Raw genomic sequence first — 126,415 nt, forward strand, 5'->3', positions numbered from 1 at the left:
ATGAGTATGAACAGATTTTTTTTTTTTTTTTTTGCGGTACGCGGGCCTCTCACTGCTGTGCCCTCTCCCGTTGCGGAGTACAGGCTCGGGATGCGCAGGCTCAGCGGCCATGGCTCACGGGCCTAGCCGCTCCGCGGCATGTGGGATCCTCCCGGACCGGGGCACGAACCCGTGTCCCCTACATCGGCAGGCGGGCTCTCAACCACTGCGCCACCAGGGAAGCCCAGTATGAACACATTTATCCTACCTAAAACCTCAAGCGGCTCCCCAGGGCCTCAGAGTCAAGTCCAGACTCCTCAGCGCAGCCCATGTGCCCTGCGCGCTCAGCCCTTGCCCCCCTCACCAGCATCCCGGTGCTCAGTGCCCAGTGGGCATGTGCCACACTCTCCTCTTCCTCCAGGGCGGTGAGCAGGCTGTTTGCCTACAACACTCTCTCCCAGTGGCCTTTCTCATTTCTATTCATTCTTTAGTTTAAGCTTCATTTCCTCTGGGAAATCTTCCTGAGTTGGGTCAGATGCCTTCCCCTGTGGCCCTGTCCTCTCCTTCTTCTCATCCTGGCACCTAGAACACACTGTAACTGCCTGGCTGCCCACCCCTTGCTTGCTCGTAACTCTCTGGGGCTGGGCAAGCAAGAGAGGGGTGAATATTCACCCTGGCACCTTTCCTGAAATACATAAGGTGGTCAATTATTTGAAGTATGTTACTCTTACTTGAAAATATTTGCATTTCAAAATGCCCACCCTTTTCTTTGCATCTCAAAATCCACTCAGCCTTCAATGCCCTATCCCAAATAAAAGAGTAACTTTGGAATATTGTCTAGCCAGTGAATATAGTATTTTTTAATCTAAATGTAAAAGGGGGGGCTCATATGATAATACTATTACAAGATAAATTAGTGTTAATACTTCTATGGCGGGGCTTCGCTGGTGGCGCAGTGGTTAAGAATCCGCCTGCCAATGCAGGGGACACGGGTTCGAGCCCTGGTCTGGGAAGATCCCACATGCCGTGGAGCAGCTAAGCCCATGTGCCACAACTACTGAGCCTGTGCTCTAGGGCCCACAAGCCACAACTACTGAAGCCCGCTCACCTAGAGCCCGTGCTCCGCAACAAGAAAAGCCACCGCAATGAGAAGCCCACGCACAGCAATGAAGAGTAGCCCCCACTCACCGCAACTTGAGAAAGCCCACACACAGTAACAAAGACCCAACGCAGCCAAAAATAATAACAATAATAATACTTCTATGGCATATTCATAGAAATATCTCAATCTATTCTTATAATACTCCTATGCATTGGACTCATATTTTACAGGATGTGTTAGTTATAACTCTAGAATTGCAAGTGGCAAAACCCATCCTGAGTTAGTTTAAGTAAAAAAAAAAAAAAAAATTGGAGAGTTTGCTATACCCATGCAGGAGTGGAACCCAAGGCTTATAGTCAGAGGTTGCAAAGGAATTAGACTTAGAAACTGCAAAACCTTTAGAAACCCAAGGTTACTGGGGTCTTGTTTCTGCTTCTTTCCACACATACAACCCATTCTTCTCTCTCTTCATAATGGCTCTTTCTGATACCCAGTCCATTGGCCAAAGATGGCTGCCCATGGTCCAAGGTCAACAGTCATAGGCCCAGCTACATAGGGAGGCTGAGAGGCTGCCCCTTGGATCCAGGCACTGGTCCTCCCGGGAGAGGGTCTGATGGCCCAGCTGAGTCGGGGAGGGGGGAGTGTGGACCACAATGACTGGGAGGGGTGGGAATCACACCACACAGAGGCCCATTCTTCCAACCCTGTGGCAGTGAGGAGAGGGGCTAGGAGGAGAGGAAAATTCCCACAGAAAGGGGTCCCCTACGAAGAGGTTAAGGGACTTGTCTGAGAGCAAATGAGGCCCAGACGGAGCCAAGATGAGAGAACAGGTGTCAGACACTGGCTTTGCCTAAAGGTCTACAATCATGTTTTAAAATCAAGAATCAGAAATATAGGCAGAATTATGACATATGGACCAAGATATGCATTCTCCAGTGCACGTGTGACACTAAATGTACGTACTAAACACCCATTTACAGAAATGGCCTGTCAGCAGCATGGCAGGAGGGACATTCAAAGCTCTATGGAAACCTTTTGCCAGAGCTTAAAATTAAATGAAAAACCTTATGTTAACTCCCAAACAAGAGGCTTCCCTGGTGGCGCAGTGGTTAAGAATCCACCTGCCGGGGCTTCCCTGGTGGTGCAGTGGTTGAGAGTCTGCCTGCCAATGCAGGGGACATGGGTTCGAGCCCTGGTCTGGGAAGATCCCGCATGCCGCGGAGTGGCTAGCCCCGTGAGCCACAATTACTGAGCCTGCGCGTCTGGAGCCTGTGCTCCGCAACGGGAGAGGCCGCGATAATGAGAGGCCCGCGCACCGCGATGAGGAGTGGCCCCCACTTGCCGCAACTAGAGAAAGCCCTCGCACAGAAACGAAGACCCAACACAGCCATAAATAAATAAATAAAATTAAAAAAAAAAAAAAAGAAAATGATGCTTTGGGCAATGCTAAAAAAAAAAAAAAAAAAAAAAAAAGAATCCACCTGCCAATGCAGGGGACACGGGTTCTAACCCTGGTCCGGGAAGATCCCACATGCCGCAGAGCAACTAAGCCCATGCACCACAACTACTGAGCCTGCGCTCTAGAGCCCATAAGCCGCAACTACTGAGCCCACGTGCCACAACTACTGAAGCCCGTGCACATAGAGCCCGTGCTCCACAACAAGAAAAGCCACCGCAATGAGAAGCCCTCGCACCGCAACAAAGAGTAGCCCCGGCTCACCGCAACTAGAGAAAGCCCCCACACATCAACGAAGACCCAACACAGCCAAAAATAAATAATAAAATAAATAAATTTTTTAAAAAACCCAAAGAGAATTCAAAACCAATTAAGTTTATAAAACAATCATGTTTAAAACTCAACAGTAATTTCAAAAACACATTTAGTTAATTCATTTAACTTCAATAGAAGTGGTTTTAATATTGATCCTGTTGGCTTTAAATTTGCTTTTAAGAATTCTGTAGACACTTAGAGGCAAAAGAGATTAAGCAAGTAGAGGTGGGAACCTGCCCTGAATTTCCTCTTAGCTGTGCGCCTTGCACCCATCCACCTGGGAGTCCCCACTGTCCCTCTATGAAACCCTGGCTTTCTTCTGAGCAAGGGAGCAGCCCTGTTTGAAAAATCTGTGGTCTAGCCCAGATGGAAGAATGAGGCCCAGAGCAGTGGTTGTCAAACTTGAATATAGAAAAACACCTGGGGAGCTTTTCAGAAATACAGATTCTCAGACTCCACTCCCAGAGACCAGATCCAAGGAGTCTGCAATCCTCCCAGGTAGCCCAGACAGTTCCGACTGGGGGGCTGCTCCAACCCACTTCGGCAGGAGCCGTCATTCCTAGGCCACTAGCTGCAGAGCCAGAACTGAGACCCAGGTTTCCTGATGTCCAGTTCAATGCTTTTCCCACCATACTCCGCCGACTCTCCAACTCTTCAATTGTTAAAATACAAACTTCACTATTTTAAAAAAGACCAGAATCAGACAACAATGAATGGATAAACAAAATGTGGTATACACATACAGTGGAATATTATTGAGCCTTAAAAAGGAAGGAAATTTTGACACACACTACAACAGGGATGAACCTTGAGGACACTATGCTAAGTGAACTAAGCCAGTCACAAAAGGACATTTACTGTATGATTCCACTTATATGAGGAACTTAGAGCAGTCAAAATCACAGAGTTAGAATGTAAATGGTAACTTTCAGGGGCTTTGGGAGAGAGGAATGGGAGTCACAGTTTTAGCTGGAGAAGATGAAAAAGTTCTGGAGATGGATGCTGATGATGGTTGCACAACAATTGTGAATGTGCTTACTGCCACAGAACTGTACACTTAAAAATGGTCAAGAGAGTAAAATTTTATGTTATGTATATTTTACCACAATTAAAAAAAAGGAATCAAAATTTTCTCTGTCCTCCAGCAGATTTCATTTACCATTTTGTGGATGGGAAGACACATGTACAAATCAGCTGGCTTCTGGATGGGGGTTCTGGACGTTAAGGTCACCCAACTGCTTTAATTGTGTGCCTTCAGCCACCCCCAGAATGGTCCTCTCTCACAGTCACTCCCAAGATGCTGCCTTTTCATGTTTCTGTGAAGTTCTGCATCAGCACCTGCTCATGCCTCAGCCTAACTAACACCTGCTGAGGGGGTGACAGAGGCCCTCGGGTCATGGAGGCTCGCCCCAGAGGAAACGAGGGAGGGAAAAGTGGACGCTGGAAAGTAACTCTGGAAACGGTGACAGTGGTCCTGAGCGCACATGAAGTGAAGGCCAGGGAAGGCATTAAGATGGGAAATTCAAATGTGGTCTTTTGCAAGAACCGCTGTAGCATCGCAGCTTCGTAGGAATATGGATGAAGGTCGTGAAGCACAGGGTAGAGATCACTGGAAAATAGGCTTCCTGCCGCCTGGGCAGACTTTCGGACCTTCCTCTTGTGATGCTCAGCCTAACCTTGCGCAAAACCCTCTCCCAACAAGGTGTGCAGATTGAGTTGACCACTGAAAGCCTGCATCCACTTATGCCCAGAGACTAGCCCTTCACTGGAACTTCAGCCTAAGCTGAACAACCAATTGCAGAGAAGTTATAGGAAAGGGCAAAGCTGAAAATCCATGAGTCGTACGTAAGTCCTTGGCGACAGCTGGGAACCCAAATTCCATTCTTAGTGGAGAAAAGGGGCCTGAATTGCCTTGAGCAAGAAGGGAGAGCAAGGAAGGAGGGGAAAAAGAAACAGGGGAGAGGTCAGGACTGACACTGGGGTGAGTTTTCTCTCCCTGCCCTGAGTTCACATGATGGTCGTAAGTTCACGGTGTCAGGCAATTTCCCAAACATTTGGGGAAGTTACTCATGAAGAAGAAGCCACCTCCAGACAGCTCATTGGGAAATGTGGACAGTCAGTGCCTGGGTGGTTCTCACACTAATCTGAGATTTATTAAGGCTTGGAAAGCAAGCAGCAGAGAGAGTTTTTACAATGAGAGTCATCGGCAGGCATTTCGATAGAGAAGAAAGTTTCTCTTTAGTCTGAAGGAAGTGGCAGGCCCCCGGGGGACTAGGAAGGCGGGAGCGGGGGCTCCTTTTGTGAGTGGAATGGGAGAATCATTCTCTTCTGAGTCCCCTCCCTTGCAGGGTGCAAGATTTTCAATTGCATTTGGGAGGAATTGGACTCAATGATCTAAAAGAGCTAACTTTTCCCCCCAAATATTGTGTGATGTGGCATCAGCACCTCAGCCAGATTCTGATGCTGCTCGGGGGGAAGTTAAACGGGGGATTTCACTTTATAACACTGACTTTTTCTTCCCAAGTTATACGGAAATTAAGTTGTTTTAAATCTACAAAGGTAGGGCTTCCCTGGTGGCACAGTGGTTAAGAATCCACCTGCCAATGCAGGGGACATGGGTTCAAGCCCTGGTCCGGGAAGATCCCACATGCCGTGGAACAGCTAAGCCCATGCGCCACAACTACTGAGCCTGTGCTCTAGGGCCCACAAGCCACAACTACTGAAGTCCGCTCACCTAGAGCCTGTGCTCCGCAACAAGAGAAGCCACCACAATGAGAAGCCTGTGCACCGCAAGAAGAGTAGCCACCCACTCGCTGCAACTAGAGAAAAGCCCGTGCGCACCAACGAAGACCCAGCAGAGCCAAAAATTAATTAATTAATTTAAATAAATAAATAATTAATTTTTAAAAATTAAAAAAATAAATCTACAAAGGTAGTGAAAGAAACCCTACTGGAAATCTTTTGTAAATCTAAATATGTTTCTGAAAGGTGATTAAACACTTCTGAAATATTTTGCACGTTGCTCTGAATTTTGATTCGTCTCCTTTTGCCGCTGCAACATTCAGGATATTGTAAATGTTGTAGTTTGATCATCTGTCACTACCTATCTTGATTTCCCAGAATGTTACATCAACCAGATTGGTGTCCCTTAGTCAATGATCCAATAAGTCTATAGCTTCCTTGGGACTTTACAGTATATCAATACTTTACCAAATTTTTCTGTTACCAAAAAAAAAAACCTAAAAAATAAAGATTTCCAAACACACTGGAACACCTTCCGGCCCTAGATCACAGCTCAGGCTGAAGTTCCAATAATGGGCTAGTCTCTGAGCATAAGTGGATGCTGGTTTCAGCGGTCAACTCAATCCACACACCTCATTGGGAGAGGGTTTGGTGCAAGGCCAGGCTGAGCATCATGAGAGGAAGGTCTGAAAGTCTGCCCAGGTGGCCGCAGCAAGCCCTGAGGAGGGATGCAGTTAACGAATTCCACAAGGACCCAGAGCATAGAGAGGCCTGGAATGTGGAGGGACAGCGCCATGGAGGGGGCCCCCTTCCAGCTAGCTCTTGCGGGGAGGTAGAGGTCTGGATACTCAGAGTCAGGCAGGAAAAACCTTTCCTACAGAGGTATGAGGATAGAGGTACATGTGGGGACAGAAAAGGGACTGATGTGGCAGGGTTTCTGGAAAGGTTAGATCCTGGAAACGTTTCAGAAGAAATTAAGAATTAAAGGTTTGTAAACACTTATAAGAGAACAGTAATTGTTAGGAATCACTAAGCATGGATTCACTAAGAACTAGTCATTTCCTGTTTCTTATAAGATTACTAGACTGGTAAACTAGAGGGTGTTGTCAAAGGGATTCTTGCCATTGGCTGGAAGTTTCTATGGTCCTGTGCAGGAAAGGAACAGAAGGCCCTGAGTTCTAATGTGTATCTCATTTCAGCAGGCGCCTGACATAGTTGGGCTCAATGAGATGCTAGTCAAGAGCGTGGTTTGTATGAGAAAACATTCATTCCCAAAGGCAGCTGGTGATGGATTGATGGTCGGATGGAGGACAGACTGTGGTGCTGACAGGGGCTCCATGTTTGGCCCTTTTTTCCATCTCCATCAATGTTTGCCAACAGCATAAGGAAACATACAGGCTGCATCTATCAGAATTTCAGATAATATAATACCGGAAGGGGAAAATAAATGTTGATATATCAGAAAAAGGTCTTTGGGGACTGGAATGATGTCAAAAACAAGCAGCAGAAATACAATAGATATTAAGGGTAAAATGCTGCCTCCATCGTCAAAAAATCAACTTCTTAAGAAGCAGATGGAGAAATATGTCTCAGCAACAGTTGATGCAAGAAGAGACATAGGGCTTTTGGTTCACCGCTAGTGACCTAACAGTGCAACGCACTTGGAAGAAAAGACTGTATTTAAGAAGCATCTAGTCTCTATGTATTCTCTGATTCAACAAATCCTTATTTAGCCCCCCAATATGTGTCACTACTGGGATGGGCAGTGAACACAGGAGGACGAGACCAGTGGAGTCCCTTCCCTCATGCAGGCTGTAGTTTACTAGGGGAAAGAAGTAAACACACACACACACACACACACACACACACAAAATCGCTGAAACTTGTGATAGGGGCCTAGCAGCACACAAATGAAGGTCAGAAAGAATGTGGTGAAGGATGCGCTTACTTCTCCTGGGTGGTCAGGGCAGGCCTCTCTGGGGAAGTAGCATTGAGGCCGAGGCCATATGAAGGGGAAGAGGAGACAGGGAGATGGAACATTCCAGTCAGGACAGGGAGTGCACTGGCCCTGACCACGGAAGGAGCTTGGTGTGTTCCCAGAATTGAAAGACCAGTGAGCCTTGTCCATATTCATGGCCACCAAGATCCATTCTCACTTTCCTCCATGGTGATACATGCTGACACACTGTATCATGTTTCCCAGCCTCCTTCGCAGTTGAGTATGGCCACGGGACCGAGTTCTCACCAGTGAGATGCTAACAAGTGGTCTGTGTCGGGAGCTGGGCCCTTAAGAGGTGGACACACCCCCTCCTCACTCTCTGTTCTTTCTTCCTCCTGGTTGCATCTTGGACTTGGTAGCCACCTAGCTTGGACCAGAACACCCCATGGAACAGCGGAGCCCCAGCTCAAGGGGCCTGGGTCCCTGAATGACTGCAGAGAGCAGGGCCACTTGCTAACCTGCATCAATCACCTCAGGCAGGTACTTGAGAGAGAAAAAACATTCTATATTCTTTAAGCCACTGAACTAGTGTTGTATCTCTCACCTAACCTGACTATTACAGAAACAAAGGAGATACTAGCTCCACCAACCAGTGCACATTTAGGACATTGTGTTTAGTTCAAAGGGTCACCTATTCTTTTTTTTTTTTTTAAGAGACACTGACCATTTGAAGCATGCCCAGGGGAAGGTAAGGACAATGACATTTAGGAATCCAAAAACCAAGTCAATGAAAATCTGTTAAGGACACCACAGTTGTTAAGTCTGGAAAAGAGATTTCTCAGGGGTGGCATGACAGCTGTCTTCAAACATTGAGAAAGAGGAATGAAGCTGAATTGGAGTAGCTCCTATAGGAGCGATGGGTGGTTGGGATTTACCACGAGGCAAATTCTGATTCAACACAGGGGAGAAGTTTCTAATGATTAGGAATGATTTGAAAAAGGCCAGATTGTTTTCAGGATCAGAGGCTTCTCCCCGCCACTGTGTCCAAGCAGAGACTGGCTGCCCACTTGTGAGGAGACAGTTACAGGGGTGATCTTGGTATCATTGCAGAGATTCTAGTGAATTCTAGGATTTTAGGTAGAAGAGGTGGTAGATAATGCAAGCTGAAGCCAGGTCATAATGGGAATTGAATGTCGGTTTGGACTGAATCCTGGAAGCAAAGGGAATCTCAAAGGTTTCTGAGCAGAGTAGAAACAGGTTTCTGAGCGGATTAGCAACATGATAAAAGCAAGGAACATGGCTTTGGCCAACACAGGAGGAAGAAATCCTGATTTTCAAAGCCCTTATTGGTCATTTGATGCATGCACTCCCTGAACCAGTAGCCATTTAAGGAAAGCCAAGAGTAAAGAATACAGATTTTCATTGCTTTATTCTTGAGATAATCCAAAAAATATTTGAGGACTAGCATTTTTTTTTAAACTTATCTTCTGAGATGAATGATCCATTTAGTCCAAGGAACTCAAACTACACCCTTGTCTCACTCAGGCTTGTCTCATATCTGAACTGCTCTGTCAGGGGCAAGACCATCAAACCTCCTCTCTCAGATAAGGAGAAGGGCTCACAAAGAGGGCCAGTGAGTTGTTCAAGGTCACGGTGAGTCACGTGCACAGTGGCAGGCCAGGCTCCTTGACTGAGGTCTCCCACGCTGCCCCGAGCCCACGCTAAGGGTGCCCTCAACTAGGAATGTCTCCCACATACAGGAAAAACCAACAGTCTTTCCAGAGTTGGAAATTACCCGAGACATTTCAAGTTCAACCAATTTCATTTTGCAGGTGAGGAAACTGAGGTTTAGTGAGGTCACCTGGGCAAAGGCATAGCTATGACTTGAACCCAGTTCCCGGGATCACCTGTACTACATTTTACCATCCTGCCTACCGGTAAGTTGCCCAGGAACACCCCACACACAATTACCTGGAATCAACTGGGTCATCACCATTAGCTCCACTGTCTGGAAATATAAAGGCTCATATTGGCTTTGGCCACCAAAGAGAGGAAACATTCTGCAATGCTTGAAAACTCACAGCTGAGGGGGTGCTGGGGAGCACTGTTTGAGCCTTGTACTACAAAGTCAAAAGGGAAAACATGTGTTTCACATTTGTCTTGGGATGGGAAAGAAAAACTTTTCCTTTCACTTAATCTCCATTTAAACAAACAGAGAGACTGCCCTTTTTGTAAACTCACCCAACGTCAAAGATCGTTCACTAGCCTGGCATCGGTTTACTAAGCCACTACAGAGCCACTTTCCCCACGTAATCCCCTCAATTAGAAGGCACTTCAGCTTGAAGAGGGTCAGGTAAAATAATACACATTTCCTCTGATGAACTGAACAGAGTCAGCTGAGGGAGTCAGGTTTCCAAATCTGTAACCTCTGGTTTCAGCCAGAGACCCGAGGCAATCCGGCTTTAGTCATGACTCAGGATTTGGGGAGTGAAAGCAAGCGCAGTCAAGTGATGTAAGAAAATTCCCCCCATTCCCCCATCCCCCTGGCATCCTGCTCCCCGGGGAATTCACTCTGAGTGCCTTGCGGGGAGGAGTTGCCAGGTCACTGGGTGCTGAGCTGCCTGCTCTCGCATCCCCATTGCAGTGGCCTGGTCTGCAATTGACAAAGGAAGTACTCAATTACAATTACTTTCCTGTTGGCCTGCGAGCTCAGATAATTGCTTTGCAATGTGTGTGTGTGAGAACCTCATAAAGTAAACCAAGAAACAGAAGGGCCAGGTCTGGCCTAAAGGGAAGTGTCAAGCAGTGGCGGGGCGGGGGGGGGGGCAGGTGATGCAAGCTTGCCTTTGAAGTCATTTTGTTTGTGAGAAGTCTGCTGTGCTCTCTCTTAAGGAAACTCCACTGGAATGAGCTTTCTGTGCATGTGGGGTTTAGGGCTATTGTTTTTGGCTCTGAGGTTCACCTCAAGCCCGGCTAGGACATGTATAAATCCCATAACAACAGTCTGACATGAAATTGCTCACCCTCTCATTGCATCAGGGGACTTTTACTCAGGCGGATTTTTGAATGCCTCATTGTTTAACAGGACAGGAAGTTTACTCTTGATGCAAATGAGGAATCTTTCTGGTTTTTTCTCCATAGCTCCTTGGAAGATTTTCACAGAGGCCTGCCTTGTCATCCCTAGTCTAGCTCCTTCCATGCGAGCAGCTGCACCCAAGTTGCTTCTCAGAGTAGGGTTTTCTTAGGACAAGAGTCTTAGGCTTTTCCCTGGAAGTGACTGGGTGAAGGGCTAAGGGCCACCCAGGGACAGGGAAGGGTTGGATCTTCTGAAAGGGGTTGGATTTTTCTCTTTTCAGTTTCGTTTGTTTGTTTCTTATACACACAGAGAGGGAAGCCCCATCACCAAACCTTATCATGCTTTTTCTCTTAAGTGACCAGCTCACATTGGGAACATGGGGCTGGGACTCTGGCATCAAAAAGAAGATGCCTGGGCTTCCCTGCTGGCGCAGTGGTTGAGAGTCCACCTGCCGGTGCAGGGGACATGGGTTCGTGCCCCGGTCCGGGAAGATCCCACATGCCGCAGAGCGGCTGGGCCCGTGAGGCATGGCCGCTGAGCCTGCACGTCCGGAGCCTGTGCTCCACAACGGGAGAGGCCACAACAGTGAGAGGCCCATGTACCGCAAAAAAAAAAAAAAAAAAGCCTCATTGAGAACTATGATCTACCCTCCACTGGAGCAAATCCCTGAGAAAGATAGAAACTTCTAGAGAAAGGCTTTCGGGGTCCCCCATTTCATGACATAATCTGTAGGCAAACTCTTGAAAAGGCATAAGAAGAACGCTCTCAACCTTTTGCTGATGTCCCCAGCCAAGAGACTGGCCAAGAGAGGCCCTCAAAGAAAGGGTTCACAGATAACTACTTTTAGTCAAAGGAAACCAGATCAAGATGATGACGGGGTAAATGACAGGGACGCCGACCCAAAGCCCTAGTTTATTTGGTTCTGTATCTCCAGAATCTTTTTTTCCTAAACATCCAAAAAGGAAACAGTAATGGGAGGGAGGGAAGGAGGGAGGGAGGGAGGGAGGAAGGAAGGAAGGGAGGGAGAAAAAGGAAAAAGTCAAGCACTGTGCATAAGCCCTAGAGATTAGCCTAAGGTTACAATACCATTGCAGTTGTCTTCTGCACACGGCTGAATCAACATGTCCCCAAGAGTCATAATGATACCTGACAACATATATGCTAGATTTTGTTTAAAATTACAGTGTTGACCAGGATTTTTACATGTGTGTGTCTCTATATATGTACCTCTGTGTGTGTGTGTGTGTTTTCATTGTACCAAGTCAAGTGCAATTAAGCAAGGAGCAACCTCACTGCTGGCCAAGTTCTGTCCCATGCCTGCTTTACATTGGCATCACTTGCAGATCTTTAGCCACAACACACATGTGCCTAAATGTCTCCCCACAGAGATCCTGATTTAATCAGGTGGGGCTGGGATCTGGGGGCAGATTTCTTTTAAGCTCCCCAGGTCATTATAATGTGCTTCCAGGGTCACCATCCACTGACCTAGGCCAGCCCCCACGCAGCCTCCCTGCACTGGCCCACAGTCAGCCACACTCCTTGCACAACTTCCCTCTTACTCAGGCACTGGCACTTCTCTCTGTGGTCCTTACTCTGGCTTTACCACAAGCTTCCGCATCTGGAATCTGGCACCCCCTGTGACCATCATGATGGCAAAAAAAGTTCTCCCCAAAATGCCCTCGAGCATAATTTAACATCCTAAATTACTCCTTCACACTCAGTAAAAATGACTGTGTTTGTAGCACATCTGGTCATTCTTACATGATGAGGTGGGAAACACCAAGCTGTGTTCAGTGGCACTTGACTGCCTGGCTGCACCCTTCCTTGGCTAGTCTGCATCCCAGCTCCCTCAGGAGCCAGTGCAAAGCCATCCTGTGCAAGGCACATATAACCACCTGTAGTGAACCGCCCAGGACCTGGCACAGAGCCTACAGAGGCTCAGCAAACTTCTGATGAAACTGAGACTATCAAAGTCTGCAAATTCTGGGTGCTTCCCCAACCTAATTTGGGCCTGAAAATTCAGATGACTGGATTACGAAAAAGAGGTCCTGGTAATTACAAAGCCCCCACTCTGAGAACACCATGAATGACGGAACTAGCCAAGGAAATGCAGCAGCGATCAGCAGATAGGCATATATTTTACTATCCCTCCCCTCCCCCTTCCAAGCTCTGCCCAGGAAAGGAACAGCCTCTTATGTCTTCACAAGGCCTTCCTCCCCATGAGTGTGTCTGTTTATCTCCAAATCTCTCTCTTCGTAAGGATGTCGTGTCAGTCACTGGATTTCGGGCCCACCCTACTCCAATACATCCTCATCTTGACTTGATTACATCTGTAAAGACACTATTTCCAAACAAGGTCACATTCACAGGTGCCAGGGGTTAGGACTTTAACATATCTTTGGGGGGAGGGGAGACACACTCCTACAACATCCAGTGTGCTGGTCTCTGACCAGGCTACACCTAGAATTTGGGGTCCAGCTCATGAGCCATATTTCAAGATGTCCCCTGAAAAAATTGCTCATATCTGTGTGATATGTGTATTGGTTACGGGAACTACATTCAGCTTAGATCCAGGAGGCATTAAGAGAAGTATATATTCAGAAAACCATAATTTGAAAAGATACATGCACCCCAATGTTCATTGCAGCATTATTTACAATAGCCAGGACACGGAAGACACCCAAACAGAGGAATGTGTTTCCATCAACAGAGGAATGGATAAAGAAGATGTGGTACATATATACACAATGGAATATTACTCAGCCATAAAAAAGAATGATATAATGCCTTTTGCAGCAACATGGATGGACCTAGAGATTGTCATACTGAGCGAAGTAAGACAGAGAAAGACAAATATCATATGATATCGCTTGTATGTGGAATTTTAAAACAGGGTACAAGTGAACTTAACTACAAAACAGATATAGAGTTACAGATGTAGAAAACAAACTTATGGTTACCAGGGGGTAAGGGGGGGCGGATAAATTGGAAGATTGGCATTGACATATACACAGTACTATATATAAAATAAGTAACTGATAAGAACCTGCAGTATAGCACATGGAACTCTACTCAATACTCTCTAATGGCCTATATGGGGAAAGAATCTAAAAAAGAGTGGATATATGCATATGTATAACTGATTCACCTTGCTGTACACCTGAAACTAACACAACATTGTAAATCAACTCTACCCCAATTTAAAAAAAAAGTGTATATTTGCCTTCAAAGGGAAGCACTTTTTAAGTTTTTTGATGTGGACCATTTTTAAAGTCTTTATTGAATTTGTTACAATATTGCTTCTGTTTTATCTTTTTTGGCCTCAAGGCATGTGGGATCTTAGCTCCCCAACCAGGGATCGAACCGCACCCCCTGCACTGAAATGCAAAGTCTTAACCACTGGACCACCAGGGAAGTCCCAAAGGGAAGCACATTTTGGCTCAATATAATTTGACTCAAAGATCCAAATGATCTTTGGACGAAGGGAATCTACCAAGGGCTGTCTACCTGCAGCAGCAACGAGTTACCTCATTCTTCACGCATCTGATAAATACATACCAAGGCCAAGTATGTGCCAGGCAGCAGGCACCTGGCCAGACGATGGAGCAGTGACAGGCTCCAGAGAGAGATACAGGCCTTGCCCTCAAGAGGCTTCCCATCTAGTGGCCCAGGAAGGGTGCAGGCAGGCTGGGTGGGCACACGCTTAGGATGTTATGGAGAAGGTTCTCTGTGGAGAGGGTGTGGACCACTGTGTCTCCTCAGAGCCAAGGCACTCTAGTCTTTATGATTCCCAAGAGGCTAAATGTAGAGGAAATTGGAGGTGTGGGGCGGGAGCGTGAGGGTGGAATGATTGAAGAAAAAAATTTTTAAGGGTTTAAATGAACACAGAGGGGCTTTCCCAGCGGGACACACGCAGAGACGCAAGCTCCCTCACACCATCACACGCTCTATGCAGAAGGAGACTTTTATCTCACAAGCCTGAGGCTCCGCTCTCCCGCTTCCCATCTCAGCCTGACCCCACCCACCCTAAGGAGCAGACACTCATAGGCCAGACCCACCGGGGCTGCTCGGCTGGAGCCACCTCAGTGGGGAAACCGAATCCCTCTCCCCAATCTCAGCGGACAAAGCAGCCCGGGCCCTAGGTGCTTCCCCTCCTGCCGGGACACCCAGCCAGGGAAAGCAAAGCGAGCAGCTCTAAATCAAGTGTTTTTAGCAGAACCAGGCCCCGGGGGTGGAAGGGAGAGGCCGGCGCTCTCAGCGGCTGCTCCTCCTTAACGAGCCTAAACAAGCTGGGCCCGCAGAGTCCACAGGCGGCCAAGGTAAACCTTCGTCTGTGATGCCCAGGGCGGACAAGTCCAGCCCTCCAGGAAGAGAAACCCCAGCTTTCCTTGCTGCCCTTTTACCACTTGAGAAGATAAATACATTTAAAAAAAGATCTGTCCTCGGTGCTGGGAAACTCCTGGTACTCAACACCAAAGAGGTCTCGCAAAACAAAAAAATCATCTGGTCGCCATCACATCGTTCCCGCCCCCACCTCCATCCTGGCCCAGCTTTCTGACGCATGCGTACACGTCCTCACGTGTGTGCGCAGACGCACTCAGGAGCACACATCCTCATACGTGTATGCGTTCACTGTTTCACCCTTCCACACACATCCCCACACATATCTTCACACATACACACACATGCCCTCGCACGTTTGTGCACACATCCACCCTCACACGAGGACACGCATGTGCACCCTCGTATAGAAACGCGTGCAGGCACATCTTCACACAAGGCACACATCCTCACACATGCACGCAATATATTTTCACACATGCATGCATCCACAAACATCCTCTGTGCACACACATGAACAAACACAGACCCTCAATCCTCACGCATGTATGCCCACTTGTATGTGCATGCACACCCTCACACATAAGTGCACCTTCACACACAAACACACATGTGGGTACACATTTTCAAACTGCAACATGTCCTCACATGCAGCACACAAAGGTTCACACGCATATGCGCATCCCTGGACACAAACACACATGCATCCTTACATAAACACATGCCCTCACACGTGGCGGCACACTCACCCTCACACTCACACACCCCTTTTTTTGCTGCTGCTTCCCTGCGAGTTGACTCTCCTCCTCGACTTGCTTACTGGGCCAGGTTTTGCTTTGAAGCTCATGGCCTGGGACCCAGTTGGTAGACAGACGGCTGGTAGCAAAGGCCCAGGGCCTGGGCCATGCACAGACCATGAAGACATTTGTCTGTCATGGAAAGAGCTAGGGCTTTGGAGTTGGGCCAGTAAGGTCCTCTCAGTAGCTGAGTGACCTTGGGCAAGTTACACAGCCTCTCTGAGTCTTAGCTTCTCATCCAGAAAAGGGGGCTAATATCACCTACTTCGTGGGGTTGGGTGAAGAGGCCATGCGGAGTACGTGTTCAGGAGAGACCTCATTCCATTTGCCTGACCTGAGTCACCAGAACTCCCCAGGCTACCATTTCCCAGGCCTCAGATACATGAAGGATGGGACCAATGAAATCGTAGTACTAAAAGCGGTTCATGTTGTTGCTGGTAAAAGGGGCATTTTATGAGGTAGCTGGCTGTCCCGGCCCTCCCTTTGTGAAGTCTGCCCAGCTGGAGAAAAGCAGAGGAAAGAGAAGCTGCAGAAAAGGAGATCCAAAGGATCAGAACCTGAAAACTCCATGGCTGCTGCCTGAAACATCTGGAAATACGCTAACGGGCATGAGGCGCAGAGCAGGGCGCCAAGCCATGTCTTGGCACGCGTGCTGAGAGCCGCCCAGGGAGCCGCAGCAGACACTGCGGGACTTCTCCTCTGAGTTACTGCAGCTTCTTTCTGAAGCCGGCCTGGTGTGGTGGCTGAAACACGGAAACATGGCCTGAATTCTCTTCCCACCAACCACCACCACCACCTGGCCGTGGTTTCTTACTGTCTAAGGTGAGCAGTTCAGTGACAATGACCAAGCCCATATTTCTAGGGAAAAATTATAATATTGTGGGTGTCAGGCACCATGCTGAGTTCTACATACACATCATCTCAATCCTTAAGGTGGCTCTGGAGGTGGCTATTAGCATGCCCATTTTACAGACAGGACAACTGCTCAGAGAGGGTCACAGCCTTGCCTAAGATTACAGAGCTGGCAAGGGGACAGGGTGAGGATTTGAATCCAGAAACATCTGTCACCTAAGCCCTGTGCTCTCCTGCCAAAGAGGAACAAGTGTCCATCTAGCCGGCTCTCCCCCGCCCTTGGGAGCCAGAACCCCCTGGAACTGAACTGCCGGAAATGGATGACCTCAGCCAGCCTCCTCGTTTCACAGACGACGGGGAAAGTGAAAAAGGCCAGGGACTGGCTCAAGGTCTCGTCCTGTGTCGCATCCTCCTTCCGGGACTTCACTCTCCCAGGCAGCCCCCGGACGGAGCTGGAGAAAAACTTTCAGAGACTTCCCTGGGGAAGACAGCTGGAAGGCAGGGCCAGCCAGGGTTGTAATAATGCGGTGATGAGGTGGTGACGATATGCCTGTGTTTCCCCCTTTTGAGAAATGCTCTGGCGTCAGATAAGTCCTGGGGGGAGGTAAGAGGAATTTGGCAGGGATCTGGTTATAAGCCATCTGGAGGCCGACGTGAGTACCAGAAAAGCCTCTGCCCAGTCACTGTGGGCTCATCCGTGAGTGCACGCACAGCCCTCCGCTCCCCGGAGGCTCCGTCGGGACAGGCGGAAGTCAGAGAGAGATGGCTCTACCCACAATCCCACGGCGGGGCAGGAACATTCCCCCCACCTGTCTTGCAGCCTTTGTCCTGGAGGACCGAGCAAGGACCCATTAGACACTTGCCTGGTGGCCTGGAATAATGTCTCACGTCATTGCCTCAAAAGGCGGACGGACGTCCTAGCACAAGTCATCACTGTTAAGCAATTCCTCTGTGCTGGGACTGTGCTCAGCATCTTACCCACATTCTTGCTTCATCCTCACGACCGCGCTGTGGAGTTGGAACAAATACTGCTCCCGTTTCCACTCCAGGACACTGAGACCCGGAGAGGTTTGATAAGGTTCCAAAGGTGATAAGGATGGAGCCAGAACTCAAATCCAGGTAGCAGAGGTCCCCGCCCAGGCTCCCATCCACGGCACCGAGCTGCACCTGTCACCACCTCCTGGCACCTCGAGGGACACCTGAGCATCACTCAAGCAGAAACCACCTAAATCTCGGCCATCGCCCGTCCCCCCCCGCCCCACTTTCCCCTCTGAATTGGGGGCCTCGTCAGAGGCAGACCCCAGGAGATTTCACCCGTCCCCTCGTGTTGGCCTTGCTCACCCACGGATGAGTCAGCTGGAATTTTTGGACATCCCGGGCTCACAGCCGTGGTACCAGGAGCAGTCAGGAGGCAGGAATGCGCGGAATGCGGCTCCTTGGGCTCCGGCCTGTCCCCACCCTGCCCCGCCCCCACCCCCCAGGCTGAATCCACAGAGAGGCTTGGAAGGTGAATGACAAAGTGTTTGTCGAGGCTTTGGGACGACAGGTGCACGCGAAGATGAGGACAAAAACCGATTCTTTTCGCGGGGCTGCCGCCACAGTTTCGCGCCCCTCCCACGCAGTCCGCGTTCCAACCCGGATGCTCAGCGCCCCGGGCTCCGGCGAAGGGCAAGAACACTGATTAGGAAGCGAAAAGTAAAAAATGTCCCGGGTTCTCAAGAAGACGGAATGTTCAACCTCTTTGCCCAACTCTGACTCGGCTCTGCAACTCCGCCACCCTGAAACACGACTTGGATTTTGTCGCTTACCTGCTCACATGCCTTTATGCAGGCGAAACGGGCTTTCCAGCACCTTCTCTGCGCGGGGCTCTGTCGGGCACTGCGTCTAGATGGTGGATAAGGCAGCAACAGACTTTCCTTCTCTAGCTTTCCTTCTAGAGGAGAGTTCGGATAATAAACGAGTGAGCGTGTAATTACAGAATGGGATCAGGTGAGGAAGGAAGCAAACCAGGTGCAGGATGGAAATGGGCGGGGGTTACTTTAAAATGAAATCCAACCCTCAGAGCTGCATGCTGCTTAAATTTGTCACCTGCCTCTGAGGCCTTAGCTCCTGTCAGCCACCCAGAGCCCTTCTCGCCCTCCTGCCACTTTGCCCAGTGGATACCGGGCACTGGTATCCTCTCTCTGCCTGGCTGGTGAGCCCTTCAGAGGCAGGAAGCATGGTTATCTCACACACCAGAGACTCCTGGGGATCCCCTCTAACACACGTGCCCTGGAACCTTTGATTTTGATGCCAGGCACTGGGGAGACACACAAAAAATACTTCTTTAGGGAATGAGCATCCCCAGACTCCAGCTGACTGTGGAAGGTCAGGAGGACCAGGGGCTCTGAGCAAAGAAACCATATTTAGGAAACGCTCCATGCCGGGAGCCAACCTGGAACCTCGTTGGACTCAGAAAGTCCACATCACACACACGCCGGTTAGGAAAGAGGAAGGGTTGAGGGTAAAAACTGTTTGATCAGCCTCTCATCCGGAAGTTTGGGCCCACAGATGCTGCCTTGATTACCTATCGAAATGAACAAATGCCAGAAGTCACCCAAGGCCTTGCTGACGCAGGGCACTGGAGAGAGAGAAACCGCTCGGCTGATTATCTTGGCTTTATCCGCCACATCTGTTTTAGCTCAGCCTCTCTGCTTCTCATCTTTAAAGAGATGGCTGCAAAGTTAGAGACTCTCAGAGTTGGAAAGGGCCTGAAAGACCTCACATCTCACCTCCTTATTTTGAAGATAAGAGCCGTGTCACTTGAGAGACTGTGACTCACGCATGGCCACTCGTCTTGGAGGTGGGGCGGGCAGCTGGGACCATAGTTCTCACCTCCCAGGCAAGAGCTTTTCCCAGTCCTCCAAGCTGCCTCTCGCATCCCGCCAAGTCATTCCCACGCTTGCCTCAGTTAGGCCTCATTAGTAAGAGAAGCTGGCCATGGCCCTTTCTCATTCCCCTCCCACCTCCTGCCGAAAAAGGAAGGAGATTCCCTTCCACAACTGAGCAAGGATAGTTTTGCTTGTCATCTGATGCCCGGGACTACCCATGCCAGGCTCCCCTCCAGGGGTGCAGCTCCCTGCCCTCACATGGTATCATGGTATCATAAAAGAATTCACCCTCCCGCCAACCTTGAGAACAAGAGGCCATTTCTCAGCTGGGAATCAATCCATCTTGAGGGCCAAGGCATCAGAGGGACTCCGCTCGGCCCTTACCAGCCACGTGCTCCTTGGCTGAGGCCTCCCCTTGGATGGCAGGTGCTCCCCAAAGCATCCCAACCCCATTTCCTGAGTCCTCTATCCGGCCAGTCACCTCCACCCAAGCCTAGTCCAGTCCTTTTTTTTTTCTTTTGGCCGTGCCGTGTGGCTTGTAGTATCTTAGTTCTCCGACCAGGGGTCGAACCTGGGCCGTCGGCAGTGAAAGCGCAGAGTCCTAACCACTGGACCGGCAGGGAATTCCCCTTTCTTTTTAACAGATGTAGAAATCCAGGCTCAGAGAGGTTAAGTTACCTGCCCATGGTCACCCAGCTACTGAGGGGCAGAGTCAGAATTTGAACTCAAGTCTGACTCCAAAGGCCATCTCTTTCCACAACGCCTCTCCGTGGGCCCCAAAGGAGCTGGAGGCATCTCAAGACACCATTGCACTTGTGCTCAGAAATAGTCCCCACTTGTCTGCCTGAGTGCCTGGAATCCCCCCATTGGAGTCATTTCCTGGTGACCCCAACCGTTCTAACAGGAAAAGCCAGAGATGTGCAGGAAGAGGGTATACAAAGGTTTGACCATGGCAGGACCAACCTGAGGCCCAGGGGCGAGGGCTTGGGAGGGCTGGGGGTTGACAGGAGGAAAGGGAAATGGCCCGGGAGAGAAAGGGCTGAGTAGTGGGGCCCAGAAGCTAGCAGGACAGGGCATGAGGGCAGCACCAGCGGGGATAGGGGAACCTCCCTCCAAACTCCACAGAGCCAGCTCCAGGGCACGGACTGGTTCTGGGGTGGAAGGGCCCAGCGTGACTGGGAGGCATTAGTCAGCAGTGGAGGTTTATGAAAGGAGGGATTGTCCAGAGTCTCCTTACTCACCAGGCCAGTTGGGTTGTCCCCAGAGACTGGGAGCAGGGCCGGTATCAGAAGGGGACCGGGAACTCTGAGCTGCTCACTGCCCAGGTTGAATGGCCCTGGGCGTCGGGGGCCTGCCTGGCCTCACAGCCTGTGAGTCACAGCCGCTGGCTGGCAGGCTGAGTGTCTTCATTGTCCTCTTAGCTGTGGGACAGTGGGGCCAGAGCCCTGGCAGGAGGCCCGACGCCCTCCTCTTAGGATAGAGGACACCCAGGGCTGATTCACGGGGCTCCTGTGCCATGTTACCAGCCTGCTGCCCCATCCGAGGCCCCAGCAGCCAACTACCATTCCTTCGTAGGTCATTCACACGGTCATTCTTTCTGTTGCTGTCTTGGGTCAATCTTTATTTTTTCCAATTGCAAAAGTAATCTATTGAATATTATTCAGCCTTAAAAAGGAATAAAATTCTGACCGAGGCTACAACATGGGTGAACCTTGAGGGCACTATGCTGAGTGAATAAGCCAGCCACGAAAGGACAAATCCTGTATGAGTCCACTTATGTGAGGTTCCCAGATAGTCAAAATCATCAGGACAGAAAGTAGAGTAGAGAGGTTGCCAGGGGCTCGGGGAGGAGATGCGGGGAGTTTGTACTTAAAGGTGAAGAGTTTAAGTTAGGGGAGGTGGAAACTGTTCTGGAGAGGGATGGTGGTGATGGTTGCAAAACAATACAGATGTACTAATACTGCTGAACTGTACTCTTTTTTTTTTTTTTTTTTTTTGTGGTATGTGGGCCTCTCACTGTTGTGGCCTCTCCCGTTGCGGAGCACAGGCTCCGGACGCACAGGCCCAGCGGCCATGGCTCACGGGCACAGCCACTCCGCGGCATGTGGGATCTTCCCAGACCGGGGCACGAACCCCTTTCCCCTGCATTGGCAGGCAGACTCTCAACCACTGCGCCACCAGGGAAGCCCCTGAACTGTACTCTTAAAAATGATTAAAACAGGGACTTCCCTGGAGGTCCAGTGGTTAAGATTCCGTGCTTCCACGGCAGGGGGCACAGGTTCGATCTCTGGTCAGAGAACTAAGATCCCGCATGCCGTACAGCATGGCAAAAAAAAAAATTAAAGCAGTAAAGTTTATATTTTGTATATTTTATCACAAAAACCAAAAAAAAAAAATCTGTTATTCGAACAATACATAAAAGTAAAAGGTATTGGTAAATGTCCTCACCCCACTCTCTGGAATATTTCAAACCTACTTATGTTCCTGTACAATCATGATGTATGTGTGTGTAACAAAAGTCAGCTTGTGATGGCAAGGGAACACAGTCCCTGGGTGCCAGCCACGCTCCTGGTCTCTCTCTCTCTTTGAAGGACATGCGCATCTCACTCACTAACCCCAGGTGCCAGCTCAGGGCCAGGAGGCAAGGTCATGGCAAAGGTCATGGCATTGACAATCACGACCACCCAGAGAGAGCTTAGCCACGTCCAGCGTGGTGCTTAAGCCCTAACACGCATGAGCTCACTTCATCCTTCCACCAGTGTGGTGAGGCGGGGGATAGTTCATGCGTACCTCCAAGCCCATTTCATAAGGGAAGACTCAGAGGCTTTAAGAGTTGAGGGACACGCCCAGATCACATCGCTAGAAGGAGGCAGAGCGGGAGGTACTTCCCCGTTGAACCGTTAGATTGTACTGCAGACAGTTTATAGGATACTTGCTCACTTCCTAGTAATCCCTTAATTTCTGGCTTCCCAGGGGGAGGGCTCCTGTGGTCTCATTGACTGTTTGGTCCTCCGCAAGCCCTGGAACACAGTAAGTGTCCAACAAATATTTGCAGAGAGAATAGTTCTCATTCATGTCTCTGATTGTCTCCCACACCCTTGTGAGGTAGCAAATTAGGAAATATGATTGCTGCCGGTGTTAGTCATCTGGCCAGTGGGCGAGATGGTCACATGGCCGGGCTGGGCCACTGAGGTAGAGCCCCTGGGCTTCTGGCTCCCTTCCCAGGCCTTTCCAGTTTTGTTGTTGAGACCTGGGCCCCTGCTGCTACAGAACAAAGATATTAATTGGGAGCAAGACTCCTTTGAGTCGTTACCAGCAGTAATAGTAATAGTAATTGCAGTCATACTCATTGTAATCTTTAACTCATGTAGCCCATATCGATAGCACCAATGAGGCACTAATATTATCTCAGTGCTACAATTAGGCCTAGAGAGGTTGAGCAACTGCCTCAACATCACACAGCTCAGAAGCGGCAGAACTGGGATTCAGACTCCGTCTGGCTCCGGAGCCCATGTGCCACACACTACTAACATCTGAGGACCGATGAGCGTCCTCAGTTGGACCCACGGCACAGCCAGGCTGAGCTTTGGTGAGAGATGGGGCTGAATTCCACCTTCATTCACTCTGTCAATGAGTCTTTGCCGAGCCACACCCGTGGGCTCGTCTGAATGTCTGTCCCGAGGACCTGACCCAAATAGGACGGAGGACCTCCCCACCCTAGCAGAGCCTATGGCCTGGTGGGAGAAGTCAATGTCCTTATTACACAGTTAATTGTCTCATTAGAGCAAAGATGAGTACCACCGAAAGGGTATGGGCACTGCCAGCCTCTCACAGGCACAGGCCAGGGCCAGGGCCTGGGAAAGGCTGCCCCGTGGGGCTGACATCTCTGCTGAAATTGGAAGGGTGGGTCAGGATCAGGTGAGTGGAGTGGGAGAGCTTTGCAAGCAAAGAGCACAGCCTGGGCAGCGGCTTGGCTCTGACTAGGACGGAAACCAGTGTGGCTGGAGCTGGTGAAGGGGAAGGAAAGGGATGGGGGGATGGGGGTTACAGGGGCCCATGCCTGAGTCCTCCCATAGCAAAGAGGGCCCCTGTAATCGGCTCACTTTCTCTATTATCCTTAGAGAGAAGTGGGAAAGGGAACGTGAAAAATTCCCTTTCCTCCCCACCTGGCGGGTCTGGATGGGTCCTCCCGTATGCATTTACTCCATTACCCGGGGCTTCGTACAGCTGTTTGCACTGGACATCATGCTCACTGTGCTATTTGACCCTCGTGACCACCTGGAGGGAGGAAAGGCGAGCAGGTGTCAGGCACCCCCCGCACAGCAGAGGAAATCAAGGCAGGAAGAGGGGCTGCGTCTCCGGGACACGATCTGAGGTCCAGGCCTTTCTTTTTTGGTGGCCTTTTCTCCTCTATAAGATACACTTAATAGCACCGGAGTCCCTGGGTTGCAGGGAGGGCAGAGTTAGGTGACAGAATCTGGGTAAAGAGCTGAGCAGGTAAAGGCTCAAGGTCAGTGTTCTGGAAGTGGTGGCGGCCGTCATCACCATCATCAGTGCTCTTCTTCCTGAGCACCTGCTCTGCTGTGTGCCGGGCACCGAGCCAGGTGCGGGGGAGCGGGGAGGTATGTGTCCCCTGCGCCTAAGGACAGTAACGCCTAATGGGGAGACAGCTAACTAGCGGCCTGGGGAAGCCAGTGGAGTGCTAGATGGGCTCTGGGTGGGCGTGGCAGGGGAAGCCCAAAGGAGATGGATTCTGAGCTGTACTTGGACCAAAACTTGGACCTCGGGAAGGGAGAGCAGGTGCGGACTGTGGGGACACCTCAGACGGTTAGTGGTAGGTGTCCTCGGGGCTGGAGCCGACGGAGCTGAGGCTGGCAAGTTAGTGAGGGTCACACCAGAAGGGACAGTGAGCGGGTGTGCACGGGGGATCAGGTCTAAGGACCACTGCCTGGGTGATCACGGTCAACACAGCCATGACAGACACAAGTTGCGTCGTTCAGTGAAGTGGTCAACCAAGTGGAGCAGATGTTTCTGACAACAGCATTTGTTTGGAATTCTTTTCTAATTATCCATGTAAATTATGCATAATGTAGAAAAGAGGGGACGCAAACACACACAACGGGGGGACGGCGGCAGGGGGGAATGTCCAAATCGTTTGCAGCTCACCACTCCAGATAGCCCTGGTTAGCCCATCAGGGTACCTCCTTCCAGCCTCTGCTTATTCCTCAAAGAGGCCGATGCCAACTGATGTGAGGGTGAAGCACAGGGAGGTTACGGGGCCTGGGGACAGACGTTTCTTAAAGTTGTTTAAGAAAGAAAAGATTTGGGACTTCCCTGGTGGTCCAGTGGCTTTGGGGAGAAGGTGAGATTCAGACTTGCCCTTCAAGGAGAGGCAGGGTCTGGAAAGACCAGAGGAATTCCAGGCAAGGGGACAGCACTGCTAAGGCACAGGTCTGGGGAGATGGATAAAGAACGTGACTGGGGAGATGGATAAAGAACGTGACTGGCACCTTCTCTCGTGCCAGCCTCTATTCTCATGCATATCACGCGTTACCTCATTTGATCTTCCCAACACCCTGTGGGATGGAGACAAGAGAAGCCTCATTTTAGGGTGAGCAAGTGGAGGCACCCACACTCTGGCCGAAATGTGGCCGTGCTCCTGACCCAGGGTTGGCTTGGTCTCAAGCCCAGGGAGCCACAAAGGACTGTGGGAGGGGGGACCGGTCTGTCCTCGTGGGGAAGGGGGAGGAGTGTTAGCAGCCAGGGCAGCCGAGGCCAGTGAAGGAAGGGGAGCGATGGGACTTGGGTCTGTCCGGTCCCATGCTGCGGAGGCTTTATCGGGGCGCTGCAGGTCTTGACAATCACCACTGCCCATCTGAAGCCCGGCTTCCTGGAGCTGGGCCTGCCATCCTGGAAGAGATAAGGCAGCCCTGGTCATGTGGCTCTAACCATCGGTGGCCAAGCAGAAGCTGCTGCAGAGCTGATGGCCGGCTCGAAGGGAAGCCCCTCCAGCATCTTCTGACCACCTCCCCAGGGACCCTCCAGACAGGGCATATCCGGATGAGGAAAACTGCTGTAAGAAGGATACTTAAAACCTCTCCTATGTGTACTTTTGGTTCACAAAGCACTTCTACTGCCATTCTCAGCATGAAACAGAAAGGTGGGGCCTGGGAGGCCACCTGGGGTCCAGGCCTCAGGCCACCTCTGTTGGCTCTGCGACCCTGCCAGGGGACATCACCTCTCTGAGCCTCAGCTTCCTCATCTGTCCAGTGAAATCAGCAACACCATTTCTCCTTTTCGTGGCTCGTGGCTCCGTGTCCGGCCAGCCTGTTGCCAACCCCCTCCTGGCCCTGCTCCCTGCTCTGCAGCCTCCCCTCCCTGCTCGCTCGAGGGCACCACCTTTGCACTGCACCAGACGCTGGGCCTTTGCCAGGCAGGGAGTTGAGTCAGACCTCAGTCCACCAACATGCTGCTGGAGTGGATGGGCCCGTGCAGCCGGGGACTCTTGTCCCAACTCCCCTCCCGGCTGGGGCTGGGTGAGAAAGAGGGGAGGGAAGAAAGAGGGGAGAAAGAGGGGAGGGGAGCCCCCAAGGGAAGGCTCCAATTTTGCCAGCGAAGGCTTTTGTGCTCTGAAATGCCAGGCCAGGGCAGTCAGCTCTGCCAACGAGGAGACTGGCCTCCAACAATAATGTTTTTCCCTGGGTTTCCAGAAGGCATCAGCTGCTTTCTAATTCAAACCATCAGGAGGAGGTTAACATGTGCTGAGTCTCAAAACGCCTGAGAAAGAAGACGGCTCCCTGCTCCCCGTGCCAGACAAGAGCGGCCTGGATGGGGCGGGGCTCAGGCAAGGGGCCCCTGGACGGGAGGCTGTGAGCGCTTCCCTGGGCTCCCTTGCGTCCAGCCCAGGTCCTCAGCTGGCACCTCCCCGGGGCGCACTTGCCGCTGGTCACTCCACCCACATCCACTGGGGCCCACCGTGCGCCAGAAACTGCCAGGCTTTGGAGTGATCACTGTAGCTGTTACTGTAGTTCACACTGATCAAGCACGTGTTGTATGCCAGCACTTATGCCAAGTGCTTTCCACTCATGATCTCTAGGCCACCTACTATTATTCCATTCCACAGATGAAAAGGATGAGGCTCAGCCAGGTGAAGTCCCCCAGCAGAAGTGAAGAGCTGGGCTTCCAGCCCTGGACCTGCCTCCAGGGCTCCCCTGCCAGGCCTTGTTGCCCAGCACATAAAAGATCTGTAAGACTCACCACTTCACAACTACTAGGTTGGCTAGAATTAAAAAGTCAGATAATAACAAGTGACAGCCAAGATGTGGCGAAATCTATCATCATACTCTGCTGGTGGGAATGGAAAATGGTGCAGCCACTTTGGAAAACAGTCCGGCGGTTCCTCAAACAATTCAACATAGAGCTACCATAGGACCCAGCAATGCCACTCCTGGGTATCTACCCAAGAGAAATAAAAACATATGTCCACACAAAGACATGTATAGGAACATTCATAGCAGCATTATTCATAACAGCCAAAATGTAGAAACAATCCCAAGGGATAAGTACAATGTGTTCCGTCCATACAGTGGAGTATTATTCAACCATACAAAGGAATGAAGTACTGATACATGTTACAACATGGATGAACCTTGAAAACATTATGCTGAGTGAAAGAATCTAGTCACAAAAGTCCACATATTGTATGATTGCATTCATATGAAATATTTAGAATAGGGAAATCCACAGAGATAGAAGGGAGGTTAGTGTTTGCTCAGGGTTGGGGGTGGGGATGAGGGGGAACATGGGGGGTGGATGATAATAGCCAAAAGTAACAGGCTTTCTTTTTGAGGTGATTAGAATGTTCTAAAACAGACTATCGTGATGACTGCCCATTGTCTGTGAATACACTAAAAACCGTTTAAATGGGTGAATTGTATGGTGTGTGAATTTGATCTCAGTAAAGCTGTTTAAGAAAGAAAAGATTTGAGACTTCCCTGGTGGTCCAGTGGCTAAGACTTCACACTCCCAATGCAGGGGGCCCAGGTTCAATCCCTGGTCAGGGAACTAGATCCCGCATGCATGCCACAAATAAGAGTTGGCATGTTGCAACTAAGAAACCCGCATGCTGCAACTAAGAAGCCCACATGCCACAACTAAGAGTCCACATGTCGCAACTAAGAAGCCTGCATGCTGCAACTAAGGAGCCCGCATGCCACAACTAAGAAGCCCACATGCTGCAACAAAGATCCCACGTGCCGCAACTGAGACCCAGTATAGCCAAAAATAAATAAATAATAAATAAATAAATAAATTTTTTTAAAAAGAAAAAAGAAAGAAAGAAAAGATTTAAGGTGCAGCCTTTAAGGTGCTCACAAGTAAGGGAGGGCAGAGAAGCCAAAAATTCCATTCATGACACCAGAAATCACAGGCCAGTGTGAGGATGAGCATGAGTCCTAGTGTGAAAGTAACAAGTTTTCCACCTAAGGCCATGTAGTTATAGTGCTATGGGAAGAGAGGAGGACCATCTCTCAGCCCAGGGAGCTGGGGCGAAGGGGGAGGCAATCCAGGGAGGCTTCCTGGAGTAGGTGACACTGGCTGTGTCTTAAAGAAAGAGTTGGGCAACAAAGTGAGGAGTGGAAAAAGATGTCACAGGTGGAGGAGGCAGAAGCATACCCAGAAAATGTCCTGAGGGTGGCAGTGGGGGAGAGGCTGAGAGAGGATTCCTGCCTGGCATAGTGGGAAAGGGAGGGGACTCCCATCTGCCCCTGCTCACTGTGTTCCTGCAAGCAAGCCCCTGCCCCTCTCTGAGCCTGGATTCCAACAAAAACCCGCCCATCTCTGAAGTTGTGAGTCTCTGAGCCAGAGACTGAAGAGGGCAAACTGATGACAGATAGAGAGGCAGAAGGAGATGGGGTGGTTGGGTGTCAGGGCCTGGAAACAGAGGGCCCGGGACCCCGCAGGCACGCTTCCCAGCCTGATGGGTGGCTGCCCATGGGCCACATCCCCCCACCCCCGCCCCAACCTCCCCAGGAAACACGGGGGCCTGAGGAGAAATCGAAACAGAAACACAGGCGTCTCTTCCTGGGCAGATTCCAAGAAAGAAAAGAAAGTGGCTTCTAAGGAGAGGACCTGTGAGCTTTGAAGTGAGGAAGGAAACAGGCCTGGAGAGGAAGCGGAAGAGGAGGGGGGTATGAAAGAGGGGCAGGTGCCCTGGGTGTGGGCCCGCTCCCTGTGTTCAGGTGAACCCAGCTACAGGAAGCTTCAAAGGGGCAACAGAAGCGTGTGTGACGGCGGTGTTTCCCACGGGTGGTGCCAGGCAGCCTCCTGTCTTCTTACCCCAACGCGTTCCTCTCCCTCCCTTGGCCGCTGTGACTCTGGCATTTGTGGTCCTGAATTTGAGCCAGAGGATCTGGGTTCATCTTTTGGCCCTGCCATGTTTTTTTTAATTGAGATATAGCTGATGTACAATATTATACAAGTTTCAGGTGTACAACACAGTGATTCATAATTTTTAAAGGTTATACTGCACTTATAGTTAGTATAAACTATTGGTTATATTCCCTGTATTGTACAATATATCCTTGTAGCTTATTTTATACATAATAGTTTGTACCTCTTCATTCCCTACCCCTGTCTTGCCCCTCCCCTCTTTTCTCTCCCAACTGGTAACCACTAGTTCGTTCTCTATATCTGTGAGTCAGTTTTATTTTGTTATATTCACTAGTTTGTTTTAGTTTTTAGATTCCTCATATAAGTGATATCATACAGTATTTATCTTTCTCTGTCTGACTTATTTCACTTAGCATAATGCCCTCCAAGTCCATCTATGTTGCAAATGGCAAATTTTCGGGGTTTTTTTATGGCTAAGTATTGATAGTATTCCATTGTATGGGTATACTACATTTTCTTTATCCATTCATCCGTTGATGGACACTTAGGTTCCTGCCATGTCTTAATTGTGGTCTCTGCTGCTTCAGTTTGCTCCTATGTAAAATGGGATCACCACTGCCACTCTGCCTCTGCTATCAGCGAATAGGAAGACAGTCACAAACATGAAAATACCTGGCCCAGGGACTTCCCTGGTGGTCCAGTGGTTAAGACTCCATGCTCCCAATGCAGGGGGCCCAAGTTCAATCCCTGGTCAGGGAGCTAGATCCCGCATGCCACAATGAAGATCTCACACACAGCAATGAAGATCCCTCGTGCCGCAACTAAGACCTGGTGCAGTCAAATAACTAAATAAATATTTAAAAAAAAAAAACCCTGGCCCATAAGGTTAACCTCTTATACTGTTCTGTGCAGTGTCTTCACCTTTCTAATGCATCTTCCTATCTGTTACCTCCTTTGAGCATCATGGCACCAAGCAAAAAAGCCAGGCTGTCTTCCTATCCATTTGACAGGAGACAAAACTGAGGCTCCGAGAAGCTGCATGACCAAGAGCGTCAAGTGGCAGCAGGAGAACCCGGGGACACAAGGCTCCTCGGGCCCGGCCCTGCTGGCTCCCAAGTAGGGGTGCTGAGATCCTTGTGCTTTTCGTACAGGCAGCGGACCACCCCACATCCCAGGTCAAGCTTCCTGATCACATGGAGGGGCGTGGAACAGGGAAGATTCACAAGAATTTGAAGATTCACAGACATTTGAAAATTCACAAACATTTGAAGGTTCATAAACATTTGAAAATTCACAGACAGTAGAAGGCATCTGAAGCAGATGCTCAATTTAGGCTAGTTCCAATGTCAGAACTAGGACAAATGCTTGCAGGTTATAGGAACGTGCAGAAGGGATTTCAAATCATGGTGAAAAGGAACATTGTGAATATGCTGAACTTATGGACGGAACAGGCTGCCTGGCAGTAATGAGCTCCCTGTCCCTGGGGTGTGCTCAAGTGCAGACCTGACAGGCAGTTGGTGGAGGTGGCTCAGAGAGGGAGGGAAGTCTGAGGGAAGTGAGCCTAGAGCCGAGATTCTTAACCTTGGTGTGGTTGACACTCTGAGTTGAGGCCCACCCTTATGATTTTCAGCAACATCTCTGGCCTTTATCTCTAATGCAGCACAGGCTTCCCCACCCAATCTTTGTGACAATCAAAAATGTCTCCAGACATTGCCAAGTGTCCCCTGGGGCAAAATCACACCCATTTCCACCCTTCCTTGTTGAGAAGTACTGGCTAAGATGACCTTTTAGATCCCCTGAGAGCCCATGATTCCGTCATTCTAGACAAGGAATTACAAGAATCACTGTCATTTTTTGAGCCCTTGTGGCCTGCATGATTGTTATGGGTCATACATGCATCATCTCACCTAATGTCGTCATCTGTCTCGTCATTCTGTTTTCTTACACCATTCTTGCTGCTCCTCTGCCTGGCTTACTCCAATTCCTCCCAGATTCAACGTCACTCTCCCTGGAGTCCCTCCCTACCCCACCCCCCCATCTCATTCACACACACCCTTTTTTGTTATATTCCAGCTCCCAGCACCCCCCTAAATAGCACAGCATCTGAGTTCCTCCACGTCTGTCTTCCCGCTGGACCGCAGGCTCCAGGAGGGTCACTAGGTCTTGCTCACCTCTGGGACCCCACATGGTAGGGACTCCACACATGCGCGCGCACACACACACACACACACACACCCCGAGGGAGCAAGCTCTGAGGATTCAGCTCAGCACATCACTAAGCCAACCCTGGTCAGTGGGGCTGCCTGTGACCGCCCTGTGCTACTCGCAGGACCCCTGAACCCCTCCTCAGGAAACCACCTGCTGCCCGGCTGCACCCCCCCTTCCCGGCTCCTCCCGAGCACAAATCTCTGACCCATATGCCCGCAGATGTCCAGACTGCTGGCTCCACGGGAAGGAGGAGGGGTGGGGGGTCATGTGGGCAGGACCCTCCCTGCAGGAGGAGACTCCCTGGATGGGGAAAGTGACCACAGTTGTGTTTACCAAACCCCTGGTCCCCGAGCAGGTCCTCTTCTTCAAAGCTGGAAGGAGGTCAGTCTGGGATACATGAGGGAAACCCAGTCAACTTCCACCCGGGGGGTGGGCAGGGCAGAGGGTGTTCTGATTTGGTAGGAATCTAGGCATAGGATGGTGGGAAGCCCACTGCCCTTTATGGGCTCAGGCCGGACCTCAGGATCCAGCGACCAGTGCACAATCGGCCATCTCTGCTAAAGTGCTCAGGACTCCAGAGGTTTCTTTTGTCAAGTGAGGAAGATTTGAACCATGTTGGTGGTTTCTGACATTTTACGGGTGTTTTTATTTTGTTTTTAGCAAAAGAAAACCCCTCCTTAAAGGAAAATCTCATGTGATAGCCCAAAATGTAAAACCCTAAGCTCTGCCTTCTCAGCATGCCTCGTTCCCCGCTCCCCCAAATAGCCCTGAGTCACCTCCCCGCCCCCCAGGGCTCCTCGGGGCCCAGTTTGAAACCCACAGGGGTTTCTTTGAGGCCCTTCTAGCTCCTGTGGTCTGCAGTTCTATAACTGGCCCCACCAAATGTTGAAATGCAACCAAACATGCCAGGGACGGGGGTTGGGGGAACGTGTATGTGATGCACACTCAGGGTCTCGCAAGGCCCAGGGGATAGCTGTGACTGGGGTTATCCTTGAACATGCTGAGATGGAAAATTCTGGTCATTTGAGTATTGTGTTTATTTCTGTGGGTCTCTGGATAAACAGGAATTCACAGTACCCAGCAAAGATAAACGTATGGAACTCATTACCCCAGAAAGGGTTACAGGCCGAGGACATGAGCACACCCAGGCAGGCCCCGCTGTGTTTGGATGACAGAGACACACAGGTCTGGTCCCAGCCTGACGGCAGCGGCCACAGCCCCAAGACAACAGCTGTAACTCTGAAGTGCTGCACAAGCACTTTCTCATCCCTTTGAGGTTTGCTGTACATTCTTTTTCCTTTTTTTTTTAACTGATTAAGAAACTGAGGCTCAGAGAGGTACAGTCACTTGGAAGTGGCTGAAGCCAGAGTTCTCAGCTCCACTGTCAAGGGCCTCCCAGGCCATCCTCTGAGTGGCCCTGAGCAAACCCAGGCTTGGTCTCCTAACCTGGATGCTGCGGGTGTTTGATGGGAGCCTGCCTTCGCATCAGCACAAGTGGCTTGAGTGATTGCTCAGGGATGGGGATTGAGTTGGATGCTGATGATATAGAAATGAATAAAAACATGGCCCCTGCTACAACAGGAAAAGGGGCTAAGGGTTTACTCTGCCAGGCAGCTGGTGGGTGAGTGTTTGAAGAAGTTTTCATTGAGAAGGGGATGTCTGAGCCCACTGGGAGACTGAGTAGTCAAGTGGCAGATGGAAGCAGCAGGGAATAGCATTTCCACCCGAGGGAATAGCCTATGCTAAGGTGCAGAGGCATGAGGAAGGATCTCAAAAGACTCTTCCAGCTCGAACCACCACAGGTATTGATGGGTTATTAAGGGATGTTGAGGGAGGAAGTGTAGGTGTCCCAGGATCAATATCTCAGAGAAGGAATAGGGTTTCTCCTTCTCAGGCTTCAAGGACCCTGGCACTACCCATGGAGAACATATCTGATAATAATGAGAATCTCTGGGTCAGTTCTCACAGGAGATAGATGAACCTTTTAGGAATTGTGTTCGTTTCCTGTGGCTGCCCGTAACAAATGACCACAAACTGGGTGACCTAAAACAGTAGACATTTATTCTCCCACAGTTCTGGAGCCCAGAAGTCTGAAATCAAGGTGTGGGCAGCGCCATGCTCCCTCTGAAGGCTCAGGGGGAGAATCCTTTCTTGCCTCTTCTGGGTGGCTTCTAGAAGATGGCTCTAGGCTTTCCTTAGCTTATGGCTGCATCACTCCAATCGCTGTCTCTGTCTTCACGTGGCCTTCTTCCCTGCGTGTCTCAAATCTCCCTTTGCCTTTCTCGCTCCCCCCTTTTTTTTTCCCTTCGGCCATGTCGTGCTGCTTGCAGGATCTCAGTTCCCCGACCAGGGACTGAACCCAGGCCACAGCAGTGAAAGCCCAGAATCCTAACCACTAGGTCACCAGGGAATTCCCTCTCTGCCTTTCTCTTATAAGGATACTTGTCATTGGATTTAGGACCTACCTGGATAATCCAGAATAATCTCATTTAGAGATCCTTGACTTATTACATCTGCAAGAACCCTTTTCCAGATGAGGTCACAGTGACATGTTCTGGGATGTGGATGTACCTTTTTGGGGGACCACCATTCAACCCACTACAGGGATCAACCATCCTATGGCCTTGTTTTGAGGTTGGGGACACTGAGTCTCAGCCAGGTAAAGGTTCTTGCCCACGGCCAGCCAGTCAGTGACAGAGCTAGCACAGGGACCTTGGTATTGATGCCACCATTGTCAGCATAGCATAACAGGCATATTTCTTAGCACAGGCCAGACATTGTTCTATGTTATACGTCTATCAGCTCAGAGTGACCACAACCTACAGAAGAAGACAGAGGCACAGAGAGGTCCAGGAACTTGCCCAAAGCCACACAGCCAGTCTGTGGTCCTGCACTCCCCACTGGACACCCCATGTGTCTCCTGATACATTGGAGTTGGTACACATTTGTGAGTGCCGGCTGTGGAATGGTCCTCTGTACAGCTCTGAGGACTCAGAGGGATAGAACAGGGGGTGGTCTAGCTGGGGAGATACACACATATAAGATCACTTCTTAGAATATGGGGGAGACACCAGCTTGGGGGTGTGGGGAGAATTCTCACAGGAGAAGAGGCCCAATTAGGAGGCTTCTCAGGAGGAATGAAATGATACAGAGGAAGAAGAATGCGAAGGATGCTCTAGACACGGAGACTGGATGTACAGAGGCAGGGAAGCAGGAATAAGCATGGCATGTCCTGGGGACCACAAGCAGTTTGGTTTTGCTGGAGCATAAAGCAGGAAGTGATGGGGAATGAGGCTCAGCACAAGGTAAGGCTTTGGACTTGCTCCTAAGGGTACTGGGGAGCCACTGAGGGTTTTAAGCAGAAGCTGCATCGGCCAATTTGTGTTTTAGAAAGATTACTCGGGCCCCAGCCTTGACTAGGGCCCCCGGGGCCATGTCTAGTGTGGCTGGGGGCATCTCTGCAAGGATCCTTCACAAGGGTGTCATGTGCCCTGCCCTGGAGTCTAGCTCCGGTCCCTGGCTTAGCAGGTGTGAGATGAAGCTGAGATTTGGGGCAGAAAGACCTGTGCCTTGTTGATTCCCCTCCGTCTCCCTTTTTGTTCAGGAAGCCCAGGTCGTGCCAGAAGTCTAGGGAAGTGGAAGACAAAAGGTCTGCAGACAGAATTCGTGTGGGGCAGGCAGGCGGCGGCCTCTGGGAAAGATGCCTAACAGGACATTAAAGGAAGTGGGCAGATCAGCATTTCCCAGACCATGTCCACGGAATATAGTTATGAAAGGTCTATGGACATGCTGCACTTGCCCCTCCCACCTGACTGTCCTAAAGGCTCTGAGAAGTCCCGCAATGAAGACATCTTTTTGATTTTGTTTAACCCAGGGTTTCCCAAACGTTTTTGATGCAAAGTCCTTTCATTCTCTGAACACCAGTGAGCTTCCCCTGAGGGTGGAGAGCAGTGGATCCCCCCCATCCCCAGTGGGCCATGCTGATCCCTTGCAGGGATGCACACCACATCTCTGAGCCTCCATTTCCTCCTCACTGCCTCCTTTGAGTCAGTTGTCTTCTGTATTACAATGACCACATGGCCTCCTTGTAAAAGGGCTCTTGTGTTTTCACGCACCCACACCCCCGGCTCTAGTAGCCGGCACAGAGCCAGGCACTGAATAATATGTAAATGAAAGCCTCAAATGAGACCTGCCTCTCCAATCGGGTTATTAGGAAATTAAATAAATGAATGCCTATGAGATGAGTTTTACATTAGTAAATTTTATAGCCCTGCTCACCTGTAAGGAACTACTTTTTTTATATACACTATAATCCAAGGGTCTTATCCCCCCACTGACTTGCCATGTGTCTAAAATTCCACCATTAGTCACTCATTTGCCTTAGGGCTCCGAAGACCCCAAGTAAAATGTAAATGTGTGATCTTAGTGGTGTCTCCACTGGGCCACCAGCACCCCTGGCACAGCATCAAGCCATAATCATTGGTAATTTGTTCATCAGATTAATCCGGCAGAAAAAACAGTCCAGAGGAAAGAATTCAGAACTGAGAGGCTCCTCGGTGGAAGAGGGAATAAACAATGCTGCAGGGGGTTCTAGGGGCACAGGGAGCGCGGGTGGGGCTATATGCCAGGTTTGACGGCTGTCACAGTCCCTGTCAACCACCGCTCCCGTCCAGACAGGGCTAGGCCGGGTTCCTTACCTCCCAGGACATCCGGGCCAGGCCCTTGGAGGAGGACAAGCCAAAGCTGGGAGGAGCCTCTGGCCCACTTTGCCCAGGGCTGCTGGTTGGCCCGGGGGTCTGAGCTGTGCCCTGCAGGAAGCCCTTGTAGCACAGCCCTCCTGGTCCCCTGGCCTGGCCACTGGGATCAGGCCAGTTTGGCCAGCTGTGGGCTTGGGACACGACACTCCTGGGAATGGGCACAGGAAAACAGGAAGGGAGGTAGCTGCTGGCCATGGTCAGAATTCGCGCCTTCCTCCACTACCCAACCCCCTCCCAAACCCCGCCATCCCACCAGGCGGCAGCCCTACTGGCCGGCGGCCTCTCCTCTCCAAATCAGAAGGTGAGATGAAAGGCCCCTCTCTTAGGGGTCTTACACAAAGGGGTTTAAAAAAAATGTTGCCTCTTGGCCAGAGTTGACCCATTCCTGCCCTATGCAGCCTGGGCAGCCCCCGAGGAGGTAGGAGGTAGCAGGCGGGGCAATCGAGGCTCCGCCTCCATCACGGTCTCCACTCAAACATCACCTCCCGCCACCCAGCTCTGCCACAGAGTCCTCGTAATTTCCTCACCTGCTGACACCAGCTTGGGGACGTGTGGGCTTGTTAATTTTCTCTCACCTCAGCTTGAATTGAAGCCGCGTGAGAGCGTGTCTGGCGGCATCTGCCACACTGCATGCGTTTAATGAACATCTGTTGAACAAATGAAGGAAGTAAGAACAGGGGCAAGAGAAGGGAAAGGACTTTGCCAAGGTCAATCAAAAGTCAGTGGAGGGGGCTTCCCTGGTGGCACAGTGGTTGAGAGTCCACCTGCCGATGCAGGGGACACGGGTTCGTGCCCCGGTCCGGGAAGATCCCACATGCCGTGGAGCGGCTGGGCCCGTGAGCCATGGCCGCTGGGCCTGCGCGTCCGGAGCCTGTGCTCCACAATGGGAGAGGCCACAACAGTGAGAGGCCCGCGTAATGCAAAAAAAAAAAAAAAAAAAAAAGTCAGTGGAGGGCCAGGTCTAGAACCCAGGCCCCTGTCCCCTGAGGCCAAGGCTCTTTCTGATGTCTTACAGGCTGCGGCCAGCAAGGTAATCAGAAGGGCCCACCATCCTCTGCACATACCTTTTCCACCCACTGCCCAGAAAGGGGGGCAGTTCCTCCATGGGCTCCAGACACACAACCCCACCGCCCTGAGGCGATCATTTCCCAACTTAGCCCAGGGCTCAGCAAACTTTTTCTGTAAAGGGTCAGATACTAACTGTTTTAGGCTTTGCAGACCATTAAGGTCTCTGTTGGATACTGACTCTATTGTAGCACAAAAAGCAGACCAAGACAATGTGTCAATGAACAGGCAAGGCTGTGTCCCAGTAAAGCTTTATTTACAAAAGCAGATAGCACCAGATTTAGCAAATAAAAATACCAGACATCCAGTTAAATTTTAAGAAATTCTGTTTATTTATTTATTTATTTTTGCAGTACGCGGGCCTCTCACTGTTGTGGCCTCTCCCGTTGCGGAGCACAGGCTCCTGACGCGCAGGCTCAGCGGCCATGGCTCACGGGCCCAGCCACTCCACGGCATGTGGGATCTTCCTGGACCGGGGCACGAACCCGTGTCCCCCGCATCGGCAGGCGGACTCTCAACCACTGCACCACCAGGGAAGCCCCAGTTAAATTTGAATGGTAGCATCCTGGATTTATCTGCAACCCTAAGCTGGTGGGTCGTAGTGTGTCAACCCTGGTGGAGCCTCTGTGTTGGTGTGAACCTTGGAAGTGTCAGGGAAGAGCGCCATCATGCAATGCCTGCCAGGTGGTGGCACTGGCCTGGGCACCTTCTGTGTACTATCTCCTTTCATCTTCCCAGAAGCCCTGTGAGGTAGGACATGGGGTCCCCATTTTACATACAAGGAAATGGGGACTCAGAGAGGGAAGTAAGGACCCAGATTCCCATAGCTGGTGAGGGCCAGAGCCAGGGTCCAATCCCAGGGCAGTCTGGCTGCAAGCCTGTGCTCTCCTAAACCAATCTCTATGATGCAAAAACTGAGGCTCAGAGAGGTAAAGTGAGAGGTCCAGGGCACACAGTAATGGGGACGCCTGCCCAGAACCAGGGTGTAGGCTTCCTGCCTCCCCATCCTCTGAGGTTTCCAAGAGCTGCCCACCACGTCTGTGTGTGAACTTGCGTTGTTGTTGACCTCTTGGATTACTTCCTGTGTGTGTGCACATGTGTGTATATGCATGTGCTCACACACAAGGCCTGAAGCTGCGGATCCTGTCAGCTTCGGGGGGCTGCATCTTCTGGGAGCAGATTAGATGCTGAGAGATGATGGGTTGATTGATGGATTCGTTTTGACCTGGGCTTAGCCTCCACACCATAGACACTTGGGCCGATGATTCTTTGCAAGGGGGGCTGTCCTGTGGTTTTTAGGATGTTTAGCAGCACCCCTGGCCTCTACCCACTGGATGCCAGTAAGGAGCACATCCACTAGTTCTATGTGACAGCCAGCAATGTCTCCAGATGTTATCAAATGTTCCGGGGCCATGGGAGGTGTGAGTTGGGACAAAATCACCCCAGCTGAGATCTACTGCTTTTGACTAACTGAGATTTGAACCTCCTCAAAGGTCTCCTGGGGGATTCTGTACTCACCCACTCTCCAGAGGCCCACGAACCTCCCCAGGCGTTTGGCAAAAACATTCTGGGCATCCCGACCGGTATGATTGGGAAACCCTAAAAAGCGGAAGAAAGGCTTTGTCTTGGCCAAGCTGTGATAAAAGCTGTGAGCACAGAATAAATTTAGTCAATGCAGCCTGAGTTCTGGAGGCAGAGAATGATGCCTGGAGCCAGGGGTTCTGGCACCTGTCTGTGCCCCGAGCTTGTTCAAAGGCCCACCCACTCTGGGCCTGTCCTCATGGACCCACGTGGACTCTGGAAGGTGGTCAGGGGGTCTGTTTCCCCAACAGGTGTTTGGGGCCAACTCCTGAGGACCCCTTGGAGGGAATGAAGTGGAGGGAATGGGGGGCCCAGGGCTGCTGCTGGGAGAGAAGATTTGGACCAGGGACCTGGGGTGTGGGAATCCTGCCACGCGGGTGGCTGACTTCTTTGCATCAGGCTGGTCTGGTGGAGAGAATGACCTCACCTGCTTGGAAGAGCCCTTGGTGGTTGCTTGGATCTGGGGTCAGGGAGGGGTCCTGAGGGCCAGACGGAGAGGAGCTTGGGGGCTGAGAACACCTCCCCTCCGGCTGGCAGCAGCCCAGCGTGGCTGCCTGTGGTCTGGCCCTGGAGCGGGGACAGACCTCCCCCAGGGCTGGAACCCGCGCAGCGGCCTCCTCCAGGGAAAGTGAGAGGGGCTGATGTTGGGGCTGACCTCACGCCCGACTCTCCCTCCTCCAGCGCTTCCCTTGGGGGTTCACTGCTGCTGGGAAGCAGGACCTCCCGGGGGTCCCTGGGGTGAGGGGCGGTAACTAGAGGATGCGGCAGGCTGGACCGAGTCAGGGGTATTGGCGTCACCAGCCCAAGCCTGGGGTGGGAGTGGGGAAGACGAAAAGGCCCCCTTGTACCCCAATACCTCCTCTGCTGCCTCTAGGAGGCCTGAGGTTTCCCTTAGCAGGGTCATCATGGTGGGGGGCTTTCAAAAGTTCTCAAAATGAATCAAGAACAGATGGCCCTTGTGGGCAGGGTAGGGGGAGGCAGCTAGGACTTGGATATTCAGATGCTACCTAAGCCACCTACCCCATGTGCCGGGCATTATGGCATCTACTTCTCTCAAAGGCTGTAGGAGAGTCACATGACAGAGGAGGAAAATGAGGCCCAGAGAGTGGAAGAAACTTGCCTGAGCTCCCCCAGCTGCAAAGGACTGAGCCAGGATTCAAACCCAGGGTGTCAGAGCCCTGTCCCTGTGCTGGGTGCTGTAGGTCAGCCCTTCTCAGACCCGAGTGAACAGAATCCCCTGAGAATCACACTGAAATGCAGATTCCATTTTGGCCTCTCCAAGGTAGGGCCAAGATTCTGTACTTCTTAGCTCCCAGGGCTGTGGACACGGGCGGTCTGTGCTCCACTCATTTTACATAGTGTAACATGGTTAAGTGCCTGGCATGGGCCTTCAGTACATGGAAGCTATTATTTCTTTTTTTTTTTTTTTTTTTTTCTTTTTGCGGTATGCGGGCCTCTCACTGTTGTGGCCTCTCCCGTTGCGGAGCACAGGCTCCGGATGCGCAGGCCCAGCGGCCATGGCTCACGGGCCCAGCCGCTCCGCGGCATATGGGATCCTCCCAGACCGGGGCACGAACCCGTATCCCCTGCATCGGCAGGCGGACTCTCAACCACTGCGCCACCAGGGAGGCCCGAAGCTATTATTTCTATTACCTAGTACATGCTCTGTGCATAGTAGGTGCACAAAAAACAGTAGGTATCATTATCCTTGTGAAACATGATCATATAAAGAAAAGCTTGGCAAATTCTAGAGCCCTGTGCAAAAATACAATTAGAGCTAAAATGGACTTAGGACAGTCAAACTGAAGGAGTCAAGGAAGACTTCATGGAAGAGGTGACATTTGAGCTGGGCCTTGAAGGACCACAAAGAATTTCCCATGTAACAAAGGAGAAAGGGCATTCTAGACAAAAAGCAAGAGCCAGAGCAAACGTGTGGAACGGTGAAAAGATGGGACATTTAACAGACCACCAAGCCACATGGCCAGAGGTCAGGGGGCACTGGGGAGGCCAGCCGAGAAGGTGAAGTTGGGCAGGGCCAGCAATGTGATTGCAAAATGAAAATGCAGGGCTCCTTCAAGGTGATAGACAGATGTGTTAGTGTCCTAGGGTGGCTGTAACACATTCCCACAAACTGGGTGGCTTAAAACAGCAATTTATTCTCTCACAGATCTAGAGACTGGAAGTCCTAAATCAAGGGGTTGGCAAGCCCCAACTCCCTCGGAAGGCTCCAGGGGAGGATTCTCCCTCCCTCTTCTAGTGGCCCCAGGCATTCCTTGGCGTGTGGCTGCATCCTTGCAATTTCTGCCTCTGCCTTCATGTGACCATCTCCTCTTCTTTCCTCTGTGGGCCTCTTATAAGGACACTTGTCCTGCATTTAGGGCTCACTTGAAAAGTCCAAGATGGTCTCACCTCAAGATCCTTAATGACACCTGCAAAGATTCTTTTTTCCAAATACGGACACCATCACACGGGTTCCAGGGATTAGGACACGGATATACCTTCTTGGGGCCACCATTCAACCCACTGTAGCGGGCGATGCAGGCTATGCCCCTCTCCAAGGCGGGGGAGCAGAACAGGCAGAGGAGGATGCCAAGACTTCTGCCCATGGGCTGCCCGCATCTGGTCTTTGCCTGTGACACACTCTTAAAAGAACCGTCCTTCTGGGGAACTGGGAGGGTTCCAGCTGGCCTGCTGGGGTCGGAGAGGTGGGGCCTTGGTGAGCAGGGCCAGGAGAAAGCCTGCTGACAGGTAGAGCCCTTCCCGGCTTTGATTCATTGACCATCTGGGCAGGAGCTGGACCGAGCCTCTTGGAATTACAAAAATGCCTCACACATATTTTCCTCCCAGCCGGTGGTTTTGTTCTCAGCCAGCGGAGAAGGCCTGTCTGCTCCCTAAACCCCACTCAGCCTCCCATCCCCTCTCCCGTCTGCGGCTCCCTCTGCACGCCGCCCACCGCTCCCCCCAGAGATACCCTCTCCTCACCGCCGTCATTGAGGCTGGACTGGGCAGACTTGACCGCGTCCTCATAATTGAAATATTTGGCCCCTGAAGTGAGGCCAGGGCAGGGCGGTTCTTCCCCCAAGTCAAAGGGACAGATTCAAGCTGGGCTCTGCTCAGGCAGGAGGGGGCATGGGAAGTGTCCTGGACGCTGAAACCAGGGGCCCCAGGGGACCTGAGTGGCCTTGGAGTGAGGCGAGGACAGAGACTCAAGGCCCACCGACCCCCAAACCCCTGCCTGCATCACGGTGCATCCTTCCCACACCTCTCTTCATGAACCACCCGGCATCACTCCAGCCTCACAGAATCTTCCAGGAGGGAGGAAGTCATCTGATGTCCATTTTATAGTCATATTATACATCCATAAAAAGGTTTTTCAAAATTCTGGGGATGGGGGTGCTTCTGAGGCATATTCAGCCCCTGCTTCAACCTCAGGACTCAGAAGTCCACTCTTGGGTCGGGCCAGAGCCCCAGTCTGCAACTGTGTCGTCCTGGGCTCTTGTAGAATTCCTGTCATTGGGCTGCATCGGATGCTAAGCATTAGCTTTTGCAAAGACCGCTGCAGAAACAGCCCCTAGGAATTCACTCACTGCAGTAGGGCCCATCACATCACCCACTACCCCCGTGGGTCTCAAGGGAGGAATCCCCTTCAGAACCCAGTCCCAGGACAGGCTCTGCTTTCCCTGAGGCTCTAGAAAGCCTCCTCCTTTTTTTTTGCGTAATAGATCACATTTCCCTTTTTCCTTTAGCTGCCAGGAATCTCAGAGCCAACTCTGAAGCTCAGCCATGATAATTATGTGGCCCCTCGTGATCTGAAACATTTATTTTCTTTCTCTCTGTGGTCTTAGTTTTCTCACTCTGTCTCTGTCTTCTCCGATGTTGATTCTCTTTATTTTACCAGTATTTTTATAATGTGCCTCTGTTGCAAGATGCTTTGCATGCTGTTTAGGACAAAGAGGACTATAAATAAGGAAATATATAGTGTTTCCATTAAGATGTTAATTTTATTGCTGAAAATGTGGTTGTTTAGCATGATAATATAATTCTCCTTCTGCCTAGTCTGAATTTAGGGCAGAGGTGACCTGGGAAATTCTTTCTTCCACCGCTGACCCTTGAGCTCCTTGGGTCTAAAGCCTGGCTCGTAGAGTCTTGACAAGTTAAGTGGACAGATGATGAATGTAAGGATGAACAAATATAAGGAGCCTCTCTCAACAAGCTGAGTGATGGATGTCAGGAGAGTCCCTTAGCCTCCTGGGGCCTCAGTTTCCTCATCTGTAAAATGGACTAGTAATCTAGTCCCATCTCAGAATGGTTGGGAGGATCTCCTAATGGGTGAGAAAATGCTTTGTAAACTGTAAAGTGCAGGGTCATTACAGAGTCCATGGGATTGTGCCTCTAGCGGGATAGCTGTTGACAATTGGCTTCTTGGTAAGGGGGAGGGAGTGTCTCTCCTGTCCTGTTGACCTCCCGAGAGCCAGGATGGGAGAAGGCTCAGTTGGGTACCTAGGCTGCCCCTGGCTCCTCTCTGGGCTGGACTCCTCCAGGCCTGCGGCTCAGGGTACCGTCGGAGGAGCAATTCACTGCAAGTTCGTCCTCCCTGCTCCCTCTCTTTCTCATCAGCCTATAGCCCCCCAGCCTTGGACTCAGCTGTCAGCTCCTCCCTCCTGCACTCACTGGGGAAGAGGACCCCCTTTCCCCTGCAGAGACGGCTCTGGGGCCTGAGGCACTGGGTTCTCTCTTCTCCATCTCCACCTACTGATGGGCCGGCCGGCCGTGCCAATTCACACAGCGTTTCGAGTTCCCTGCTCTCGGGTGCCTTTCGGCAGCCTCGTGAAGTAGATAGGATGACATTTATCACCGATTCCTCTTGCAGTTTCACAGATAAGAGAGCTGAGTTCACTCTGGAGGGTCACAGGACTGCATGTGGCAGCACGGCAAGGACCCAGGCCTCAAGGGCACAGCCTTCCCAGCGGAGTGGCGGCCTCCTTTCCTCCCACCCACCGACTGTTTCACCTCCTATGGGAGGATCACCCAATGACCAATTAACCGCCCTGTGTTCTCTCTGGCCAGGGCAGGGCAGAGAACAAAAGACCTCCCCTCTCTTGGGGTGAGAACTCCCCACAGAGGTGAGGGAAGACCCCGAGGGCCGGGCAGCCCAGCCAGCCCCCCAGGATGGCATTTAGGATCTGATATCCCTGTACTTCCCTCCTGTCTGAGCTTTGGTGTTTGCTTTGTTTTCCTCTAGTTTTCTAGCAAAGGTTTCTTTTGAAAAGCTTCAACCTTGTCTCCCACGAGAGAAGGAGAAGTGGGGGACGCTGGGGGTGTGGCCTGGAGGGGGGATTCAGCCAGCCTGCCACGAGCTTCAGGAGAAAAAGTCTGAAACAGCTGTGGGTTTGGGGGCTCCCAGAAGCCGCCAGCCTCTCCCTCCCAGGCAGCTGCCCGCCCTGCAGCCCTTGGTGACTTACACTTGGCGTCTTGGTCGACTCAGGAGGAGAGGTGGAAGGAGGGCAGGGCGGCCTTTCTTGGCCTTTAACGTGCCCTCGGATCACCTGCGATCTTATTAAAGGGCAGATTTCAATTCAGCAAGGATCTGCCCCCTCCCTACCCAAGACTTGCTGAATTGAAATCTGCCCTTTAATAAGATCGCAGGTGATCCGAGGGCACGTTAAAGGCCAAGAAATAAGAGGCAGTGTTGCCACCTTCCTGGTCACCCCCAGGTGAGGCCAGTGTTGCTGTGAGTCAAGGCCCTTCTTGGCACAGAAAGCAGAGGACCTAGGCCTGAGCGCCCTGCAGACACCGGGCAGTGAGCGCTCTCTCTGCCTTGGCTCAGCACCTCCTCTGTGCCTCTTCCATCAATGAGCGCACACGCACACACATACATACACACACACACACACACGTGTTCACTCACTGCCCCACTCGCCTTGGAGCTTCCAGAGGCATGAACTCTATCCTACGCACCTTTGGAAACCTACACACGACCTGACACTTACAAACATTCACGAAAGAGCACGTAGGTGGCTCTCAGAAAACTGCCCACATCCCTAAAGGAATCTCAGCTGGGGGAGCCCTGGACCCCAGCAAAGCATGGGGGAGAGACTGGGGGCTGCTCCAGAGTCCCTGCGTCTGTGACCATCCGGTTCCAAACTCTCTTGTTCTCCAAGGAAGGGGTCTCAGGAGGCTGGGAAGAAGGTTGCAGGGAAAGGGGGTCCCCAGGTGTGAGGCAGGAACAGGGACAGCAGTGTCTGCAGTGGGAGAGCTGCTCAGGCCCAGAAGAGCCCAACAGAAGCCCTGGTTCTGGCCCCAGTGTCCTGCGTGATTCCGAACAGGACCTCCTGGTGGCACCCCATGATCTGTAGCCCCACCCACCTTGTCCTGCCTGTGCCAACGTTCTGCCCACCCCGCCCTCACCCATGCCGGCACCCTTGCCCGGTGGAAACACCCCCTCTTCCCACCTGCCCGCCCCTGGCCTGGCAGAGCCCCACCCAGCTGGGCGCCCAGGACAGAGATGATCCCAGCCCCTCCAGCCCCGTCTCCCCACATGAATACAATCTGGAAAGCTTGCCAAGAGTAGATTCTTTATTAATTTCTCTTTTTTTCTTTTTAAAAAAGTATTCCTTCAGTATAAAAAATAAATATTTTAAATATGACATTGAATAAATAAAAATAATCTGTCAGTATGAAACATTCCCACAGGGTACATTCATCAAAGAGGAATTTGTCCCCCAAGGCCAAGTCCTTTCCAGTAGAAAGGAAGGAGGGAAACACGGAAGGATGCACGGAGCTAGCAGTGTGGATGGGAGTGACGCCCAGGTACTGGGTGTGGGCAAGGGACAGGCGGGACGGTGGAGGGGGGTGGCAATCCGGAAGTAGGAACATCTGTACCATCTGAAGGGAAATTAACCTCTCACTTGGTTCTGGCCTCCAGCCCCACACGCTATGTCTATTCTGGAGAGCCAGCAAGGCAGAGCTGGACTGCTTCTATCGGGGAGACATCCCCAAGGAGGGAACAAGGAGAGGGGGAGAAGGACGAGGAGGAGGAGAGACAAATAAATAGTGGTGCTTTCTCGTTTAAAAATTTTTTAAATAAATAAGGTCCCCAATACCCCTCTTTCGATAAACTGCAAAAGGACTGTCCTACCCCCTCCTCTCCTGCCGGCCTCTCCCTCCTCCTCGGGCTGGGGCCGTGACCCAGGATGCAGGTGTGGGTCAAAACCAGATAAAGGAGGAAGTGGACAGCTTCCTGCCCTGCAAAGCTTTTTTCCACACAAAGGCTCCAAAATTCAGAGATGCTGTGCAAAGTGGGTGCCCATCTGCCAGACAGGTTCTACGAAGAGCACTGAGGATGAGGGTGAGGGGCAGAGCCGGGGCTACGCCTGGGGGAGGAGAATCGCTTGGTCCCCGAGCCTCAGAGGCTGCCCAGGTGGGCCTGGCACGGGGAGTCTGCGTCCACGGGGTGATGAGATGAAGGGAGACCAGCCGGCTCCAAGCCTTCCAAGCCACGTTCACTGACGGAGCAGAGTGACGGGGAACAGCAGGCTGAGATCCTGGACAAGGCTGAGCGCAACCCTCAGTGTCTTAACCCTCAGTTAAGACAGTGTTGGAAAACATGTAGCCATCGTGGTCTCCTCCAATGGGATGGACAACTCCCACCTCCAGCCCCCGACCCCAGGCCTCAGGGCCTGCCTGCTGCCTTGCCCACCTGCCCGCCGATGGACACGGGTAAAGTGCTCGGAGGAGGCAGAGGGGTGCAAAGTGAGTGCAAAGCACCAAAATCGTGCTGGCTGAACGGCTAGGCTCGCTGCCCGCTCAGGGTTTGAGAAGACGCCAGAACCCTGCTCTTAGCAGCTGCCCCAGCTCTGGGCCCTCCTCCCCTGCTCCCAGACTGGAGGGCGTTTCTCCACTAGCCTGGCCCCAGCACAAAGGAAAGGATCAGGTTCCCTGCCTGGGAGCCCAGACATGGGTGGGGGTGTGGGGGGAGGTGGGGCAGGAGGGACCACAGCTTCCTGGTCTGCATCCCAGGGCCTCCTCGTCCTCCTCTCCAGAGCAGGGGCCTCCTCCCTGGGCCGTCCAGCTTCCTGAGGTCCAGCCAGGTCCTCTCGCCCTCTGTGGGTGTTCAGGCCACCCGAGAAGGCACTTCCCCGCTGGGTGCTGGTCAGGACTGTTCCAGGGCCCCTAGACTGCTAGTCTAGAGGCAGCGTGAGGACAAGGAAACAGCAGCAGGTGGGCCACCAGGGCTGCCTTGCTCACTGCTCCAGGGGTGCCATCTCCATGGTGAATGTTGCCTCCAACAGCACAATTCCAGGGGGCGCCAGACAACACAGTGTTGAATGGACCCCTTGGAGCCAAGCAACATGGTGGCCCTGGGAAAGGGCCCCTTGGCCACTCCACAAACTGGCCCAGCCTGCCTTGCAGCCAGGGTCCCGATAGCCCCAGAGCCAGTTACCATTAGGGTGGGGGGTGGAGCTATGTCCCCCATCCCCTCCCAGACTGACCAGTTCTCTCAGCTCCTGACCCTTCTCTGAGCCTCACCCATAAGGCTTATCCCACTTGTAACATCTTCGACTTCCAGACCAGGCCCTGCTAAGGCCTGGCCCCGGCTCCTGCAGAAGGAGCCATCATATTATTTCTGTTGGAGAGGGAGCAGGGAAAGGGGAATTAACTTTGCTATTTAAAGCACCAATAAGTTAATATAAATAGGGCATCAAAATAAATAGACAATCATGCTGGGTCAGACACACAGCACCCTTGGATCTCAGGCTTCCTGAGACCCTGACCTCAACTTCTGCTGTCCCCTTGCTCCGAGGACCAGTGATGGCCTCTGGTGCCCCTCAAGTACCTTTGTGTGACCTCATGGGGCCTCCGTGGGCCTCAGATGTGAGCTGCCACTCTGAACTACTGCATCCACCCCTCCCTTACAGACCCTTGCCCACAAGACTCTGGGTCCCCTCAGAACCTCCTCACCTGACTTTGCAACCCATTCACCTCCCCACACCCCGCCTCCAGGTCCAGCCACCAGACCCCAGCCACCGGGACAGCAGGACAGACTGCGGGCTCAAGGAAGAAGAGCCCGTCGAGACTTTCAAGGGCCTCTCTTCCTTCCCAGGCCTGAAGGTGGCCTCTCTGCCTCCCCAGGAGGCTGAAGGCCAGCGACCTCCTTCTGGAAGCTTCCACCTGACAGTCCTAGGCCTGAGTTCTCCAATCACGCCCAAGACAAGGCAGCATCTCAAACCAGAGCTCCCTTTCTAGCCTTCCACTCACCATATTTGTAGGGGCCAAGGATCCTTCAGGATCCCAGCCCCTCTGGGCTGCCTGAGTTCCAACCAGACCTTTCAAGGTCTACCGAAGGGGCAGCCAAGGCACTGATAGTCATCATTCTGCTAGGGGCCAGGCAACGCCCCCGACCCCTGCTGTCTTGCCCCATGGTCAGGGTCGCCGGAGGCAACTTGTGTGGTTTGCTCACGAAGACCCTGGCTGAGGGGACGAGAAGGGGCCGAAATCCAGCCCGACACTGGGTGCCTGGCTGCAGTCTCCCAGAAGAAGGGGCGCCTTCTTCTAGTTGGTGCCATATATAGGTTCTCCGTCTGGGAGTTTTGGCTCTGCTTGGCTTCATCACAGCCCACCCTGGAGGGGAGTAGACTGGCCAGGAACCCCTCGGGGTCTGCGAGCAGCCCCCACTTGGCTTTGGCACTGCTCTGGGCCCCGGCCACAGTTTGAGAGACACCTAAGTCTAAGATCTCAGGTCACTGTGCACTATGCGACCTCCCGTCTAGAAGGCCTGGGCCACCACAGCGATGACCTGCTTATACTTCCCCAGGAGCTGACAGCCGAGCTTCTTCTTCTGGAAGACGTCCTTGCCTGAGGTGTCCGGGCCGTAGGCCACGTCCACGTGGGCCACGTGGTACTTGCTGCACAGGCGGCAGAGCACGTTGCTGAGGAGGCCCCGCATGACATCCGCCGTGGCGTTCAGCTTGCTGTGCAGGCTGTGGGCGCTGGGATTGAGAACCTTCTGGTCCCGTGTGATGTTGCCCAGGGAGGCTCCCAGGTACGCGATGATGCGGTACAGCTCCACCAGCCGGGCCCTCTCCGTGCCATTGGCGTGGAAGGGCGGGAAGTCGGTCACATTGGGGCTGCACAGCTTGTCCAGGTTGTTGGGGAACGGCTCCCCCTGGGCCGTGTACTGAGGAGCAGAGGGGAGGTGGCGTGGGAGTCAGGGGCGGGTGATGCAGCCCTGCCACCAAGCCTCTGGGGCAGCTCTTGGGCTTCAGTCCCCCCACCCCAAACACAGTGGCATGAGGACCCAATCACTTGCCCTGTAGGCATCTCGGGACTGTCCTGAGAGCCTGAAGTAATTGTGGGTGCGGATTCCCTTGGTAAAGCATCCAGGCCTATACCATGCAAGGAATTATCCTCCTCATCACAATCATCAGGACCACATGGGGACAGAAAGGAAAACACCGAGTCTCACCTCCAACATGTGCACCACACACACTTGCCCTTTCACCCACTGCACTCGCCCTCTTCCTGGGCGGCTCTGCACCCCTGTCACCCACAACCCGCCGTCTCTCCCAACAGCACCATCCCGTCCACCTCACTGCCTCCTTCTCTGTCTCTCATCGGCCTCTCCCTCCACAAGGTGGAGGAATCCCAGGGTAGAAGTGCCAGGCACCCCCTTCTCCAGGCAGCTCTGCCCCTATCTAACTGGGCACACTAGGCAAGTGGCGGAGCCTGGGCCAGGGGGTGGGGAGGAAGCTGAGGGAGTCTGGGTGTGGTGGGACCAGTCCCCCTCCCTTCCCTTCCCTGACCAGCCCCGCCAGCCCAGGTCCCTGTAGCAAAGCCCAGCCCCTCCCTCCCTCCCTCCTTGGCACCCTGGGGGGAGACTTACATAGAGAATAAAGAGGGCTTTGGCACTGCTGTTGAGCTGCGCCAGCTGGTTCTTGATCTGGTTCATGAGGTTGCTGTGACATGGGTGGCGTGTGGCACAGGTGGCGTTGACAGGGGTGATGGGAAGGGGGCTCCCCGCTCCGTGTTTCCAGTGCAGAACCAGCAGCAGGGGCACGACTCCTGGGAACAGGCAGGAGGGAGCCATGAGCAGGGAGGTGGGGGGTGGGCAAGGGGTCTCATGGTAGAGGATGCGCCTCGTCTCCCTCAGGGACACCAGTGTCCCCTCTCAGCCTCCAGCTCTCTCTTCGCCCAGCATGGCTGTTTCTTACTTTCACGATGTCACCAATCTGCTCCTCTGTCCCCCTCTCTCCAGAGCTCTAACCCTCTGTCTCTGCTTCACTCCCATCTATCACTCCCTGCTGTCTCCTGACAGGAGCAAGGGGGCAGGACGTGAGCTGTTTCTACCAGTTGGAAGCTGGGTCCAGGGTGACACCATCCTGGCCTCTGGCTGGAGGGTACCACGCCCCAGCCCCAGCGGGTCTCAAGGAAAAGAGCAGCCCCTACCTCCCCACCTCCCAGGATGGTCCAGATTCCTAAGTGTTACTTCACGCTTCAGTCTCTCAGAGTGGGCTTCTTAGGGGACCACGGGGAGGGGGGCGGTTTCTGCTGACCCTCATCTCCCAAACCTGTCACATGATTTTGGCTCACTGGGCCCTTTGTCCCCTAATTCTGTGGTTATCCTTCTCCAAATACGGCCACTATCCTATCTAGGACCCTCAACTCCACCCCAATTCTGCAGTTCTGCGCCCCCCTCCATTCCCAAGTCATTCTTCAAAACTTCCTATCCTGCTCTGTACTGCTCCTGGCCTCCATGCCCTCCCACTCCTGTCTACTGGTCCTTGCCCCAGGTTGTGGGTTAGGACAAGGAGAATCCTGGGGTCCCTCAGTCCCCCAGAGCCTTCGGGAGGGCAAAGGAATGGTGCAACCAGGAAAGAAAAAAGGGAACATGTCGCACGCAGCCAGGTGGGCGGGGGAGGAAGGAAAGTGAAAGGTGACAGGAGAGCTGAGAGCTGTCCGGGCCTGTCCAGGATCGCCCCTCCCCGCCCAGGGCGCCTGCTTCCCGCCTCCCCCACCTCCCCTTGCTTTCCAAGTGACCCAAGCATCAAGGGCTGGGGTCGGTGGACCTGTGAGGCTGCAGAACCGATGAGGTTGGGGGAAAGGGTGGCGCGCAGGAGCTGGGTCCCCTCCTGGGACAGTGGCAGCCTCAAGTTCACTTCTGGGTCCCCTGTGCCTCCCAGCATCCCCCGGCAGTGCTGAGGCCCCCAATGGCTGGGGGGCCCCCACACCCCAGGCTCACCTAGCACAGACCACAGCTTTCCAGACACTAGCAGATGGAGGCGGCACCTGCTCCCGTCCCGGGCCGGAGTTTGCAAGCTGCTCGGAGGCCGGCGCCCCTCCCAGGGAGCAGCCCGGGACGCGGTTGGAAAAGAGAAAGCGGAAAGACAGACAGACAGACAGACAGAAAGAAAGAAAGAAAGAAAGAGAAAGAAAGAAAGAAAGAAAGAGGGAGGGTGAGTCCCGGAGAAAGTTGAGCGGGAAGAGCAGCAGGAGAGCCGGCGGAGCGAGGAGGAGGAGGAGGAGGAGGAGGAGGAGGAGGAGGAGGAGGAGGAGGAGGAGGAAGGCTGCGGCGCACCCTCCCTTGCCCGCCAACCTGCGGGCCCCAGGGCGGGCTGGGTGCGCGGTGCCGGGACCATGTGCCTGCTCTCGCTCCCGGCCGCCACCCAGCGCCTCCGGCGGCCCGGCGGGCTGCGCGGGCGCCCCAAGTGTCCGTGTGTCTGCGGCGAGTGGGTGTCCCGCTCACGATCGCCAAGTGCCCCAAGTTGCCGCTGCGCCCGTGGCGGGGTGCGGAAGCCGGCGCGGGGCGGGTGGATTTACCTGCCGCCAAGACCTTCATTATGGGCTGGACTCCAGAGGGCCTTGGAGGAGACCTTAGATGCCTGCAGTTTTCAGAGGTTCATGCTCAAATGGGGAATTTGCCCGATTTATATACTGGAGCCTGTGTTGTAAGACAGAGAGAGAAACAGCTATATTTAGCAGGGATCCCCGTCCAGGAAGTTGTTTGAGGTGCATCATAGGAAATTATGAATGGAAGAAAGTGAGAGTGAAGGGGGGGCAGTGAGGGGGGAGGGTGGCGAGAGCAGACTTTTTCCCTCTTCTAAGAATTTGATTGATAAAATTATAATGAACTCTTCAACAAAACACCCTGCGGTTTTCCTGCGTGGCTTGCCCTGGGAGTTGCTTGAAGATGGGGAGGGGGAGGAGGGTCCCCGAGTCATCGGGGTCCCTGGGCAGTGGGTACCCCAGACAGCCCTGACTCACCTGGGTTTGGGGAGGTGGCTTGAAACTAGGCAAGCAGACGGAGGCTGCCACCTGTGGCCCCCTGGTCAGGGGGTTAGGGGATCAGTGGGGAGGAGGCAGGCTGGGGCTTGGCTGAGAAGGCGGCTCCAGGAAGAGGGGCTGGGGCCCTGGTGTGGACTTTAGACGGTAAAAAAGCGAAACTGAACGTGAGCGCTGGAAGCTACCGCAGAGGTGGGCTCCTCCAACCTGCCCGCTGCCACCATGCAAAGTGGGGCTCCCAAAGGGACAGGTTGTCCAGGGTCCCACAAGGTCAGGCCTCCTGACTGCCATCAGCAAGCCTGCATTGATGACCACAGGTACCTGTGGGGCTGAGGAGGGGGCTGGGAAGATGGGAGGTGAGGGGTTGCTGTGACTCCCTTCTTTGGGGAGAGCCTGGGGAGGAGATTCTGGGAAGGTGTGGTGTGTCTGGTGTTTACCTAAACTCTTTGCACCCTTCAGGGGACGGTGGTCCAGCATTTCCATTTTGAAAGGACATTTAGAGCAGAGACTTAAGGAGGCTGAGCCAATCGGAGCCAGATTTGCTCCTCAGGACGCAGAGGGATGGCTGAGGAGAACAGAAAATGTCTTGGAGGGCCCTTGGGGCTCAGCATCAGAGAATGATTATGGCCCCCCAAAGGTGCTTCTGGAGTCTCTTAGGCAGGGTCACAAATTCTGGTGTCTATTGTGGCCAGGTAGATTCATAAATAAGGAGGGGCAGGAAGGAATGGTGAGGACTAGGGCAAAATGAGCACAGCAACTCCTCCCTGGCAAAAAGCATTCAAAACAAAGCAAAAGAGGTGGGGGAGTGCTGATCAGACACATCTGGGGCTATGTGGTCCTACAAGTTGCCAGGGGCACCCCCGCTGCAGCCCTCCCACCTGACCCCGACCAGAGAACGAGGCAGGAGAGTTGCTTCTCCAAGGCCAGGGAGCCCTGCAGCCTTTCCCTGGCCCCTGATTCCCTCTGCCCACCCCCTCAGCCCTCCCCCATGCCCCCAGCTCCCGCCTCTTGCCACATCCCATAGGACCTGCCCAGCGTTGTTCGTTCTGTGCCAGGACGAGCCCTCCTGCTGCCACCGTGCCCCCTCCCCACCACGCACGCCCTGCCCTCTCCAGGCTGCTTCCTCCCCGCTCTCCCAGCTGGGCCTCGGCTGTGGGGCCATAAAACTGCCCATCCCAGCGGGCGCTTCCCAGCAGGGAGGAGGCTGGTAGAGCCCACACTGGCTTTCCTTCCTCCTCCCAGCCGCTCCACACCTTGTGTCTTCCTTGGGGGCCATGGAAGGCCCCACCTGGCACTTGCCCCTCTCATGCACCTGCTCTGGGGTCTGTGTATGCCCCTAGGAGGTCCAGCCACCCCAGCCTGTCTCAGGCAGCCCCACACCCCAGGACATCCCAGCTCACCTCCCTCTCATAATCCCCCAGTGAGCACTCGGGGAGCATGAACTCTGGATCAGCCTCCAGACCGCCCCCCCACATCTCCCAGACCCCTGTCGTCTGACTCATCCTGACTCTTCTGTTGTGGACCCCAAATCCATTTCACCAGGGCCCCACAGAGGCCCCATCTATGGGTCCCCTGTTCCCCCGCCCAAGTAGCTCACTGGGTGCCCTGATTCTCCTGGAGGCAGCCTCCTCGTCCCACGGTTCCTCCCCCTGCATCACTCCCAGTGGACTCGCCGGGCCTTGCACTGTCCTCTGGCTGCCCAGACCCCTCCTCAGTCCTATAAAACGCCCCCAAACGCCATGTAATCTCAGCCCCACCCCACAGGAAACAGGAAGTGGGGCGGAGTCTAGAAGATACTTCACCCTCGCCCTGATTGGCCCCCTCCCCTGCCTCAGTTTCCCCTCTCACGGTACCTGACTTGGTCTGTGCTCCCCAAGTGTTCTGGGCCCCTCGGCACCCCAGGCCCAGCCTCCCTCTCCTGTCCATGTCCAGCCACCACCTGCACCGGGCCTCTCGGGGGCAGGCCGGGCAGGGTCTCGGAGCCGCGGACCCGTGAGCCGCCTGCAACGTGGCCTCGGTCCCCGGGAATCGGCTGCCCAGGCGGCGCTCCAGGCCAGCTTTGGTCTCCTGGAGTTTGTTTTCTTCCTTCCCTCTCTACGCTGCTATGTGTGTGTGTGTGTTTTCCCCAGCTTCCTCACGGAAGGCATCCTCCCTTCTTGGCTGCCTGCTCCCAGGGTCGTGACCCCAGGCCCCACCCTGGAGTGGCAGCCCCAGCCCGGCCCCTTCCAGCTGTGACTTCATCCCAGCCTGTCCTGCTTCTGCACACTGGGCCTGCTGGGGATTTGACCGGCCTCGGGGTGAGGGGGACAGTTGGGGCCCACATAGGGCACCCTCAGTCTGGGCAGGGGGCGGCCAGGCCAGGGCTGGGGGTGCTCCTCCAGGCGGCCGTGCCATCCACCTGCTCATCTCCAGGAAGCGAGTCCAGGGCCGGCCTGGGGCCTCCCCAGGGCCCCTGAGGGCTCTTCTCTCCCACTCACTTTGGCGCATGTGGCCATTCAGCCCCTCCTTTTCTTCTGATTCTCACTCGCCATCCACAAGTCTCTTTTAGAATGTCAGGTGGGGAAGCTGAGGCTCAGAGAGGTGAAGACACTTGCCCAGGGCAGCACAGAGAGCTAACAAGAGAATGAGGCCTGGACCCCCGGCCTCTGGCTTGAAGGCCACAGCTAATGCCAGCAGCACCTCATGCTGCGATGGGAGCAAGAGGTGGCGAGCTGCACTCAGGCCGCTTCTTCCAGGAAGCCTCCCCTTCCTCCCACAGCCCAGGTTAGCTGAGTCTGCCCAGCCCTGCCCACTCTCCTTTCAAGTGGGAACAAGTCTCATTCCTCCCTCTTTGAGGGCTTGGTTGGGGTCTGATCCTCATTTGTACTCTTGACAGCACCTGGCTCAGGGTTACATCAGAGCAGATGCTAAGTATTTTCTAAAAGCATTTTAGTTTCCAAAAGCGGTCTGTGCCAAGTCTCTCATGGCGAGAAGGAGTAAAGTCTGCTGGTTGGAAGCATGGACTTCAGCCTCAGTCAGAGCCGGGTTAGAGGTTTCGGTCTGCCAGTTATGAGCTGGGTGACTTTGAGGAAGTGACCACGTCCTGGCCTCAGTTTTCTCATCTATAAAATGGGAATAATGACACCTGTGCTGTGCATTTGCTGTGAGGGCTCAGGCTCAGCACAGTTCTGGGAGCCCAGCCAACCCTCTACGCATCAGCATTGATCCTCCTCACCGCGGAGGAGTAGGGGTTCTTGTCCCCATTTTACAGATGAGGAAAGTTGGGCATAATCCAGGGCTAAAGGGGGAAAGCTGGGCAGGAGAGGGGCCTGTTCATTCTCTCCTGATGGATAATGGAAACAAAACACCCTCGAGCCTCCAGCTTCCGGGGTGGCCCAGGAAGATCAGATGGGTTGCTGGGGGGGGCTGGCACGGCGGTGGGCTCTCTCTCCCTATGTCCCATCCTGGCCCGTGACCAACCCCACCCCAGGCTTGAGCTGAAGACAGTGGCTGACCCAGCCTCACCGCCCCCAGGAGCTGATTCACCCCCAGGGCCCATCTGAGAAGGAAGGAGACATAGTTCAGCTCAGAGGGGCTTGAATCACCAGCCGCCCCCTGCGGAGCCCCGGGGGGAGTTGTGGAGGTGGGGGACAGCCCCCTGCCTGTCTGTCTGTCTCTTTCCTGGGCCCCGGGGCACTCAGGGGAGAGGGTAACATGGCAGTGGCCATTGGCAGGGGGTGGCAGGGAGGTACTCTCACAGCCAGGCATCCTGTGTGGGCAGCCAGGAGCAGTTACTCACCAGGTAAGCAGCTCTCTGGGCATCGGGGAATTCCCCAAGACTAGTGACCCAGAAACAGTGCTCTGGGCAACCCCCATTGCCCAGGCTGGCCCCCCTCCTCCCTTCCCATCCCTCTTCCCTGTCCCCATCTAAGATCTCAGTTCTCTGAAAACGCGACCAGCAGCTGCTCTCAGCCATCAGCTCAGTCCTCGCTCCTCGCCTTGACGCTCCCACCTGGGCAACGAGCACAGCAGAGTCAGATGGGCCCAGGGGAGGAAGTTGGGGGCCAGAGGGAGTGGCCCAGGACCAGAGTTGGTGAGGGGCAGCCAGAGGAGACAGGAGAAGCTCAGGAATTCCTGGCACAGCCCTGGCAGTTGGGTATCCTGTCCAAAAAGGCAAAAACACCTCATTATTCAGCACTTGAGAAAGGAGGATGTAACTACACCTGCAGGGCTGCCCACCTCCACCATCTATATGCTCTCATGTACTTTCCTGTGGCTGCTGGCTCGGCTTTGCAAGTCACCTTTGGTCCCTTTGGGGCTAGAGTGGTAGCACCAGTGCGTACGGGTGTGTCTTAGAGCCAGGCAAACATGGGTTTGATTCCTGCCCACAACTGTGACCTGGGGCAACTGGCTTCCTCTCTCTGAGCCCACTGAGAGTGAGGATGCGCTGGGCTCATGGGGCTGTCATGAAGATGTTAAGTGGGAAACACACAGTGCCTGCCACGTGGCAGCCATTCTAACCAGAGGTCGGGGTGGCCACAGGAGGGGCTCAAACCCTAGCCTGAGTCAGGGGCTTGGGTTGGGCCTGGGTCCAGGGGTCCGTGCTCCACCCGTGATCTGAGAGTTAGGCCAAGGAGGGCTCCTGAGTCCTCTCAGTAGACAGACTGTGGTGTGGGTCCTGGGGGAACAGGCAACCTCTCAGAGCCTCTGCAGGGGAATAAGCAACACTTCCCTTCCAGCTGTCTTTGGGGCTCTTGAGGTCCAGTTCTGGGCCTATAGTCTGCCCTTCTCACCCTCACCCCATCAAATCTCTGGCAGGGACCAGCTACACACCCTCGGGGCCAAGTGGGAGCTAGAAGCCAGTCTGGCCTCCTGCCAACTGTCCCCAGCATCACCCTGACATTTCCTGACTGGTTCTGCGTCAGGAATCACCCCCCTGGAGGTGAATCAGAGTGACTGCATATTTTTTCTTCAATTCTGATAGAAATTGCAAGGGAAGCAGCAGCCTACAGGGCTCCGATCATCAGTGGGGTCAGAGGCCTGCCTCCGAGGTCCATGCCAAGTTGCATGGGGCCTGATTCCACTGCAGGCTCTGTCCTCAACGTCTCCATCTTTAGAATGGGTGTCTCTCCTCTCTGATGGTTCGTGCATCAGCCCTTAATGGATCTGGCATTTTAGCCTCTGCAAGCACTTTGACCTCCCCCAGGCTCTCTCTGAATCTTGAACTAGCTTGAGACCATCGCAGGCAGAGGTAAAGAGCGATATTTTCACAACTGTAAGTCTTTGCCTCTTAGTGGATCATGGATTCAATTTAGAGGGTTGCCGCCAGCACTTTCAAAAGAAAATAGAATCGCAAAATCACCCAGCATTGCCCAGAGCGAGGGCAAGCACTGCTCGGTGAAACTTTTGTTTCCGTTGTCTGGATGTGTCAGCATGTGCATCACCCTCTTGGTTGCACCTTGGTTGCAAGGTGCAATGTGTTTCGAACTGCGGGTCTCAGTCAGAAACGTTTGTAAGCCACTGGTATCAATGATGAAAACCAGGCCCTGAGGGGCTGAGGAGTGACTTGCCCGAGGTCACTCGGCAGCTGGCAATGTGGGGTTCCTGACTTGCTCCTCAGCTGCCATCCCTTGCAGCCCAGGAGTGGCAGGAGGTGCTGCAGGCAGGGTGGGGCCGGGCAGGTGCTCATGGTGGGGGGGCGGAGGCCTGGCATCACCTGGTGCCAGGACAAAGGCCCTCCCACGGCCTGGCCTCTCACCATCCACTCCCTTCCGCAGCCTCAGATCCCCGGGCTCCCCACCCCGCCCCGCCCTGCCCGGGTGGGGCCCGGAATAGTCACAGGCCTTCCTCACTCTGCCACCTTGCTCTTCATCCTCACTCGGGCAGCAGGAGGGGGACGTGGTTGCAGTCCCCGCTCCAGGATAGCCCGCGGCCCAGAGGCCCAGCCCATTTCTGGGAGTGCCTGCCGGGCTCCCCTTGGGTCTGTCTCTCCCAGCCAGAGTGGGCATTTGCATGTGTGTGCGTGTGTGGTGAGGCCGTTTGTGTGGCTGTGTCTGTGTTGGGCTGTGTCTGGCCATGTGTGTGTGTGCGTGTGTGTGTGTGTGTGTGTGTGGCTGGGAGGGAGCCGGGGTGGACACACCTCTGGCTGACTTTGTGAGCCCCCTGTGTGATTGTGTGAGTGTGTGTGTGACCGTGTGCCTGGATCCTGTACCAGTGGATGTGAGTCTGTGCGTGCCAGGGGTCTCTGGACACGTGTGGGGAGGCGTGACCCTGTGTGTGTGTGTGTGTGTGTGTGTGTGCGCGCGCGCGCGCCCCCGAGTGTGTCTCCAACAATCCCTGCTCCTCACCCTCCAGCCCCCGCCCCTGGGAACTCTGTGGCAGCCTCACGTCACGGGGGCCACCAGCAGCTGGTTTCCTCCCTACCCCGCCCCAGCGCCGCCCCCCTGCCCTGGCCACCCTGACTCTTGGCTCAGGGACCAAGCTGATGTCAGAGCTGAGCTGACAGCCTCCTTCTCCCACTGGATTTTCCAAAAGAGAGAGACCACAGCCCGGCTCCTATTAAATAATCGTGGGGTTGGTGGGGGGAGGTGGGGAGGATGTTTCACTCAGTGATTTCCTGAACTCAGAAGCAATAAACAGAACAGGAAGCAGCCCCACGGACCCACTCAGCCTGAAACTGGCTGGCCCTGAGGTGGGGACCGGCGTCCCCTCCCCCAGACAAGCTCACTGGGGCCACCCTGACCCGACCCCAGAGCTGATGTCAGGGAAGCAGCCAGGCCCTCTCCCCAACCGTCCCTCAGCGCCAGCACGGACTGAGGAAACCGTTCTGAGGATGGTGGGTGGGAGGTGATGTGAGCCTCAGACCTGATGATAAGATGGACAGAGTAGAGTAGCCCAGTCCCAGTGGGCGGGGGGGATAGAGGGGTGAGGCCCGGCGGAGGATGGACCGTCCTCCTCCTGGGAAGAGAAGAAAAGATGAGCTCCCTGAAGTCAGGGAGGGACAGGACCAGGTAGGGGAGGAGCTGGGGGGAGCCGAGAGGAGAGGGCCAGGCTGCCCCTCTGTCCTCCAGGTGACCTGGGTATGACACCCGTCCCCACTACCCTGCACCTGTGAGCCACTCCAGCCCTGCTTCCCATGCTTTCTGGGGCACGTGGCTGGCCCATCACTGACCCCAAAGGCCTTATGAGCTTCTCTCCCGCCTGCATCCCCCAAAGCAAGCAAAGCACTCACGAGAGTCCCCTATTATCTCCAGTCCTAACACCCATCCCCGCGGGAGACACTTTAATCCTGGTTTTACAGACATGGAAACTGAGGCTCAGAAAGTTGAACGATTTGCCTAAGGTCACACAGGGTGCGATGGAGCGAGCTCTCCAGCCCACGACCCCACAGCCTCCCTCAAACCGGAGCCAGGAGGCCAAGTGTGGTCCAGGGCTCACTGGCAGCAGGGGGCCAGGGGGGTCCCCAGGATGAGTCAACCCCAGGATCCCCTCCTTCTGCCTGGGCCGGCCGCTCAGCTGCTTATCAGCTGCAGGACTCCCATGACACAATCCCGCTCTGATCTCCTGCCCAGCCAGGCCTCCTCCACCCCTGCCCCACCCCTGGACCCCGTTTCCGCTTCCTCCCTTTCTGGGTGGGACCACGCCTGCCCCAGGATCACAGTGGACTGTCTAGAGAGTTGGAGTCCCGCAAGCCCCTCAGTGGCTGTGGCCTCCCCAGAGTCCACTCTGGTCAGCAGGCTGGCAGCAGGAGACCCTCACATAGAGGGAGGACAGTGGCCTGTAGTTCCTGACCCTTAGGCTCCCCTTCAAGAGCCCACGTACCTCCTAAAGTGGTGTTAGCCTGGGAAACTTAAAGACCACCCTGGCCTCTGCTGCCTCCATGTCCCCACTTGCAAAGGGAAAAGGTCAGAAAGAATGAGGGGGGTGTCAGGGGGGTGGGGTTGGTGGTCTCTGCAATCAGCCAGGCCTCAAGGGCAGTCTTAGCTTTGCCACTCACAGCCTCAGACAGGTGACCTCATTGCTCAGACCCCAGTTCCAATAGTATAAAATGGGACACAATGTTGTCAACCTGCGAGGTTAACATCACCCTCTGGGAAACCCTGCAGGCACAGAAGACATGCCTGAGTGACTGATAGTATTATTATCTTAGCTGTTAAAACTTCACAGGTGGGGCCCAGAGAGGGGAAGTGACTTTTCCAAGGCCACAGATTAGTGGCACACCCTCAACAGCATGTGGGCTATGTGCCTCCCTCAGGCTCCCAGACAAGGAGTCAGGAATCCCAGGTTTTAGTCCTGATTAGCTGTGAGGATTCCAGAAAGAACCTTTTAGGAGTCTCGGTTTTCCTGTCTGTAAAACCAGCCTAGAGAAGGCCATCTGTCTCCAAGGATACAGAAAGGCTCTTTGAGGTGTGAACTATGGGATGGGGTAGTGGAGGATAGAGAAAGCCTCCCAGGCACCCTGGAGCGCTGGACACAGCGGGGGTGAGGGCCAGGTCCAGGGCTCGCGGCCCAGCACTCGCCAGCACTCAGCCACTGAGCTCAGCCCCAAGCCGTGGGCTGCAGCGCCCTCCACTGACCAGTGGGCAGCAGGCATCGTGGCAGGGGCACCTCCAGCCCTGGGTCCACCTGACTGGGTCAGTGCCTTCCGTAGGGCTGGGCAGGGCAGGATTTGGGGATAGAGGAAGTGGGGGTAGATGCCTGGGGCTCAGAATGGAGGGTAGGCCGAGGCCGTCAGCCAGGGCGGAGAAGGAGGCCAGCGGAGTGGTCCTGGAGGGGCCTCTGCCCTGCTGAGCACCTGGCGGTGGCGGGGCCGGCGGGTGGGGGGGGGGGTGCCTTGAGGACTGGCCACAAGGGGGTGCCAGAGACCTCATGAAGTGGGCCTGGGATTGGGGCTGCGTGACTCCATCCAGTGGGAGCTCTGGGAGGAGGGGCGGGGGGGGGCGGGTAGGAGGAAGAGGAGGGGGAGGAGGGGGACTGCTGTCCCCTCCCACCCCCCTCAAGCCCCAGGACCACCTAATCCCCACCCAGGACAGGTTCTGGGGACAATGTCCCTGCCCTCCCGGGAGCCTCTCCCCAGTCCTGGGGAACTGCTGATGGCAAGATTGGGGTCCAGCCCCTTCTCAGGTTATTTATGCCAAGGTGCCACCTGCCCCCCCCGCCCCCCGGTGCCAAACTCTGTGAAGATTTTACTTATATTTCTCCTTTCTCCCTGCATGGTCCGTGAGCTGGTGCCCCCACAGTTAAGCCCATCTTACAGAGTAAGCAAAGCACAGAGAGGTCGAGTCCTCTCTGGGTCAAGGTCAAAAGCATAGGGGCCATGACCTTGACCGACCACACACCCCAGAGCCTCCCTTGAGGGACTTCACTTTAGCAAAGACTCACTCTCTTCTCCCAAAAGCAGAGGCAGGCAGGGACCACCCTGTGACCCACCGCAGCCCCTTCTGGGGGGACAGGGACCCTCTACCTGCCAGGTCTCCATCCCAGGGAAAGCTAGGCCGCCACGAACTCAGAACCCTCCACTGCTCTGGGGAAAAGGGAACTTGAGGGCCCCTTGGGAATCCAGGAATCAACACCCCCAGGGGTGACCCCTTCGGGATGGCAAAGCCAGGACTCCGGCCTCCCCATCCAGTACTCTCTCCTCTGCCCTCTAAACCTGCCATGATCTTTAACCCCTCAGGTGTCCACATGACACTTTCACATCTGGTCTGAACTCTACCTCCACAGGCTCAGAGACATGTGCAGGGCACGTCTTACCATGCCCATTACGCGGACGGGGAGACTGAGGCCTGGAGAGCCAGGTGGGCCATCCGGTGCCCCCGACACATGCGGGAAAAGGTGACGTTTGCCTGTGCTGAGGATAAATTGGGGGAAGCCTACCGTGGTCTGTGCCACGCTGGACCCTCCAGCGTCTGGCGGGGTGCTTGCTGGGTCTTCAGTGGGGCACCGTCAACGTGGGCCAGGATCCTCTGCTTCTTGCTCCTGCTGAATCTTCTTTGGAGACAGCTCCTCACCCCGCCCCCGACTTGACTTCCCGTCCAGGGCCGGGTGGCCCCGAGGCTCCCCCCACTTCCACCCCACCCCCTGGCTGAAGGGTTGGGGGCAACAGGGGCCAGAAGCCCAGGTCCCTGGCCAGACTGCACCTGACACACGTGGGGCAGGGTCTTCAAGTTGGTTGAGGGGAGAAGCAGGGCCAGGGGTGGGGAGGGGTCGTCCTTGGGCCCGGCGGCCCCTGCCCTGTGCTGCGTGGCGAGGCCGCCGGGGCCTGACTCACGGCTGACTGGGCCGCGCCCAGCCCGCCAGGGTGATCCAGGCCGGCATAAGGCGATGACTGGGCAGCCCTCCACATGACCGGCCGGGGTCGGCCTTAGGTGTTTTGACTCAGACCTGCCACAGGCCGTGTGCACCAGGGCCATGTCCCCTTGTCCCCATCCCTGGAGGAGTCACAGGGCTGCAGCCAACCCCCAGGACACGGTGCCCCTCAAGCCACCACTCCTTGCCCTGGCACCCACCTCAGAACCCGGGAGCCACCTGGCCCATCTGGTCCGCCCTCCTCCACGGGCTCTGGGGCCCCACCTGCCCAACCCCCTCCCTCAGAGACCTTCGCCCCTCCCCGAGTCAGTGGAGCCCAGCCCTCGGGGACGCCCCAGGAAGCAGGGAGCGGGGTTGGCTGAGCCCAGGGCCTCCCCACTCTGACCATGGACTGTGACCCTTTCCTCAGCGTGGAAAAGGGGTTCTGTGGGCACTCCAGGTCCCAGGCCTGGCGTGGGTGGTGGCGGTGAGGAGTGGGGACAGGAACAAAGACAGAAGAGCTGTGAAAAAAGAAACCAACAAGGAAAAGGGAAAATGAGGGAGAGAAAATAAAGAGGAGGCGGCTCGGGCACCTGTTCTGTGACAGCTTATGACGGCAGCGCCAACAGACCCTGCGTTGCATTGTTTCCCAGAAAACCTCTGCTCTGGCCTGGGAGGTGGCCAATTAACTGAGTCTGTCGTGCAGACAGGAAAGCCGAGGCTCAGCCCGGAGGTTACACGGGCCACGGGGCTGGGGCTTGAAGTCACTTTGCTGAACTCCCAAGTACTTTCCTGTCCCTTGAGAGAGAGCGTTTAAATCACATCAGAACTGGCGGGCAGCGAAGGCGCTGAGGCTATGGAGGCCAGAGACCCAGATCTGCCATTTGCAAGCCAGGATTTTGTTCTTTAAACAGACTATAAGCGCTGGCACCCCATCCTTGCCTTTTTCCTGCAGTTTCCCTGCCCTCCAGGCCCCCCGTCCCAGGAAACTTTCCATCCGTGTGTGTCATGTTCAGGGTTGACTGAGGGGCTGTGACTGTCACCCTGAAAAACTTGAGAAAGAAAAGAAAACCCAGCTTGTGGTCGATTCCGGCAGCAGGGTTGCCCGAGGACTCCTTATCTCTCTGACCCTGTACCAGCTCGCCCATGGCCCGCGGCTGCTTTGTCCCTTCACATGAGCCACTGGGGGGAGCATATGCTATTTGCAGGCTCACAGGGCATCGCCACTCTGGGAAAAGCATGCCTTGAGGGGGATCAGCTTCACACTGTGGTACAAAAGCATTATTAGAAACCCTCCCCCACTACCCCTCACGCCGGATGGTCATGGGAACCCTGATCTCACAGCAGTTGTCGCTGTAGTAGGTGGGCGGGGGGGGGGGGACGATCCAAGAGGGCTCGTTCTAACTCCAGGCGCAGACACCAGAAACAACCCCTGCAAGCTGCCCCGCCCGAAGCCCCAGGGAAGCCCCGCCAGCCACTGGATGGGGAGTTAAGGAGGAGGGGCCTGGGAAGGCGGGAGGAGTGGGGAGGCACTGGGAGGTCAGGATGCCTGGATGTGTTGGGGGCCAGCTGAGCATGTAGCAAATGCAGAGATGAGCTCGCAAATTTGGGTGGGCCTGAGAGCAGGGCCCTGGCCGGCTGTGCTGAGGAGTTTGGAATCGATGCCTCAGGCAGCAGGATGGGAGGGAGTCATCGAAGGTTTGTGAGCAGAAGACATGACAGTGAGATGTGTCCAGGGAGTCAGGACCTGGTTGGCGGTGGGGAGAGAAGGAGGCAGGTGCCAGGGACAGGGTGTTGGAGAAATCACAGGATCAATGGGGAGAGAAGAGGTTGAGGCTAAGGGAGGTTGAGGGAGGTGCGCTGGGGTTCTGGAACTTCAGTGGGGGCAATTAGGAAGCGTGTGGGCTTGGGGCTGAGTTCAGCCTTGAGGCACCCACAGAGCACCCAGCAGATGTTCTGGCAGCTGGGTCTGTGGATCTGGGACCAGGCTGGAGATGGCACCTGCAGCTGTGGTCTCATCAGAAGACAGTGTGGAATTGACAAGTCCTCACTGATAGGACCCCCAAGAACCCCACCCCAGAGTCTGGGGCTCCCTGATCTGCTTCCTGCCGGGTGGGTGCAGCTCCAGTTCAAAGCAGCCCCAGACACCTCTCCCGGGGCTTAGCCACCTCTCTAGAGGCTGGCAGGGGGCCCAGGCAGGGGGCCCAGGCAGAGGTGAAGAACAATCACCCTGGGCTTCCCAGCTCTTCCTCCGCAGACCAACTTCTACCCTCTCCATGGGCAGCCACATGCTGCCTTAGTGCCAATTCCCCTTCTGCTCCAGGAGCCTGAGGGTGCCTGGCTTTCGGTGTCTGCCACCTCCCACCCAGAGATTCCCAGCAGCCCAGCCCTAGGAAAGTCCCCCACCCCCATGCTGGGGCAGGGCAGAAAAGAGCAAGGCCGGCCCCTGCCTTTGGCCACACCTGGGTAGCACCTGTCTAGGCCAGGTTCCCTGCCCTGCTGCTCACTGAGCTCCTGCTGGGCGCCAGGTACTGTGCTGAGAACAGAGCAAGGCAGATGTGGTCTCCATCCTTGGAGACTCCAGGCTAGCGGGGGAGGGAGACGGCAAAGCAAACCAAGAGAGGCCCCCCACACGAAAGTTTTGAGAAAAAAAATAACCAAGTTGTTAGACCCAGAACACGATGGGGGTAAGAATTGCCGAGGATGCACTAACCAAAAGAACAGAGCACGGCATTGCAGACAGAGAGAAGAGCCTAGGCAGAGACCTTGTGGTGGGAGGGTACCCTGGGCATATTGGGATCCCAAAAGTGGCTGGTGTGGCAGGAGCCCGAGAGCAAGAGAGAGCCCATTGCGGGGCAGTAGAGACCCTTACTAAGTACTTGGTAAACAGCCTGGAATATATTGGGCGCTTGCTGGTTGGGAGTAAGAGACCTGGAGTTCTAGCCCCAGCACTGCACTAACTCGCTCTGTGACATTGAGCAAGATGCTTCCCCTCTCTGGGCCTTTTTGATAAATCAGCAATGCCCTCACTCACTATATCCTCATCCTTGAACGCTCGGAGCCTTTGCCCTAGCTCTTCCTGCCACCTACAGGCTCCGCCCCTTCTCCTGTGCGTCATTCAGTCCTCAGAGTAGACATCACCTCTTCCAGGCACCACACTGACAACCCACGTCACCTGACTCTCACTCTCTATTACATCACCGCTTTGTTTTTGCCAAGCTCAAGCTCACACTGCAGCCTCAGATGCTCCTGTTGGTTCTTTTGCTTGTCTGTTGTCTGTCTGCCCCCACACTTGGGAGCTCCGTGCCCCTGGGGACTCGTGAAATTGTCAGCGGAGTTACAGAGGCTGAAAGGTGACAGGAGGATGCTCCTGCCCTGGCATCTAACGGGCCTGAATTTAAAATGTGCCCACCCCCAGTAAATTTGCTCTGAGGACTCAAACTCTCTGAGCCTTGGTCTTCTTATCTGCAAAGTGGGTTATATCTATTGTGGGGAAGCCCACACAGGCTCTCTTCCACCCCATGTTAAGTCCTGTTCCCACTGGAAATGGGACTGATCCAGGTCACGTTCACAGGCTTCTGTGAGCCCTTCCTTTGTAGCTGCTGCCTCAGCACGTCATCAGCCTATAGATGACCCTCCCGAGGCGGGGCCCTGAGCATCCGGAGAGAGCCAGGTGGAATCCCTATCCACCCTGGGGCCCTTCAGGAAGCAGTTTCAAGCACCTACCAGGTTACAGGCCACATGTGAGGCAGGATCTATTATTATCTTGTCTGTTTCACACAACACACATCAGCACACATACCCCCAGCCAGACACCCACAAGGGCCCAGAGCAACCCATACACTCCATCCTTCCTCCCTCCCCTCTGGCTCCCAAACCCCAACACCCCTGGTCCCCAACTTCTCAAGAGAGACCCATTCAGAAACAACAAACACCTTGTCTGTGTTTGACATGCCCCACAGTCAGAGCCCCCAGCTGACTGGGGTGTGCGACTTCCCTTCCTGGATAGAGCAAGGACCCCCAAGCCCAGGCCCCAGGTGGTGGATACTTGTGGCCTTACCACATAGGGACCCCCCGCCGAGAGGCTCCCCCACATCCTGTCCCACAAGGCAGCAGAGAGACACGGGGGCTTTAGAAACCAGGCAAGTTTTAAATATATGTTGGCACAATATTAACATTAAATACACATTATAAATAAGCCTTATAAATAGGAAACAGATAAAAACTGATTTAAAAAATCTATAAATTAGTCATGTCCCTCCAAGGAATTGGCCCAGCAGCTTCTGGGACCCCCTCCAGGAGGGCAATGGTTTCAGCATAAGAAAATACCATGATGTACCACCAGGGGGAGCAGCCAGCACCCAAGACCCAAGACCAGGCGCTTCCAGGTGCTAGTTAGGAGGTCTCTTCCAGAGAACTCAGTCTGTGCCCAGTGGCCATCTGTACTGCGTGTCCCCATGTATGGAGAGAATTTGATATCCACCCTATGTCACAGAGTCCCAGCAACTGACAGGCAGAGAGGGGTTTACATGGTCTGGGGACCCTTGAAATCACAAAGAGAAAACTGAGGTACAAAGAGGTAAAGTGGACTTGCTGAGGCCACACAGCAAGTTAGGGACCAACCTTGGACCCCCCCCAAATCAGTGCTCTTTCTAGTACACTCTGCCCCATCACAGCTGCCTAAAGTGAGGTCATCCAGACATCCAGGGTTCTGGCCTGAGACGTGATGAGGCATAGGAGGCCAGCTCAGGCCCTGACCTCCCCCACCTTGGAACCAGGCCACTAGGGAAAGGAGGAAGTATGGGGGCAACGGCCCTGCAAGTCATGAGAGGGACAGTCCGGCAGGCCTCCGGGCAGCAGAGCAGGGGGTGGCGGCCAGTCTGGCCATGAGTCATCCTGTGTCATCAGACCCCTGAATCAATGGAAAGTTGGCCCCGTGTGGACCTGACCTGGCCACCCCACCAGACTGAGGAACTCAGGGCTGGGGGGCTCAACAGCCTGACCCTATGTCCCTAGCCCAGCCCAGAGGAGGTAGAGGGGCTGCCCGGCTCCCACCCCTTAAAGTGCACTTCTGAGAGGCAGGGGACAGAGGGGAGCAGGATGGCAGTCCCCGGGGCTGTGCCATCCTGCAGAGTACCTGCTGACCTTTCACCTGGCAGGGGTGCCTCTAAGGCTACCGGGGAAGCTGTCCCCTCAGCATGAGTCTCCTGTCCCTCCGGAAGGGCCACGTCCTGCGGGCCCCCCCTCTGAAGGGCCTGGCGAGGGCTGTGTCTCCAGGGGCCCGGCGGGGGCTGTGTCTCCGGCTCCGGCTCTCCCCCCACTCCCGGAGGACCTGCCCCACAGAGTGCATGAAGCGGTGGTAGCCGCGCAGGAACCTGCAGCTCTTCAACTTGTGCTGGAAGGCGTCTGAGGGTGGTGTGGGCGGCGGCGTGGGCCCGGGGCCTGGCTGAGTGGGCTCAGGTGTCTCCGCCTCCGAGGAGCTGCGCAGCAGCTGGGACATGCAGTGGATGTTACTCCTGAACCCGCGGATGTTCAGTCCCACCAACTGCTGGGCTTCAGGGAGGTCCTGATACAAAGCAGTCAGTCTGTGCAGGACGAGACCCAGCGTGGCATTGAGGGTCCGCAGGAAGCCCTGTCTGCTGAGCCCCCGCAGGGCGTCCTCGCTGGGGAAGGCCCCGGGGCACTCCCTGCAGTGCTCCTTCAGTCCTGGCGTGTCCAGGCCTTGGATGCGGATCTGTGGGGACAGGACAATGCAGGGGTGAGAGCTGGAGCCCCCACACACACACACACACACACACACACACACACACACACACACGAATCTGCTCTGCTCAGCCTTGAACCGCTGGACCTCATGTACCCCCCCATCCAATCCTCCCATTGTACAGATCCAGAAACTGAGGCCCGAGAGGGGAGAGGACTCCTGGATCACTGCAGGTGAGGTTAGAGGGATGCCGGGGGGCTGGAGGGGTGACCACACAGGTGGTGATTGTGGCATGAGTTGTGTCATTGGGGAGGTGACGGGAGGTGACATGAGCTCAGGAGGGTGGGACTGTTCACGCTACATCCTGGTGCCTAGACAAGGCCCGTGGTAGGTGTGCAATGAGCACATGGGGCAAATGGACGAATGAGGCAATGGAGTTGGGGTTCACACTCCAGGCCCACTCAGCTGGGGGAGCTGCATTGCCTCCTTGGCATCTCAGCGTTAGGCCTGGGATGTTCACCGTGGCCCAGGAATAACACGGAGACTCGTTTTCCCCCCAGCCTCAGATTGAGTGGGGTTTGGGCCTGTCTTCTCTGGGACTCACTGTTGCCCTAACCCCACAGTTCTCTGAGACTCAGATGCCGCCAGGGGCTGGTCACTCACAAAGGGGTCCAGGAGCGTGCTGGTGTCCTGCATGAGGTCCGTCTGACGCCGGAGCTGCAGGAGGAGTTCATGGTACTTGCCCAAGCACTTGCTTGTGGCCGCCATGCTCAGGAACAGGAGTCCGAGGATCACACCTGGGGCAGAGAGGGGACGTGCCACCTGCCTTAGTGAGGAAGCCACAGGTGGGTGCCTTTCAGAGGGGAGGTCACTCAAGCGGGCCTCAGAGGGCACAGCCCATCATCCCCGGCTTTTTGCAATTGGGGGCAGGGCTGGGCACGGTGCATGCATGGGGGTACCTGCTGGGGCCACCACCACCTTCCCAGCGAGTCACTGCCCAGCACCTAAAACAGTGGTTGCAATTCACCAAGTAAGACTTTGAGACGAGGTGGTGGGCCCTGGCTAGAGTCAAGCCTGCCAAACTCAGGAGCTGACCTGGGGTGGCCCAGGTGGGGCTGCTCCCCGCAAGTCCTCTGGGCTAAGGGGTGGCCATTGCTGCAGGCCCTGAACCTGCTGTAACAGACCCCACCCCCACGCAGGTGGGCTCTGGAGGGTTTTGCAGCCCAGGAGCAGCCAGACACCTTGAGCTATGTCTGCAGAACCAGGAGAGGCTGCCTTTCCACCCAAAGTTTCCATCTGGAAAGGATGTGTGAGACCATCTCGTCCATGCCCCTATTTGACTGACAGGAAAACCAAGGCTCCAGAGGAGAAGGGCTTGCTCAGGTCACCCAAGGCCAGCCCATGCCCCCATCTCTCATGCCTCCCTCCTCTCTCCGTAAGTGGCCACTTTTGTCAGGCCCACCAGAGATGCTGTGAGCCAGAACGTTCTGGGGGGCGGGTATAGTTACCACTCCCCCGCCTCCACCCACCCACCCACAGGGTCCTGGCAGCCACGTGGTCGGAAGGGCCTGTGGCGCAATGGCCCGGAAGGCAGTGACACCACCTTCCCTTCCTAAGAACTGTGGCCCCTTGGGGAAGATGCTGCTGGGGAGGCCAAGGGGCCGGGCGCCCAGGCATAATGACTACCAGGCACCCCTCACCGCCCCCTAGGTACCTTCTGCTGGGCTCGGGCAGGGGGGCTGGTGTGGGCACAGCACACGTGGGACTAGGATGCCTGCATGGGTGTGCGTCTAGATCTGCGCAAGGCTCGAGGGAACAGCTGGCCACACACAACAGTTGCGTCCCATCCACGGCAGGGGCCCCAGGCTGCATGCGGGGGTTCCCAGATTGGTGAGATTGAGGGTTCCAGATGACGTCACGTGGCTCTGTGTGCATGTCATCCTGTGGGTGTGGCTATGCATGCTGTGTGACTGTGTGGGCTCCAGGGCCCCCAGGCCCGGCTGACAGTGTCCATTCATCCCAGAGCCTCCAAATCGGGGCAAGAAGGAGGCTCCACAGCCCTTCCAGACGTCACACCATGATGCTGCTCAGCTTCTGCGGCTTCTTCCTCTGCCCCAGCACATCTCCCACCTCCCACCTGCTTCCCTGGCTTCTCCCGCAGTGACCCCCTTCCTTCACTTCCTTGCTCCCAGAGTTGACTCTACATCACCCTCCCCCTGGAAGCCCTCTGGTAATATCCTTCTCCACCCTGAGAAGATGCTCTGTTCTCAGTGGATCCCTCTCTTTGCCTGACCCCCTGGCTCTCTCCCCTTCTCAGCATCCTTCTGCCCGGCGCCTGGCCTCCCCTATTCCTGGAGGACAGAGGGTGCCCCTGCTCCCCACTGGCACCCATGAGCACAGCAAGCAGGTGCTGGTGGGGAGGAAGGAAGTACTTACTGAGTGGTGTCCTCCGCATACACTGTGCCCGCATGCTGGGTGACCGAGCTCTGGCCTGCGCCTGCCGGGGGTGACACCTCCAGGCTTGGAGCCCTGCGGGCTGGCAGCCACTTTATGCCCGCCGGGATGATTGGCCAACACCTCGTGAGGTGGGTGGGGAGGGGGAGGGGGGAGGGCAGGCCTTCTGGGAACATGACCCCAAAAACCAAAGTTTCCACAGGCGGCCAATGGGCGCTGGGTGCGGTGGCATGCCTGCTCCTCCTCCTGTTTTCTTCGAATTCGTTCTTCGAGGTCAGCCCCACGCCCAAGGATGATGCAAACCGCAGCCTCAGCCTTCCTGGGGCGAGCAGGGAGCAAGGGGGTCCATGCTCGCTGCAGGGTCTGTGCCCGGGGTGGAGGGGAGAGTCCACCAGCTGGGCTCCTGGAGGGCCCACAGCCCAGTCCCAGCCCAGGAGCCATCGGCCTCACAGGCCTCTGTGGTTTGGGGCTGAAGGGAGCGAGACATCTTCCTTCTTGAGTGCCCTTCCCGCCCTCCTGCCAGGGCTGTTGGGACATCTGTGAGCGGAAACCACCGGGCTCTGGGCACAGAGCCAGACCCAGGCTGGCAGCCCCGAGATTGTGGTTCTGGCCCCAGGACCTGCATACTCCAGTGGGGCTCTCAGCCATCTCCTTTCCCCCACGAGGCACCCCTCACATAACCAGCCTTCCCCATCCCAGGCCCACTGCCCACAGCCAGGCTCTTTTTCTATAGACAGGGCCTTCTGGGGAGAACCAGGCACTTGAGGCAAGAGAAACAGGAGATTAGGGTTCAAGCACACTGACATGCTGTGTGATCCAAGGCAAGTCGCTTAACCTCTCTGGGCCTCAGAGCCCCACCCACCCACCGTAAAATGAGGATCTGAAAAGTATTTCCCAGCCACCTCACAGGGCTGCTGCAGTCATGGACATACAAGGCAAAAGCCCTTTGAAGGCAAAAGGAAAGATGAAAGTCTGATTCTAAGTACTAGCTGTCGGGAGGTGGGGTGGGGGGCCGGAGGAGATGGGGAGTTGCTGCGGCGACCGTTGGGGACCAGGTTTCACTTTCTCTGAAAGATAGTGATCTTGAGTCAGTCCTCTGCTTCTCACAGATGAATGAAGGGGCCAGACACAGCGCCTCCCGAGCCAACCTGCTGCTTCAGCACAGGATAAACTGAGGCCTAGGAGAGGGCAGATGAGCGGGTGGAGGGGCTGGCCCCAGCCTGCATGCTGTGCCTGGCAGCCCCAGCACATCCAGCAGACCTGGACGAGGGTCCTTGGCCTGCACCCTGAGGAGCTCGGTGGGGAGGAGGATGTCAAAGGCTGAGGAGCCAGGTTGGGGCCCCTGGGGGCTGCCAGGGAGGCCTGAGCTGCTCAGGCCCTGTGGAGCCTGGACTAGGAAAGCCAAGGTGGCCAGAAGGGGGAAGGCCAGGCACCCTCCCACCCATCCCCACCCCGGCACCCATCATCACCACCAAGGCCGTTCCCACCAGCCCTCCCCTCTGCAGACACACCCACGTCGCTCACTTATGCAGTCGACAAACTTTCACTCGGCCGCGCGCTTTGCCAGGTGTTGAGGATCTAGCAGTGGGCAAAACCAGAGGCACCCCACCGCCAGGAGGCTTCTCCTCACCCCCACCCACTCCCTGGCGCCCAGCATGGTCCTCATCACACCGTTGCCACCCCTGAGGGCGGATTCTGCCACCCCTGAGGGTGGAATCCGCCACCCCAGTTCCGGATTCTCCTCCCAATAACGTCACTTCCGCTCGGTTTCTCATCTCGGTGCCCACCTCCAAGAGGCGGCTTCCTGGGGGCCCGGCCAGTCCGGGATCCTGCTTCATTTCACATCCCTGATCTCATCTTGCTACAGCCCTGGGAGGGAGAGCGGCCAGCAGGGATGCCTCAGCTCTCTTTAACGAGGAAACGGAAGCTCGGAGAAGCTCAGGGCCGGGCTCCAGGCAGGAGAGCCAGGTCTGGCTGGAGAGCTTCGTGCCCCTCTCAGGGTCCCCTTGCTGACCGGCCTCCACAGTCGTGGGACAGCCCGGTGCTTTCACCCCTCGGTCCAGAAGCTGTAAGATCTCCTCGGTTTAAAGAGGCCTCCAAGGGCTTCCCTGGTGGCGCAGTGGTTGAGAGTCCGCCTGCCGATGCAGGGAACACGGGTTCGTGCCCCGGTCCGGGAGGATCCCACATGCCGCGGAGCGGCTGGGCCCGTGAGCCATGGCCGCTGAGCCTGCACATCCTGAGCCTGTGCTCTGCAACGGGAGAGGCCACGGCAGTGAGAGGCCCGCGTACTGCAAAAAAAAAAAAAAAAAGTAAAGAGGCCTCCAAGACCCAGAGATGTTAAGGTCGCCCCTCCTTCAGTTGCCCTTTGTAGAAACCTTTAAGAGGAGGGGGGCAGTCAAACTAGGGCTGTCACATCTGAAAGACCTCGCTCTGGGCACGAGGCTTTAAACTTATATATTAGTTTGCTTGGGCTGCCATAACCAAACGCCACAGACTGGGGCGCTTAAATGACAGAAAGCTATTTTCTCACAGTCCTGGAGCTAGAAGTCTGAGATCAAGATGCCGGCGGGGCTGGTTTCATCCTAAGGCCTCTCTCCTTGGCTTGTAGACAGCCTCCTTTTCATAGTCTCTTCCCATGGTCACCCCTCTGTGTACATCTGTCCTGATCTCCTCTCCTTATAATGACACCAGTCACGTTGGAGTGGGGCCCACCCAATAGCCTCATTTGACCTCGATTACCTCTTTGAAGGCTCTATCTCCAAAGACAGTCACATTCTGTGGTGCTGGGAGTTGTGACCTCAACACATGAATTTGAGGGACACAATTCAGCCCCTAAAAGCTTGCAAGAAGAGGGTATGGTTGGAGGGCAGCAGGGAGCGGGGACACTGGCAGGGGGAACCCGGAGCTGGGTGGGAGGGGCCGTGATGTGCAGGAGGGCGGGGAGTGGCCCCAAGGTGAGGCCCCAAGGTGAGGAGGCCCCGCTCCCCATCCGAGCAAAGCGTGAGGGGAAGATGCATCAGCGTTTCTGGTGAGGTCAGCGCCCAGTGACGTCCCTCTCGCCAGCAGGAAGGGCTTGCAACACGGCCCTGCCGGTATAAATAGGCTCCCCGACCACAGGGCCCGGGCTGTCCCCTCTTCCCGGGCCACGTCAGGCAGGTCCGCGTGATTCGGAGGGGAAGAGAGGGCCGGCTTGGTTCCTCAGAACTGCTGCTTCCTTGCCTTTCCGTCCCACCCTCCGGCTGGGGAGCTCTCCATCTTTAAACGCAAGGACAGGATTCTGCATGGCCTGAGGGGCAGGTCAACACTGGAGCAGGAGGTCACTGGGCTGGATGCAGAGGCCGGCGGGGTGGGGGGCGGAGACCAACCCAGGTTCTGGTCTCCATCTGCTTGTGGGCCCAGTGTTCCTGGCCCAGTCACACCCCCTTTCTGAGCCTCAGTTTCCCCTCTGTAGACTGAAGTGCCACAACTTAGTACTAAAGAGACAAAACAACCCAGGTTTTAAATGGGCAAGTGATGTGAATAGACATTTCTCCAAGCCAGACACAAATGGCCAAGAAGTACATGAAAAGATGATCAATATCATTAGGAATCCGGAAAATGCACATCAAAACTATGAGATGCCCCTTCACCCCCACCAGGGCAGCTATAATCAGAGATAGACAATAAGAAGTGTTGGAGAGAACGTGGAGAAGGCAGATCCCTTGTGCACTGCTGGTGGGAATGGAAAAGGGTGCAGCCACTTTGGAAAAAATATGTCTCTTCCTCAAATGGTGAACACAGAAATGTCATACAACAAACAATTCCACTCCTGAGTATACACCCAAGAGAACTGAAATCATATAATCACACAAAAACTTGTGCACGATTGTTCACAGCAGCATTTATTCACAAAAGCCTGAATGTAGAAGCAACCCAACTGCCCATCAACAGAAAATGGATTTTAAAATGTGGTCTATCCATACAATAGAATATTATTCAGCCACAAAAAGGAATGAAGTACTGATGCATACTACAGTGTGGATGAACCTCAAAATCATTATGCTCAGTGAAAGAAGTCAGTCACAAAAGGCCACATAGAGACTTCCCTAGAAGTCCAGTGGTTAAGACTCCACGCTTCTGCTGCAGGGGGTGTGGGTTTGATCCCTGGTCGGGGAACTAAGATCCATATGCCATACGGCGCGGCCAAAAAAAAATTGATGAAAGGCCACATAAAATTCTGTTTATAGGCAATGTCCAGAATAGGTGAATCCATAGAGACAGAGAGTAGATTAATGGTTGCCAGGGAGTGGGGGATCTGGGGACCAGGGGTAATAGCTTATGGGTACAGGGTTTCTTTTGGGGGGATGAAAAGTTTTTGAACTAGATGACTGCACAGTCTTGTAAATATACTGAAAACCACTGAATTATACACTTCAATGCATTTGATGGTATGTGAATTGTATCTCAATTTTGAAAATGCAGGAGCCAATGCTGCCTTACTGGATGGTCAGTGTAATTCAGTGAAGAATGCACGCCAGTTCCCGGCCCATAGCCAGTATCCAATGACCACTTATCCCTCCTGCCACTGGGGCAGATGAAGGTGCGCATTTGCTTATGTCACAGGGTGACTTTTTGGGCGGTTGGGAAACACGCGTTACATAAACACCGGGTGAGCAAGGATCTTCCAGGGCCCCCACGAGGTCAGTGAGGTCACTGTCAGCTGGGGGGTCATTTGACTCAAGACCTGCCACAGTTCTTCTGGGACCTGGTGTGTCCATGGGGATGGGACTCCATGCCCTCCCCTGCACCCAGTAGCTCTGCCCAGTTGGGTAACTGACTGATCCTCCTTCCAAGGGCCTGAACACCTATTCAGGGAAGGGCAGAGGTGGTGGGGAACTGACTACTGTGCAGGAGCCTCACGCCAGCCATCGGCCCCCAGACCAGGCCCTGCCACGGCGAACCCCTAGGCAGAGAGGAAGGCAGGTGGGGGCTGATTCGTCTACTATGAGGTGGAATAACCAGGAGCTGAGGGTGCAGACGACCCGCACCCCCAGGCCACCCTCTCTGAGCCCAGGGTCCCCTCTGTGAGATTCGGGGACAGGCGAGATGACCACAAAGGACCCACAACCCTATAAAGCCCCAGGGGTCCCATGGCAGCTCTAAACACTGAGATGGCTCTGTAAAGAAAAGCAAACCTAATCATTAAACTGGATCAGGAAGTCCAATGGAGTTCTGACTTTTCTCATGATGATAACGCCTATTTTGAAACATCAAATTCTTTTTGTTTTTATTTATTTATTTTTATTATTATTATTTTTTTTCCGGTATGTGGGCCTCTCACTGTTGTGGCCTCTCCCGTTGCGGAGCACAGGCTCCGGACGCACAGGCTCAGCGGCCATGGCTCACGGGCCTAGCCGCTCTGCGGCATGTGGGATCCTCCCGGACCGGGGCACGAACCCGTGTTCCCTGCATCGGCAGGCGGACTCTCAACCACTGCACCACCAGGGAAGCCCTCTTTTTGTTTTTAAATAAATTTATTTTTGGCTGTGTTGGGTCTTTTTTGCTGTGCACGGGCTTTCTCTAGTTGCAGCGAGCGGGGGCTACTCTTCGTTGCAGTGCACAGGCTTCTCATTGCGGTGGCTTCTCTTGTTGCCAGAGCACAGGATCTAGGTGTGAGGACTTCAGTAGTTTTGGCACATAGGCTCAGTAGTTGTGGCTCGCAGGCTTTAGATCTCAGGCTCAGTAGTTGTGGCGCATGGGCTTAGTTGCTCCGCGGCATGTGGGATCTTCCCCAGGTCAGGGATCGAACCCATGTCCCCTTCATTGGCAGGCGGATTCTTAACCACTGCGCCACCACGGAAGTCCCAAAACATCACATTCTTGCCAAAAATGTCTTGATGCCCCAGGCACATGCTGTCTGCCCAGTGGTGACATTCAGGCCCATTTCTGCAGCTCTTCTGGGTGCCGGGCCCAGTTCCAGGCCTTTCACATGGGCCAGATCCCTGAATCCTCAAACCTCCTAATGAGGCAGAAATCATGGTCGCCGCCCGGTACGTGGCGAAACTGAGGCCTGAGAGGTGGGGAACTTGGTGGAAGGTCACACAGCTGGGAGGGAGCAAAGGATCAACAGAAACAAAAACCAGCGGCTCCCAGAGCCGGGAGAGGGGAGGTTGGCTCTCATGGGGGCGGCTGCCTGGGGAGGACTTGGCGGCCGAGGTTGGTATTTCTGCAGGCCTGCAAAGACAACGTTGGTTTCATTGGCAGAAAGTCAGAAAAGAAATGCTACAAATTCCAGGATGAGAGAATTGCATGAGCTGATGGGCAAATAGGACCTCACTGGACCAGTTTAGAGAACAGTGGGTGTGGCTGGAAGTCGAACAGGGAGGAAGGAAGGCAAGGAGGGAGGGGAAAACCAAGCCACCACAAAACAGCTTTGCTGCCATTGCAGCCCCTCCGGAGGGTCTTGTACAACACAGCTTGGTCCCATCCTCTTGCTCAAAACACTGCCTGGCTTCCTGTTGCCATTCGGATAAGGCCAAAGTCATCACCTCAGCCCCCCAGGCCCTGCCCACCTCCCAGCCTCACCCAACAGCTCTCTAGCCCGCCACTTTCTCTGACCTTCCTCAGCCCCACGGAGGAGCTGAGCTCTCACCCCAGGGCCTTTGCACATGCTGTACCCACTACCTGAACACTCCACCTACTGAACTGCCATCAGACAACAAGGTTCAGTCCAAGCTTCACCTCTTCCAGTGAACTTCCTTTACCCCAGCCTGGTTCCTGCTCCCTGACCCCACCCCAGAGTACCACGTACCCCTCTCTGTAGCATTTTTCAGAATTGTAAACTCTTACAACTGTGGAGTTGTCTCCCCAGCCAGACTGTAAATTCCAAGAGGGTGTGCACTCTGGTGGTGGCTCCCCATTGCCTGTCTCCAGAGCACAGCACAGGCCCCAGAACGTAGTAGGGGCTCAATAAATCGTTAGTGAATGGATGGATGCATGGCCATACAGATGTGGCCATCTGCAGAAGCCCTAGGCTACAGGGCCCCGGTGCAGCCCCATCCCATATCCAGTACACCTGCAGCCGGGCCTCTACGAGTGCAGGCCGACCTCGCTACCGGGTGGGAACAGGCCCTCTTGGAGCCTTTCCCATGCCCTCTCCCCAAGGACATCAGAATCACATCACTCACAATACACCAAAGCATGTGATCTCTTTTTTTCAGGAAGCCTCGATTTTAAAGACACCAACTTTTTCTTTTATGATGATTTTTCTAAAGCGAATTCAAAACCTATTCTTTAGCCACTGCAGATTTCAACACTTTCCTGGAGAAACAAACTGAAAAAGAAAAAGCCAAGGCATTTCTCCTGCTTCCTTTAAAGAATTCATTTCAGAACAAATTCTACATAAGCGGCACCTGACAGCCTCGTAGAAAGGGGCCGGTCTTCACTGGAGGAGACAATCTTACAGTCCCTCATTCAACCTGTATTTAATAAGTAACAGTGTGTGGGGGGCACCAGGCCAGGTGTGGGGGATAAATCAGCAAGAAAGACAAGGCTAACCTACAGGAGGGTGAAGTTACCGTGAAGGATGAATAAACACACAGGCCAATATCCAGCACATGGAGGGGCTTGGAAGACCCATTTGCCGGGCTGCTCCTTTCTTGCCCCAGAAGGGGTCCGACCCAGCCTGGTCTTCGTGGTACCCCGGGGTTTAGCAATGCACCTGCATCCTGAGCAGGTCCAATCAGCATCCTTCCCAGGAATAATGGCAGACCCAGGAGACACGCCTCCCTCGCGTGGCTAGGGTTTCTGCGCTGGGACGTCACGAGGCGGGGGTGGGGTCCTGCCAAGTGGGCAAGAGGGTGGCTGGTGCAGCCAGGAAGGCCAAGGGATTTCCCTGAGTCCCTGGTCCCTGCACGAAGCCAGGGCCAACCACATGGCAGGTCCCAACTACACAGGACGTGATGAGAGTCCCGTTCCTGCTAGTTGAGCTGGTTTCCCGGCACTTGCCATGGGGAGTCCTTAGTCCTCACAAGCATGAGGATGGGGGCAGGAGGGGTGGAGGGCACGGAGGAAGGAAGTAGGATGGGCTGAGCCTGCTCTGGGTGCCAGCTGCAGCCAAAGCTCAGAAGCTTTGCTCAACAGAGAATGCAGCTGGAAGAAGATGGGGGAACAAGCCAGGGTCCCCATGGGGCTGTCTACAAATTGGGACACAGAGGCAGGACTCGCTCGCAGGGATGCCGATTACTGGTCTGGAGGAAATGACCTGGGACAGGTGCTGGGAAGACTTGCTTTCTTCCTCCTCTTGTTCTTGGGAACACGCTAAGGAAACTCTGAGCATTTATCTTGTTATGAAAAAACAAACCTCCTGCAGCTCCAAGGGGAGAAAAGGCCATCAAAGCTTGCTCTGTCCAAGGGCCAGTTGGTGGCCATTCAATGGGTGATGGGGTGTGACCAGCTGGCACCAGGTCACCCTGTCCACAGCCAAGTGTGTAAGGAAGAGAAGGGGGACAGTGTGGCATTAAACACAACTGCTGGGCATCCCCACAGTCAAGAAGGCAGTTTACCAGGCAAAAGGTGGGAACAACCCAAATGTCCATCAACGGATAATGGATAAAAAAAGTGGTTATGTCCATACAATGGGATATTATTCGGCCATAAAAAGAATGAAGTACTGACACACGCTCCCACCTGGATGCACCTCAAAAACATCATGCTGAGTGAAAAGGCTAGACACCAGAAGTCACATATTAGATGATTCCATTTACAGGAAATGTCCAGAGTACTGAAATCCATAAAGACAGATTGGTGACTGCCAGGGGTTGGGGGAGGGGAGTGGGAAGTGACAGCTAAGGGGTATAAGGTTTCCTCTTGGGGTCATGAAAATGTGTTGGGAACTAGAAAGAGGTGATGGCTGCACAACTCTGTGAATGTACTAAGTGCCACTGAGGTAGCTATTCACTTTGTTTTTCTTGGCCGTGCTGCGCAATCATGCCCCCACCAGGGATTGAACCCTGTGCTCCCTGCAGTGGGAGCGCAGAATCTTAACCACTGGACCGCCAGGGAAGTCCCACTATTCACTTTTAAATGGTCAACTTTACATTATGTGAATTTCACTTCAATTAAATAAAAATTTAAGGCAGAGTTAAGAACACAACTCCAGGAAAACCAAGAGGCTGGGAAGCAGGAAGTCGACTCCAAAGGGGCTGGAGAGAGTCAGAGGGTCTCCCACAGCCCCTCCTGTGTTATTGCCCGGTGAGCACCTACCTGTGCATGGGTTTTTAAAAAAAAATAAATGTATTTATTTATTTATTTATTTTGGGCTGCGTTGGGTCTATCATTGCTGCGCGCGGGCTTTCTCTAGTTGCAGCAAGCGGGGGCTACTCTTCGTTGTGGTGTGCGGGCTTCTCATTGCAGTGGCTTCTCTTGTTGCAGAGCACGGGTTCTAGGCACACAGGCTTCACTAGTTGTGGCACGTGGGCTCAGCAGTTATGGCTCGCGGGCTCTAGAGCACAGGCGCAGTAGTTGTGGCGCACGGGCTTAGTTGCTTCACGGCATGTGGGATCTTCCCGGACCAGGGTTCGAACGCGTGTCCCCTGCACTGGCAGGCAGATTCTTTACCACTGCGCCACCAGGGAAGCCCCTGTGCATGGGCTCTTGTCAACTTAGAAAAGGCACACCTAAATTTAAAAGGCCAGGGTATGCCAGCTCAGGACAGGGCCTGGAAGCTGCCTGGAGTGGAGGCTCCTGGTTTGAGGAGAGAGCAAGTATAGGTGAGACACTGGAGGGGGAGGGGGCCAGGGGTGGGGTGGGGATGGGGGGGCTGGTCTCAAAGACAGAGCAGGGGGGCTGCGGAAGGCTGGAGGCAGGGGAGGGAGGGAGCACATTAGTGCTGGGGAAAATATGCTTCTGCAGCCAGAGGAGAGGGAGACCCAGGCAGGGAGACCAGCGGGAGGTCTGGGGTGGCCACATAGGCAAGGACAACCGTGGGCTGACTCAGGGCCCTGGGAAGTGGGGTTGCTGGGCTGCAGAGGGCACTGGGGCTGGGTCACTGCAGAGAGCTCAGGCTGAGGGGCGTATGCACAGGGGGACAGAAAGCAGGGCTAGGCTCCCTTCGGGCTGTAGACAGAAGAAGAGGGACAGAGAAGTGGGCAGAGAGGGAAGAGGGAGACGGGAGAGGCTGGGGCGGAGGCGGCCCGGGGCGGAGGGCAGAGGTGAAGAGGTAGGGCTTGGGGGGCTGGGCAGCACAGCCCACCACTCCCCAGGGGAGGGCAGGAGCTGGGCCTTCTGGTATCAGGGAGAAGGAGAGCAGGGGGCCCTGAGGGAATGTGGGTCCACAGAAGGAAAGTGGACAAGAGGGTGTACACGGGCACAGGTGTGAATGTGAAAACAAAAGATGCAGACGTGTGCACGCACATGTGGACATAGAAAAACTGCCCCAGCCACAAAAACAGACACACAGAAATACATGCCACAAACGCTCACACACACGCATAGATGCACACACCAGCCACACATACATGGGACACATGCAGACATGGAGCCAGGCACACAGCTGGTGTTTATAAGAAATTGGACGCATGCACAGCCATAGACATCCAGACCTCCGACATGGAGCCATAAGTACAAGGACACACGGACACTGAGACACACATGTAGACACACATACACTTTCTGGTCAAAACAGACTTGCCTGTAGATGCCCATGAAGGCCTGCACACTGTGAATGCACACACCGGTGCAGCACACCCATCCACGTGGCACCGTGACCAACCCCCTGGGAAAGGAGCTCTGGGCAACCCCATTTGAGATACCCCTGGCTCGGGAACCCCAGGACCACGGCTCGCCTGGGAAAGTGAAACACAAACCCCGCCTGTTGCCCAACGGGCTCACCCAGCCCAGCCCGGGGTCTGGGAGGAGGCAGGGCCGCGCCTCACGTGCCCGCCCACGCGCCCATTGCCACGCACTCATTGCCACCAGCGGCAGACACCCAGTCACCAACGCAGACAGCTGGGATTGAGAGGGATCTTGCAAAATCCTCCCGGTCCCTCAGGGTTCAGCTAAAATATCCCTTCCCCCAGGAAACCTCCCCAGGCCCCTAGGGGCACTATTGACCTTCTTTTTGAATAATGGTTCTGCCATGCCCAGCTGTGTGACCTTGGTTAAGTCACTTCACCCCTCTGTGAAGTGCTTCGTTTCCCCTGTGTAAAAGGGGGATAATGAGAGCGTGTGTTGAATACATGAATTAATGGAACACACTGCTCCCCTCTCCCACGTACAGATGGGGAAGCTTCCCTGGGCTCACAGTCAGCCAGCTGCAGACGGCTGCCCCTCCTTCCTCCTGCTTGGACCAGTCCCACCCCGTGGGACCAGGTAGAACATGGAGAGGGCGTGGCCTTATTCTCCCCTCTATGTAGGAAAATAACCCCACTTTGGAGCAACTTGGTGAGCGTGGGACCTCACGGCCCTACGCAGCTGGGGTGGGGGTGAAAACCTTAAACCCTGAATTTCTGCTCAAATGCCTTCGAGGAGGGCTGAAGAGGTCACTTCCTCTGTATGAACACGGAGATCAGAAAGGGTAGAAATGAGCCTGGGACTCTTCACGCCTGAGGTTTGCTCATCTCCCGTTCCCACCCACCCAACAGCCCCCCACCCTGGTTCATATCCTCCCAGCAGATGCCGGACGTGGGGCTGAGGGGCTGAGGGACTGCGGGCAGGGCCCTCCCCGGGCATGGGCTGCATCCTTCTGAGAACAAGCACTCAGGCTCAGCAGTCCTTGGCCTCACGCTCAGGAGTGGCCGCGCTGAGGCAGACAGGTGGACTGGGGCTCCAGGTGAGCCAGCAAGCGCCCCCAACCTCAGTTATGAATGACCCAACCCGAGGCCTGGGCTGACCAGACCGACTTCCTTTTCCCTAGAACTCTCTGGAGCCTGGGTGGACAAGGAAGTGGTTCTGCGAGTCCCCCCTCCCCCGGCCCGGGACAGCTCAAGGCCTACCTGTCAGACAGCACCCAGCGCATCAGCTGTGCGAGAAGACCAGGGTCATATCCCCTTCCCAGATAAGCTGTGTTCTCCAGGCACTTCCCAAGCCCTGTGCCCCAACCCCAGGGAGGTTTCGGTCTCCTGCACTCCCTGAGCAGGTCTCCCCATCTGTAACCTGCCAAGAAGGCCGAGAGCTGGCCCAGTGACCCCCAAGGACCCTAATGCCCTGGGAGCTAACAACTCCACACACAATTGCACGCATGTGGCGGAGACGCAGGTGGACATGCTGGCCTCTAGGCCTGGGCCTGAGTTGTACCAGCCCACCAGGGCGGGCCTGTGGCCTCCCACCCAGCCCAATCTCACGGGCAGCCGCAAGGTCTAACCATTGCCAGGTTAGGACCCAGTCTGGGGGACCAGGTGAGACCTGACACACTTGGAAAACTGGGATAACAGAAACACCCAAATCAGGCAGTGGCTCACAAACTGACAGACAGATGGACAGACCCCCAGAGCTGGACATAAGGCCAGGAGCTCTCTAGCTACAGGTCAGGCAGCCCCATGAATTCTGGTTCTAAAACCCCCATCTCAGCCCAGGACATCCCTCGAGCCAAGGCCCAGGGTGGCCCCTCCAGGGAGAGAAGCAGGGCCCTCCCCAACCCAAAGACAAACTACAAACAAACGCCCCCTTCCCAGGGCCCAAGGGTATAGGATCCTGAGGGAGTTGCCTCCTAGGTCTCAATGCACTGGGGGAAACGGAGGCCAAGGGGAAGGGGCTGGCCCAGGGTGCCGACCGCCACTCACCGGGCTGGGCTGTGCTCCCTGCTCCTCTGATCTTCAGCCCCCAGGTTCCCAGGGGCAGGGTGGGCGCACTGCCAGAGGTCTGGCCCCGTTCTGGCTTTTCTGGGGAGCCACCATGACCTCTGAGTACGCTGAAGTCACGCCCTTCTTCCCTTCCTGAGCGCGGGCGGGTCTGGGCTGAGGGCACCCGATAACCTCCCCAGCACATCTGTGGGGCCCCATCGGGCCACAGCGGAATCCCAGCTCACAGAGCAGGGAGGTGGCCCCTCTGTGACAGGAAACCCCGGCCCAGATGTGCGGAGCCTCTGGCCCCAGCGTGCAGCCATCGAGGGGAGAGGGGGCTCCAGGTGGCCTCCAGGCCCCTGTCCTGTCCCCCCAGCCAGGGGAAGCCCAGTGTGCAGACTCCCAGGTGCATACTCTGACCGGCCCCCTCCCACCACTACTCCAGGAGAGCCCTGGTTGCAAGAACTGACTGCTCCCATGAGGGACAGCCAGAACTCAGGCGTGGTCCAAAAGAAAGCAGGCAGCAGCCTGAAGGAGAGGTGCTTTAGGGCTCCCCTCCTTGAGGGGATTCTGCAACAGGCCAGCCACACCCAAGGTGGCAGGGAGGCTGGGGGACCCCCAGGCAGGAGGGTCTGGGAGTCTCTTCCCTGTTCTGAACCTTCTGGGCTGTTCAGAAGCAGCAAGGAATGAAGAGAAAGCCCGGACCTCAGAGCCAGGCAGCCCTGGACAGGAATCACGTGACCCTGGCTAAGTCACTCCACCTCCCAGCGCATAGGTCCTTTGTCTGGAGAACAGCGATAGCTCATCTACGCTCTTGAGGTGAGAACTGAGGGAGGTGAGGCCCGGAGCCAGCTGCACGGGGAGAGTCCACGACCTCAGGCAGAGGGGCCCTGGGGAGCTGCGGGGCAGGCATGGCCAAAGCTCGGACAACCCCAAGGACCACAGCCCGGCCAGCTCACTACAGGCTCTTTATTAACAAGCTAATTAAAAAAGAAGAGAGATAGAGATGTAAAAACACTTTTTTTGGAGGCCCCAGGAAGGGAAGGCACTGTCAGAATTCACTTGGCCAGGAAAGGCAACAGAGCCAGAGGCAGAAGGGAGATCAGACCTTCTGGGGAGCAGCCGGCCCACCCAGGGCGCTGAGAGGGGGAATGCTCGGGCCTCAGGCAGGGAATGTGCAAATGCCGAGGCCCTGCAGGGAGTGATGGGTTGAGGGCTTCCTGGAGGAAGCCCTGAGCACCGTGTTCCCCTGCGTTGGGCAGACACGCGTGTCCACATGAGAGCCAGTGTCTGCACGCAGCTTACATACACAGAGCGGAAGGAGGAGTCCCCCGACAGGAACATCCCAGAGCTTGAGGAAAAAGCTTTGAGAAGTCTCTGGAAGCTTGCGGACAAGGGGAGAGCCTGGAGGCTGCTGTTCCCCTCAGGGCCTCAGGACCCCAGACCCTCCTGCCGATGCTGGAGGACCTTGATGACACTGCCAATGCCATCCTCAGGCACCTGCGGGCAGGTGGACAGAGGGAGGGGTCAGGGCTGCCCAACTTCCTGGCCCAGCTGGGACCACCTCCTGCCACCCCACCCCCTCAGCGTCCCTCCAGGGGCCCTGGCCCCAGCCAGCAGCGCTCACCAGGGCATGGTCGAAGTTGAAGGTACTGATGTAGTAGGCGGAGATGTCGGCCGCAGCCAGGGGACCTGCGATCTGGGCCACAATCCCACACTCATCTGAGGGTTGAGGAGAGGTCCATGTGGATTGCCCTGATCCCCACTCCCACCCCCGGCCCTTCCCAAGCCCCCGACACACGAGGTGCAGCCCTCACCGAAGCCCAGGGGCTGTCCGCCGATGCGCACCATCCTCCACAGCTCCCCTGAGGAGCTGGTCAGCAGCAGGTCACTGGGGAACCTGGGGAGGCAGGTGGGCAGTGGACAGGGCAGCCCTGTCCCCTCCTTGCCCCACTATGAGCTCCCTGGGCAGGTCAGCCTGGTGACCTTGGAGTCTGACGCTCTACCCCCTCCCTCCCTGGGGCTGGCTTAGGGCCTGTGGCCCACCTAGGGTCAGGGGTCACATACTTTTTCTGTGTTTCAGCATCCATGACAATTGAGATGTAGCCCTCAATGAGGGAGAAAGCAAAGAAGGTGATGGAGCTGGATCCAGGGCCACCAGAGGCTGCCTCCTTAGGGGGGCTGGGGAGGGAGAGTAGGCTCAGGTGCTCTGTCCACTCCACCTCCCCCGTCGGCCTCCACACCTGGGAAGGGACTGGCACAGCTGGCCCTGGGCACACCCTCCTCTCCCTGGGCCACTTTCTCCTCTTCCAAGCGCCCTGACCTCCCGCTGGTGTAGGTGGGGATGGGGGAAGATGATGAACCCTGCTTGTGCCAAAGACACAGAACCCAGGGCCGGAGGGCCTGCCAGGGCACAGATCAGGGGTGGCTCTGCCCACACCAGAGGGGAGGGCTCCAGCTGCGGCATCAGGACCTTGCCTGAACCTCAGTGAAGGACACATGTGCATCGCAGGCTGACAGGAACCCCAGACACAGAACAGGGCACAGAACCCGCAGAACCAAGGGATGGGCGGAAGGTGATGGGAAAGAGCACAGGGAACAAGGTATGAGGACAGAGACAAACGCAAACAAGGCCCACCTGTGCGAATAGAAGAGGACATCAATGAGGGTGGTGGCGATGGCTGGCAGCGTCTCAGGGTCCAACGTGAGGACACAGAAACGGTTCTCTGGGCTCTGGATGGGATGCACCGTGGGGCTGGGCCCTGCTCAGGAGGGACAAGGTCGTGGCGGGTGAAAGGGTGACTGTGGGCTGCGACGCCCCCTGGTGGCCAGCCAGAGAGGAGGCCTGGGCTGGGTGCTGGGTCACCATCTTCATGCAGGTACCTGCCTGAGTTTTCCTGGCCCCACCTCCCTATCTTATGAGGGGGATCAGTGTCAGCTGGTCTCCCTAAGCCCACAGACCCATCTGCACAAGGGAAGGGGCCCAGTGGGAAGAGGAGCCCCTGCCCAGGCCTGGGTGTCAGAGAGCGGCCCTCACCATGCTGGGCACGGGGAAAGCCGTTGCTGGAATCATCCCTGGCAACGGGCACAGGCTCCCCGCCCACCTCTCGATAAATGTCGAACTCCTGGGCCAGCGTGTGGATCACCACGGACAGGTCCTGCTCTCGCACCTGGGCCACAGGAGATGGCACAACACATGGGTCCCCAGGCACCCATGCTCACCCTGCCCTGCACCAGCACCTGCAGGAAACTCACCAGGATGAAGTCTGTCTGGTAGGTGGACAGCATCAGCACCGACACGTGGTGCTCGGCCAGCGGTGCAATTACTGAGCGGGCGATCTTGGTGACGCCAGCAGCCTGCACTGCTGCGCCACTGTGAGATGACACGTTCAGCACCAGCCACGTGGCCTCGGCCACTTGCAGGAACTCAGATGGGGGCAGCTCTGTGGGGCAGGGGGCACATGCCCAGTCAGGGCCTACAGGGCTGGACCCTGCCCTCAGTTTCCCTGTCTGAGCCTTGGAGGGCTCTACCAAGGTCAGGTCAGGTCTGGAGGCTGGAGCTGTCTTCCTCCCCCAAGTTCTGCTCCTGAGACCTGCATGTCTGCAAGGACTGAGAGGTGCTTCAGGTGTTGGCCTGTCAGGGATTGAAACTTCCCAGTTAAGATCAGAGCTCCAAATCCAGACAGAGCTGAGTTCTAATCCCAGCCTCACCATTTACTTTTTGCTGACCTGGGGCAAATGATTTAACTTCTCTGAGCCTTAGTTTCCTCCTCTGTAGAATGGGATGACAGTATTCTATGGATTCACAGATGCCTTATACCACATGGCACCACCAGGGGGAGCCAGCAGACCACGTTGGCTGGGGGATGCCCTTCCCTCTGAGCAGACCCAGACTTTTCTGCTGCACAAATAGGGAAACTAAGGCCTGAAGTGGCGCTATGTGGGATGGACCAAGCCCCAGGTGGCTGGCCTGAGGCTCCAGGCCTGTCAGGATGGGTCAAGCTGGCAGGAGTAGAAGGCAGATGTTAGCTCCAGGGACCAGGGAGGGACCAGGCTGGCGTCCAGTCCAGAGCAGGGGCCACAACCAGGCGGGCTGCTAATCACCCAAGCACAGTTAGGAGGCCGGCCAGGATCCTGCCCTGGGCTGGCTGCCTGCATTCCTTCCCCAACCCTCGGACTCCTGGAGTCGCCAGACCAGTCCGGGAGGGGGTGACCCACACCAGGGAGAGAAGTCCAAAGAGAAACAGTCCAAAGGCAGGGTGTGTGTGTGGGGGGGGGGGGTGAAACAGCCACAGAAACCTGATTCTTGCCCCAGAACTGTAACTGAGGCCCTGCTGCTGGCCTGCGGCTGCTAAGTGTCCTCCACACACAGCCCCATTATAAAGCCCTCGTGGGACCCTATAAGATCAGAACCGTAACTATACCCACTTTACATAAGAGGAAACAAACAGCTCAGAGAGGGGAAGTGACTTGCTCAAGGGCACACAGCCAGTGAATAGTGGAAATGGATTCGAACCCAGATCCATCCTCTTTCAAGGCCCCAGCTCTTGAGACCTTGGATCCTAGCATTCGGTGAGAATCTCGCAAAGAGCGCAGTCTCCTTCCCCTACTCCCCCTCCCCAGCCCAGCCCCCACCTTTGAAGCCCTCCTCGTCCACCATGAGCGTGTAATCCTCTGGGGTCTCCGTCAGGCTGAAGAACTTGCACCTGGTTGGGGGGCGGGGGCATCTTCAGCCTGGGTGGGGCGGAGGGGGCGGGTAGACCCCCGCCGGGCGCCTCCCTGCCCCCTCAAGCCTCAGTTTTCTCCCCAGGACAGTGGGGTGTGTGCCCCATCTCCAGAACTGCGGACTCCTTTCCGCCTCCCCGACCTCTGCAGGAGCCCCCTGCCCCTCCATTCCGGGAGAGAGGAGAGGCTCACCCGCGGCGACAGTCCCCGGGCGTCGGACCTTAGGCCCCCAAGACCAGCCCCTCTGACCCGATGGGAGGCATCTGGGAAAAGCTCCCCGCGGTCGCCAGGAAGGAATGCCCCCACCTGACACCACTAGGAGTTAAGCATTGACCATCCCAGGCTGTTTGCGCCTTAACCGGCCCTGGGAGGGGGCCTCACGGGGCCGGATAGGCGGCGGTCCCAGGGAGGGTAGGCCCAGGCCGGATGGCGGCCGGGGGCGGGGGGAGGGAGGGTGGCAGAGAGGGCTCTCCCCGCCTGCTGCCGCTGGCCCCGCGACGGTCCTAATCTCCCGACCCCGTCCCAAAGCGACAGTGGAGCCCACCCCCATATGTGCCCCGAACCCGGGCGCGCACCGGCTTCGGCGGGGCAGGAAGAGCAGCTTGATGAGCGGGTGGGTGTAGAGCCAGAGACCGGGGCGGGCGAGGCTCAGCACCCGCACCCGGTGCTCTAGGATGTGCAGCTCCATCGCTGCCCGTGCGGAGCCGACCCCGCTGCCAACCTGGCCCAGGCCGTGCTGGGGGCGGGTCGGTGGGGGCGGTGCCGGGGGGCTTAAATGAGCCGGGGGGGCGGCCGAGTCCACGCCGCCAGCTACGCCAGCTCCCTGACGGCCAAGCCGTGAGGGGCGGGCGGCCAATCCAGGGTGGCCACGCCTCCTTCTAACGCCGGAGCCACACTCCTCTCCTTCCAGCCCGCCGAACTCCGCCCCTGCTGCCTCCTCCCCCTCGTCAGTGGTTCGGGAATCACCCTCTGACCCCACCCCCGTCGAGTCCTCTAGGCCCGGCCCGTGCCTCGCCCCCTCTCCGGGCTCCGCCCTTTCCGTTGGACTCCCGCCGCGCTGGGGTCCGGAGCCTGCGGATGCTTGGGGTCATTTCTGTCCTTGGGCCCGCATCTGGGCCTTATGATTAATTTCACTGAGCCTTGGAGGGCCACAAGACGAACCGGGGCTGGGCTGGGCTGGGACAGAACGCTGCCCCCAAATCCGTGGAACACGGAGGGGTGGGGTCCACTGTGCAGCCCAGGCGACCCTGTGGTTCTCAGCCAACAGTGTCCTGGCGTCTTTCCCCCTCCTTCCTCTCATGGCTCAGCATGGTGCAGGGCCACCAGAGCTGGCTGGGGTGGCGGAGACAAAAGTCCCCCAGCAAGGGCTGTCCAGGACTGGTGTTGATACGTACCCCTCCCTACTTTGTGAGCCCTGTCAGTGGACTGACAAGGTGAAACCTAACCTGGACTTGCTGGCCCCCACATCTGTTCCTCTCACCCAACTTTCAGAATAGGGAGGGCCCCAGCCACCTCTGAGCAACATGCTGTGGGGTAGGGAGCTGAGGGTGGCCAGGCCTAACACTTGCCCAAAACTCAAACTTTGGGGGAACAGGGCCATGCATCTGGGGCTCACTGGGTACTCAGCTCTCAGCAGAGACTTAAGCCTTCAGTCATTAGCAGAACTTACATGGCCTGAGCACATCTAAACTTGCTTCGTGCCCAAGCAGGCCCCCCCAACACTGGCAGACACCCCAGATCTGAGGCTTGTTAGTGCCAACTTGGGCTCATTTCAACATTAGGGCTGGCCTCCTCAGGTCTATGAAGACTCCAGTAATGAGCAGGCACCAGCACACCTAGGCTGGCTCCTAGCAGGACGGAACACGCTCCAGGGGCCCTTGTCTGGCCCAAGCGTCTGCAGGCCTCAGATGCAAGGCTTTGAACCAAACAGGTTAAAGCAGGCCTCAGGTCTGATTGGGACCCAGCAGGCCTGAGCAGGCCTCCTGCCTGCTCAGGGGCCTCTCCTGTAGGCGGATGGAAGTGGGGCAGCACCTTTCCCACTGGACTCTCCGGCATGGTGGATCCCAGTGGAACACTGAAGCCACCACATCCTGGCCAGTCCCCTGGAGGGCCAGGGGAAGGGGAGTGTCCTCTAAGGCTGAGCCCCTCATCTCGTTGATGGCAGGTGCAGATGGGGTAGGGAGCCACAGGGGTGAGGGGTAGGAGGTAGGAGGTGGATGGCTTGCTCTGACAGGTTCATGCGACCCTTGACCTCCTCAGGCCTCAGTATCCCCAGCGGTACCAGAACAAGATGTTCCAGGCCGAGGCCCTGCAATGCCTAAAAGCTCCCAGGGAGGCTCTACTCCTCTCTCCCCCCTCCCCCATGGCCTGGCCCACCTTGGTGGCCTGCCAGGAACAGCCACTATTGTTTGACTGGAAAAGCTGCTTCCTCAGCAGAAGGGGGGGGCCTCTCCCAGGGACACCCTGTCCTCGCCCTTGCTGGTCATCAGTTGTGACCATAGTGCCTGCATGGGTCCTCGATGGCAGAGTCTGGTCACCCTAGTCAGGAGAGGTAGTGAGGGGCTCTGGGTACAAATGTTTCCTCATCTGTAAAATGGGGATAATAATAAAGCCTACCTGATCAAACACACGACACAACCATTGCAGCCGGGTATATGCTACGTGCTCAGTAAACGGCAGGCGACCTTTTATCACAGATCCAGACTTCGCCCCACACCCCTCTAACTTTGATGGAGGCCTGGGCTGAGCATGTGAGGGCATTCATGATCACCCACCGTTGGCACCAGCACCCGACCCAGAATGAGCACTCAGTACCTTACTGGGGCCCGAAGTGGCATCCAGGCCAGCCCTTGGAGGAGGAAGACCCTGAAAGGACCTCCTTAAGGAGCCCCTCCCCTTCTGTGATGGGTAGGCATCAAAGCCTGGGAGGCAGGCCCTGCTTTGCCCCAGCACTGGTGACCCTCATCCATGGCAGATGGTGGCCATGGGGCAGAGGGGATGGAGTAAGGGGATACAGGGGCCAGGAATAGGGGCTGGCCCTAGACCTGGCATCTCCTCTGGCAAAGGTCCTTCTCAGAGAGGTTCTAGTGCTGGGCTGTGACCAGGAAGGGGGGCTCTGGAGGGTGTGCAGAAGAGATGCTGAGCACCAGGGTTGGCACCCTCTTCCCAGTCCCTAGCTGCACAGCAGCTCTCTATACAAGTGTGTTTATTTCTGTACAAAACCATGTTTCTATTTTACACAAAGAGCACCCCACCCTTTTCCCCTCCCTTTCCCCTCACGTCAGTGCCCTAGCCCTGGGGAGCATCCCCCCAGGAGGCGGGTGCTGAGTGAGGCCCCACCCATCGGCCCTCACTTCTGCCTGCCCCAGCTGGGCCGGCCTGAGCTCCACTCTGGAGAAAATAAATAAGGAGGCTCAGGCAGAATCTGTGCTGGGCCAGCTAGACTCTCTGCCGCCCAGGGGCCAGGCAGCCAGGCCCTCAGAGCGTGGGCAGGCCCTGGAGTGTCAGTCCGTGAACCGTGTAGGTGTGTGGAGACCCCAGCCCAGGGGCCTGAGGTGCCAGGGTTACAAGTAGGTGTCCTCACTCTCCTGGGATGTCAGGCTCTCCTGGGAGCAGTGGTAGGCTGAGTCCTGGGGAGCTGAGTCTTGGGGGTCCTGGTAGACCGGGTCCTTTGGGGGCACATCCCGTGGGGGGCATGCATCTCCCGCAGCAGCTGCCACCTTGGCTTGACTTGGGGTCGGGGGCTTGTCCCGCTGCCCACTCGCCTTCGCCTGCTTCTGTTGCTCCTTCTGGACCTGCTTGGGCGGCTTGTACTTGCCTTTGGAACCAGGGAGGGGGGCATCTGGGGGCAGGCGGATGGATGGTGAAGGTTGCAGGGTGGGCCACGGGCCTGGCTCTGCCTCCAGGATGGCCTTGGCACCGTGCAGCCTGGGTGGAGAGTGGCACTGTAACTCACCCCGGGTCTCCTGCCAGCGCCGCAGCTGGATGAGGTGCTCACGCTCTATCTGACGCTCTGTCACTGGCAACTCTACCACCTGTGGGGGCAGTGACAGGCGGGTGGGCACCAGGAAGAACCTTCCCTTTCTGCCTCCCAGCCTGGGCCCCTGCTCTCCCTCAGCTCCCCCAGCCCTGGTCACTAAAGGCTGACCACAGGAAGGGTGGCGGGTCTGGACCCTGTGGTGGTCGCAAGTCCCAGAAGTGAGTGCCAGGTGAGCCAGGCACTTGAGACCCACTGCCTCAGAGAAGAAAGCTCATGAGTCCACTTGCCTAAATATGTGTCACCTCATTACAGCCCCAGAGAGACAAAAATCCACAAAAGAAAGAAAAAAAGGCTGGGACTTTGGTGGCGGTCAGTGGTTAAAACTTTGCCTTCCAGTGCAGGGGGTGAGGGTTCGATCCCTGGTCGGGAAGCTAGATCCCACATGCCTTGGGGCCAAAAAAACCAAAACATAAAACAGAAGCAATATTGTAACAAATTCAATAAAGACTTTTAAAACAGTCCACAAAAATAAGAAAAGAAAGCCAAAGCCGTGGTTGTAGGGCCAGGGAGCAGGCGGGTGGTGGGTTGCACCTACTTTCATTCCCTCGAACCTAGGCCTCTCTGTTCCCCCTCTTCTTGTTCAGACAGAAGAATGGGGTCTGTCCACACTGTTCTGGGCTGCTGAGCACAAGACCTCAGGGGCAAAGGGCTACCAGGCCCCCCATCAAAGGGCCCTCAAGTCTCCCCCTCCCTCCCGGTGGTGAGGGGAAGGTGTGGGCTGTACCTCCTGGACCAGGAAGGCCTCCTGCATGATCTTGGGGCTGAGGCTCCGCAACCGCTCGATGGTCTCGTACTGGCCTTGGCAGGCTTTGAGCTTCTCGGGGGAGCCCAGTGCATGCTTCAGCAGCACCAACCCCACCCGGAAGATGATCTTGACTCCTGCATAGGGGAAGCGGGCAGTGAGTGCAAGAGGGCCTTTAGAGAGTTTCTCTGGAAATAGAGGCCTCCTGTGGGCTGGGCTGGGGGTAAGGGTGCTCCCCCGAGCCCAGCCCGGTACCTTCGCAGAAAAACATGTCCCAGACACGCAGCACAGAGCTCCAGGGCAAGGTGCGTGAGAAGGCACACATGAACCACTCTGTCATGTAGAGCAGTGGGTCGATCTTCTGCTGGCTGAGGTGCTTGTGGGCCACGGGAGACACCTTCTGTAGCAGCGAGAAGAGGATCTCCCCATCCAGCTGGATGGCCTCCTGGGGGGACAGTGAAGCCACAGGGCCATAACCATGGGCCCACAGCAGCCAGGGCAGGAACTACACCCGGCCCCAGCTCCAGGCAGGCATCCATTCGTTCCTCAGGCGGCTAATGTTGCAGGGTGTCAAGCTCATGCTGGGTGCTGGGATACAACAATGAGCAAACCAGACACAGCTAAATCCTCCTCATGGGGCATGTCGTGCAGAAGGCCAGACAGACATGAATTACAGAAGCAATGAGACCAGAGGGAGGGGAGAGGGAGGGGGCTAAGTGACCAGAACATGGCAGGAACAGGAACACTGGGGGAGCGTGTGCCGGAGGTGCCACCTGTCAGAGTCAAGGACAGCTCCGGAGGGCTGAAAGCTGAGGGAAAAGTAGAGTTAGAAGTGGAAGGAAAGGGGCAGAGGTTTAAGCCTATGACAAGGCCAAGGCAGGGAGGAACTCGGTACACTGCAGGAAGAGCGATCCTGCCCAACAGCCGCCCGGCTGGAGGCAGCGACGGAGGGAGTGTGGGACTGATGAGGCTGGAGCCTGGGAGCCCTGACCCTGGCAGGCCTTGGGACTTCAGCCTGAAAGCAACAGAAGGCTGGGAAGGACTTAAGCGGGGACAGAAATGGCTTAGAGAGTTAAGGCCTAGACAAAGGGCATCCAGGCTGGGGTGGGTCTGAGGCCAGGGCCCAGGCCCAGCAAGTACTCACCAGTTTCTCACTGTAGTAGCCGGGCAGGTACTTCTCACAGATCTGCACCAGGCACCAGAAGGCTTGCTGTGGGCAAAAGAGACGTGAGGCCTTGCTGCTGGCTGTTCCCTGCCTGCCCGCCGCTTGCCCGCCCGAGGCCTGGTGGTACCTCAGCAGGCATGTGCATGAGCAGGACGGCGGCGATGGGCGCCTGGGCCTGGCAGTAGCCCTCCTCAGGTCGGTACAGTGTGTAGGCCTTCAGCACACGGAATAGGTCCTGCTGGCTGTGGAGAGGCCAAGCGGGGCAGGAATGACAGGTGTGACTCTGCCACCCACTACCCTCACCTGTGCCCCACCAGATGGGACCTGTCTCAGAATTGCACTTCCCTGGAGAGGGATGTGACCTGATTGTGGTCACCAAGAGGTCAGTCTCCCACTGTAGCACATAGACTCTCATCTCCACCATTTGACAGGTGAGGGCAGCGGCTCAAAAAGAAAGCAGGGGTCAGGGCCAGGGCAAGATGCCAGATACAGGGTAAGGATGTGTCTGGGTTGGAAGTGTGGGCCCCTCACTCAGCAGCTGTGGCCTCTTAGCCAGGCCAGCTTTGTTCCAGGTGTCTGTCTTGGTTCCAGGGCCTGGCCTGCCATATCTCTCCTCTCCTACATACCCTCTGCCCACCCAACTCTCTCTATCCTTCTTTCTCCCCACCAAAACCTGTTTCCAGAAGAAGGCCAGGCCAGGCAAGCCCTAGCACTTTGGGGACTAAATGATGAAGTTGCCCAGACGTAAGAGGAGAAACTAAGAGGACCCATCAGACTCAAACCAAAGAGGGGAAACCAACAGTGTAGTTTGGGGCCCCCAACTCCTGGGACCCCAAGATACCCTCAAACTCATTTTTACCTCCTCTCTCCCTCTGAGGGAAAGGGCGAAGAGCCACCTCCAGCCCACAAGGCCCAGCCTGCTCACCCGTGGCCCCCCCGGGACACAAACATCTCGTGGAAAGGGAACTGCCGGTGCAGGTCACGCTCAATCACATCCAGCCACTTGGGGTCCCCGGGGGACATGTCCAGCTCCTGGAAGCAAGGTCAAGAGCATCTCTTAGGAGTTAGAGATGGCTAGGAGGATACAACTGTCCCAGGTTTTGGAGGAGCACCCACCACCAGGGGAAATGTCCACCCGATCCCATCAGAGACTGGGCCTTCCCGAGGACAGGTCAGAAAGCTTGGGCAGGGGCAGAGACAAGCAGAGCTGAGTCCTGGAAACCCTGACAGGTGATCCAGGCTCCAGGAAGACCAGTGTGGGCAAGAGTGTCCATCATAGCTGTGGCTTGAAATAACCTCTAGGCACTTCATTCAGGACTCAGACACCTTATGTTACACCCTTAAGATGGAAGGTGACTATCAAAGCAATGGCTACCACCTGGAGGCACCACTCTGAGCACCGTTTAAGATGGCACCCGTGGGCCTCACTGACTGTCCTCCTCAACCCCCAAAAGACAGGTCCTATCATTACACTGTTCACAGATGAGGAAACTGAGGATCAAAGAAAAGCTACTTGCCCAATGCCTCATGGTTAGAAAAACGGTGCTGCTGGGCCTGGAAGCCAGGTTGACTCAGAGCTGTCAATCCCAACTCCTCTGCTGCCCATATCCCTGTACAAGTGGTGCCACATATTCAGGAAGGGGTGTGTGTGTGTGCCCTGCTGCACTGAGCACTGTAATGACACCTGTCAAACCATTAGCCTTGGAGCCATCTCTGGGTGCTGGGGTTTCAACAAACTTTTACTCTTTTCTTTGAACTTCCATGAGCATTTTAGCATGAGTTCCATTTATAAAAACAAAGCTACTACACACAAAACAATCACTACTTGGTCATTTGAAATGTTCTATATCTTGACTTGCTTGTTGGTTACATGGGTATTTATTATTTGTCCAAACTCTGAACTGCATGGTCAAGATCTGTGCATTTTACTTTACATAAGTTCATACCTGAACTTTAACCAAAGAAGAAAAAAATCAACGGGAAGGAAACCTAGAGGGCTGAGCAGGGAAGCAGACAAAGTACTCATAGCCTGCCATGCTGGACAGTGTCAGGAGAGGACCCCAGGAGGAAGGCTGGGTCCTCAGCAAACATATGGATGGGTGTAGACCCAGGTCCCTGCCCAGCAGGTGACTTCATATAAGTCCCTTTTGCCTTTTGTGCCCCCTCAGTGGGGGTGTCCCAGCACTGAAATACGGACCCTCGGGTGCCAGGTAACTTGACATGAGAGAATAAGTACTGAGAGAAAAAGCTGACACAGTGCTAGAGGCTGGAGGGTGGAGGGAGAGGCCAGGCGCTTCCACGGAAGGCCCTGGAGCAGGCACATGGCTGAAGAGGTGGAGGTGCAACCTGTAGGGCCCCGCACACCCTCAAGATGGGGGCCTGTGTGTGTCCTATGCACCCTGCAGGTCAGGCCCAGGGCTGGATACTGTCTGAGTACGATGCAGGTTTGCTTTTGTCGGAGGGAGAGGAGGGTCCCACAAGTTCTCCTGAAGGTTCCAGTGAGGTGGGGACCTGGGAACCCAAAAAGTCAGTTGCTAGGATATGCTCGCCGGCTACCTCAGCAGCCCAAGGCACTCAGCCACACAGTGGTGGGTGAGAAAGGAAAAGGTGTAGCTGAAGGGCCTGCAGGGAGAAAGGTACTGGGAATCAAAGGCAGGTGTGGGCCACTGGGGATGATGCAGCTACCACAGCCCCCAGGGAGCCTACAGGCGCTGGCGCCGGCGCCATCATGAAGTGAAGCCAGAGAAGAAAACCAAGTAAGAAAAAGGCTGGAAGGTCCTGCTCTGCCTAAGAAAGGAGGAAGAAGTAGCAAGTGCTAAGAAGAAGGAGCCACCAGGGGCTGAGGAACCTGCCCTGACAGCTGAGGTTAGGGTCAGCCACCTGGGTCTGGGGGGGAGCACAGGAGCAGGATATGCTACCACCACCAGCCCCATCACTGCACCCTTGCCTCTGGGCTCTTGTGCCCACAGCAGCCAGAGGGAGCTTCTCATCCTGTCCACTTCCTCTACCTCACCCACAGGCAAAGTCCTTTCAGGTGTGTTCACAAACCACTGTTCTAGCCCCCAGGACTGCTTTGGGGACCCACCACTCAGCTTCAGAGCATCTTGAAGGCCTTTCTTGGCAAATCTACCTCCTCCCACAAGCAACCTTCAAGACCCCACAGAGGTGGTCAATTCCTCTCTGGATGTACCACTCCCCAGACATGTAAAGCACACAGAACTCCGTGCTCTGCTGCTCACACAGGATGCGCTCACGTCTGCTAACTGTGGAACCAGGAGGCTGACTGGGCCACCCAAGTCTTGGCTCTCATGCCTGCGCTCTGGCAGCCAAAGGTAAGCTATGGGCTTGGGGTGAGACTCCCACCCCTGAACCTCCCACTCTGCCCAGAATGCAGCCCCCTGAAATGGAAGAGATGGAAGACTCTGGAGTCCAGAGGCCGCCTGAGTGTGGCACAATATTGGTGCTCTGTGGGACAGTCCAATCGCCCTGATTCAGGTCTGGCTCCAGCCAGACACTCCACCAACCCCCAATCCCCCGGGGCCAAGTGCTGCCAGCAAACAGCTCTCACCTCCTCCAGGTCAACGGCAGAAACTCTAGGCTGCCCTGCCTACTCTTCTCAAGGAACAGGTTTGGCGGCACAGGAGTGTTCACTGAAGCATGAAGCATATCAACAAAGAGCTGGTGGCCGGCAGCTCTGTCTCATTGCCTGTCACCAGCTCCAACAGCCTGGGAGATGCCCTGATGCCTGGGGCCAAGTCTGGCAGGTGAGCCGGGGCAACCCCGGGGAAGCCAACTGACTCCCCTAGTTCCCTAGAGGAGCAAGCTAGAGGAGCTGCCCAGCCCATGTGGGCCCCAAGAAGCCCCATGAATGGAGGGGGTGTTCTTCACACTGGCAATCATGGAGCCAGGGGGCAGCAGGAGGGGAAGTCATGGCTTCAGAGGGTAACCTCTCTGACCCTGACTGGCTTCTAAACTATAAGGATACTGGTTTGGCTCTGCCATCCCTAGTGCAGACAAGCCCATAAGAAACACAGGTGAACCATGTCTAGCTGGCTTGGACAAAGCAGGAGAAAGAGTAGAGGATGGGAGGCCAAGAGGTGTTAGGGTTCTGTGGCCCTGCTGGGCAGGCCCCCAAAGGCCCAGAGCACAGGGCCCAAGGCAGTCTGGGAGGTGGCCCACTGAGTCCAAGAGAGCAAACCTGGGCGGTTGTCAAGAGGAAGAGCTAGAAGTGGAGGGTTTCAAATCTGTCCATCCCACTGAGGCCTTCTCGGGGCTAGAACCTCAGATGAGCAGTGCCCCCAGGAGTCACAGACTGACCAGGCCTGGCAGTCAGGCTCTTGACAAGTGATCTCCTCAATCACTCATACTGCTAAGGTCCAGCTGAGCACACAGAGGATCACTGCCACGCAAAGGAAGTCAAGAGACGAGGAAGGGAGGACAGGGTGAAGGAAGGGCAACTCACGTCAAACTTTCCAGGGTTCTGCTGCAGCTTCACCTTGCCTCCTGACAGGTATTGCCAAGCACGGCCCCGCAAAGAAGGTGGGATGCCCTTCTGGCACCGCAGACGGATCTGAAAGTCAAAAGGAGGGCTGTGCCTATTCATCCCGCTGGGCTGCTCCCCCAGAGGCTGTGTGCTAGCCCACCCCTTCTGCTGGTGCTTGTCAGGCCTTCAGTGAGCACGTCAGCAAGAGCCAAAAAGGGGAGAAAAGAGGACTTCTCCCCTGTTGCTACAATACTGCAATCAGATATGCTGCCACCAGGTGATGGCAGAGTCCCCGTGTTCCCTGGTCCAGTGATAACACAGGTATTCTTTTTTTGTTTTTTTTTTTGACCACGCTGTGCGGCTTGTGGGATCTTAGTTTCCCGACTACCAGGGATTGAACCTGGGCCCTCAGCAGTGAGAGTGCAGAGTCCTAACCACTGGACTGCCAGGGAAGTCCCCAACACAGGTATTCTTGAAGTCTACCACAGGATTGTGAATCCCCATCACCATTTTCTGAATCAAAATGGAACCATACAAGTTAGAGGATTCCCATGGGATGTCACCAGGAAGGGATCTGCACAATGTGGAACACAGCTCAGCCACAGGGCGAGTAGCTCACGAGATGACCCAGAATGTGCCCAGACACATGGCCTGGGCACTTTCATGGGAGTGTTTGTTTAAGCAGCTGTGTGGCAGGACACATCCAGCCTAGAGAAAAGCCCTCAGCAGAATTCAGAAGGAAGATGGGAGCTGATCAAAATGGCTCCCTCTTTGTTTGGTCAAGAATCCCCTCTCTTCTGCTCTCCCTGACCCTAAGCTCCCAGGATTACCAGACCGCAGCCGAGGCAGCTGGCCTGGGTACCAGTCCTGATTCCAGCCCTTGCTAAATAAAATGGCACAGGCCTTCCCCACTACTCACAGCGCTGACCTTAGCCAATCACTTCTCATCCACAGTAAGATCAAAATGATAACAACTAGGATTCTATTAGAAGTGGGGTGGTGGTGGGGGGACATGACTAGCCTGACACAGTCTGTATTCAATAAATGATGGCTTCATCTCCACCCCTCCAATCCCAGGAGGATGCCTGACACAGAAGCCCTGGGCCTCGGGCTCGCACCTAACTAACTTCCCCTCACCTGGAAACCCCCTCAAAGAGTCCCATTGGAAGCTCTCGAAGGAGGGAGCACAGAAGGCCCGGGCTTCCTGATGACCAGCACAAACAAGGCAAAACTTTCCAAGGGTCAGAGAGTCAAGAACCAGGAAGGAGACAGGCAGACAGGCTGAGGGCAGTAGGGGAAGAGCAGAGTGGCTGGTTATAGGAGCCAAGTTGAGCTTCTGGGACTGCCTGCCAAGGCGGGAGAGGAAGGGAGCAGAAGGAAACTGCCCCAGACTCCACGAACAGTTTCCTGCTGCTGTGGGACAAGGGTCTCCTGAAGGAAGCCGCTTGGTCTGGGCAGGCTTTGGCAAAGGGAGGCCCAGAGCCACAGGCCCTTTAGTCTCCCCTAGGGCCAAGCTCAGCTGGAGCCAGCCCCCACATATCACAGCTCTATCATACTTGGCCTGCCCCAGGGGAGCCCAGGAATACCTTCAGTCCACTAAGTTCTCAAAGAGGCCGCACCCTCACCCAGGCCCAAGGCTGGGGAGGTGGGGATGGAGAGCCAGGAATACAGCCAGCCTTTCCCACTCTGGCCTCTGGAATCCTCCTCAGCACAGGGGTGCTGGAGATCATAATCTCCTCCTTAGGGAGGAGGCAAAGGTGGGGATCAGCAATGATAAAGCTAGAGACAGTGCTCAGCAAACAGAAAGCACAAGGGATTATCATTATCTGAGGTAAGGCCTTGGGAAAGGAGAGCTGTGAAGCCACACCCAGCCTGCTGAACTCCAGGAGGGCAGGGCCAAACTTTGAGCAGAGCCCTACAGGGGAAGACAGAATTCCAGCTAGAGCCTGCCTCCCTGCAGGGCCTGGCCCCAGTCCTGGGGACTCAGGATAAGTGCAGTGGGTCTGGATCCACTTCCTGATGCAGGTGTTGTCCTTCCTGTGCCACAACTTCCTGACCACGGGGAAAGCCTAAGCCTGTGCAGCAAGGCAGTAAGAGCTCCCAGGGCCAGCATTGCAGAAGAGAAGCAGAGGGCTAGGGCCTCTGGGGAGGTGAGGGTGCAGCCTCCTGCAGTGGCCCCAGCTGGGCAGGAGTAGCCTTAGCCTCTAACCACAGTGCCAGGGAAGCAAAGGGGAAGAGGAAGTGATGCTGGCTGCTCTGCTGAGAGGAGCTCCCCAAGGCTCCCCTCTGGAATCCCCATCTGCGAGGGAGGCTGGGGCAAGAATTCCACAGCCATCTCCCTGCCACCCACTAGTCACCACAGCAGACAGTGGAGAGGGAGCTGAAGCTTCAGCGTAAAAGCCCGAGGACTGAGGAGGCAGGAAAACTGACCCCAGAGTCAGGCAGGAAGCAGTTGAAGAACAGCTGCTCTAAAAAAAAAAAAATTTTTTTTAAGTGAAAGTTTTTCTAATAGGCAAAAAATGAATGCCCCAAAGCCCACATAGAACAGCAAGAAAGAGCCCTGGCCTGGGTGCACCTTTCCTCCCATGGGCTCAGGGCTTTACAGTAGGAGCCTTGCAACAGGACTGTCATTCCCACTTGCCCAGGGAAACTGAGGCTGAGAGGGTGAAGTGACTCACCCAAAGTCACACAGCTAGCCACAGGCACGAAGAGAGGGAGGCCGTGGGGCTGGGCCCAAGCCCTTATGTGACCTTTGGTCCTGGGCTTTCTGCGAAGCCCTGGAGCCAGCTGTGCCAGCCTGGAGACCAGCATGTCAGCAGACAACAGCAGGCCAGCGGGGTCACTGTGCACTGGGTACTTGTGCAGAGAGACCCGGCTGTGGGACTGTGGACAGGCCTCCGCTAGGCCAGGGAGTAAGTAGACCCTGTTGAGGTAGACAAGAGTATCAACACATACATGTAGTGGGCAAGGATGTTCCTACGGGGTGATAGAGCTAGTGCCTAAATATAGCCCACCAGAAAAGGACCACAGGGTATTTTCATTTTTATAAGACCATTAAACTGTGAGGTTACTTTTCTTTCTTTTTGCTTTGTCCAAGGGGCAAGAGGGAACTCATCAAATTAATCTAGAGGGTGAGGAAAGCCCCTTATTGTGGTTGTGAAGAGTGCAGGCACTAAAGTTAGACTGCCCAGGTTCAAACCTTGATACTGTAACCATCCATAAAGTGCAGATACTACAACCACCAATCTCATTGGGGTGTTATAAGGATTATCCAAGTCAAGTGCCCAGCACACTTCAAGTGTTTAACATACATTGGCTATTATTAGTATTATAAAGTCCTCCCTGATAGGTGGTGAGCAGCAGTAAGGACTTCCCCCAGGAGAGCTGGAAGAAAGCTGCCTGAAGGGCTTTTGGCTAAGAGCGGCTTTGAAGTCTGACTCCAGGACAAAGTTCTGTGAGTGTCTGAAGTCATCTGGGAGGCCCAAGTGAAACCTGGGACCTGCCCTCCAGCCAGCTTCTGTCCCCATTTCCAAGCTGGCAGGTGGGGACACCTAAGGCAGCTGGCGGTTGGAGAAGCTCCTGCTCCTCCAAATTGATGCAACTCCTCCCTCTTCACTTCCTCCCCCGGCTGTGACTCCCAGCCTGAGGCCCAAGGCCAGGACCCTCACCTTTTTGTGCCTCTTGGCCATCCACTTGTCCCAGTTGTTGAGCATGTCCAGCCATTTGGACTCCCTCTGCCTCAGCACCTCCAGGGGGACTTCCTCTAGCCTGTGGAGCAGAGGGCAGGGCCTGTCAGAGGTGCCAAGAGAAGCAAAGGCCCTGGCTGAGGCCCCAGCCACCAGCCTGGTCGGTCTCCATTCCTCCCCCTGCCCTCCATCCCTGCAGTTCCCTTTGGAGCTGCTAACTCATGGACACCCTAACACAGATGCGAGGGAATGCAGCCCCCTCCCTGGAAGGCATAGGCTGGAGAGACACTAGGTTCAAGTGCTCACTCCCCCAATGCATCAAGGGGCCAGGGGTCACTGTGCCTCTCTGGGGCAGAGGCCTGAATGCCTGCACCTGTGCACCACAGCAAAGCATTCCCATGCTGGGTCTGTCCCGATAAATAAGCCTCTTCGCAGGGCCAGCATGCAAGGTTCAGAGCTGGACGAAAAAACTAGTCAAACAAGTACAGAAATAACATGCTCACCTCTGCACTCTACAAAACTAGTTACTCATAGTTTCCCCAATTACGCCCTGGCCCTTTCCCACCTCTCAACCTTTGCTCATGCCAATCCCTTTGCTGGAATGCTCTCCGAGTTGTCTCTACCTATCAAAATCCTAAATACACTTCAAAGCCCCATCAAATGCCACTTGTATTTGTACATCTACTAACTGTGCAGTTGTCACAGCTATGCAGGCATTGTTCTAGGGCCAGGGTATCTGGCCCTAGAAGCACTCCTAGAAGAACTCCTGTGACAAAAACAAACTCCCAGCCCTCCTACTGGCCTCTGAATGCCTGCTAGAGCTGGTGGGGAAAACAGCTCAGCATGAAGACCCACGCCAGGCAGCACCAAAGCAGCTGAAGTAGGCTGAGGCGAAATCCCTGGCTTAGAGGGCGCTTCAAGTGAGTGAGCTTCTTCCAAAGAGTGAGACCCTGGAAATTCCTGAGTTCACATAACTAAGGGGCAAAGAGAAGAAGGAGACTAGTGTTTGTAGGCTGCTTCCTTATTTAGCCTACAGAGCAATATTGGTAAGAAAACAACAACGAAAAAAATATATATGTGCACTTCTCTACACACACATACACACTCTCTTAAAATTATTTTTAAAGTAGTGGATTATGGATCTTTTAAATTTCTTTTTTGTGCCTTTTTTTTTCAATTAAAAAAGTACTGACATTATTGAGAGGCAAGATACCAAGGGAGGGTATATTGCTTAGAGTCAAACAGCAAATCAGTGGAAGAACCCAGACTCAAATCCAAGTCAGATCCTAGCCAAGTGCCTGCACTCAGTGCTGCCTGACCTCCCAGGAAGGAGTTGAGGCACTCAGGCAGCTGGGAGGAGGCTCGCAGGAACAGGACATGGTGGGGCTAGAGTTTGGCCCAGGCCTTGATTCTCTGATTCTCTTTCTACCGGAAGGAAATGCACTGCTATAACTTTTACTGGTTGGAAGAGCAGAGGGAGGGGCCCTGGCAGAGCAAAGGCCCCCAGACACAAAAGGGCAGGTCCTCTTCTTAAGTGTTCTTTATCTGGAGAACTGCACAGGCCTGAGAGCAGCCTTGGAGCTGAACAGCCAAGGAGAGACAAGAGCAAACTTGGCCCCCTCTATACAGGGACACAGGCTACCACCCTCTGGAACTGCTGACCCTCTCACCACCTACAGACAGAACCAGGGCACAAGGATACTCTCCTTCCTATCCCTCCCCATAGGAGAAAACCTGAGACCATACCTTTAGATCAGGTAAATTACAAAGGAATGTAAATTATGCACGTCTCCAGGCAGCCCCCAAAACACCCAGGGAGCAGAAACCAAAGGCCCAGCATCACAGGCCAGGTCCCCTCCCATCACCTACAAAGTACTCACTTATACAAGTCAGGGGATGAGCCTTCTAGCTGACTAAGCAAACGGGGTACCCACACTGAGTCAACAGGAAGTGCTGGCAGTTATGGATGTGGATAATATCTGATCCAATCCCTCCCTAGAGCAGATGAGAAAATGGAGGCTCATAAGAGGGCAAGGCTTTCGCCTGAGATTACCAGTTTCCAGAGAGTTCCCATCTGATTAAATATACGCCCATTTGATACCTCAACCCTCCAGTCTGTCTTTATTGATAAGATCTGACAGCAGGGCCCCAGAGATACCCATTCTCCCAACTACAAATACACAGGGGAACACGTTCAAGTTCGGTGTTCTTTTAAATGATTCCAGATAACAGCTTTTGCAGTTTCAAAGCCCCAACATCAAACCTCAAACCGGAATTTCAAATGGGTACAAAACAAACAACCATATTTCCTGGATTCTAAGACACTACTGATTTTAAACTACACCATTGATTTGGTAAGATCTGCTCAGAAACAAATAAAAACCCCACCACTGCTTTAAATGACATGTCAATTGAAAGATCCATTTTGATTTTTAAAATCTTAAATTGGGAAAAATTTGAGGAAATATGGTCATTTGAGTGCCTTCTCCTCCAACAGCAGAGGAGTTTAACCCACCTGGAGAGGGTGTGAAGGAAGACACTGGAGGTCTGGAGGTCTGGTTGAACGGAGCACTCAGCACTTTACATGCTCTCTAACTACAGGTAAACTTCTCTTTACATACAGGATGTGCGTCTGAAAAGCAGCAGGCTACCCATTTTTTAAAAAATCAGAAGGTTCACATACCCTTCAGTCTGGTCAGTCAGAATCTCAGAAGGCATCTGATCAGACTGCTGTCTGATATAGGAATCCCTTCTACAATAGTCCCTTGCACTCTCTGAGGCTGTTTCCCTATACGATTGAATGGCCTGCATTGTGAATTGACCCTCAAAAGATGCCCAGAAAGGAGCCGTGAGATGGAGTTGGGGTCTGGGTATCCCTGCAAATGGCATAATGGTGTAGAGGCCCTGAGGTGGCTTCCTCCTAACAGTGGGGGGAGAGCATGAGCCAGTTTCCAGTGACAGGGAAACTGACCAAATGGCAGTTTAAGGAACCACATGGCCCATGGGGGATGCTTCAGGTCTGAGAGTTTCACTCACCCTTTCAGAAAACCCCTCTGACCTTAAGGTGACCTGAAGGAGTCTCTGCAACCAAAAGAGCCTAATGAGAACAGTCTCTAGTGGCCCAGCCTCTGCTGGAACTCCTCCAGGGATGGGGCCTCATTACCTCTAGGTAAAGCCACCCCTACTGTTGAAGTTTTTACTGTTAAAACTTAATTCCCCCAAATTTTCCTGGTATCTTTATCTATAATCTCAATACCCCCTTCTAAGGCTGCACAATTCTCAGCCAGATTAGCCCCACACCAGGCATACACGTACTTATCCCTTGTCACCCACCCATCCCTACCTGGAATGCCCTTTCCTCTCCCCTCTCCAAGTCACAGCAATACTTTCAGGGCACAATATAATAATAAAAATGACAACTTCAACAATAACAGCAGCAATAGGAGTTACCATCTGTACATCATTTACTACTTACCAACATCTTCCAAAACACTTATATATATCCATTTTCCAGAAGTAGAATCCAAGACTTAATAAAGTTCAGTGCCTTGCTCAAGGCCATGTAGCTGCATTCAAACCCAGGCCTGCCTCACTCTACAGCCCATGCTCCTGCCTGCAAAGATCAAGCCCTTAGCCTCTACGCAGCCTCCATGCCTGCCCAGATCTCACTGGCTGTCCTCCAACCTGAAGACCTTCATCCTGACCTAGAACACCATTTCTCAAAGGTTTTAAACTGAAACTCCCAGTAAGAAATACATTTTAGACTGAGACTACACACACACACACACACACACACACACACACACCCAAAATACATTTTATGAAACAATTTACTATTACATGTACTAATGCACTGGATATTTTCAGTTCAATTTTTATATTATTTTATTCATTTTTAAAAAATTAATTTATTTTTTAAAATTTATTTTATTTTTGGCTGCGTTGGGTCTTCGTTGCTGCACGCGGGCTTTCTCTAGTTGCAGTGAGCGGGGGCTACTCTTTGCTGTGGTGCGCGGGCTTCTCATTGCGGTGGCTTCTCTTGTTGTGGAGCACGGGCTCTAGGTGCATGGGCTTCAGTAGTTGTGGCACGTGGGCTCAGTAGTTGTGGCTCGCGGGCTCTAGAGCGCAGGTTCAGTAGTTGTGGTACATGGGCTCAGCTGCTCCGCGGCATGTGGGATCTTCCCGGACCAGGGCTTGAACCCGTGTCCCTCGCATTGGCAGATGGATTCTTAACCACAGCACCACCAGGGAAGCCCTATATTCTATTCTATTTCTTTTTTTTTCTTCTTTTAATGCTTGTCACAATCCCCTAAAATTGATTTCAGCACTAAATCACTAATGAATCAAGACATAGCCTGAAATGAGCATTTCATTACAACTTGGTCATATTGCTCAGCACTGTCCCTCCCTAACTGGACTGGGTCTTGAACGTCTGTAACTCCCACCATGTACCTCACAGGTGTTCAACAGATGCCTGCCTGGTTTTCTCCATGACATTATTTTCATCTGTATTGCCTTCAGGGCTACAAGCCACTGTTGCCTACAGCAATTTTATTTGCGCCCCTAATAGCCCAGTGAGATCCTCATAGATTAATTACTATTTCCATTAGACCCATGAGAAACTTGACCCAGTCAGAGAGATTGTATGACTTGGGCAAAGTCCAAAGCTACTAAGTGGCAAAACCAGGGCTTTCCTTTGCCATAGTGACTCATGTGTTGTTTCTCACTCCCCTGGGAAGGCTGTGAGGAAATCAGGCTGTTCTCCAGGTGCCACTGTGGAGCTCTGTCTCTGGCCCCGAAACCCCTGGAGACAGTCTAAACCCTCCTCTAGTGTTCTGTCTCAGTGAGCGGCTTGCCCCTATGTAGCAATGCTCAGCGAGGCCAATATGCTGGATGGGCAAAGCTCGCAAGCACACCCTCGGCCACCACCTCCTAAGGGAGAGAGGCACAGAGGAGACAGAAGTGGGCAGCCAGAGAGTGACTAAGCCCAGATTCTGTCGAGCTCTCAGGCTGAGCTAGGCTTAGCTGTGCTGTGCCATGCCATGGCCCAAGGCAGCAGTGACACTCCATTGACACCAGGCTCTGCAGGCTCCCTAGCCTTCTCCCCAAACCTAGAAGCTAAAAACTTCCAAGAGCTCAGAGGTAGAAGACCAGTTCCCAAGGCTACCCAAGACCTGGGCTCTCTCCGCCTTGTCCTTCCAGCCATGTATCAATACTTTCCACCCAAGCACACCTCAGCCCCTCTGGTTGGCAGACTCAGCCAGGTGTGGTGCCTGTGCCCATGACCCCTTTATCTAAAGGTGTCAGATAAACTTTGGTCCCAAGGAACCAGTGTAACTGCCTCCTTCAAGCCTCACTCTCTAAACCAGCCCAAGCAGAAGGCCCAAGGTCACAGACCTCAGGATTGATCCTCCTCATCTCAATCATCGGGAAGGCCAGGTGGAGTGTGGGAGAGAGTAAAAAGAGTGGGGACCTTGAAGCCAACCAACCTAGGTTTCCATTCCAGATCCTCCAACTGGGAGACAGACCTCTAAGTCTCAACTTCATTTTCAAGTGGGACCATACACATACCTCATACTTTATAAGGCCTAAATGAAGAATAGATGTGTATAAGGACCCAGCCTGGTGGGTGGCCGGCTAATGGTAGCTTTAGGTGACTGGTATTTGCAGCTTACCTAGCACTTTCACATCCCTTTTCTCATCTGACTGGTCCATACACACACGCAGCAGGGCACAATTATCCCCATTTTACCCATGAAGCAATTGAGGCCCCAAGCGATTAAGTCATTTACTCAGTGACACATAGACTGTAACTCTTGGCTTCTGACCCAGCTCTGCCACTTTGTGACTACTCCACTCTCTGAGCTTCTGGTTCCCCACCTGTAACATGGGGGCAATACCACCCCTTCAGAGGGCAGCAGTAAAGACCACATGAGACAGTAAGAGTTGATACACTTCCAGCACTCGCTCTGTACTAGCTCTGCCAAGCACTACGTAGGCACACAAGTCCCCAAGGAAGTAGTTTTTATTATCTCTCCTTAATAGACAAGAAAACCAAAGCTTAGCACAGCTGAATAATCTGTCCAAGGTTACACAGCCTGGAAGTAGAGGCTGCCAACTGAGTACTAAACTATCCAATAAATATAAAGTGATCCACATGTAACAGGGCCTCAATACCTGTTACATTCCCTTCTCTTTCCTTTATCACCCAGTAAAATAGAGAACCACTACCCGCTGTGCTAAGATGGCAAGAGTGAGCAAAATGAAAGTGCAGAAAATTGGGAAATGGATGTGCAATCACAGATCCAGGGACAACAGAGATGGGGGAGCTCCCCTCTCCCACCCAGAGCTGGAAAAAGAAGTGAGAATAAACAAAAGGCTGACCTACTTTGCACACTCAGTAACAACCTCTGGAGTTCATTAACCTAAGAGGTGGTAATGACCAAAGTATAAATAGCTTTTATGCCAGCTCCATAATAACCAATGACAGGAAACTGGAATCAAGAGAGGGTGGGTTGGTGGTGTGCCAATGGCCGATGGTCAGGGCTGGGAGGCCTGTGAGGTTACCTAAGGAGTCCACCCACTCCCCAGACAGCCAGGGAAGCCTGGAGACCAAAGGGTAAGTGATCTGCCCAAGGCGACGCTGTGAGTCAGGGTAGAAAAGGAAGATGGTCTGCAGCAGCCTGGTGCTCCCTCCTGAGGCCTGGCAACCCCTGACTTGGAGGTAGGGCAGTGTCCAGGCTCCCTGTCTGGGTGAGAGAGAGAGTCTGGTTTGCTTCACTCTCCCCCACTCCTGGTACAAGCTAGTTCCGGGCCTGCCTCCCTTTCCCATAAGGAATTCCCTGGCTTTGCTCCTTCCAGCCCTGGGTCAGTGCACAATGGTAAACAGGTTCTCTCCACCCTTCTCTGGCCTCAGTGCCATGGGCCTCTGCCCAACTCTCCGCTCTGCACAGCCCCACCCTCCCCCCCATGTCAGAGGCAAGAAATGGTTCCTTTAAGCACCGGCCTTGCTGGCTCCAAAAAGCAAGGAATCCCCCTCCCCAACCCCCACTCAGCTAGGGAAAGGCACAGACCTTAGCAAAAACTCCCAGGGGAGCTCTCCCTGGCAAATGCAGAGAGGTATGGAGACTATTCGCAACAGAAGACATCCCTTCTCCAACCCCCCACCCCTATGGGGCAGAGAGTACTACTTGAAATTCCCCACCGGCAACTGGGTCCTCAGGTCACAATCTCACTGTGGGCACCTGGGGGCCCCCATGACTCAATTACAGCCCCCCTCACCCATCCTTACAAAACTGCTAAATTTTATTGATAGATCTTATCAAATCAGTCTTGACTCACTGCTTATCTCTGCCAAGACTCCTTCAAGGCTCCCTACTGCCCTCCTTTTTCAACAGAAACCTCAGGCCCTGGCTCCCAGGCCTTCCTATTCCCTCTACACATCCTTCTTTTTTCCCAGCCCTATTTCTAGATGGCCCTCTCTCTGAGCTGCCCTCCCTCACCCCTCCCCCAACTCTAATTCAGTCCCACTCATCTTCTGAGGCCTCCTTCAGAATACCCTCTCATCTCTACAAAGCCTTTCCTAACCACTCCAGGAGCAGAACACAATCAGCACCTCATTACATTCCATACACATCTCTCTAGAGCCTGTGTTCCAGGCCCTGAATCTACAAAGTTGAATAAAATGTAGTCCCTGCCTTTGGGGAGGTCAATCTGGCAGAGGAGACAAGATGGGTGAGTAAATAACTAGCACACACAGAGGTGCTATCACAGAAAAACTAGATGGGGAGAAGGTGCTAGGAGACTGCAAGAAGCCCTCAGGGTGGGGGTGGGGGGAGTTAGGGAAAGCTTTAAAGGGGAGCTGACTTTTGAGATGGTCCTTGAAGGGTGACAGGAAGTGGCCAGGGTGAGAAAGGGGAAAGAGCACATCAGGCAGAAGACCCAGTATGAGAAAGCACAAGTGAATGGAAAAGGGCCTGGCTTGTTTGGGGAATGTGAGCAGTCTAGTGGAGCGAGTCTGGCTTCTCCAGCTCGACTGTCCACTCCGCTGAGGCAGCATTCCACGAGAAGGTGCGCTCCTGGGGGACAGAGCTCTGCCAATCACACTCTCCACGGTGTGTCCTGGCCCTAGAACAGAGCCTAGTACCTAGCTGGTGCTCAATAAATGTGTGTTGACAGATTCATTTGCTTTGTGACCTCAGGCACTCTGAGTTTCAGTTTTCTCCCCACTGAGATGGGAATACTATCCTCTACCTTGAGATCAGATGGGAAAAGAACAAGCACAGAAAGTGCTTCATAAAGGGCACTCCCTCTCTGGCCTGATACCAGCTCTGGATCTTCCTTGAAGCCCAGCACAGGGCTGAGCTCAGATGTGCTTGATGATGGCCTTTTACAACATTATAATTCTATATTCAATTAACATAATTGAATGTTTGTTATAACACTTACCAGGTACTTGCTATGGACCAGACGTGGCGCTCAACACTTAAATTATTTCATTTAATCCTGACAACAAGCACATGAAATAGGTCCTCTAATTATCACCTCCCCCCGCTTCTGCAGATGAAGAAACTCAGGTTTTCAGCAAGCCAGTGACTATCCAATGTCCAGGGTGAGCAGAGGACAGCTCTGGGAGGTGTACCCGGGCCCTGCTCTTCTGCTCTGTCACTCAACTCTGGCACTGACTGCTATCCACTAGGCTGGGTGAGCACAAGCCTTGCTCCCAGGGAGCTTGGAACTTAGTGACCTCAGAGCCATATACTGTGTGATGCTTGGCAAGTCACTTTACCACTCTGGGATTTGGTGTCTACCTCTGTAAAATGGATATTATGATGATAATAACTATATCTCACAGAGTTAAATGAGGTGGTATTGGTGAAAGCATGGTTCACCATGCAGGCTCTTCTGTGAAATGGCATTACCATGTGACTATGCTGGGAGGTTGGAAGGGGTCACTCAGAGGCAGGACAGGAAACCAAGGATGAAAGTCTACAAGGAACACAGGAGGGTGGTGGTAATTATGAAGTAAACTCTTACTCCTTCCCCAAGTGACTGCCACTACCCAAGAGGGCAGAGGCCCCAGGCAGCCCTACAGTTGCATGCTTTGAATTGGATCTTTCAGGAGACCCACTTTTGTTCTCACTTCTGCTTTATCTTCACAGACCAAGGAGAAGATCAGGCCCTCGCATCAGGGTCCTCAAAGTCAGGGTCACCTGAGGGCTCTGTTCCAAATGACTCAATGAGGAACTGATTGGGGGATTCCCAACCTGCCCTGGCAGGACAGAAAGCTCAAGACCACTAGCTGAGTGGGATTGGCTCCCGTTTTACCCCCAAGGTCCAAGGGTGGGTAGGCAGAGCACATGAGGAAGTCTGGATCTTCACACCCACACTGCCTTGTTCTCTCACCATTATGCCAAAGGTCTGAAGTAAACCTTAGAGGATAATTCACACCTGAATTATAAGAGCCACCATGTACCAATGAACTCTTACTTTGTGGCACACACTGTGCTGGGTGCTTTACCAACATTTCCTCCCTTAATACTCATAACCATAACTGGCATGGGGCCAGTTCCCTCTCCTAATGCCACCACCTGGCCCATTTACAGACTCAGAGAGGTCACATGGCTAGAAAGTGACAGAGCCAGGGCTTTAAGTCAGGTCTGCTGGTGTCTTGAACCCAGGATCTCCCAGGTCCAAATTTAGTTTCTCCTTTTTTGTGAAACCAAGACAGAGAGGAAACGGAAATATACAGCATCCTCCAAAAGAGGCTGGCTAGGAAAGATGGCTTCTGGACACACAGAAGAGGAGGAACAAGAGTTTTCCATACTATGTTCCTGAGCCCCTTACTACCCAGCTGCTCCTGCCTTATTTTGGGGTATATGTGAGGGGCTGTGTGTGGAGACCTGGGACAGGAAGTGCGCCATCCATTATAAGAACTCAACAACAAAAACAACTCGAGAAGCCTACTAGGAGAAGTGTAGACACTTGGGGCTGGACTGAAAGTCCTAAGCCTGGGACAGGAAGAGGGAGGACAGGCCACACAGTGGCAACAAGCTTTGGTAAAATGGAAAATTGGGAAGGAGGAACCCTGGCTTCTAGGCACAATTCCATTACTCGTTCAGCTTAGGTTTCCTTGTCTGTAAACAGGGCAAAATAAAACTTACCCTACTGACTTCCCATTGCTCCTGTAAGGATTACTGCAAGGCAATGAGAAAGAAAGCACTTTGCAGAACAAAGAGCTAGACAAATCAAAGCATTCTTTGATTTGACTGCACTCCCAAAGACATGAGGGCCACTGGTCTGAACAAAGGGAGGTCCTCTCATAAGAGGAACAGAGCATGCTGGAAGCACTGGCCTTTTGGGCTGTGCCCTGACGACCCCTTGCACTTGTGTGGTACCTGACAAAAAACTTCTCAAAGCCCTTTTCATATACTCCAAGGTCAGTCTCAGAATGTTAGAAGCAGAAGACCTCTTCAACATCACCCATTAAAACTATCTTAGTTTATATGCAGGGGAAACTGAGGTTTAGAAAGATTAAGCAACTTTCTCAAGGTCGCAGAGCTAGTTAGGGGCCCAGGGAAGCCCAGGACTCAGGTCTCCTGATCCCTGTTCATCAGTGTTTGTTTACACATGCTCCTAATCCAGTTATCTCATTTGATCCTCACAATCCTTTTGTACACAGACCACACCTTTATCTGCTGTTGAATGTCTGACTTCCCTGCTAGGCTCTAGGTCTTGGGAGGGCAGGAACAAGTCCCCAGACCCTAGCACATGGCTGCACACGTAGTATGTGCTGGATGAAAAGCAGGGAGCATTAGCCCCATGGTCAGGTGAGAGGACGTGCTTAAGTCACACACCAGCAGGGGCAGTGGTGGAGCCAGCACTGGCACCTTGACCCCTGGGTTCAGAAACCTTTCCCATATTAGCCTAAATCCACATATCCAGCCAGAATCATCTCTGAGAAATGGCTGGTGGTGCCCCGAAGGGCTGAGGGGTTCACTTTCTCATAGGCACTGGACTTGCTTCCACCTCCCAGCTGAGGCACCAGCTCCAGGAACAGAATAAAGGTGAGATGAAGTCAGGCCTCAGCTGCCATCTGCCTCCCCTTGATCAGCTTAGGCTGCGCCTAAAAGCCCCAAACCTACCCTCCCCAGCTACATACCGCCCTAAGGTAGGCTGTCCATGCCCTCAGGCCTTACTCCTCTCTCCTTGGAGAGGAGTCTAGCCCTTCTTGCAGCCTTCCTTGCCATCCAATATGTTTACTGGGCAGAGACCTCAAAGCTCAGTTCCACTCACTCCACCCCCTCCCAACCAGGCCAAACCCACTCTCCTACTGGAGAGAGACAAAGAAACCCTTGATGTGCCCTGAGCGTGCCAGCCATGCCAGGCACCTTGGGGAGCCCAGGGCTGTGACAAAGCACAGTCAGCAGCAGCCCACTGTCCGCTTCAAAGGAAGGCCACAGATGGCCTTCCTTCCCTGTGGTCAGAAGGCCCCAGAATGGCTAGGGCCACTTCAGCTTGGCCAAAGCCTTCCCAGTTCCCCTCAGGCCACACAGCCAATCAGGCACCAAGCCCTGCTTGCTGACCTCTTCATCCTCATAGCTCCAGGACTCTTCCAGGCCTCTCTGCAGCCCAATGTCCCAACCTCTCCCAACTGCTCTCACCGCCTGTGGTTCAGCTCCTCTTTATGCCACCTTCCATGCCAGCACCAGACTGACCTTGATGAAACACAGGAGGCCTCAGTCTGACATTCAAGGCTAGTCACAGTCTGTCCAACCTACTTTGCTACCCTCCCCTTGCTTCACGTCATCCTCCCACCTCCCATTCTTCTTGTCACCTCTTGGCACACCACATTTCTCAAACAGCTGGCTTCTGGGGGGACTCTGCACACGGGTCCCCCTCCCATACAACAGAATGGCCTTCCTTGCTCCTTCTCAGGCCTGGATCAAATGCCACGTCTTTTCTCTGGGCTCCTATGGATGGAGCTTGCTGCTTCTTCCTATATATTCCCAGAGCAAACACATGTCTCCATTACAGGTTTTATTGCTCAACATTGTAATGATTTGGTTGTGCTTCTATTTTCCAACCAGTCTGTGAATGCTTTGAGGTCTACAAGACACAGATGTCTTGATCAACTCTGTATCCTTAGTCCCAGTCACAGAGGCTTGTAGAGTAGGGGCTCAATAAATGTTTGATAAATAAACTCTCACTGGGCTTCCCTGGTGGCGCAGTGGTTGGGAGTCCGCCTGCCGATGCAGGGGACACGGGTTCATGCCCCGGTCCGGGAAGATCCCATGTGCCGCGGAGCAGCTGGGCCTGTGAGCCATGGCCACTGGGCCTGCGCGTCCGGAGCCTGTGCTCCGTGGCAGGAGAGGCCACAGCAGTGAGAGGCCCGTGTACCGCAAAAAAAAAAAAATTAAAATAAATAAATAGGGCTTCCCTGGTGGCGCAGTGGTTGAGAGTCCGCCTGCCAATGCGGGGGACGCGGGTTCGTGCCCCGGTCCGGGAAGATCCCACATGCCGCGGAGCGACTGGGCCCCATGAGCCGTGGCCGCTGAGCCTGCGCGTCCGGAGCCTGTGCTCCGTGACGGGAGAGGCCGTGGCGGTGAGAGGCCCGCGTACCATAAAAAAATAAAAAATAATAAATAAATAAATAAACTCACTGCTAAGATGGATAAACTGGTGAAAGTAAAGCCTTGGCTTTCTCTCCCAGGCTCCTGAGTCTGCTGCCTACTTCCCTACATGAAGAGCAGAGAAGAGGTAAGCTGTGCCAGCCTCTGAGGAACTGGACAGAGCATGGAATAGAGTAGGGTGGGGTGGGATAGAGAAGGGAAAGAGAAAGATGAGAAAAGGAAAGCCTAAGTTGGCAGCTTCCCTAAAATCCTGGAAAGGGGGCTTCTAAGCAGGTCAAGCATCAGGAGAGTTGGTTTGCCAGTAGAGCAGCCAGGAGTTTTCTCCCTGCCAGGGTCTCCCTCCCTGGGCCCAGGAGAGCAGCAGATTTGCCAGGGGCAGACAAAGCAGCTAAAGGAGGCCTCTTCCCCGTCAGGTGTGCTGCCAGCAGGATAAAGAGAGTGATCAGCTAGGACACTGACAATGGGTGGATGACGACTGGGTTCTGCTCTGGTGGGCAATGCATCCTGGCCTGAGGTTCAACTGGCTTGGAGTGAGGAAGAGAATGGGCAGGTCCATGTAGCTGTGGTAGCAATGGGCTGAGAGTCAGAAGATCTGGGATCCCTCCCAAATCTGGCTCCACTGTTAACTAACTGTAAGGTTTCTCCAAGCCTCAGATTTCTCACCTGTATGGGGTGCATAATCCCTGCCTTACCTACAAAGAAACACTTCTTCCAAAAGGCACACACTGGATATCAAAGTCAGATGGTCATTACACAGTATTTTGGGGTCAAGAGCAGTGTAGACTCTGGCCTATGGGAGGGCTAGAACAGGCCTGATCTGGCCAGGCTTCCAGGGCCTCCCCAAGGATCTTCACTGGGTCTTTCTCTGGCCTGGCTGGCCATGGACTTCGACTGTACTGAGAGACCTGCCTTGCCTTCCACACTGGGATGGGGAGGTAGCCAGGTTCCTGCTAACTGCTGCTCTGGGTATGGGGGCCTCAGGGACTGGTGAGCACCTGGTGCCCTGCCTGCTTCCACCTTAGCAAGGTTTAGTCACTGAATTCAGCGTCGAGAAACAGGTTCTAGTCCCAGTTCTTCCATTTACCAGCTGGCAAGCCTTGGGCGCTTTCTTCTTAGAACTTCAGTGTACTCATCTACAAAATGGGATAACCACCCCTCTCAGGGGAACGTAAGGGTTCACCATGGGTTAGGGTTCACTCCTGCCCACAGTGGATGGACCTCACTGACGCTCATCATCACAGCCAGAGATGGAAAGTAGGAAATGAAAAGACAGGACCGCTAGCTACTCCAGTCTCTATGAGGAGGTAGAACATTCATTGAGCATTCACTGACAACACCTATGGTGTTGTCAGGCTCTTTTCAAACATCAGCTCATTTAAACCTTACAACAACCCTGCAAAGTCAGTATTATCATAACCATTTCACAGTGAGAAACTGAGGCCCATAAAACTGAAGCAATATGTCCAAGGTCACACAAACAGCCAGACTCCAGAGCTTAGGTGAGGAGGGAGCACAGAGCACCTTCTTTTCCAACCGTGGTGTAAACAGATTGCGAGGCTGAACCAGAGCCAGGCCTCACCGGCCCCCTGAAGGTCCTGTTTCAGACCCAGATGCTGGGAGGACAAAACATCAAGCAGGTCCCACCGCTTTATCTCTTTCCCACAGCTTAGGATTTCCTAGCAGGCGGACACCCAGGCACCTTCCCAGGGCAGCAGCTGGTGTGCTGGCCCCCTCCTTCACCAAGTCAAGTCTTGTCTGAGGCCCTAGAACACCCACAGGGCTACCAAACCGGATTTTCCTTTGAAACTGGAGGAAGAGAAGGAGGAGAGAAAATGAAGGATCTGTGGCCCAGAGTCATAGACTGGGGTTCCACATGTGCAGCTGTCTCTTTCCAGATGGGCTACCCAGGGACCACTCCACTGCCAGCTCCACACTCTCCTGGAAACTGTAATAGCTCAAGAAAAGAGGATGTTCTGAACTTACAAACTGGAGAAGGTGGTGGAAAAGCGGGGAGGCAGGCCCTGGCCTGTCAGGAGGGCCCTGGCCCAACAATAACTGGCACAGACCAAACTATCAGGATGTCAATTAAGCCAGTTCTAAGATTTTCAAAGTCATAGGGCTGCCATAGTTGGCTATGGGTAGTGGAGGGCCCAGGGGACAGGGAAACTGAATCAGCAAAAGACAATATTGCTGTTCCAGATGTTTCTCCCTGGGCCCAGTTCAGATCCCTCTCTCCCCTAACAGGAAGCCAACACCCACGGGACCCCAGAGAGCATAGCTCCTCACCTTATCTGGCCTGAAGCACTGAGCAGACTGAAGCTGGGTGGGAAACTCCAGCTTCAGGAGGCCAGTCCTGGCAATCACATAGGAAAAGGAAAGGGAGGTCAGGGATCCACCCCTCTCAGGCCATCTTGCTCAGGGCAGAGACCCGGTATCCAACTGATATCCTTCTTTCCCTTCCTGACCAAGTCCTCTATGCTTCAGAAGGGACCCCCCACTCCGCCACAAACAGGTCTCCTCTTCCTACCCTGAAGTGATAGGAATGGTAACATCACTCCTCCCACCCTTCCCTGCTGAGGATACTTCTTCTCCTCTGGTCCTTCCTGGGCTTCAACAACCAGCTCAGTTGCCAGCCAAGCCAAAAGAACTAATGCTGCCAGCACTCCTGTCTGTGCCCATGCCACCACAGGGTCCTTCACTGGCTGGCTGCTCTCTTGCCTCTCCCCACTCACTGGCTACTGCTCAAGGGCAGGCAGGGACCATCGTGGGCCCAGCAAAGGTTTCCTGTAGAGTAGGCTCAAAAGACAGACAAGGTGGGACTTCCCTGGTAGCGCAGTGGTTAAGAATCCGCCTGCCAATGCAGGGGACACGGGTTCGAGCCCTGGTCGGGGAAGATCCCATATGCCGCAGAGCAGCTAAGCCCGCGAGCCACAACTACTGAGCCTGCACTCTAGAGCCCGCAAGCCACAACTACTGAGCCTGCATGCTGCAACTACTGAAGCCTGCATGCCCTAGAGCCCATGCTCCACACAAGAGAAGCTACTGCAATGAGAAGCCCACGCATCACAACAAAGAGTAGCCCCACCCGGCTCACCATAACTAGAGAGAGCCCACAAGCAGCAACGAAGACCAAACACAGCCAAAAAAAAAAAAAAAAAGAAAAAAAAAGACGGACAAGGTGAAGTAGAAAAGGCCTAGGGCTGGGAATCAGGAGTTCTGGGTTTAATTTCTGGCTTTGCTCCTAACTGACTGAAGAGGTGAGGTTAATCACTTCTCTTAGGCCTCAGTTTACCTATCCATATGAGAATGGCCATCTCTAAGCTCACTTTCAGCTTCCTGATTTGAAATGTGTGCTGGTAAATGTCACTCAATAAATAAATATTAATTGAGCATTTACTTCTCTGCAGGCCTGAGGAAAAAGTGAATAAGCCTGGTCCCAGGGAATTCCCTGGCGGTCCAGTAGTTAGGACTCCACATTTTCACTGCTGAGGGCCTGGGTTCAATCCCTGGTCAGGAAACTAAGATCCAATAAGCCGCGGCACCCCCACAAAAAAAAAAAAAAAAAAAAAAAAAAAGCCTGGTTCCAGTCCTGAAGCTCGTCAGTCTAATGAAGTGGTAATGACAACACAGCCTTATCCTTGCTGGGCCATCCCTGTTAGCCTCCCACACTGCTGAGGGAGTCAAAAGTGCTGACCTGAGCCAGGGAAGGTGAGGGCAGACAGGTTCTTCTAGGAACCTTCTATTCTACCTGTCCAGCACTCGATTTACTGCTGGGGCCATATGCCATATTAATGGGTGGTAAAGGCAGTGGAAACAGTCTTGACTGGGGAGTCAGAAACCCTGGGTTCAAGTCCTGGTTCTGACACTAATGTGCTGTGTGATGTTTCTTTTTTTTTTTTTTAATTTATTCATTTTTGGCTGCGTTGGGTCCTCGTTGCTGTGCGTGGGCTTTCTCTAGTTGTGGCAAGCGGGGGCTACTCTTCATTTCGGTGCACAGGCTTCTCGTCGTGGTGGCTTTTCTTGTTGCATGCGGAGCACGGGCTCTAGGTGCACAAGCTTCAGTAGTTGTGGCACGTGGGCTCAGTAGTTGTGACTCACGGGCCCTAGAGCACAGGCTCGGTAGTTGTAGCGCGTGGGCTTAGTTGCTCCGTGGCATGTGGGATCTTCCTGGACCAGGGCTCAAACCCATGTCCCCTGCACTGGCAGGCGAATTCTTAACCACTGAGCTACCAGGGAAGCCCTGTGCTGTGTGATCTTAAGCAAGTTATTCTCTTCTCTGGACCTCAGTTTCCTCATCTGTATAATAAGTTAGGGTTAAGCTAGTCAAACTCGTAAGATCCCTTCCAGCGTTAACAGTCTATGATTTTATGATCTACTCATGCCAGGTACCTAGCAGTCACCTGAGTGAGGTAGCTTCTGATCTGCTTTCTTCCCCCATCCCCCTAACCCCTGGCAACTGCCAAAACTGATAGTCTTGAGACAACCTTTGGCCCAGGATGGCTGAAACAGACCTTTAATCTGGAGCCAGAGTCCCTGCCATCTCCACTGCAGCCATCAGTGCTAATGTTTCACTTCTCTGGGCTAGCACATGGTCTCCTAGCCCTCAACCACGAGACTGGGTTCAGGGCAGTCACCCTGAAACTTCCCATAACTTCCTCTTTTATGGCCTTGAGCAGGGACTTACTTTTGGCTTTTTTTGAACAACAATATAAACTATACAGGGAACATCCAAGCTTTCAGAGATTGTAGGTTGACCAACAGGGTCAAGAAAGTGAGGCAGGGAGAGAGGAAGGGACGTGGAATCACACCTCAGCCCCAGCGCTACAGACACCAATTATGCAGACGGTGTCATTGGTTTGCGGTTGGAGGGTGGGAAAGACAGATGCCTGGCTGCTTGGCTGGGGACTACAGCCAAAGGGAGGTGCTTCCACTGGGGCCTCTCTGTCCACAAATACCAGAGGTACGCCCTCATTTTCTCATCAATTTTCAGACCCTTAGAAGGAAAAGAAAGGAAACAACATTTTCCTGGGCCACTACTTGAGCCAGGCATTATGCTAGGCACCTTCGAATGCTTGATCTTATTTAATCCCCACAGTAACCTTGGGAGTAGGTATTACTGTTTCCCTTTACAGTGAAGAAGCAGGCTCAGAGATTCAGGAACTGGCCCAAGGTCACAAAGCCAGCAAGAGTGATTTCTTCCTAAATCTGGCCTTCTTCCACTATACTACACTGCTCTGTACCCTGATACCTGGTTAACTGCCTGATAAGCATGGAGTAGGAATTCTTATCTCCCAGAATTCACCAGCAAATCTGAGCTCTTCCTTCCACGCACCCACATATGCAACTGGGAACTCCTTTCCCACTTTTCTAGACCTCATGCCTCCCAGGACCCTGATCCCTGGTGTCTGCTCTTCAATTCAAAAATATACCCTAAGTACCCTTTGGGTTCTCACAAGCTAATCCCTGGGGAACTGTGACAAAGCTGCAAGTCAGGGTGAAGGATCAGAATAAGGGGTGCTCTCTGAGTCCTGGACTGGAGTAGCCTTAGCTTGCTGTGAGCAAGTAGGAAGAGGCTGGAGGAGACAGATCCAGTGGGTAAAAGAGAACTCTCCTTAGGGGAGAGGCCTGCATTTCTCTCCAATTCTCCAAAGGAGAAGGAGGCCTGGTGAATGTGAGGCATTGGGACTGCGGAAAATCCCAGAAGGGACCTTTATGGGGTGTGGGGTGGGGATCTTACAGATGGTTAAGGCTCTTCCATAAGTCATAAGAGAGCCTGATAGGACAGCTGGGATGGGAGTGGGGTCTGGAGTCCATCTTTCCTAAGGGCATCACCAACCCATACCTATGATCTCTGTGAGGACTGGACTCAGGGAGTTCTGTGGCTGCTCAGCTTACCCCGCCTGGAGGGAAGGTGCTGCTCCACTGCCTCACATTGCTCTGCCTGCCAGCTGGGTGCCTGGGTGTGGGGTCGGGGTGTGCTATGAGCAGGGACCCTGCTGTCTCCTTGCCTGCCCCACAGTCTGCATTTGGAGAGGAGGTGCATGCTTCCACAGCATACACAGGGACAGGTGACAGTCTGTCCTGGAGGTGAGGTACCATCATCCTGTGGCTACTGGGAAGGGGCAGTGCCTGCTCACCTGTTGCTGGTGACAGGGAGAAACCTGCCTCTGAGGGGGGAGAGGGGGGCACTCTCTGACGCTTCCATGAGGGGAAGGGACTGTCTGTCCCAACGTGGTAGGGAGCTGACCAATGTCAATTCATCCAGAGGTCCGTATGTCTTGAGGTGAGGGTCAGTCTGTCCCGGAGTGCGGTAGGGGCAGGGCAGCCCGTCCCTCTGAAGTCTGCCTAAGGTGTCCCCCTGAAGTGTGGGGTAGTGGGGTGCTGAGACAAGGGCGTCTGTGGGTCTCATGGGAGGCTGGGTATGGAGAATAGCAGCCCGCTGGGGGAGGGGCGGTCACCTGTGAGCCTGTCAGGGGCTGGCTGAGTCAGCCAGCCCTAAGGCGAGGGTGGCAGCGCTGGGGTTGGGACAGGTATCTGTCGACCTGTCCGCACTGGTGAGGAGAGCCCTGTCGGCCCTTCCTAGGGGTGGGTCAGTCCGGCTGGGGGGGAGGTGGGGGTGGAGCAAGGGAGACAAGGGGTCGGTTGTTCCTGGTTGGAAGGGAGACGTGTCTGTCCTTTCTGAGAGCGGTTCTGTCCGCGTCGAGGACCCCCCGCGGGTCCCGCCCCCGGCCGCCGGCCCCCCGGCTCCGAGCCCCGGCGATACTCACGCGCCCTCGGCGCCCTGCGAGCCCACGATGAAGCCGAACTTGTCGATGCGGCGCTCGGCAAAGCCGTTGGCCTCTGAATCGGAGCCCAAAGAGCTGAGTTCGTCGGCGGCTGCGGCGTCGGGACCCGGGGCCAAGCTCTCCCGGGTCCCCGACAGGCTCCCCCCGGCTGCAGGCGCGCGCGGCCCGTTCTCTCCGCGGCTCTTCGCCATCCCGGCCGCGCCCGCCGCCTCAGCCTCAGCGGCCACCTCAGCCACCTCAGCCGCCCGACCTCCGCCGACGCCGCCAATGCCCCGCCCACGAGCCGCTCCCATTGGTCGCCACAAAGCCGGGGGCGGGACCCTAGGCCTTCCCTGGCACCTCCTCCCCCCCATGCCCAATGGGCGCCGCAGAACCCGGGACCCGCCCACCTCCCCCAGGCTGGCGCCAACAGGCCCGACGTGAGGGGGCGGGGCAGCCGTCACCCGAAGCCCTCCCCCCTGGGCTGCCAATCACTAGAACTCACCTGAAAAAGCTTCTCGGGCCTTTCCGGGTTAGCCCGGGCCTGGCCCGACATCTGCCGCACCAACCAGGCCGAGACCGAAGGCTCCCTCTGGGAATTCCGCCTCTGCCTCCTGAACCCCCACACTCCTCGCGAGACCCTAGGGACGTGGGTGGGGATTGTTCTCCCATTCATTTATGAGGAACTCTGAGGAGACGCGGGATGGGTCCGGGGACACGCCCAGGGACACTCGGCGGCTTAAAGACCTAGGCTGAGCTAGAAGTTCAGCAGCCCCTTCCTTCCCCCTGCTCACTGTTTCTGAGGCTTTAGAGAGGCCTAATTAGTAAGATTAATGACGAACGACTATTGAGCTACTCGCTGCCCCGAGTTCTACCTACTTTCTCTTCTAATTTTTATTTTTCCAACAGCTTTATTGATATAATTAACATACCATAAAAATCGCCCGTTTAAAGTGTATAATTGTTTTAAGCGTATTTATAGTTGTGCAACCATCCCCATTATCTAGTTTTAGAACATTTTCATCACCCCAAAAAGAAATTCCTATCCTTACCAGTCACTCCTCATCCTTCCTCCCCCAGTCCCTGGCAACCACTAAAATTTCTGTCTCCATAGTTTTGCTTTTTCTGGACATTTCATATTAATGGAGTCATACAGTATTTGGCCTTTGTGTCTGGCTTCTTTCACCTCGCATGTTTTCAAAGTTCATCCACGTTGTAGCATGTATCAGTACCTCCATTCCTTTTTGGGGCCAAAAACCATTCCATTGTATGGACAGATCACAGTTCATCCATTAATCTGTAGATGGACATTTGGGCTGTTTCCACCTTGTGGTGATTGTAAATAGTGCTGCTATAAACATTTGGGTAGAAGCTTTCGTGTGGACATTTATTTTCATTTCTCTTGGGTAAATAGCTAGGAGTGGGAATTGCTAGGTCTTTAACCTTTTCAGGAACTGGCAAGCTGTTTTCCAAATTGGTCACACCATCTCTTATAATCTTTTAGCAAGGAGGTAGATACTATTTTTAGTCCCAGTTTACAATTAAAGAAACTGAGGTGCAGGGAAGTGATGTCAGCTGCCTGAAGTCCCAGAACTAGCTTGTGGCAGAGGCAGGATTTGAACCTAGCTCTTACCAACATTTTCTATTGGGAAGCATGGGCCAATTGTATCTATATAGACTTAGCTCCCAGCAGCCTACTTCTGACCCCATGGATTATCAACTCATGGAGTCATAATGATAGCTCTGCACTTAGGTCCAGCACTTTTTGGCTCTTAAGTCACAACCATGTTGTCATCTGACACTCTCCTGTAACCTATCAGGAGACAGGCCCAGAGAGGGGAAGGGACTAGAAGAGCCAGGCCTGAGCTGCAGGGCCTGGGACAGGTTGCTAAGGGGCCCAAAGCAGCCCTAAGAGGGGAGGTCTTAAGCCCTGAGTGATCTCACCAGCCATTTCCTTAATGCCATGTGACCCAGACATTCTTAAAGACTTCACTGTGCAGTCTTGACATTCCATAGGCTTCTGTTTTCCATAAACAGGGCAACAGCAGACACATGCTATTTCGGTCTTAAACTCTCAGTCTGGGAGGACGTGTTCCACCTCTCTAGTAGTTCCAGAGTGGTGGGCTTTTAGTCTCAGCTCCCAGGAAGGACAGAGTAGGCCTCGCAACAGGGTGTGGGCCTAGCCCAGGGAAGGGAGAAAGAGGAGTCAGATGCACGTGGATCAGATGTGAAGCACCAAGCCTGACAAAGTACCCACAACTCTTTGACTATAATTCTGGTTCTAGGCTCATATCCCAAACACGTTCAGCTCTGTGAGGCACACGTACAGTGATGTTCACTCCAGGGGTACCTGGGGTGGGGTTGGAGGAGCAGGTCAGAAGCATCCAGGTGTCCTTCCTTGGGAGACTGGATAGATGTTGACCTCAAAAGTTAAGGCCTTGATGCTCCAGCTTCTGATTTTCTTACATAAGACCACCCAGGGGAATTCCCTGGTGGTCCAGTGGTTACAACTCAGCACTTTAGGATCCTGCAAGCTGCATGGAGGGTGTGGCCAAAAAAAAAAACCTACCACCCAGGATTCAAATCTCTGCTGTCACTGTGTGACCTTGAACAAATCACTTCTCTCTGAGCCCATTTCCTTATCTGCAAAATGGAAATGATGAAAAAGTATCTCCTTGGAGTTGTTGTTCTGAGACTTTTAGTGTGATGGTACATGGTAAACATCTGGCACATGGAGACTCCCAGTAAATGGTAGCCAGAAGTCGTGGCATTTGTAGTTTGCCAAGCACTAGCAAATTCATTATTGTCTTGAGTGTCTCCCACCACAGCCTGTGGCTGCAGCAGGGGAATTTTCCTAATTTAACTAATGGCACATTGCTTGGGAGACTTCGCTTCATGGCTCTGCCCCTCAATAACTGGATGTTCTTATGCAAAATTGTTTAGCTTCTCAGACCGTTTCCTCTTCTGAAAAATAGGAATGTCAGTAATTACTTGAAGAGTCAAGCTTCCAGCACACAGTAGATACTTAATAAATGTTAGCTCTTTACACGTCAAAATCCAGAGCTCTTTAACTTATTTGATGTTACCCTAGTAACCCCTGGGGGAGGGGGTGAGCAGAGGTGAGGGCAGAAGGAAATGAGGAAGCCTCTGTGCAGGGATCTGGGAGAAGGGTATATGGGAAGCAGGGCAGCAAGTGCAAAGCCCTTGAAAGGGAAGCAGGCTCAGAAGATGGTGTAGTTAGACTGGAGAAAGCGAGCAGAAATGAATGAATAAATGAATGAATGGTCCAAAGGAATGCCCTACAGAATCACATGGTTCACTGGAGTATAAGAGGCTTTTGGCAATGCTGTGAAACATCCTGGTAGACTGGCTGCTGTAAATGTTCTTTTGAGGATGAGAGATGCTTGGCCAGGGCTACAGGATATGTTAAAAAACTCGAGTCTCATCCTACTGGGGTCATTCCTAGAAGTTTTCGCTCAGGCCCTCACACGAGCCCCTGCACAGTCCCCTCTCCTGGATCCTGGAATGTACTTGGGAAATCTGTCAGTGTTCGCCAGAAGCAGACAGATGTCCAGGTATCAGCCTTTATCCATAATGAGAGCAGAGCTGAGGTTCAGAAGGTGTAGCTGGTGCCCAGGAGCCTATGAAAAGTAGGCAAACTATAAAGCTTCTTTATCCCTACACTAAGGATAACAGTTAAGAATCTTTTGGTAAGTGGCAGAGAACACAACTCAAATGGGTTTAACCCAAAACTGCACTTAGTGGGCCCCAGAGCTTAAAAACATTCACAGGTACATAAGCTTCAGGAGCAGTTTGATCCAGAGACTGTCACCAAGAATATTAGCCTTGTTTTCCCTTTTTCTCCTTTTCTCTTTGTCCTTTCCTGTGGTTGCTTTATCCTCAAGCTAGAGCCCCTCATGGCAGCAGCTCCAGGCTCACATACTTCCTCCATCCATCCATACAATAGATGACTCTTCTGGGAGCTTCTGCTCGATGGTGGGGAGGCTGCATTCCTTCACTCCATACGAGGACACATGCCTATCCCTAATCTAATCATCCCCACAGCTCAGGGCTAGGGAACACAGACTTGCTTAACTGAACTTAGCTTAAGGCAACAGTAGTACCTTCTCATAATATGATAAAGAACAGGAGTTTATCTTGTCCTGCTTCGAGACTGTATGACTCAGGGTACCTAGAATTACTCACTTACATGTATTTTTAAAATAAAACAATGTACATATAGTTAAGATCAAATCCCCAAATCAGACAGTTAAAAATCTGAACTTTAAGAACTTACATTTCACTTTTATTTTTAAAAAGTAACTTTTAAGAATCTTAAATACTAACTCATGTACTTTTATTATTTTTTAAATAAATTTATTTATTTATTTTTGGCTGCACTGGATCTTCATTGCTGCACGCGGGCCTTCTCTAGTTGCAGCGAGCGGGGGCTACTCTTCATTGTGGTGAGCGGGCTTCTCATTGTGGAGCACAGGCTCTAGGCGTACGGGCTTCAGTAGTTGTGGCACGCGGGCTCAGTAGTTGTGGCTCACGCGCTCTAGAACGCAGGTTCAGTAGCTGTGGCGCATGGGCTTAGCTGCTCCGTGGCATGTGGGATCTTCCCAGACCAGGGCTCAAACCCATGTCCCCTGCACTGGCAAGCAGATTCTTAACCACTGTGCCACTAGGGAAGCCCCTCATGCACTTTTAAACATGAGCTATATTGTACTTTTTTACCTTTTTGATTTTTGCATTATAAGGATAAATGAAATATTACCTGTAAAGATTGCTATAATTACAGTATATCACATATTTCAAGTATCCTAATATAACTTTTGTACACATTCTCTTAATACATAATTTTAAAACGTGAAATGGGTCTAATCATTAGTAGCCTCCTCTGGGCTACATGGTAAGTGCTCATTTCAAGCAGCTGGTGGAACTGAAAGTGAAATTTCTTAATGTCTACTCCTCCTAGAGCCCTCTTCATGCAAGTCTTTAAAATTACAGTGAGCCTGAAAGCACCAAGCCATGCCCGGTTTTCCCAGCAATCTCACAACAGGAGCATTTCTCCCCATTTCACAGTCTGGTCTGGCAAAGTGGTGAGGACAGTGTGGTCACCAGGAATAGAAGAGCTGCTCTGGCCTTCCAGAGCCATCACTGGCCTTGGGTATCCACCTTATCTAAAAAAATGGGCCAGATAATCCTCAGAGGAATGCAGTGAGAATCAGAAAAGCTGTGCAAGCAAG

General features: G+C 54.2%; 4 protein-coding genes across 7 annotated transcripts; all 4 read right to left on the minus strand.

Moving 5' to 3' along the window:
• Positions 1 to 45,065: 45,065 nt before the first annotated feature.
• LIF (LIF interleukin 6 family cytokine) lies at positions 45,066 to 61,658 on the minus strand. 3 transcript variants are annotated; one of them, XM_081251674.1, is made up of 4 exons: positions 61,604 to 61,658; positions 51,287 to 51,407; positions 49,353 to 49,531; positions 45,066 to 48,647 (listed from the first exon to the last, which is right to left on the minus strand). In XM_081251674.1, exons 2-4 carry the CDS (start codon positions 51,303 to 51,305, stop codon positions 48,237 to 48,239), a joined length of 609 nt encoding a protein of 202 aa, XP_081107800.1. In that variant the 5' UTR covers positions 51,306 to 51,407; positions 61,604 to 61,658; the 3' UTR covers positions 45,066 to 48,236. The 3 variants fall into 3 exon arrangements, with proteins under 3 accessions (XP_081107800.1, XP_081107799.1, XP_081107801.1); XM_081251673.1 differs by lacking the exon at positions 61,604 to 61,658 and adding an exon at positions 53,602 to 53,865; XM_081251675.1 differs by lacking the exons at positions 51,287 to 51,407; positions 61,604 to 61,658 and adding an exon at positions 50,709 to 50,985.
• A 5,472-nt stretch (positions 61,659 to 67,130) lies between these two features.
• Positions 67,131 to 70,188, minus strand: OSM (oncostatin M; the record flags this gene model as incomplete). Its single annotated transcript, XM_081251672.1, has 3 exons — positions 67,131 to 67,748; positions 68,382 to 68,515; positions 70,155 to 70,188. 3 exons carry the CDS (start codon positions 70,186 to 70,188, stop codon positions 67,188 to 67,190), a joined length of 729 nt encoding a protein of 242 aa, XP_081107798.1. The 3' UTR covers positions 67,131 to 67,187.
• A 13,692-nt stretch (positions 70,189 to 83,880) lies between these two features.
• Positions 83,881 to 88,510, minus strand: CASTOR1 (cytosolic arginine sensor for mTORC1 subunit 1). 2 transcript variants are annotated; one of them, XM_081251671.1, is made up of 9 exons: positions 88,231 to 88,510; positions 87,566 to 87,636; positions 86,186 to 86,373; positions 85,968 to 86,100; positions 85,569 to 85,692; positions 84,998 to 85,111; positions 84,748 to 84,830; positions 84,558 to 84,629; positions 83,881 to 84,430 (listed from the first exon to the last, which is right to left on the minus strand). In XM_081251671.1, exons 1-9 carry the CDS (start codon positions 88,341 to 88,343, stop codon positions 84,423 to 84,425), a joined length of 906 nt encoding a protein of 301 aa, XP_081107797.1. In that variant the 5' UTR covers positions 88,344 to 88,510; the 3' UTR covers positions 83,881 to 84,422. The 2 variants fall into 2 exon arrangements, with proteins under 2 accessions (XP_081107797.1, XP_081107796.1); XM_081251670.1 differs by having other exon boundaries at positions 84,558 to 84,652.
• Positions 88,511 to 90,878: 2,368 nt separating this feature from the next.
• On the minus strand, positions 90,879 to 121,458 carry TBC1D10A (TBC1 domain family member 10A). Its single transcript, XM_081251656.1, has 9 exons — positions 121,170 to 121,458; positions 101,753 to 101,852; positions 98,064 to 98,171; positions 94,527 to 94,633; positions 93,729 to 93,843; positions 93,581 to 93,646; positions 92,692 to 92,881; positions 92,419 to 92,573; positions 90,879 to 91,689 (listed from the first exon to the last, which is right to left on the minus strand). Exons 1-9 carry the CDS (start codon positions 121,376 to 121,378, stop codon positions 91,219 to 91,221), a joined length of 1,521 nt encoding a protein of 506 aa, XP_081107782.1. The 5' UTR covers positions 121,379 to 121,458; the 3' UTR covers positions 90,879 to 91,218.
• Positions 121,459 to 126,415: the final 4,957 nt, after the last annotated feature.

This window comes from Mesoplodon bidens, assembly GCF_964165515.1.
Source record: "Mesoplodon bidens genome assembly, chromosome: 13".
Lineage (NCBI taxonomy): Eukaryota > Metazoa > Chordata > Mammalia > Artiodactyla > Ziphiidae > Mesoplodon > Mesoplodon bidens.

Coding starts and splice junctions, on each gene's coding strand:
- LIF (XM_081251674.1), bottom strand. Junction 48,648..49,352: donor AAGCCCTCTTTATTCTCTAT/GTAAGTCTCCCC, acceptor TCTGCTCCTCAG/TACACGGCCCAGGGGGAGCC.
- CASTOR1 (XM_081251670.1), bottom strand. CDS start 88,343: ATGGAGCTGCACATCCTAGAGCACCGGGTGCGGGTGCTGAGCCTCGCC. Junction 86,101..86,185: donor ACCAGACAGACTTCATCCTG/GTGAGTTTCCTG, acceptor CCTGTGGCCCAG/GTGCGAGAGCAGGACCTGTC. Junction 84,431..84,557: donor TCAACTTCGACCATGCCCTG/GTGAGCGCTGCT, acceptor ACCTGCCCGCAG/GTGCCTGAGGATGGCATTGG.
- TBC1D10A (XM_081251656.1), bottom strand. CDS start 121,378: ATGGCGAAGAGCCGCGGAGAGAACGGGCCGCGCGCGCCTGCAGCCGGG. Junction 98,172..101,752: donor TGGCCAAGAGGCACAAAAAG/GTGAGGGTCCTG, acceptor TTTGACTTTCAG/ATCCGTCTGCGGTGCCAGAA. Junction 93,647..93,728: donor TCATGCACATGCCTGCTGAG/GTACCACCAGGC, acceptor TTTTGCCCACAG/CAAGCCTTCTGGTGCCTGGT.